The sequence below is a fragment of the Chiloscyllium plagiosum genome, unplaced genomic scaffold (genome assembly GCF_037043375.1).
Source record: "Chiloscyllium plagiosum isolate Xiang-an unplaced genomic scaffold, Cpla_swu_hap1 HiC_scaffold_32, whole genome shotgun sequence".
In the NCBI taxonomy this organism is placed as follows: Eukaryota; Metazoa; Chordata; class Chondrichthyes; order Orectolobiformes; family Hemiscylliidae; genus Chiloscyllium; species Chiloscyllium plagiosum.
The window spans coordinates 5154425-5297958 of record NW_028270170.1 but is presented as its reverse complement, the minus strand read 5'-3'; the positions used below and the strand labels follow the sequence as shown (position 1 = coordinate 5297958).

At 38.3% G+C, this 143534-nt stretch overlaps 10 protein-coding genes and 6 long non-coding RNA genes across 26 annotated transcripts; 11 read left to right on the top strand and 5 right to left on the bottom strand.

The window, feature by feature from the left end:
- The first annotated feature begins 1798 nt into the window (after positions 1-1798).
- LOC148141541 (uncharacterized) lies at positions 1799-3440 on the top strand. Its single transcript, XR_015752433.1, has 2 exons — positions 1799-1892; positions 2133-3440. It is a non-coding gene; the product is annotated as an uncharacterized LOC148141541 (long non-coding RNA).
- Positions 3441-26149: 22709 nt separating this feature from the next.
- Positions 26150-35325, top strand: hoxb10a (homeobox B10a). Its single transcript, XM_043674770.2, has 2 exons — positions 26150-26914; positions 32634-35325. Exons 1-2 carry the CDS (start codon positions 26182-26184, stop codon positions 32903-32905), a joined length of 1005 nt encoding a protein of 334 aa, XP_043530705.2. The 5' UTR covers positions 26150-26181; the 3' UTR covers positions 32906-35325.
- Positions 35326-36535: 1210 nt separating this feature from the next.
- On the top strand, positions 36536-44002 carry hoxb9a (homeobox B9a). Its single transcript, XM_043674774.2, has 2 exons — positions 36536-41674; positions 42381-44002. The coding sequence occupies exons 1-2, from the start codon at positions 41158-41160 to the stop codon at positions 42620-42622; spliced, it is 759 nt and encodes a 252-aa protein (XP_043530709.2). The 5' UTR covers positions 36536-41157; the 3' UTR covers positions 42623-44002.
- A 3906-nt stretch (positions 44003-47908) lies between these two features.
- Positions 47909-53682, top strand: hoxb8a (homeobox B8a). Of its 2 annotated transcripts, none has more exons than XM_043674781.2 (2): positions 47909-52146; positions 52536-53682. In XM_043674781.2, exons 1-2 carry the CDS (start codon positions 51720-51722, stop codon positions 52808-52810), a joined length of 702 nt encoding a protein of 233 aa, XP_043530716.1. In that variant the 5' UTR covers positions 47909-51719; the 3' UTR covers positions 52811-53682. The 2 variants fall into 2 exon arrangements, with proteins under 2 accessions (XP_043530716.1, XP_043530715.1); XM_043674780.2 differs by having other exon boundaries at positions 52533-53682.
- Positions 53683-53858: 176 nt separating this feature from the next.
- Positions 53859-57045, top strand: hoxb7a (homeobox B7a). The gene is made up of 2 exons (XM_043674783.2): positions 53859-54799; positions 56243-57045. The coding sequence occupies exons 1-2, from the start codon at positions 54400-54402 to the stop codon at positions 56476-56478; spliced, it is 636 nt and encodes a 211-aa protein (XP_043530718.1). The 5' UTR covers positions 53859-54399; the 3' UTR covers positions 56479-57045.
- Positions 56048-58841, bottom strand: LOC122539748 (uncharacterized). The gene is made up of 2 exons (XR_015752477.1): positions 58495-58841; positions 56048-56371 (listed from the first exon to the last, which is right to left on the bottom strand). It is a non-coding gene; the product is annotated as an uncharacterized LOC122539748 (long non-coding RNA).
- hoxb3a (homeobox B3a) lies at positions 58766-104848 on the top strand. 5 transcript variants are annotated; one of them, XM_087977729.1, is made up of 6 exons: positions 58766-58897; positions 84892-85061; positions 96513-96579; positions 98728-98808; positions 101001-101044; positions 101757-101970. In XM_087977729.1, exons 1-6 carry the CDS (start codon positions 58863-58865, stop codon positions 101837-101839), a joined length of 480 nt encoding a protein of 159 aa, XP_087833855.1. In that variant the 5' UTR covers positions 58766-58862; the 3' UTR covers positions 101840-101970. The 5 variants fall into 5 exon arrangements, with proteins under 5 accessions (XP_087833855.1, XP_087833856.1, XP_087833854.1 ...); XM_087977730.1 differs by lacking the exon at positions 101001-101044 and having other exon boundaries at positions 101757-101812; XM_087977727.1 differs by lacking the exons at positions 58766-58897; positions 84892-85061; positions 101001-101044 and adding exons at positions 94671-94799; positions 103148-104848 and having other exon boundaries at positions 101757-102287.
- On the bottom strand, positions 61798-69867 carry LOC122539750 (uncharacterized). The gene is made up of 3 exons (XR_006309174.2): positions 69788-69867; positions 63892-63973; positions 61798-62493 (listed from the first exon to the last, which is right to left on the bottom strand). It is a non-coding gene; the product is annotated as an uncharacterized LOC122539750 (long non-coding RNA).
- Positions 62536-65090, top strand: hoxb6a (homeobox B6a). The gene is made up of 2 exons (XM_043674775.2): positions 62536-63622; positions 64230-65090. Exons 1-2 carry the CDS (start codon positions 63064-63066, stop codon positions 64487-64489), a joined length of 819 nt encoding a protein of 272 aa, XP_043530710.1. The 5' UTR covers positions 62536-63063; the 3' UTR covers positions 64490-65090.
- Positions 66808-69119, top strand: hoxb5a (homeobox B5a). 2 transcript variants are annotated; one of them, XM_043674777.2, is made up of 2 exons: positions 66808-67402; positions 68153-69119. In XM_043674777.2, exons 1-2 carry the CDS (start codon positions 66868-66870, stop codon positions 68401-68403), a joined length of 786 nt encoding a protein of 261 aa, XP_043530712.1. In that variant the 5' UTR covers positions 66808-66867; the 3' UTR covers positions 68404-69119. The 2 variants fall into 2 exon arrangements, with proteins under 2 accessions (XP_043530712.1, XP_043530711.1); XM_043674776.2 differs by having other exon boundaries at positions 66809-67402; positions 68150-69118.
- On the top strand, positions 78263-83459 carry hoxb4a (homeobox B4a). Of its 2 annotated transcripts, XM_087977731.1 has the most exons (3): positions 78263-78405; positions 80579-81876; positions 82208-83459. In XM_087977731.1, the coding sequence occupies exons 2-3, from the start codon at positions 81471-81473 to the stop codon at positions 82525-82527; spliced, it is 726 nt and encodes a 241-aa protein (XP_087833857.1). In that variant the 5' UTR covers positions 78263-78405; positions 80579-81470; the 3' UTR covers positions 82528-83459. The 2 variants fall into 2 exon arrangements, with proteins under 2 accessions (XP_087833857.1, XP_043530713.1); XM_043674778.2 differs by lacking the exon at positions 78263-78405 and having other exon boundaries at positions 80382-81876.
- On the bottom strand, positions 88655-94640 carry LOC122539747 (uncharacterized). Of its 2 annotated transcripts, none has more exons than XR_006309170.2 (3): positions 94359-94628; positions 92158-92375; positions 88655-89043 (listed from the first exon to the last, which is right to left on the bottom strand). It is a non-coding gene; the product is annotated as an uncharacterized LOC122539747 (long non-coding RNA). The 2 variants fall into 2 exon arrangements; XR_006309171.2 differs by lacking the exon at positions 88655-89043 and adding an exon at positions 90297-91736 and having other exon boundaries at positions 94359-94640.
- On the bottom strand, positions 96090-97410 carry LOC148141540 (uncharacterized). Its single transcript, XR_015752476.1, has 3 exons — positions 97075-97410; positions 96912-96981; positions 96090-96641 (listed from the first exon to the last, which is right to left on the bottom strand). It is a non-coding gene; the product is annotated as an uncharacterized LOC148141540 (long non-coding RNA).
- Positions 104849-105172: 324 nt separating the features above from the next.
- LOC148141539 (uncharacterized) lies at positions 105173-108012 on the bottom strand. The gene is made up of 2 exons (XR_015752475.1): positions 107875-108012; positions 105173-105300 (listed from the first exon to the last, which is right to left on the bottom strand). It is a non-coding gene; the product is annotated as an uncharacterized LOC148141539 (long non-coding RNA).
- A 384-nt stretch (positions 108013-108396) lies between these two features.
- Positions 108397-110670, top strand: LOC122539736 (homeobox protein Hox-A2-like). 2 transcript variants are annotated; one of them, XM_043674769.2, is made up of 2 exons: positions 108397-108896; positions 109487-110670. In XM_043674769.2, the coding sequence occupies exons 1-2, from the start codon at positions 108536-108538 to the stop codon at positions 110197-110199; spliced, it is 1074 nt and encodes a 357-aa protein (XP_043530704.1). In that variant the 5' UTR covers positions 108397-108535; the 3' UTR covers positions 110200-110670. The 2 variants fall into 2 exon arrangements, with proteins under 2 accessions (XP_043530704.1, XP_043530703.1); XM_043674768.2 differs by having other exon boundaries at positions 109484-110670.
- A 7922-nt stretch (positions 110671-118592) lies between these two features.
- Positions 118593-121401, top strand: hoxb1a (homeobox B1a). 2 transcript variants are annotated; one of them, XM_043674771.2, is made up of 2 exons: positions 118593-119184; positions 119954-121401. In XM_043674771.2, exons 1-2 carry the CDS (start codon positions 118593-118595, stop codon positions 120295-120297), a joined length of 936 nt encoding a protein of 311 aa, XP_043530706.2. In that variant the 3' UTR covers positions 120298-121401. The 2 variants fall into 2 exon arrangements, 1 of the variants encoding a protein (XP_043530706.2); XR_015752474.1 differs by lacking the exon at positions 118593-119184 and adding an exon at positions 119485-119705 and having other exon boundaries at positions 119954-120091.
- Positions 121402-143534: the final 22133 nt, after the last annotated feature.

The window sequence follows — 143534 nt, the reverse complement described above, 5'->3', positions numbered from 1 at the left end:
ATTCCAGCCTCGGGCGACTGTCTGTGTGGAGATTGTACATTCTCCCCGTGTTTGCGCGGGTTTCTTCCGGGTCCTTTGCTTCTTCCCACCACCCACACGAAACCAACGATGCGCAGAATATGTGAATTGGGATGTGTCGATTCGATGCATTAGTTAAGCGAATGGGTGGGTTACTCTGCGGAGGGTCGGTGTGGACTTGACGGGCCGAAGGGCCTGTTTCCACACTGTAGCGATTCTATTTTATAAAACTTATATATCGGCTGTTCAGTCCTTCGAGTCTGTTCCGAATATTTAAATTAGATTATCGCTGAACTCAGTTACCTGTCTTAGATCCATCCTTCTGATGTTTTCGCCAACAAAAGAAAATGTATTGATCAGAGTCTCGGAAAGGTAAACATGTACATCAACTCTACTGATTCCCTTACTCAGTTAAAAAAAACCTTGGTTAGTACACCAGTCAATGTTTCAAGTTCAAGAGTGTACTAGCCATTACAGGAAAGCTGTTCTCATTGTTGAACTCCTTACGCCGTGTTCTTCGTACTAAAATAAGCACATAAATTACAACAGTAAGCGTGCTTCTTTGTAATTCATTGTATGTTACTTGCTTATCAATCCATGATAATTCAATTAAATGGAGATATTGACAGGTTATAGGATAAAATACAAAAATGTGTGTTTGCCAATGTTGCTTTGTGATCAGTTCTCCAGTTTTCTATTGGAAAGGTCTACATTGTGTTCGCTTTTCTCAATATTAACCCAGGGAGAAAGTGAGGTCTGCAGATGCTGGAGATCAAAGTTGAAACTTTATTGCTGGAACAGCACAGCAGGTCAGGCAGCATCCAGGGAACAGGAGATTCGACGTTTCGGGCACAGGCCCTTCATTCCTGAAGAAGGGCCTGTGCCCGAAACGTCGAATCTCCTGTTCCCTGGATGCTGCCTGACCTGCTGTGCTGTTCCAGCAATAAAGTTTCAATATTAACCCAATAAGCTTGTCGGTGTCTTCGTCAGTTATGAAGGCAATTTAAAATCCAAGCCCTACAAAACTCCGATAAACCTCAGAAGTATCCAGTGCTTCACGATAATGGCAGTGAGTCCTGACTTTCCTGGGTAAGGAAAAATTCAGAGGATGGATGGCATTTCTCTAAAATAACTTGTTTCAATTCCTTTAACCTGACAAGTAGCTACAAGATCATTCGCAAAGTGTGATAAGAATTCAATGTCTTATGTATTTTCTTCATTAATGAATGTTTCTAGAACCATCCGTTTAACGTTGCTATTATCGTTCCCCCCATAACTTCACGTGATATCCTTCACGTGAACATTACTTTCACGAAAAGTTACTGAAACAACTATATGTTTGCTGGTCTGCCTGCGTATCCATCCCTTTATGTGTCACAGTAGATATGTATTTTACATTCACTACTTTCTTACGATATGGCACCTTTTTATGTGTTTATATACATTTAAGTGTATGGAAAGGAACAGAGATTGCGCAAATTTGCATGCGCAAAGGCCTCCTGTCCTTTGAGCTCATGATGATTGCGTATGTCTTTACATATCGGAAAGTGTCACAAACTAAAGAGATACTCCAAATATTGACATTTATTACAAAATAACAGAAATATTGACTATTTACGGTTTCGCAACTTCTTCGAAATGGTAACCGAAGTCCGGAAACGGTGAGGTGTGAAATGGAACTTTTACATCCAGTGCAAACTGGGAATTCCAAATTCGAGTACTGCAAGAGTTAATATCTGCACACATTGCATGAATGCTGACGCCTTCTGCTTCTGTTAATGCTGTCTCAAGTTCATCCCTGACCGCTGTAAACCGAATCACGTCGGCATTTTTGTGCTAGATTGCTTCCCGTATAGAATATAAACCTACTAATAGTGAGTACTTTTTTCATCATGCCCCTTACAATATTTGCTTCTCTGTCTTTCTCTGCTATGTTCGTTGTATCTGTGAAGTTCTCTTGCTCATTTCTTCGAAACTCCGGCATGTGCATCCTTACACTATTCCCCCTCCCGATAGCCTCGAAATTCGTTCACAACTTTTCCCTGCGCTTCGCTCCTTTTCCAGAAACAACTCCTCAGTCGACCCGAAACATTAACTCTGATCTCTCTCCACAGATGTTGACAGACAGATGTTAACTTCTCATGTCCCTCTCTTCCACCTTTCTGCCGTTTTCCGAATTTTACAGTGATATATTGGCATCGCCTCGTTATTTTCAAAGGGACGGCCTTGTTTAACGATTTGGATACTTTGACCTGAAGTACATGAAGGACATTGGTTTTCACTTTGATCTCTTTTTAAAAAAAATACCGTTTACATCTTATTTTAATAAAAAGGAATGCCTACTTTATTCATCAACTTTGTAAATTATATCTCTACAATTTTGACATTGAGCTTCATGCGGTTGTTATGGACAGCCACAGTCCGCCGACGTTGGGATCTATAACGCGTAGATTCCTTGACAATTCATTCCACTTTATTCGTGTTTCTAGGGATTGGCAAGAAAGTGTTTAGCTTGCATGAATTCTGGAAGATGTCTGCAATCATGTTCTCGGATAGAATTTCCATGGAGCAGCAACTCGTCTAGAGCAGTTTGCGGTTGAAAGGAGTACATTGTTCTGAATGAGTCAATGATTAAAATCCAATTGTGTATATAGAACAGGAATCGCTGTTTACAAAAAACATGCTGCGATTTGTTCTGTAGATAGGTTGTTATTGTTTACTTTTTAAAAAGTCACGGAAACGTTCTATTACAAACTAAGACCTTAAAAATATTGTAATCCCGTCGAAAATGTGCAGCGTGGGAATAAATTTATAAACTCTTTCATGCAGCATATTTACAGGGAAACGATATTTTTTTCAATTCATGCTTCGGTTAAGAGAAAGTGAATCTTATTTTGTGAAACATATCATGTTTCTTTCCTCATTCGGTATAGCATTATATGAGTCATCGGGACAAAATAAAAGTTCGTGCGTGCGCGTATTAAAGTGACACTGTGCCTTCTTTCAAGTCACTTAGGCAACCATTAAAAACGCATATTCAACCTGTCACGTTAATCTGTCCTTTTACATATGTGATAAACTCGATTGTTTTGTGATGTTTGCAGAACATTTAAAGCTAGTTGTTTCCACTTATATATATAAATAAATCTACAGCTTTAAAATATTTATTTTGTACAAAATAGATTCAACCAAACGGAAAATGTTAGGCGAATACTAGAAATTTGAAGGAAAGGTAACAATGTTATAAATGCAGGACAAAAAAAACATCGGCGAAAGTTTCCAATCTATGCTAACGATTAACTTGCCTTTTGTCTCCAGCCTCCAGTGTACATCTAGAAACTCTAATTTTCTTTCCACTTTCTTAGTCTCACTCTCGTATTTCTATTTGTACAACCTTCTATTATTAAATATGTAATAAAATAGTTATCCTGCTTTATTTTTAAGGCTAGACTAAAAACCACCGAAATCGGATAGTCACATTGTGGTAATGCATTCTTTTTCGATATATTTTCACAAAAGTTATAATTCTGGAATTAATCAGATTTTTTTACACATCTGTAGAATGCAATTTGCGACATTCTCGGTGTGACGCTATGGTTAACTTCTATTACATTTTAAAAGTTTCATCAAGGATAAAATTATTTCCAATTATATTTTTTGAGAGGTTCTGGAAGTGATTTTTTTGTAAGTAGTTGCAGATTTTCTTTGCAAAATGGAAGCAGGTATGTGAACATAAAACAGCAGGTCGGTGAAAACTATTTTCTGGCAGGAAATTCTTACACGCATTTGGACAAAGATATAAATTTGCATTTTAGAAACATACTAGAAAGTTTTGTTTCATATGTTTTGTGCCTGTTAATGTTCGATAGTTAAATGTATTTGCTAACCATTTCCTATGAATATCAAATAATAGTTTTCACTCAGTGGGTACTCGAGTGCATTGTGAAACAAGCCCGAACCACAGTTTGTCAGCTAGTTAAAATTGTTTTGACGTTAATATGTACACATCAACTATTTTCGACAATGAACTTTATTCAAGCATGTTTCAGCTCACCTGAGTCCAGAATATAGTCCTGCAATGGTGCAGGGCCATTGGTATTGCTAATTAGTATTCAGCATTATGCATTTCATTGTTGATTTCTATGTTGATTCAGTGATTTGCAGACGAATATATTTATTAATCGCACATTACTCGGGTTTAAGCCACAAACCTGCAGCGAGCTATTGAATAAATTGTAACAAAACATAAACTGAACTTTAAATCAATGTTATCGCCAACAATTTTTAAAAACATTCTTTTATCGATTATTTCCGCGGATCCAGTCTAATACAAGGTTTCGTTATCAACTCCTAAGAGAAAAATGTTGGGGTATGTGAAAGTCTCTAAGCAACGTATGGCTCATTCAACTCCTCATGTTAAAAAATAAAGCGCTTTCCTTCAATGTTTTGCTATGTTGTAGTGTGGGAATGAAACGAGTCCGTAAAATGAAAGGGAAAATATATTTCACATTGAACACAGTTCGAACGGTGTAAATAAATTGTTGAGGTGATCCATGTTTCAAAGTGTTTGTTTCAGTTTTGCCTTCAATTTCAAAAGAAAATAATTAACCACATTTATGTCACATTCCACATGTTTGATTGGCAGAACAGTGGCAATTTCAAGGTAATTCTTGCATGCTCTCACTGGACCATGGTGTATTCATTTTTTGGTTGTGTCTATTGTGTCCCAATAGACCTGCAATTAAAATTATTGTTAAACAGACACACTGCAATAATCTAACTACACTACTTGCTGTCTACTTGACAGATTGCTCAAGTCACCTTGAAATGACATTTTGAATCAAATACCACAATCAATAAAAACGTGGAGTCATTTGGCAAAAAAATTGGTGAAAACAAATAATTATGGTATATTTTGAAATAGCTATTTAATGGTTTGGTAATATTATGACAAGATGATTTGTATTTAAATACAGTCGCCTATAACAGGCCTTTATATATACATACAATTCTTCGTTTCAAAAGATTCGTTGCTAGTTTGACGCAAAATGTTTGTGTTCAGTCGTTAGTTGGGTGCCACTTTAAATTGACACCACCGCCTAGACAAAAGTGAAACGAATCAACAGCGTGGGTTTTTTTTCTAAAAAATACGTTGCAGCCTTTAGGATGTTGGATCCTGAATGCTTGGTACCAGTAATGTTGCAATTATGACACGATCACCTGACCACATCACACGTGACATGCCTCACTACATCGAACGTTGTCGTAAAATGAGACACCATACATTGTCCTGTGATACATATTTTAAAAAAACAAGAAATGAATGGTACGCATTTCATTCTGAAGCTAAATCCTGTCAAGGATTTAATGAGGCAGCTGAAACACTGAATTGCAATAAATTAATTCCTTTCCTTTTAGATAGTTTTATATGTTAAATCGCAATGAATTTTGGCAATGCAGCTTCACGTGTACTAATTAAACATTTCCTAATCTAAAATAAAACTGTTTTCTAGAGCATTGTCACCAAAAATAGGTTGCGGGAGAAAAAAACTCATCGGAATTGAATCTTTACTTGACTTTCCAACGCTTTAGACTTTCACTCGAATAAACATCCGCTCCTGAATGAGCGACAACTAAGTTCCACAGGGGAATGCGTCCAGGAAATAAAGTTTAAGTCTGGAACCATTTCAAGGTTAGAAACTACAGGAGGGAAAACAATTGCCCGACAGAAATAACAAGAGAAGTTCACTCATTTGCAGCCAGTCGCCCAGATACGGTCATAAACTGCCCAGAGCGTTGGCAGAGGCAACGGAATTCCAACAAGACGTTTTTTCTAATTTATTAATCCCATACTTTACAATTCCTACATATGCAGAAAATTTACAAATTAAACTATTTAATGGTGCTTTCAACTTTGAGGACGCCGCACCAAACATCCATGATCAAGTACAATTTGCTTTCACAATAGTTTGCTTATTTTGTTAGGAGTTGTTTTAAAATATATTTCCCAAAATAAGCAAAGTGCAAATAAACATAAGCAAATAAGCATTTCCAAAATATATTCAGAGATTAAGATTTCTAATTGTGGGAAGATACTAAGGTATCACGTGTCACTACATTTTAAAATCGATGAGTTTGCAAGGCGCTGCATAGGAGAGCACACAGCAGCCAGACAATTTATTGCCTGTCTGTATAAATTTTATGTGTCAACAGACAACTGGCTGACGGAAGAAGAGACAGAGGCAGCAATCCTTCGAACAAACATCAAAATTGGGTCTATAAAGAAAAAGACATCTTCCAACTAAACATAAACAAAGATGCAACAACGATTACTCCGGGAGTTTGTAGCTGACGCGTAATGTTAACATTCTTATCATTAATGACTGAATTAAAGGAAGTAGCAGACAAGTCTATTTTCGGTCTGAACAAAAATACTGTTCATTTCAGGTCGATAGAATTGAACACACTCTGCGGTAGACTCCAACTTTAGCAGACTGTTGAATACCACCCCCATCCCCCACCAATCCGATTTCCTCCCAACCCCCACCTCACACTCAATTTTAACGTAGTCACAGTCCGTATTCTGTGACAAGTTTTTAATGGGTTTAAACAACATTTACACGGCACCGAATCTCCACTTGTGAAGTTGTTTCTTTTAACCAAACAAATTAGTTCGACTTCTAGGTAGGACCAGATGTCGAAGGCCGTTCAGGTTTATAAAATTTTAAACTCTGACAATATAAAAGCTGCTACAATTTTTCATCGAGTTTTAAAACACTTTAACTCGGGTGCAACATATAATCTGAATATGAATGCACCGGCTGGCTCTTAAACAACCACATTTAGTGTATATGTCACGTGGAAATCGCCCACCTTCGTAAAAATAACCAACCCTTAAGGATTAATCATTGTGGACAAATTTGGATTACAGGCCAGAATTGGTGATGACACCACAGCACTGGAAGCGTACAAAATTCATAGTGTTCGCTTTATCACTAAAAACAATTCAAGCTTTAGCGAGTTTTGAGAAGATTTGTATCTCAGTTTGAGTTTTGAATGTGAGTTTGCTAACTCATTCCTTCCAGCTCAGCGAGCAAACCTACATCCAGATGTTCAAGCTTTATTTTTAATACAACACATCATCCCTCCCACCTCCTAACATGGCGCGCTTTAAATGCTGGTAAATCTATACCACAATGATACACAGAGGCGGAGACGTTTATAACGATGATTCTACCTTCCTGATATTGTATATTCAACACAGATACCGTATATTACATTTATTTAACGAAACATTTCTGCCTGGTGAAATGATTCTTGCTTGGCCGGATTCGGCCCAGATTTAAACATTTCTAATTACCGAGTCTTCATATTAATTTCAAAACAGGATAGCGATTCTCTCGACCCTTCCCTATTAGAATTCCTACAGCGTGGAAACAGGCCCTTTAGCCCATCAAGCCCACACCGACCCTCCGAAGATTTTCCTAACCAGACCCATTATCCTACATTTTTCCATGATTAGTGCACCAAACCTACACAACCCTTGGCAATTTAGCTTGACCATCTCACCTAACCTTCACATCTTTGGACTGTGGGAGTAAACCAGAGCACCCGGAGGGTGTCCCGTGCAGACACGGGGAGAATGTGCAAACTCCACACAGTCACCCAAAGCTGGAATCGACCCTAGGTCCCTGGCTGTGTGAGGCAGCAGTGCTAACCACTGAGCCACCATGCCACATTCGGGAGAATGTGAAGTTTATTAACAATTTTGGACTGACTGCAATAGTACCGAAAGGTAAAATCGTTTGACAAGAAAAAAATTCTTTTCCAATCATGAAAGATAATTATTGCCTGAAAGAATCTTTTACACTGCTCGCCAAATTTTGTGTTAAATTCAGAATTTTAATTGTTTATTGTGCATTTTTTTCCTTTGAATACCGGGTCTTGAGACACACTGAAAGCAGGAGAAGTATCAGCACAGTATACCCCTCACACATAAAATAGAATAAGAAGAATATTATCTATTCTCGTCCTTGAGTTAACAGTAAGAATTTGAACTTTTTTCAGCAGAACACTTCAACTAATTGAGTAAAATAAATATTTTCCAATGTAGGGACACAAAGCTATAAACCATCACCTTTCTCCTCCTCATTTCGCAATTTATTTGAATTTTGAGGTTTTGGGGGATTATAATTTCCTTATGAGACAATCATTGTTAGGTATATTAAAAACTGCTCATGCTGGAAATCAGAAACAAAATTAGAAGTTGTTGGAAAATCTCAGCTGGTCTGCCAGCAGCGGTGGAGAGAAAGTAGAGTTAACGTTTTAGGTCCAGAGATCACACAACACCAGGTTATAGTCCAACAGGTTGGATTGGAAGCGCACTAGCTTTCGGAGTGCCACTCCTTCATCAGGTGGTTGCCAAATTTGTATTAAATTCAGAATTTTAATTGTTTGGTTTGCATTTTTTTCCTTTGAATACTGGGTCTTGATGCACACTGAAAACAGGAGCAGTATCAGCACAGCATACCCCTCAAACATAAAATAGAATAAGAACCACTTGATGAAGGAGCAGCGCTCCGAAAGCCAGTGCTTCCAATTAAACCTGTTGGACTATAACCTGGTGTTGTGTGATTTTTAACTTTGTACACCCCAGTTCAACACCGGCACCTCCAAATCATAGGTCCAGAGAGCCTTCTTCAGAACTTACCTAGAAAGTATGCCTTCCTAATTCTAAAGAAGAGTCTGCAGAAGTGTTCTGAAGAAGGGTCACTGGTTAATTCTGCTGCCAGACCTGCTAAGTTTTCCCAACAATTTCTGATTTTGTTTTGTACAATCTTATCTAGATTTGCAAGAACAGGAAGCAGGCACGTTTTGCACCATACACAGATGCAGTCGTCTATTTTGCAATGTAAGTCCAACAAAAATTCATATTGTTACAATAGTTGACTTGGAGAGAATGACAAGCTAGACAAAATTAAGTATGACAAACATCCCAGGTCCAGATGGATTATGCACAAAGTTACTGAACTAAATTGGAAAGGAGGTAATAGGGTTGATAATAACCAAATCTATATACAAAATTATAGGAAAATAAACAGAGACTGTACAATTGTTGACAACAAATGCAATTCCCATCTTCAAACGTACAGTTAGAACTAATTAAGAGACGTATTGACTACAGAAAATAAGGATTCTATCTTAGTGTCACTAGTAGAAAGTATACACCTTTGTGAAAAGGTCACGTAACAAGATAGAGACTATGGTCTAATGGATAATCTGTTTAAAGTATCTTGCTGAGTTATTTGAAGAGTTACAGACATGTGCAAGGAAGTGGTTTAGCTGACTCTTTGAATGTTTTGTGTTGGTTGGACTCTTGAGAAAGATCAGGTTGTTTGGAATCAAAGGCCAGGGAGCTAACTGAACTGAATGATGGCTACAGAATACAAGATATAGTTAGAGGAAACTCCTCATGTTTGCAGAGCATAGGAAGCGGGCTCTTGCAGGAATTTCTCTTGGACAGCTAATTTTGAAATACTCAGTACAGTATTTCCAGAAAGTGTTGACACATTCAGGTAGTTATAAACTGCAGGGTATAACAAATAAAGTGCAAGACGTTTTCAACATATAGGAAGATATGAAGAATGTTGCAGATTAGTTGGATAAGCATCACATATAATTTAACTTAGACCAGTGTGAGATGATTTTTTTTGTGTAGGTGAAAAAAAGAGACTACAGTTTTGTGAAAGGATAATAAATATGGAGCTATGTAATAAATAATTGAAGAAATACTAGATGCATGATCACTAAAGTGGCAAAACAGGTTCATAGCACCACAAACATTATATATGAAGTATTGTGTGCATTGGAGAATAATAGATACAAGAATAGAATAGAATTTTTTTGAATTAATATAGAAACTTTGTTAGATCAAATTTGGAAAATGGAAATCTGATTCCCATAATGCAACAATTGAGAACGTTCAGAAAAGATATAGAGGTTTTTTTTTGCAATCGGAAATGCATACCTTCTAGGTGATTTTGAACACTGAATTTAATTCTCAGAAAAATCTGAGAATTAAATGAGATTGGTAAAGAATTGGAAACTTCAATTAGGGTGTTAAAAAGGATCTTCCTTGTGAGCTTAGGCAGAAAAGAACACACACTAACAGGTGGGATAAAGAATCTAGGAGCAAGCCTTTACAAGACAAATGGTGGGGATCTGGATTTCGCTGCCACATGGACAGGCTGAAGCAGATAGCATTGTTGATTTTAAGGTCAAATGTAATATATCAGACAAAGTGGTTTGGGGAACAGACATGAGTTTGAGTGGAAAAAGTGAGTCCACCATGTGGGGTTTAATTGCCATCATACGTCTGTTGGCCTTTCTTGTGCGGTGGTTTCTATACACTTCTTGTTCAAGGATCATACTTTAATAATACTTACAGAAACAAGTTTTCAACTCTGCAATATACAAAAGTGCATTTTAAAATTACCAAGTAGACAATCCTGATATAATGTAATGCACTTCGATGAGCTGGGACTCAAATCGTGAACTATATGAGTATTACTCATGTGTTTCGAAAACACCAGTGAAAAGACACAATAATTATATTCTCAGACATATTAAGGTTTTCCAGCCGGTCAGAATATGAATTTCACCTGACTGCAGTGAATAGGGATCCTTTGTCCAGGTAATATCTTGGAATTGCAAACAGATTATGAACAATATATTTTAAAAATATATTTGATGGACCTACTTCATTATGCATGGGCACACAATTGTAACAAACAATGAAGAAGTCTAATACAGCCAATTACCAAATTGATTCCTGCAGTTCAAGAGTTTTAATTGTAATTTATGCCAAGTAGGTTTTGTGTTAAATATATTCTATTTCTCTTTGAAATATTATTCGTAATTCTTTGAGAGTTCATATACCAATTTTTCTCAATCAATTATTCGCCTTAGTGAGCTGAAATTGTGTCTGCGAACCTGCTGTTAAAAGATGAAGGAGACATTCAAGAAGTTAGATCAGGACACAGAACGTTCCTTATGCACTTTGAGGTTAAACATTCATGGAGTTGCTGGCATTTTATCACTGTTTTCACATTAACTGCTTTAATATGAGTGCTTTCAGTCATGAAAACAGGGCACATCAGGTACACTTTGTGACATAAACAGATTATTGTATCAAAAGGAGGAATGTGCCATTACCTCCCAGGCCAGTTGATATTGAGCCCAGGAACTTGAGTGATTCACAATCTCACAGATCACTGTCAAGAGAAACGCGGGGGACGGGGTGGGGGTGGGGGCGGGGGGGGGGGGGGGGGACAGTTTCTTAATTATTAATCTATGTTCGATAATTTCTGTGGTTACATAGATTTTCATTATGAGATCTGTCTCATGGATTTAATGTTGTGGCGCCTTTTGGAACATGCTACAATGTGTAACACTTAGTAATGAATATTTGTTGACTGTTCAGTTGAAATTTGTTTTTGTAATAACTTACTGCCATGCTCCTGCCAGGCAAAACATAGTTTTGCTCATTCAAAGATCTTCAAAGTGCATACCAGATTTTTGCACTAAAACTTAAACACCGTTTGATTCTGTTTCAGTGAGTATTTCTGATTCATAATCTGAATCATCCTGAAGATTTTTGCACTACTATATCTGTTCCAGATTCATAACTGGATTTTCCATTGTATAACAAGAATATTTGACGTCACAATTTTACAAGGTTCATTCTTAAGAAATTAAATCACAAAAAAAAGTTCAGACTGAAACCAGACTCACAGCCCATATTAGTCAACATTTGCAGTAGTCAGAATTTGTCATGTCGAGGATGGAAAGGGGTTGAGGAAGATGGTGCTTATGAAATGCAATTAAATGTCTAAGATTAATTTCTACCTTTCATAACAATCGAATGAAAGATTAAATTGGTCCAGTATTTGGCTGTTCTGGGTTCCGGCATAAATGATGCACGATTTCAACCAATTCCCAGTAATCTTCACTACTTTAAGTATTTAGCATAAATAGAATTACAAATTGCACAATGCTCTCTTTCCTCCAATTTGTAAGACAAGCGGCACAACTTTCTGATAACTGGTTCAGGGGTGGAAGGGGAATATAGAGGGGACAAGTTACAGAATTTGTACACAACCAAAATAAGGTTTTGGTTATGTTCGCAAGATTAACAGTTAACGTTCTTGTGATGTGCTTTCTTGTTAACAGTGCTGTCTGGGAAAACCTTCACTGCCGTCTGTAGAAAAGAATTTACAGAGTGACTACCCTCTGAGAGAAGTAATTCTTTCTCATCACCGTCTTAAATGTGTGACCCTTTATTCTAAGGTAATGCTGTCTGGTCCTACAATGGGAAACACCCTTTCTGTATCCAATCTGTCAAGTTCACCTGAAAATCGTATATGTTTCAATACGGCCACCGTATATTCTAACTAGTACAGTCACAACCTATTCAACCACTCCTTATAAGACAGTCCCACCATACCTAGGATTGGCCCAGTGAATCTTCTCTGACTGTCACCAATGCCAGCATTTTTCCTAAGATAAAGGGCCCAAAACAGTTCATAGCTCTGTTCTGGTTAGTGCTTTGTATAGTTCAAGCAAAATTATACTCCGTTACCTTTGAAATATAGGCCAACATTCTAACTTCCTTCCATATTACCCGATGAACTTGGATTCCAACTTTTTTTGTGATTCATCCATGAGAACTCTGCAGTCTTTCTTCATTTAAATAATATTTAGCTCCTCTATTCTTCCTACTAAAGTCCACAATCCCACATTTTCTTATATTATATTTCATCTGCCAAGCTTTTATCCATTTGTTTAAACTTCTTCATATCTTTCTGCAGACTCTTGTGTTATCCTCACCACTTGCCTTTCTACCAATTTTTGTGTCATCCATAAACTTGACCAAATTAATTCCTCATCCAAATCATTAATATATATGGTAAATTATCGTGGCTGCAACTCTGATCCCTTTGGCACTATTCCTCAAACATATTCACACCGATTTTACAGGCTGATCTCTCAACCCTCAGAAGGGTAGCCACGTTGGCATATAATTTCATTCAAGGTTCCATGAGAGTAATTACTTTTACGCTTCAGTGATATGACCAATAACAACTGATGCTTGGAACTGTTAGAGAGAATCTATTTCATTTAAGGGATGGGTACAGGCTGTGTGCTCATCGCAATCCAAGTGAAACAAATCACTGCCAAAATAGTTCAGGATTTTGCAAAGTAATTTTGTACTTATCCAGAGCCCAAAATAGAACAGCAACGCCAAGATGCGCTTATAAAGCGCCATTGATGCAGTCAAAAGCGGAAGTGCCTTTTATAGGCGAAGTAATCTGGCAAAATTTGTCTTTGAGCCACATGAGATAAGGAAAAAGAATCACAAATTCAAGCAGAGGGTGAATGTGAACGATTTAGGATTTTGGCGTTTGATGCATCTGAATTCGGTTGCACAAGGTGCCAAGATTAAAGGACAGGTAATTATCGAAATGAGCAACGAGGTGCTACTCAGATTTGAAATCCATATTTAAAATCGAAACATTTCTTCATCAGAGATACTTTAGCTCAGCGAGCATAAATAAATGTGACAGGTGAAAGAGACTTTGAGCGAGGCAAGACACCGTAGTAAACATTTTGATGAACTGAAGTTTGTGGATGGTGGAAAGTAAGAGGCACCCATGAATGAATTGCAATTGTCTACTCGAGTGGTAACAAGAGGACGAATGAGGTTATCAACGGCAGATCGCCTGAAGCAAAAAGAAGGTTGACAATGATGTGAAGCTGGGACTAGGCAGTTCTAGTAGTGTACTGAGTATGTGTTTTGAAAGTACTTTCCATTACTAATTTGACATCGGATTGGCGAACTGTCTTGGGACACTTCAAATCGTTTCCTCAGAGAGGAATACGTCACTGGTAAGGGAATACAGTTTGCGGCAGGGTCGGAAACAAATGCCTCTGGCTTCCCAATATTTAGTTGATGGAAATTCCTGTTTGCCAATCATTAGTTGACACGCTAGCATTTAGAGAGATTGGAGTGTCAAGAATGGTGGTGGTGAGGTAGTCAGCGCAAATATCGAAGGAGCACGCAACCTCATATACGGAAAATAAACGGAGACGTAGTAACATAGATATATGACATTATGGGCAGTCTCCAGCATGAAATTAGCATATACCAAGTGTGTGCTGAACATACAGTTATCATGTACCAAAATGTACTGACCATGGAGTCAGCACCAAGTATTGACCGTACAGCCAACAGTCGTTATTTTAAGAAGTATTCGACATGAGTCTAACCTTGGCCAACATGCACGAGCATGAGTTTAGTAACTACCATGTATCCAGCACGTGCCTGAAATGGACCTTGCCTATGCTCACCATGTTATCAAGATGTATTCGGCTCGCATTTAGCGTTTCCTGAACTATACATAACATGCGCCCGGTTTATACCCAGTTTACACACGATATACTTCGAGTATGGATGCAACATGTGTCCATTGTAAACTTATCTTTCTTCGCCAAACTGTGATTGATTCCCTATCGTATTCTCGTGCACCTTTTATCTCTCGCTCAGCGGTTGTCTTTCTCCATATAGTCTCTCTTTTTATATCTGTTTGTATCTATCGATCGCCCGAGGAGAAGTTCAACCGAGATCATGAAATTTCAAAAAATGTCTAAAAACCAACTTGAATATACTACTTATCGAGTGGAAAAAAGTATTTCTCCCTCGCTGTTGCGTTATTGGGCGTAAACAAACTTTGTCTTTATCTTCGTTATTCTCTAAACTAAACAAACCGAATGGACAAAGGTGAATTCAAAACTCATGTTCTCACTAGAAAATTCTGGAGCACCATTTATTTAGTTAGAGATTGCATGGGAACGGAAGCGTCGGCGATGTTGACCCCGTGATAGAACACTGCAAAATATTGAAGGACTCTCTCGATTTCCTTACCAGCAGGAACTAATTTGTAATGTTCAAGTTCATAAATACATAATTAAACTGGGATCGACCAGCTTTTTACTCAATGAAACGATATAGAATGTCAACTAGCAATGCGTTTCACAGGAAGAGCATGATTCAAACGTTTACATCAAAGGTTCTTTACAAATCTGGACAGATTATCTATACCCTATTCTGGAGATGGATTTATCGATCAATTGCACTACAATTACTATTGTACTGTGGGTTAATTTCTCTGAAACACTCATTCCCCCCACCCTCAAACCCCTCACCCCCATGTCAATTCGATGTGACGCATTGATTTAATGGAATACGTTTTAGGCTGTTCCTAGAATCATTTCGAGAGGAAGGCGACAGAAGCTATAAACGGCAATTATGTTTCTGCTTGTTTGCTTCTAATCCGTTACGGTCTCTATTTTCCCAGTATATTTTTTCTCTTTCTCTCGTTTCCCCTTTCCCTCTTTGTTTCTGTCTGTTGTTTACAGTTTTCGATTTATTTCCCATCTTCTCCAAGTCTTTCTCTGGTTTCCTCTTCCCACCTTTTTCTTCTACCTTGCTTTATCTGCCTCTCTGCTCCCGATGCCTGCTCCATTGTTTTAAACAGTCAATTATAGATAAGCATTTATAAGTAAAACAAAAATATAATATTTTGGCCAAAATGGAAATATATCCTTTTTCTAAACAATTGCTGCTCAGTTTGTTGTGAAATTCTTGCTTTTTTTACCTCCTCGTTCTCTATATCTTCCTCTCCACGTCTTCCTTCACTTGCTCTCCCTGTCTTCCCTTCATTCCTTCCCTTCTCGCTTTTTATCATCCCTCTCTTTCTCAGAAACCCCAGCTGTTTTAAATGTCCAACCGTCTTTTGTCCCTCTGCTCTAATAAGGACTGTCTTTGAACTTCCGTCGGGTCAAGGTCACCTTTGACCCCGAGGTCAAAGCAAACACATTCCACTAACAGAACAAACTTGCAAACCACTCCACAAACGGATCAGTTTCACAGTCTGTTAATGGTTCTGAATGGCCTCAAAGCAGAAGAAAGAAGAATTTTAAAATGATTCAAACTTGGCGGAGGGTGAATGTATTCACGGGCTATCCGCGTACAAGCAGTTTCCCCAGTGTCTGACGCAGGAGGTAATCTTCTGTAACCTTGCTATGATACGCCAATAACAAGCAACAACCGTTGCTATGGCTACAGTTATATTTCACTGATCTTTAATAACATTCTAACGACTCATTTTGAAATGAACTTTCCTTTGTATAAATCCGACTGACCAAAGGACGCGTTATGTGCACGCAGCACCGACTTCCTTTAAATATAACAGCCTCCTCAAGAAAACGAAGGGCTCTTTTGAAAAGCTTCGCAGTAGCTATCCTCAATCTGCATAATGCGCATGATGGTGCAATCAACGTCAAGCTGTAATAGCGGTAATATTATGCATGTGGTATAAAATCTGCAGCGGCTGTTCGGAAGGGGAGAGGGAATGAGCATAGATTCCATGTTCGTTGAGAGACTGAAGGACTGCAGCATTAAAGTAACAAATGATGGTCTTGGAGGGGAGGAAAATCTCTAAACAGACAGTAACAATCTGACAGGTGAGTGGCTACGCGTTGCTGGTAGCTCCTAGAGCTTGCTTCTGGCAAGAGCGGGATTCCGGGACGTAATGCTTTTGGGCCTGGTTTGTCTTTTGATTAAATAGAAACAATGTACACGAGGGCAGGAATAACATATCAAACTATTAACAGACTTCAAACCACATGTGGAAAGTCAGGTCCCCCCAGTAACTATGACCAAGTCCCCTCCCCCAACACCCCACCATTTTTCGGAGTCTAACTCTGCCACTGGATTTGCAGAATTCCCCTGCAGCAATTCCCTCATGTTTAGCAATTATCCCTCTGCTGGATGCTAGTTCCGCCATCTCTGATCGATGCAGTAAGAAGATTGTATAGCTGATGTAACTAATCAATTGTTGTCTACGGTTGTTGATTTAGTTTCTCTCTTCTATTTAAAGTGAAGCAGTTTGCCACCACCTGGTTTAGAATGCCTTATTGTTACGTTAGATCTCTGGTTTTAGAACCAGCTGCAATTTCAGGGCGTTTTGGATAAATGCCCATTTTTCTCATCTTTTGCGCCATGTTTACAAATTACACTGTTGTGTGTGAATTATCGCATCTTCAGGAGCTTTCTGAGCGTTCTGTTTGTCTGTTTTCCCGGAGCTTGGGGATAGTTTGAAGTTTTGCAACAAAGTTTACTTTTGTATAACCGATTTCAATTTCAATATATTTATTAGAAAGACTGGTCACTTAGAATGAGACTAAAATGCATTTGTCAGTAATATTATTTGTTCTTCTGCAAAAGAAATGTGTCGAGAAACTTCTGGACATTGAAAAACCCAGCAATCTGTCTGACAATGAGTTGCAGATAATTCACTCTGTGAGAGCTATCTCTTGCTTTAATTACATATTCAAATGTAGATTTCTGAAACCCTGGTTATTTAATTAGTTAATGCTCCTAATAATCTGTCGTGGAGGTTGTGAGAAGAAAAATATGGATATTTCAAAAATATTTTTAAATGGTAATGTAGTGTTTTTATTTTCTTGGTCACAACGGGAAATTTGCAAGAAGACTAGTCTGAGTGTTGGAAGCAGCTAATTGGAAAATAGTGAAGAGTGGAAGACAGTTTAATGTACAAACATTGTTCAAAGTCGCGTCTATTTCTTTTCTAATTTTGTAACTGCAAAATCTATGAATATCAGCATCAATCATTGCCCGTGATAGGAAACCCAAGAAATCGTTGAACAGTTCACAGACAACCTTTTAACCCGGAGCTTAAAAGATAACTGGTCTGTAACTTAATATATCAAGAGTTAGTCTCTTCAACGTGATGGTCGTCTTCTCCCTCGAAATAGATACAAGTTCAACATTTGAAAACGCGACAAGAGAATGAATCGATTGAAATGTGAGCATCATTAGATAAGAGCAATTATTAGGCCTGTGTAGCTGTTTTATTTTTATAATTTTATAATTACATTGAACAAATGTCATCTAAATTGTTGAAATTAATTTTTTAAATAGAAACTACGCAATGCATTAACATTTAGTATTGTTAGTGTATCTGTTGCAAGTAGAACTTGTTTTTAGCCTTGGATTTAATTACATAGGTTTTTTGATTTAAAGGCCAAGGTCTTTTTCGGCTTATTTGTGAAACAACACCGACCTCGCGTGGAGATTTTGAGAACTACAGTGGTGATTTATATTTTCCAGAGAGATCTACAAAAAAGATTGCTTCTATAATTAGGAAATTTGAGCAGGAATTTCCAATTTTCGAAGATATATAATTCCCAAATATTGAATATTAAAATTTTGTCTGTTTATCTATTTGGATGTATAATTTCATAGTGTAAATTCGTTCATTATACCCGCCGTTGTGGTGTCGTTACTGAACTCTCTCAACGTAAAACCCCACATGCCAGAGCGGATTAGGACGCATTGATACGCAATTATCCGGTTGCAAAGATTCTTAAGGATTTTAATTTCACAGGAGTAAAATCATTCGTTGTGAGATCCAAACCAGTCTCCTTTACGTGGAGGAGCCCTTTATATATTGCATTATTCCGACGGCAAAAATGGAACGAAAATGGAGAATATTGTTTAATGTGTTCGCGCCATTTCTTGCGAATTATTCTATGAAAATCCTTTGTGAATCTTTTACAAAAACCGACGAGATTTTTGAGGCGCCAACATTCCATTAGAGTCAATGAAAATAATTCATCAGTTTCGAACACAGTAGCAGCGTTTAGTGCATTTTTACAGAATTGAGGAAGAGTTCTCAATTCTTTTTGTGCACCTCTAGACACACCTTTGTTTAAGGGTGGACTCTTTTGAAAGCTGTGTTTGTTTGTTACCCGAAAGATTCATTGAAAAAGTATTTTAATTTACGCGATTCACGAAATACTCTTTACTGCGTAGAATTAAAACGTTTTGCAGGTACGCAGAGTCCAAATTCTTATTGTTGCTCCAAATTAGGTTTATAAGTACAACTTTGATGTCGCCAGATAATCAAAGTTAGCCAGTTGTTGGCAAGGAAGCACAGCGTTTGCTTACAAATACACAATGTAGCTTAAACATTGTACAACCCGTAAACTTGGAATCAGTTGAACCAAACGATAAACCGTGTTGTTTCTTTCATTCTCACGAGCAATGTTTTCCATATGATTTGCTGAGGTAAAATACTGTCCTTGGTATGCTTAAAAATGAATTTGAGGTGTCAACTCATCTTCTCCGTCCGATCGTTTGGTCAAAGCGGCCACGTTACATTCAAATTTATTCCAGCTGGTTAAATTGACAATTTGGACCGTAAGAAAACAAATTGAGCATTCGTTTAAACTGTAACAAAAATGTGAAATGTTAACTTCCATACGATAATAACAATTAAAAGAAAACTCATTTCTGGATTATTTACGTTGGTTTGCTGTAGACAGTTTATATTAACGAAAATAAGTCAATTACGGAACCCAGTTACAAAACCCAATACAAAAGGAATACATTGTTGTTGCATTGGAAACAAAACCTCGTGGTCATATAATTTGTTAATATATTATTTTTGGAGAATTCGAAATATAATTACCCGTAACTTCATATTTTTTGGTAAAAAAATTAATTCTTCTATGTAGAAAATCGATTCAAATGTTTCCTTGGCTGAATGAATGGAAGGGGGGGGGGGGGGGGGGGGGGTTGGTCAATGTCAAAGTCAGTGTTCGAATTTCCGCGAGAGAGGAAAAACGCAAAATCCTTCCAAGTATCGCCATTATAAAAATGAACCGAGAGCAGAATTGATGCAATTCTTTTAATCCTGTTTGATTTAGGAGTTTTACAAAGTGATATTACCCTCTGTGGTGGCAGGTGTTTGAGCTCTGCGACGAAGCAGGACAATTAGTTTCATGAGAAAGTGAAAGACAGAGCGACACATTTGCAATGTGTGTAAACCCTGAAAATGCAAGTGGTTTCACTATGATAGCTTTGTGACTTTATTTTGAAATGTTTTTCAAACTAACTTGACCTTCGAGCAGCATTTGGAGAGGGCGATTGTTTGGCGCAGGCTCGAAGTCACGATGTCATGAATCTGGGTTAGATTCAAATCAACCCGGAAGTGGCATTCCTCGGATCCGCAGATGCAGAGACTCATAGAAGGTAGTCAATACCATTCTCACCTGAGACATAAGTTCAGAGAGAAATTAATGTGGAAACGCTCCACTACCAGCCCTCAAGGACCAACAACGAGCCACTAGATACATTTACTTGAATTACTAATAAGTCAGAAATTATGAATATAATAATCATTTTTACATCTTTATTTGTTAATAACATGGCGCAGAATCTGACTTGGTGCTGACGGGAAATAGATAAACTGCAATTCACTGAATATACATTGTTTTAAATGATCACCAAATCTCATTTAATTTAAAATATTCAAAACCTGCGATTCTTTTAGACATTTTATTTTCCCATTCCCAAGAATTGTGTGCAATTTCTCATCTCGTCTGGAGGTACCTTAAATTTTTTAAAAATCGACAAGTCGTTTGCAGTTTAACGTGGAACATACTTTCATTCGGGTGGGAGGAGGAAGATTCGTGTTGAGGTTTATCATAAATATTTAATGCACTTTGCTCTCCTATTTTTAAATTAAAACAGGCGGTGCAAGCCTCGCTTTTGCGAGTTTTGGGTTTTTGTTTGTCGCGGTGGAGGCTAAATAGTGTCTGATTATACTTCAGAAGTTGCTTTCAGGAGACGCTTGGAATCTGTACAAAGAAAGACGCTGAGGCATAACCTTCACCTTTTGAGAGAATTCGCAGGCGCACACGAACAACTTTGATTTGAATTTAGTTTCTAAGTGCAGAGGGCAAAAATGACAAAGACGTGAAAAAGTTCGCACCGAAGAGGAGAACGGGAAAACATGGTTTGTTGATTACGAAGTTCAAAGTTTATGTGTCTGCATTTCCCGAGGCTATATGAAAGAATTCTTGTAAAGAAATGGTTTAAAAGGAAAACCATCAGAGCTTAGAGAGAAAAGGGGTCACATCGTCAGTAATGTGGAGACGAAGCCAAATAGACGGATATAGACTGATCAACAGACGACAGAAAGATGGATGCAGAGCAGTATTCTTAATAAGCGATTTGAATTCATGCTGTCAATGAGGACATCATAACCACGGATTCAAATGCTAATTGGTTACTTGAAGTTTCATCATTAAATTGGTACCGTGCGGCAGGCCTTATATTCGTGTTTTTCGACAAATTTTCGGTCAGATGGCAGAATCTTGCCTCATCTCGAGGTTGCTTCGTTTCGAGGCCGTTCCACCCTCATTCACCGTGCGCCGTGCGATCCAGAAATAAATTATGAACTAAAATCAGTAATATGCAAGATCTAAAAACCGAAACAAACGGACCCCGCCCCCTGCAATTATGAACTTTAATATGCAAATATGTTGATTATGCTTCAATCGGTTTCCAAGCGAGTGTTGCGGGACACTGAACATTGATATTTTTGGCGTAAGAAGCTGAATATAGCGGAGAACATCATTTTTTTTAACGTTAGAAATGTAGAGCTTATACTGTGCAATCCAGTCCTACATTTGGGATAATTATTTAATTCCAGTAAGTAAACGCATTCTCGTTTTTAAATTGTTGTACAGCTCCCATCGCGTTTTTACTTTGTTGATATATCCTTGCGTAAGTTAAAAAGAATCTCCCGCAGATTGTTGGTTAGTAACCAATAAAAATCTATATTGCCCCCAACCACTGCGAGCGGACTAGGTTTGTTATTACTGCTGAGACAGTTTTTTATTATCGTTGTCAATTTTGTGGGAAAAAATCGAGGAAATTCCCTTGCGCAAACTCCTCAAGCTAAAACGGAAGGTCTCAAAGTTATTAACATTTTCATGACCTTACATGTATCTATCTATGCATTAGAAACCGTCAGTGCGGAGATTTTGGAGCTTTCTCCGTGAAAACAGAATTATATAAATGTGCAGTATTGTACATTCAATTTCACAAATTTATCTGGCAAATGCATAAAATAGCCCTTGTGTAACGGCTGTGCAATTTCACCCATTCCAGGTGCACTTGAACGAGCGACGAAGAGGGGGAAAAATAGAGGATTGAGAAATAACGAATAAGATCTTATCCCTATAGTGGACTGAATAGAGTTGGGAGTTTAATCGGTTAAATTCAAACGTTGTAATGCTTAGAATTTGAAGGATAAATGGTATGCGAAACTATGACACCTGCAAGGATAATTCGGAAAATGTTTCTGTTTACTGTTGGAACTAGATATTCATTGTTGAATCCCAATCTATTGTTCATGTATCACAGATCAGAAATTAATGTTTGTTGAGTTTCATAAGTCAGTTGTTACATAATTTTCTCCAAGGCAGTCAGAGTTCTGTCGCCATTTTGCAATAAGTGTCGTAACGTCTACCCACCTCCTCTCCCTCTCCCCTTCCCGGTGATGGTCTGTTAACTGGCCGCCACTGAACCCTATATGGAATCTCGAAAAATAATGTGACCCATTCAAAAATGTTTCTTCTCTTAAATTCAGCGTTGAGATTGTAATTCATCCATTTAACAATCACTGTAAAGGATTCCTGCTGAAGGTGCTGTCAATTTAGATGTATAAACCTGATTTAAAATACATGGCCTATTTTCACCGAGCAGGCACCAGCATCAGATGCTATGCCGCATGCAGTTCTGTCTCTTTGTTTTTAATCAGCGCAACAATTCTTATCATTAACCCCTAATATCTGGAGTTTCGAATTTCGTAAAGAGGCATGGGGTCTATTGTAAATCTCAACCTTAATTTACGATAAAGTAGAAGCACACGAGTCACAATTCACACAAACCCAAGTCTGTTCAGCACTTTTTCTGAAGTTTGTTATTTTAAAAACTTAAAATCCCCAAGGATTTTATCGAAGGAGGCACAACATGAATATTGTGATTTAAAATGAGTCTGTGTTGTTTTTTTTGGCGTTGTACCATATATTTTGCCTGCTCACCGGGCGCTTATAGACAAATTGAACCGAAATGCTTGGCTCAGGCCGACGTAGATGAATGACGCTCAAGTTCACAGGAAAGGACTTTTTTCTAAATTAAGTATACTAACAGAATAGTATTGAGCTGTGGGGGTCTAATTAATCACAGATCATCATTATAATCATATTACTTATCCATTCATTTGTCTCACTGTTCATAAATAAAAGAAATCTCAATCCATTGTATGCAAAATTCCACCAAAAGGATCGAAATCCCTAGGTTTGTAGTAGTGCATCCTAAATAAAAAAAAGGGAACAACAACTTCAATTACTAACAAAGCCATTTTCGATAGTGCAAGCGCATGTCCAATTTCCATTCAAACTAGATTACAAAATTTGACCGCAATAAACTGTCTAACAAAACAATGATGCAAGATTGTGCCGGTGTGTTTATACAATGAACAGTATGTTAATGAACTTTCTGACTGCAGCTATACGTACCATGGGCTGCACTCTTGTTCAGAGCTTTGTATATAATATGGCAGTGTCGTATATCGTTCTGGATCTTGCATTTATGCTTTCTGTTTGTTTGGTTTGGGACGCCAATAGCAGCTATCGAAACGCTTTGCTGGGAGTTAGTGTCCAAGGTTTTGGTTTGATGATCTTTACTCAGATATTGCGATAATCCTAGTCTATAATGTGTTCATGTGTGTAAATCCACCCTCAGTCCTTTAATCTTGTCCATTTCTCACATACAATGAACCGCGCTTTAGGTTGTTCCACGCGGCTACCCAGGGTCTTCTTATAAGCAAGAGCCGGGGTAATCCTTTTGCTTATTCTCTTACACCAGTGGCTCAGTCATTTCTGGAGAGTTATTGCTGCAGTTCGGGGTAGAAAATCCTCTCCACGCGTGTCACGTTCACGTGGCAATAACATGTTACAATCTCCTATTGTTGCTCTGAAATATTACGGGTTTATGATTAGTAGTGAAGCCCACTTGTTCACACAAAACTGCTTTCATTTCACTTTAGTTGATATATTTCTCGGGCTGGTTGGGGGCGTTTAGTGGTGCGAAAGCGGCACTTGCAGATGTGTTCAATAAAAGCTGGAACATATTGGATTGGATTTCCAATTCACATTGCTGATTCTTTGGCTTTACTTTCAGAGGATTAAAAATGTGCGCAGAATTAACGTTAGTCACCAAAACAGATTTAATTGAGGTTGAAAAGAACAACACCATCAAATCTGTAAGTTAATGACTTAGTTAGTTGTCAATAAAAATGTTCCTAACTGTCATCGTCAGAGTTAAACATTTTTTGTTCTTATATATTTACAGTTGAGTCCGCGAAATTCCGCAGAGGCTAGTATTTCAAAGTTAATATTTTATGTTTTGTTAATACAGTTTTTTTTACTGCGCCTGCGTCTCTGCCTGAATTTGACAGAGAAAATGTATTTTACTCTCGGGAAAAAGCCAACTTACGTAGTTCTGCTTTTCTTTAAAAACGACGCTAGTTTAACTCAACTGCTATTGCAAATACGTGTTTTTATAGGAGATTTGATCCCAGTTGAAAAACCTCAGGGGTGCATAAAGTCTAATTTAATGGCTATAGATAAATGGCGAAACAATTGCCCAAATGTGGACAAATGTACTGCAAGCTTGAGATTCCTTGCTCTGAAGCAGATAACGTCTCTGCTTACTTTGCATCACATATAATATCCGCGTTTCCATTCCCTGGTTTGATTACTTCCTTGTACTCGATTCTCTAACACTCCGAAACAAATTTTCGTAAAATAAAGAGATATGGCAGGTTTTAAGTATAAAAACTACATAGATACACAACTACTCGTTTTGACGTTCAAACGGTGAACACAATGCGTAAGAGGTTTGATAAAAAAATAAAGCCAGAGAACGTAGCAGAGCTATTGTGGTATAAAAACGAAGTTCATTTCCTACTGTTGAAAATATACGGTAACAACAGGTTCGATAAACGATAAATAGCATAAATAGATTAAACCGAGCTGCTATTTTAATAGCTAATTGAACGGATTAAAGTGTGTATCGATGTGAAATAAAATTATGTTTTCAAAGCTCCCCCCCCCCCCACGAAGAACTGCAGATGCTGAAAATCAGCAACATAAACAGAAATTGCTGGAAAATCTCAGCAGATCTGGCAGCATCTGTGGAGAGAAAGCAGAAAGTACAGTAATCTTTGAATCTTGATTCCATTGCGTTAATTCAACGCAGGCCAAGAGAGAAAAGTTAGACCAAAGGTTAAATCAGTTTGCTTTGTTTCAAGTCATTTGAGCAGTATTGCTTCATACAGTATTGCTTTAAATGATTACCATATGGACCCTTATGGATTTAGAAGTCGTCGATCTCCCACTCCTGGAATTATCATTAGATAGAAAATGCTGCCATTGGCAAATAGTACAAGTGTAAACTTTCAAAGCCATGTCCGTGTCCATGCAAAATAAATATTCAACTGCCGGAATTTTTTTCCTGGTTCTAAGTCCGATTGGAAGATGCTATTGTCACTGAACTACTGAAACGATAAGTTAGCATATTCTATGTATATATTTATATATTAATTATATATGTGGTTATTTCTGGAGATATTGTATTTTCACCTCTTAAAGGCTAAAAGTAAATTTACAATGACGCTTTCAGACTTCTCCTTATTTACATTGAATCACTACTTCAGTCATTGGTTATCACAAAACTGAACATGAAAAAGACTCAGAGCTCCTCTAGCGTTCCTGCTGTCGCCAATCCGTCTGAAAGAAATTACAAATGAAAATCTTGTTCTGTTCCACGTTGTCACAAAAAAAAGCAGCAAGTTGAACTGGTTAGCGTGTATGTGTGGAGCGGTAGGGAGTTGTCTCCAATTTGGCTGATAAAAGTTAAATTAACAAGCTTGTATTTGTCACTATAACTAGGTGTTGCTGAGTCCCACAAATGCATCAATGTTCTTCTCATTTCAAAACCCCCGTGAAGTAGGCGGTGTCTATCGGGTTAGCCGCGAGTTTGATTGGCCGGCTGGGCGGAAATAGTCTACAGCCGGCTTCTGAAGAGTGCAAGTGAAATGTCAGTTTGATAAAGACCTTTCTTTTTCCCCTTCCCCCTGCTCAGCAAATTAAGCTGCAGCTATGTCATGTTCGGAGAATTCAACTTCCAGCTCGTTTTCAGTGAAGTCTTTAATTTGCTCCAGACGGACTGAATCTTACTGTCCTGGGGCTTATTTGTCGTCCAGAGCGGACCAGGGCTACGGGGTACAGAATTGGCAAGTTGGCCTAGCACACCGTAAACAAGGGGAGATGAACAACCAGCAAGGTATAGGTTTGGTTCCACATCAGTACGTGTCTGGCATGCCAGGCATGGCCGGGTGGGCAAACCCGTCACCCTCCAACCACACAGCCCGGCTCCAACAGATAAACACTTACTCCTTTACGTCCAGCGTGAAGGAAGAAGCGAACTATTGTTTATTAGGCGGGGATAAATATTCGAAGACGCACTCCGAGGTTTCAGTCTACCCGAGGGTGATTTCTGAACTCTGCACAAATGGCAGTGGCAGGGTGCCCATGCCCAGCTATTTCCGTTCAGAATCGAGTTATTCATCAAACAAACCGACGGATTACAGCCAACCACAGCCAGCCACTGCTCCGTGCTCGATTCACTCCAGCATTCCCTTCACTTCTTCCTTCGCCACGTCGTCCTCTTCAAAACCAGGTGAAAAAGAACTAAAAGTGAGCGCCTCTAAAGAGCCGAGTCGCGGAATCCCGGGAAAAAACACAGGGGGAAGAGAAAGCACGTTTACACAAGAAACAGCAAAGTTACAGTTTCCTGGCGCGGATAAACCCGTTCCTGAGAAGGAAGTAAAAGGTGGGTAAGATCCTGAACGAAAGGAAGACAATGACATGGCATTTGGAGCAGGAACCTAGGAAATTCTCTCATCTGCGGCAAGGTGACTTTAATTAGGTTATAAAGGAGATATTTTTTCGTCTCCAGAGACAAAAATCCCTCAGTTCAAATTAATACCTTCAGTAATTTATAGGATAGACCCCATACCACAGAGTAAATTGCAAACACGTTTCAAGGACCTTTAAGGATCAAAACTGTTCCGAAAGCCACTCTTTAGTTGCAGGACAGCCCGGCACAAAATAGAAACAACTGACCAATGCAAAAAAGAATGCCAAGCGCAAGACATGCTTAAGGAGAAAACATAAAATTGCAATGACATTAAGCACACATGACATTAACATAAAACAGTTATGTTAGTAAGAAAAAACCATGCAATTATGTTTGTTAATATGTCTAAATAATTTCATGACCGCAAAATCTGTAATCACAATGTATACAAATATGCACAAATTGCAAACATATTACACCATTAAAATTTCATCGTATGAGTTTACATGTACATTACCCATGTATGCTTACATTATACTCAGAGACGACCAAAATGAATGGATCTGTTAAATATGTCCACGCATCTATTTTGCACATACAGAGAAATGTTGTGGGTAGAATTACAGGGATCGCTATTAAATAGTCATGTATTCATTAAAAAAACCTGCACTGAAGAATATCATTTCGAATGAAATCAGAGTTTGGAGCTATGATGCAAACATCTGCATTGGTGGCCAATGATATTTTCAGTGAACAATTGTGGCTATTGATGTGTTAGATTTAAGTCTGATGGTGAATGTACTAAGCGTCCCAGGCAGTCTTCCATCGATTGGTTCATTCATCTAAACAATTTGCAAGATTAAATTGTGAATTCCAAATCCTGAACATAACTAAAATGAGCTTGAAGGCAGCGTGTGACATCTATTTAAGGTCTATATGTTGCCATGGAGCTGGATTATGGCGCCGAAGAAAAATTACATCACGCGGCGCTGCAGAAGGATTGCGGTATTAAATGAGAACTCGCTGTCAGTAAATTAGGAATAAAAGAACCACGGGGGCAAATAAATTGAACCGACATGCTAATTTGTAATCCAAAATACTCCGAATGTTATTTCCTGGTAGGTACCTAAGATTCCAATAGCACTCTAGCTGTGAGCTGATTCTAACACAACGTTTGCGAAAAACGACGAATGTCGCAAGAGTTATCGCCGATTCTTTCAGAGACTGGCTATTGTCTAGTAGGTGAGTAAGCAATAAACCATGCTCCTCCTGTACTCTCCGGTAAAACGTACTTTTAAAATTCCGCTCACCCCCGCGCCCCCCCTCCCCCCCACACACACGCCCAACACCCAACAAAATCCTGAGCTGCTACGCAAGGCGAAAGCAGTGGTAAACACCAGGATGCAGTAATACGAAGGAAGTTATAATTAACTCTGATCCGCCATAACGGATTTCCTCCACCTACACTGGCCCACATAAAATAATGAAACATTGCAATATATAACCACTTTAGTTGCCTATAAGCCGGCAAATTCCTTTGTAAATTAAATTGCAACCCCAAACTGCTCCAGTGGCTGTTTCCTAATTTCTACTGGCTTGTATGTCTTTGTGGTATCAACGTAAATGTGCTGAAGTGAAGGGAACTCTGTCTATCTAGCACTGGTTTACTGAGTGTTTAACCACACAATTAAATGACACAAACAAGGGCATTGCAGATAGCATCAAGTAACAATGCGATACACAAATGATGTATTGTTATGCAAATCTGGAGCATGTTAAGCACACGGCTAAACTTTGCATTTGAGGCCAAGTATTGTAAAGGAGGCATAGTTGTCCATTGTTCCTCTAGATTTCCAGGGACCATCTCAGAGTTTGAATAACCTTAGAACTAGGACAAATACACTATCAATTCCATTCTTTTCACATCTTTTAAATGTGAATTGTAAATAGGAGCAATCATAGCAATTATTGATAACTCTGAGACTACATTAGAAACATGCATCTAAACATCAGATATGGTGGTTTTGGATTGGCAAAGTTTACTTATATAAACTTGTTTGGGACTTCTTTAATTAATAAAATTCTTTTGTAGCTGTGAAATCTCTGCTAATTTATTCTGAACAATGGATAGATTATCTGATCTGTGAGAAAGATTCCATCAGGTCGATTATAAATTTTATTTAGTTCTATCTATCTGGCAGTTCTCACTTTCTAACTACATGTAGTCTGTTCTCCATTACATATCAGTTAATTTCTCCAATTTCTGGGGGTTATTTGACTTCCATAGAATTTCCTTTTCCATAGATGTCAAAAGCGTTAGGATAAAAACTGCATACTACGACAACAATGCTTCCGCCATCTTTGTTGCATTGAAGTAACGTCAGCTTCACACAAAGAACCCAATAACGTGACAAAGTAGCTAATTGAGATGGAGGTCTGAAAATAGATTGGGGTTTTGATTATTTTTAAAATTGAACTGGTAGCTAACAAAGTACAAGTTACGCGACTTCCTTAATTGTGATTCCTAGATATTAGTAATTTCTACACCGTTTCAATGTGCAATATATATTTTGTTATGAAATAATAATAACAATGGCAACATAAACTCAAGAGTAGGGTTCACTCATTAGTTGTAAAATACGACTTTTCAGCATAGTACTGGCTTGTTTTAATCAGCAAATATTAGCACTATGCCTGAAAATGTAGTGCAAATTTGAACTTTATTATTTGAACTGAACCTCAGGTAATATAGTATTGTGTTTCTTGCAAGATATCCCTGTGAGAGTCACCTGAAACTTGTTGTGTAATTGTCTGTAATTTGAGTTCATACGAATCCACGGATTCAGCATGTTTCCATGCTGATTTGGGGACACAACCAAATAAAACATAACATTTGAATCGAAAATGTAGTAGAGTTTACAATTTGCACCCATATAATAAGAAACACAAACTGACATTGTAACATCTCATATAAACTATTGGAAAAATCTGGAGTGATTTCAGACTGCTTACTACATAGGTGCCCATGTTTTGGATCTTTGATGCATTCGGTAGGCAGCTGAAAGGAGAACGTTAAACATAAAATTCCTGATTTTACTTATTTGACCACAACCTATCTTTTCAACTGCATAACTATATCACATAAATGCTTTATCTATCTATTGTTCAGAATAAATTAGCAGAGATTTCACAGCTACATAGGAATTTTGTTAATTATAAAAGTCTCCAACCAAGTCTATTTAAGTCAACTTTGCCAATCCAAAATTACTGTATCTGTGGTTTAGGTGCATGCTTCTAATTTAGTCTGAGAGTTATCAATAATTTCTATCGTTGCTCATATTTGCAGTTTACATTTAAAAGATGTGACAAGAATGGAATTGATAGTGTATTTCTCCCAGTTCTAAGGTTATTCAAAGTCTAAGATGGTCCCTCGAAATCTAGAGGGACAATGGACAAACTATGCCTCCTTACAATACTTGGCCTCAAATTCAAAGTTTAGCCGTGTGCTTAACATGTTCCAGATTTGCATAACAATACATCATTTGTGTATCCCATTGTTGTTTGATGCTAACTGCAATGTTTTTGGATGACCAAAACAGACGCGGGAAACATTCCTAATATACGGCTGAATACTGGGATGTTGGCAAATAGTGTCGACACAACTTAATGGCAAATCGTGTCCGTATAATAATGCCTAGAGTTGTAAACAAAAACGTGGCCAGTCCATATTTATATAGAGACCAAAAGCAAAATATTTTCAAAACAGTAAATCCATGAGAAAAACAGAAAATGGCGAAATGCACGGCAGATCTGACAGCCTCAGTAGAGAGAGACAGAAACAGTTAACATTTCAGTTCGTTCTGTTGAAATGTCACGACCTGAAAACGTTAACTCTGTACCCCTCTCCACAGATGCCGCCAGAACTGCAGAGTTATTTACAGCATTTTCTGTTTTTGTTCCATTTACAGAGTCGTTGAGTAGTGATACTCAGATATTCTTCGCGTGTTTCAGCTCAGCCAGTTGAAATTTGGTCAGTAAGGAACTATCCCCTGCACCACACACGCCGAATATTTTAACTCTATATCAGCAGTATCTTTGTGAGTGTTGTTATATCTGCATGCTGATAAGCTTACAATGACTGAATATGTAATATTGATTTATATTCCATGACTTTGGACCTTTTCCATAAAATCAAGAACTGTATAAGGGTGTAACTTGCATTAATGGAATTACATCAATGCTGTCATCTTAAATGGTTAGTGGGTAACTGCATTTGCAATCGAGTTACTTTAGAGATATGGAAAACTTGCAGCACAGATGGAGGCTATTCGGCTCACTGAACAAGAAGATGCTACAGTTTTATTGTAACTGTCGGATTTCACGAAACGACATGTTTTAGTGCCCGAGAAAGTCAAATACCTGTATTTTGCCACGATAGACTGTAAAGATGTCGAGCGACTGTGGTATTGTGCCTACAGGTTGAATATATTGATTTTTTTTGTCAATGATGTATTCTGGTGCATGATATTTTAGGATGATGCAATAACGTTGGTGGAAGCAACTAAATTCGACTAATACTATAAAGGCGTTCACCTCAGAGATATTATTATTTTTATAACGAGAAACTATTTAAAAATCTAAAATCTTATGGAGAAAGAGATCAATATAGAGCATTGCATCCCTACATTCACAATAAGACGATGAATTGCATTAGAATGTGTCATTTGCTTGCATCCACTCCAGCAAAAGGAATGCTAGACTGTCAGGGAAAAAAAAATAAAATGAGAAGTGTGGAGAAGCCTTATAAAATGCCTGATGACTTCCTGTTTAAAACAGTTGGACCTATGGTTCTATTTTATTGTCCTCAGCTCACAACTGTTTTCCCTTCCTTGCATAAACCAGAACCTTGGAGATAAAGTCCAGAATAAAAGCCTTTATACCGGGGTTAACCGTTATGTGGCATGTAACAAATGTGTTCTAAAACTGTACTCAGCAAGGTCGTTGCATAAAACATTGTCTCTGGAAAGTTAACAAGTGTTTACATGCACTTTCCTGGATGCAGTAGAAAATAAATATGCTTACTTTAAACCAGTTACTCACACTTTTAACATAATTTTACCATTATTAATTTGAATTTTAGTTTAGGTTGTGTTTCATTGCAAACTAAATTAGCTGTGTTTTAAACATAATGCTGTTTTTGAAATAAAGCTTTAGGCACTATCGTGTCTTTTTGTAATATCAAAGGGATTGTCCGTAATGTATTATGTATTGTCCGTAATAGTTTCTTCTATTACCTTCATCTCTGTATTGTTAGGAATCAAGTTTTAGTGCCACGTGCATTCGTGAAAATGCCTTATAATGAACCTAATTAGACCCTCCCGCTGGTATTTGTCCAGGTACATGATATTCCTTTGAGTACAGTTGCCGAAACTGTTATATAGGCCTAAAGTTGAATCAAGCAGGTAATGCTCCATCGTGAAACACCCTTCTATACCATACGCTAATACGAAGCAGGATAAAATATGGAGTGTTCATATTCCCCTAGCTGACTATGTGCCGAAAATCCTAACCCTCCCCATTCTCAGTCGGGATACCTTTTTGCAATTCCTGAGTCATTGGTGGTGAAAGGGAGGAAAACAGAATCTATTTTACTCTATAGGTCGTTTGACAATGTGTTTTTCCCGATTGACAGAGAGTACAAAGACTGAGAATACGATAAACTGGCTGTCTGCAAAGGGCGGAAGAAAGAAACGCTGCCCATACACCAAGCAACAGACACTGGAACTTGAAAAGGAATTCCTCTTCAACATGTACTTAACTCGAGAGCGCCGCCTGGAGATCAGCCGGAGTGTGAATCTAACCGACAGACAAGTCAAAATTTGGTTTCAAAACCGAAGAATGAAACTGAAAAAGATGAGCAGGGAGCACAGAGTTCGAGAAATATCGGCTACTTTCCCGATTTGATGAAAGAGCTGTTTTTAAGATTAAAGTATACGAGATGGCGGACGATATCAAACGTCTCGTTAAAACAGTTCGAGCGCGACAACAGCATTGATGGGGGTGGGTCTTGGGTTGGGGGGTGGTGGTGAGAGGTTGCAAGTTCAGATGTCTAGTCACTACAACAACAATGAGCTAGCAAAGCAGAAGGGACATGGGCGGATGAAGGACTTGCAAGTTCAAACTAACTAAACATAACAAAAGGTACTGATTTAGTTGTCGAAAGAACATAGACTGAATATTTAAGTTTGCTGGCCAGAAGCTCATTAACAGCCATCACATAACTTAGTGTCCTATCGCTTAATCGTGAGGAAAAGAACTCAAAGAATGTTCCAAAAAGGCAATAAAAGCCAACTTGTTTTCTCCATCTTGTCCTTTTTCTTGGGTTTAATCGACGTATAGTTAATACCACACATATATGTTATGCTCAAAAGAGCAGTTCTTTCATGTCTGACACTTTCTCTTATTATGGAGACAGCAGTGAAATCGGCACCTACCATAGTATTCCATCTGTGCTGGCATACATCATGTACAAGAGTGTTAGCTTATAGCAAGAAACCAGCCTCAAACTAAGCAGACATATTGAATCAATTAGAGTGGGTAATTATAGAAAAAACTTGGTAAACCATAGGATAAATTGTGAATTTTTCCTTGCATTTGGATAGATGCCATTATATTTTGGCTTAATATAACACAGTTTCCTCAATTTGTGAGAGAACATAATGATAAACATGTACTCTCATTGTTGGTCATCCTATCCTGAATCTTTCTTGTCTTTAAGCACGGAACAATAATTATTTAAGTAGGTTATTGCTGGTTATTGTAAAAAAACGTGCAATTCTTTTGTAGACGTCACATGCTTTCAGTAGACTGTTTCCTCATTATAATGTCAAATATAAAATTAATTTAAAATGCTTCCAAGTGTTCCAAATGAAACCATTCTTTTTTCTTTTCACTTCATGACCTCTAAAGCATGATTGAATTGATATAAATGGAAATAAGCAAACTATGAAAAATTGCATGTGTATTTCATAGAGGTTGTAATATTGATGCTTGAATTAGTTCAGTATCCTTTACATTGCAACGTCTTGAAACTTTCACACAATAAATTGGTTGGAGAGTGAATTGATCATTTTACAGTTAAATAAAATATTCTTCTGCCGACTTGACTTAAAATAACAGCTAAGCCTGAAGATTTGTATTAAATGCAATGCTGCTGAAAATGTAAAACATTAATTGGATACAAATTGATCAAAATAAACCTTAAAATTAAAAATGCAAGCATTAAGATTCACCTCAATTTAATTTTCTAAATGCAATTGTTATAAGAACACAGATTTTGTTGTAGCTTTAATGTTTCTTTGATTAACATGGAATGGCCAAACTTTAGTTGACCAGTTTATTCTTCTTAGAACAATAACATTTTAACATGGATTCCCACTAGTTGTGACTTTCCTTTTTCATCGAGAACTGCTACTGATCTATATTTTTCTATTTATACATACATTACCTCAAAGCTTCTTGATTCACATTGGAGTAAAAGCCATCTGCATGGAGAGTATGGGTGGTGGTAGGTATTGGGCACTGACCTAGTTAACAATATGCAGATTTAATTTTGTTGTTTTATTTCCTCATGCTGTTCTGCATTAGAGATGTGATGTGAAGCTTCCTAGCGAAATGTGAATGGAATGTGAGAACTAATAAATTGATAAGAACTCACAATAAAAATTACAACTTACGTGCAACTGCAGACTGAGATAAATATAAACACAGACGAGTTCTTGGTCAGTCAGTGTTCTGGTGTGGATCAGCAGTTGTTTGTTTGAACTTCTCTAGCATGAATGATATGAATATGCAGGAATTATTTCAAGCCTACATCCAAACATACGACAAATATCCATTATACGTTTTGCAGTGAACTATACACTTAATGGGCATTATATACTACAATTAAAATAGGATTGTGCTTAAGAATAAGATGTATCTTAAATGTCTACCAAAATTATGAAAATGTACAGTGATCTGTCCTCTCATTTACTTTGACATATGTGATTTTAGGTAGCGATTTCAGATAACAAATGTGTAATGTCATATAACATGTAATATTTATTTTTATTAATGTAAAGCTATACCAAAGACTATTAACGTCGCATTTATCACCTCTTGTCTACTGCTGTGCACACTGAATTCCGTACCTACTTGTATGAGAGGGAAATGAAAGAATATGTTAATATTTGGGGACCATATGTAAATCCACAAGTAACTGTTTAAATGATATGTTTTACTTTCATGGTGTAAACGAAGTTTTGTTGAATAGCATGTTCTGTATATTGCACGTCTTAAATTGGTTGCATTATTTCCTAAGCCTTATCAATATTAAAATTCAAATTTAAAAATAAGCAAAAATGTGTTTGGTGCATTCTATAGTTCTTAATACTCTTTTTTAATGTCTGAAAGTCTGTTAAGGTTTGTTGTGAGTCTTTGCTGACTAGTGGCTCTTTCATCAAGCCTGACTCAAATATATCACGGACATTGGTTGGCTGATTGTGAACCCGTGAAATTGACCTGAAATGGACAAGTTGATGGTTGAGAAAAAAAGACAGGGAATTCCGATGCTTCCATCCCTAAAGAAAACCCTGCAGTCTGAAATTTATTTGGTATCCGGTGTCGGTGATTTAAATACCATCGAGACGGTTGTAACTGACTGTGGGCACTGATGATGCTCCATGTACGACCACGTCCGCTTTTGTGAAGTTTTATGGCTTGTAAATATGTTTGGCAATTTGCTGTCATGTAGCACTTGTTGGACTTAGGCAGATTGTCTCCAAGCGGCATGCTACACAGCACAGATTTAAGATCAGGAAAATGGTCACACTTTGCTTGGCAAACTGCGAGTGGAAAATCGTTAATTGTTGTCCACATTTGTTTTCAAGACTTTGGAAAACATGCTGAAAATGGTAGGGTCTTGTTGTCACGTTTCATTGGTGTTTTTCCAGAGCCCCTTTAAGAATGGTTATAATCAAATTGACTTGGTAGAAAATTAAATATTTGAATTTCTTGAACTTTCTCACTACAATGGTCTGTTGATGATGTTAAAAAGTGCAAGCGTTGATCCTTTATCAGTATAGTGCGACCGATTGTTTATTATATGTTTATTCGTATGTCCAGCGAGTCCGAAGTGGTGCAATGTATCTTTTTGGAATAACTAAAAAAAATAGATGCAGTTTGGAGCCGTCAGTAACTGAGATTTGTAAATATCCCGCCTCCATCTCCTTTCTTAGAAAATGAGACAATTTTATTAATTTAGTTGTTATTTAAAGAATGATGCTTAGTAAAACATACCTTACAATGTCATCTTTATTTTGGTGTTCGAATTGAACTTCACTCGTTAGGTCCAGTCTATGGCGCATGTGAGATGGAACTGCTGTGTGACTTAGGTAGTTTCATGTTGTTGGGCTTCTGTTTGATCGCAGTGACAAGAAACTGCCTGAATTACTCCAGTTATTGTCATCGCAAACTTTTGGAATTTAGTTAAAAAGAAGTAACTCTGGTGTTCTGATGCCCGAAGGAATGGTTCCTGTGACAAACCACTTTATATATTGCGAACTTATAAACAGCGATATTGCAGATTAACAGAAATACTTATCTATCCTATTGGCTATCTGTCCGATACATGGATATATTCTAAAATAACAATATTTATGTATTATGATAAAGTTTTAAACAATTGTGTATATTTTCTAGTGATAAATGCACAATTTTGAATTGACTTGTAATTGTAAGCAACACTAGTTTGATCCGATTTTCTATTCGTCAGAAGTAATTGCATAGACAGATAGATTATTCGATTAAACATTGAATAAATTAATAGATATCTAACTCAACAGCGCAGAGGAATGAACTGGTAGTTGTATTCCCAGGTTTCAATCCGCCAGTAATATCTGCACCGTCTCTATCCATTAACGACATTATTAGACGTTTTCTTGTAAGACAGACAAGGGGATAATGCACCCCCAGAAAGCTGAAAGTCTGACGATATACAAGATTTATTTCTGTAGCATATTAAGTACGTAGAACAGTTTTTATACACTCGGATTATGGTCGAAGGGCGCCAAATATCTTCCAATCACAATTGACAGCGCTCTTCATTCTCCAATGTCATGTTATCAAGGCTTATAATGTGCAGTAGTTGCGTTGTGTTTTGTGTTTGTTTTATATAGCGCAATGTGCCCAGTCATAAATGATAATGTCGTTATCACTTAATCATTAACAATGATTGTTCAGTCTATCACAATATTGCTGTAGATTAAATAAATTAGTCTGGATCAATATTACTCTAATAAGATACATCTGAATATAACTCATAGGCTTTTAAACTGGAGGCATCCAATTGTAAAAAGACATTAGACAAGCTTCCAATGAGATTATTGCCAGTTGACGAGGAAGCATTAGTGCTGCCCTAATGGATTTTTATTTTGTTCGTTTACATATCGAAGTATCAATTGAGTGACTTTCCATAGATATTCTTCAATTCGTTCTATTTTGTTGTCAGCTTGGAACCTGCGAATTAAGTATCAGCTACTGTTTAAAATACATGCAGGAAAACATATACCGGCGTCATTTAGCCTCCCGAGTGACTTTTGGAATATAATCTCAGCTAAGGAAAAATGGAAACTATGTACTGTATTTACCTTTTAACAGCAATTAGGTGTCGGAGCAAATTCCACCATAAACTTCAGCTGATTGCCATTTATTCACCATCTTTAGTATAATACTTGTGACGGTACTTTGTTTTCTTGACTATCTGCGTTTTTCCACTGGATTATGAATTGAACCAAACGTGAGAGTGCAACAAACAAACTTACTAATGTTGAAGTTATAACTGCGTTGAAATGACTGAAGCTTAATTGGGTTGCGCAGCGTGCTGAGACATGAGCAAAATGGATTGCTTTCTTAAGCTTTAGGCTTAAGTTAAACCTCTTTTTAGAATCTAAATGTCGGTTGCCGCCAAATGGCCTGCAGCTACCACGAACGATGGATCTTTTCCTATCCATAATGCAACTTGCTGTGTTTGGAGACACTGGCCAATTTTGCTTGGCGCAGATCGGATTTTTTGTAAACTTCAGGAGGTATATTATATAAGCTCGAAATTTACAAGGAAGACCGACGATTTCCCCAATAAAAGCATTTAAACATATTATTAAAACCCTCGTTAAAGCACAGATCCGAGAAATATCATAAATGGTCGTTTATCGTGTGATATATTACTGTTGAAACGCAGTTCCCAGTCGTTGGCGAAGGTGCCTTTTGCGTCTGTTTTCCTGTATTGACACAATTGAAAACTGCCCATTCACTCAATAACTGAAAACTCCTTAGTTGCGAAAAAACGTGAGTGCATACTTTAATTGATAGTGATTTTTAATGCTATTAAGCAAATTGTTTCTACTGCTTTTTGTGCATTTAAGATAAGTTTTAGATGCAAAGGGGGAAACACTGCATATCCCAGCTTTAACTTCCAACTGGGAAGGACAACGACAGTGCTAGTGTCAAGTTGTCAATTCAAAGTACTCAACCAAAAGATAGGGAGTGTGTTTGATGTATATTTTAGGATTTGAACAGCAATATACTCGCAGAGCGACTGCTTCAGCTTGAGAAAAATCACACAAGTAAAATCGTATAACTCGGTTTATTTTGAGTAAACAGATAAGTCAATTTATTTCGCGCAATAAATAACGAATTATTTGTATTGTTCACACACATAAAGCGGTTTAGAAGATATACATTGTGGCATTGTGGAAGTCTATTTTCTTTTATTGCATACAAATGTCCACCATGTAATTTTAGGGAATCTAAATTAAAGGTCAAAACTTGCATATTTAGCTCTGGTAACAACAATCGCTAATATATTCCCTTTTATTCATGACTGAAACATCCATTTGATACCGATGTTCAGACGGCCTCTCCAAGTCTAGCTGTCCTTTTAAAGGGATGCCTTCCTCTGAAACAATTGTCCTTGTTGATTATTTAGACTAGACATTATTCATTGATGTTAAATGGAGACGTTCCTTTCAGCATCCTACCGGTTTAAGAACTTGTTTTAAAATGCGCTGCCTTGAAGTGTAGAAGAGCGTTAAATTAATTTCTCCCAAGTATTTCATCTAAACTTTCGAATTCATCATGGCGGCAAAATATATATTATCAACAAAGTGCAGGCGAGTGGATGAGGGGATTATTTTTAATCAAATGCATTACCACAAAGAGCAAAAAGAATCAAAATGCAAAATAATTTTGTGAATCTTGTGAGATATTTATGGCATGATGCTAACAACCAATTTTAGTACATCGGTGAAACGTTTCATTGATCTTATCTATTACTTGCATATTCTCAAAAATATTCGCGTCACCGTATCTTATAACTTAGCAAAGTGCTTGCATGTATTTACTTTTTACTATGGAGGATTCTTTTGGTATTCAGGATATAGTGGGTCTCCAATAATATCATTAACGAACATTCAGATGTTCATCTCAGCCGTTAGTTCGCCTTATTTCTCAGTACTCATTACTACTATCTCAATGGAAGCTACACTTGTAAATGAGCAGCCTTGCCGATATCACCTGCCTACCAGCATAAACGTTCAAAGTTAAAACTCAAATATTCGACGAATTATTTCCGAGTCTAAATAATTTATTTTTCATTTTTAATTATTTTTTTCCTGATCTGAGCAATATATTTTGAGTCGTGAATTTTATAATATAAACCATTGACAAAATTAGAATTTAAAATTTTATATAAATTGTCCCCCCACTGTAATTTCCTTCATTGCCTTCGCCATCGTTCGTCCTTCACTAATACTCAAATCTCTTCCAACGTAATTCTTTGCATCAGCGGAATCAAATAAAATCAATGCTTCTAATCGACCTCTAAATTAGTGTGTTAAATGCAAAGTAATGTTAGTTTTCACTAATAAGTTACATTTCTTTTAAAGTGATTTGTAATTTAAAAGCCGAATAGTTTTCTACCCATGTAAATCTTTCATTGCCCACCGAATTTTACTGGAATGTACGCATTTCACTGGTCGAACGTGGTTTTAGAACTTTCATTCACAATTTCCCCTAGCTTCATGATACAAAATCTTTCTTCGCTCTTTTTCTCATGGGAAGAGTATCTCCCAGAACTAACAGAAAAGATAACAAGAGAAAACGTAGCTTACATTTAAAATTAAGCTGTAACAATGTATTTGAATGCACAATAATTATTCACTTGTTCACCATAGTTCAATATTGTTTTGAGGGTTGGCTTTCCGTTTTCCTTTGTTCCAAAGTCGACTAGAGAGCAATTTGAAATCACACATCATAAAAAAATGCAGAATAATACGTAACAGTGGCTTTCATATAACTGTGAGCTTTAAAACATCACAATGGGAACAAAAAATACTTTGTTAGCTGGAAATGCAGGTACCGGAACGAGAAACTATTTCAAATCCAATTTGTTCTAATTCTCCTCAACTGCAGACTTGGGGCTGAATTAAAATTTGAAGGGAAATTAACGGTTCGTCTTCTCACGTTTCCGTGCATTTTCACTGCAATCTCTGCTCTATAAGGTCTAAAGTTGTCACCCATCATACGCACACATATTTCCTTCAATTGCACCAGAACCTCGGGCTAATATTGCTAACTCCAATCTGTACGATCCAAACCGCCAAACTCAACAGTACACATCAACCGCAAATATCGCAATAATTATCTGCTGCGTTAATTGCATTTAACATTTGATATGTTGCAGGTTTAAGATATTAACAGCAATAAGAAAGCTAGCGATGATGAGAACTGGTGTGAGAATTTGTCACACGACGTAAGATTAATTAGGAAACAAAATAGTTCCTTCAAAATGTGTCCATTAAAGTTAACCAGGTTTTATATTGTGAGGAATAGTTGCACCATACGAATCTATCTGTGGTGCTGTTCATTGTTCAATCCCCTTTTTACCTCTAAAAGTATTTAATATTGGGGGAGGGGGCGATGCTAATTGTTTAACCCCCATTGCGGATTGATTTACGTTTTATTGTCGCTTTGTCGGCCTCATGAAAACTTTAACCAATCGTTTCGCAGATAGCCCACAACATATTAGCTAACTCTACTTTGTTAGTTGAGAAGTTGAGAGAACAATTTCTAGTCTTACATATAATTTCTCAATGAATCGGAGTGTATGATGTTTGACAATGTCGATCTCTGGTGCAATTGGCAACTACTTTGTCGATTCACTTATAAGTCATGAAAGCGAGGGATCGCCTGCAACAAAGTTTGCTTCTGGGCAATATTTAGTCTCCAGACAGCCGCGAGTCCCCGAACATCCCGAATTTCCTGCTTGTAATTTTCAGCCGAAATCTCCCGTGTTCGGCACCTCTTGGGCCCCCGTGTACGGCCAGCCTTCTGCGAATGTTTCCACTTTGTACCATCCGTATGTCCAGTCTCACCCCATTCAGCCTGATAGCAGGTACATGCGGTCCTGGTTAGACCCGACCCCCAGGACTGTGTCCGGACCCGGAATGCCTTCCAGCGGTCACGATTCATTGAAAGCAGAAACACCGGCGACTCATGGCGGCGAAACCCTACCAGCAGCGCTTCAAAAATTACATGGTGAATATTTGGAGAGCGAAACCATTTGCTCCGGGAAAGCGCCGTGCTACGAAGACAGCATGTGTGAAGAGAAAGGAGACAAAGAGACATCAGAACAAAGTAAGTATTTCGAGAAATCTACTCGATTTATCCAAATGAAAGTAGTTTATAAAGCTCGTACAAAAAACGCGATTGAAGTCAGGTTCCAATTAGAAGGTAGTTTACTCCCAGTTTAGCCTCAAGTATTTAACTGGTTTTATGTTGCTTGTTATTTAATGCGCCTCCGTTCTATTTTATGGGTTACACAAGTAAACACCTGCAAACCCTTAATGGCGGATTCGCCAGTTTATCTTCTACGAGGCAATAAATAAATGAAAGAATAAATAAAACGTATTCACTCTTGTTATTTTCCGTTTGAACTAATCTCCTGAAAAACTATGAACCCAAGAAACAAAATGTGCGCCATGCCAATTTTATATGAAGCTGCGGAGAAGGGAGAAAGGAAGCAATTTTATGCAGTGCAGTCGGCTTCAATTTACTTCTAACTTGCAACGGTGGTAATGAAAAACAAAATGAAGCCTTTACAACTCCAGACCGCCCAACAATTTTCAGTTCAGTAACGTATTTTACTAATGGATAAACGCTTAGGAGTATTGAATATAACACACACACACACACAGACACACTTAGCTAGGTCTAGCTAGGTCGATACAACGGTGAAAGAATCCTCCCATAAGCACTGTAATGTTAGAAATGCATCTAAAAGATAAGATCCTAATATAATTCTTATTCTTATCCGATTATTTTCCCCTTCACTCATCTTCAGGCAATCCTTCTGCAAATTGGTTGCATGCCCGCTCTACAAGGAAGAAAAGATGTCCTTACAGCAAATATCAAACCCTGGAGCTGGAAAAGGAATTTCTGTTCAACATGTACCTCACCAGGGACCGGAGGCACGAAGTAGCCCGTCTTCTGAACCTGACTGAAAGACAAGTCAAAATCTGGTTTCAAAACAGGAGGATGAAGATGAAAAGACTCAGTAAGGAGCATGTAAAAGAGTTCGAGTGACGAGCTATTGAGATTTAACTTTAGCGCGTAGCCGGTTTTTGCTGTCTCTGCAATTTATCCTTTAAGGACTGTAGTTCTGAGAAAGCCAACATGCATCCACAGCAAAGAATGATCAGAAAGTAAGGTTTAAACATCCAGCAATTCGGCTATTTATTTCGAACATTTTAGTGCATTCATTCAGGGAATAGAGTCACGTGTAAAGAATTTTATTGCAGGATATTAAGAAATACAACTTCCTCCCATTCTCATCCACTCTAACAGCCAGAGAGAGCAGAGTGCTTTTATTCTCGCCACCTTTTCTCTCTTTATGACTTAAAAAAAAACTTCGTGTTATTTATAAATTGCTACAATTTCTGTCAATGCTTTGGTGTTGGCCTTTCACGCGGGACCAGGATGGACCGCGCTCCAAAGCAACGCTTTACAAAAAGGATCCTTGTTCAGCTGCGATTAAATTTTTGGGACTTTGTTGGCGGCAATGAGTTAACATGACATGTTTGCAACAGTTTACATGCAAAAAGTCGAAGGTTTATAATCCATTTTGAAGACATCACATCGCGGTTGAATTAAGTGCTGTTTCCATGATTCCTGTATTTCTTTGATTTGAGCATTTGCTTGTTTCAGTGGAATTGTGACTACTGTTTAAACCAAGCGATAGTTTAGTTTCCCATTCTGATTTCTGTATCCCTTAGTCTGCGTGTTTGAGTGAATGTGGATCTGGCATTTTCTTTCAATGTCTGATGCTCCTACGGTTTAATTTGGTAGCGATCACCTTTGCTAAGTGTTTGTCCAACTATTGGTAACTGTTACCACGTGAATAGTTTTTGAAAATGTTCTAATATTTCAGCAAGAATGTCCAACTGTCGAAGCGAAAATTTAATGATCTGCCGTATAGAACCTCGTGACATTTTAGAAATAAAACAGTGTAGGAATATCTGACGAATTATGATTACAGACTAGATTGCACAAAAGGAGGTTGGCAACAAGGATCAGCTCAAAAGAATACAGTTTAGGAATAATAACACTTCTGATGACAACCTGTCCAATGTGAAACTGGTATTTATATCCGCGGATTTTGTAGGTTTGTCCCGATTTTACATTTAAGCTAAATGAACTAACCGTTTTACATTTTTAACAATCCAAATTCCTGCTGACCTTCAGGTTTAGTTATTTCATTCCGGAGCTCTCCGACGTCAGCGGCGCAGGCTTGCACTATTCTAATGTGATTTATTAACGTTAATTATAAATTAAACCCGCTGAATGGAATCAAATATTTTGAATCCACCGTTCTATGTACACCTAACATGATTATTAGATGTAAATATACGAATGTATTAAAAAAAAGCTGCAAAATAAAATGCTGCTGAAAGTTTGGAAACGCAATTTCCCCCCGACCTTGCGTCTACTGTTTAAAATCTTGTCTTATTCTTGGTTGTGGACATAAACCTCGTTCTGTCAATGATGCCTGAAAATTCATTAAACCAAAGGAGAATAGTTCTATTTATTAAATAAGATCGTCGAATAATTACTAGAAACTGAAAAGACGTATTTAGAACCCTGAAAATAAAGTCGATTTCTAAAATCCCAACAAAACCAAATCATTTATCTGATAAACCATTGGCCATTTCTAGGGACAAGACCCCTGATTATGCTGGACATACCGACAAAAAAAACAGTATTTTATTCAATTCTCCCGATAAATCCTCTCCAAGAGTGGGCACAGTGGCGTGTCGTCAATAGAGAGGCACAGAGGCTCTGAGTGCATGCAACTGCTGAGAAGAAGCATGGAACTAGGCAATGTGTTTCCGTAAATAACGTTAAATAAAAATACCTCCGTCTCATGAAGAATCGCCTCACCGAATGAAACATAAACTCAAGTTGTTGGGGTGGATATGAAATGCAAAAGCTCATGCTTCACGTGAATTCCAGGGGATTTAGTTCGCATCCAGTAAGTTGTTCTCTTACTTTCCATGAGTTTATTATCTCAGAATCTGAAATATTGGGAGTTTCGTGTTCTTTTGGCCCAATTATGAAATGTGCCTAATGCAAATTATAAACAAAATGCCCCGTTCTATATATTGCTGGTTGCTTTGCATATTTTAATGTCCAGTACATATCATAAAATGTGTGAACCCATTTCTTTTGCACGTAATGAATCTTATGCCTCGCAGCTTTGAAGTAATATAAATTATATCGACAATTCCAACGTAGATTTTCATTTATTTTCACATGCAGGAGATAACATGTTCTATCAGAATTTACATAAACCATTAAGAAGAAACAATGATCTGTTATCTATGTCCTGCCGGTTTATTTGCATTGTTCACTATTATAACCGTTTGATAATGAATAGTCCCTCAATTGACATATTCAAGTTGAATTTTGAAACTTGTGAGACATAATTTGAGCACTCTTACTGTCTTCAAAAGGCTTAGGTCTCCCCTGCCTATTAAGCAGGTAAAATGATTTTTATTTTAAAACCGTTATTTTTTTCCTGCATTTGCATTATGTCTATCTACCTATATGTGCATGTACGTATCTCCACACATTTGTAGATATAGGTATACATATATCGACATTATAGATGAGAATTGCAAGATGAAAAAATGAATGAATGCAGAAATCTATCAAAACATGTGCCATATATTACACCGATGAATAGCAAATAACGAACAACAGAAACGAAATGAAATATTACAATCAATTATAAAATGTTTCTGGATGAATCTGCCCACAAACAAGTATTGTGGACATTTTAATTAAACAGCTTTAGCCGAAACATTCTAAACTCCTACACAAAAAAAAACATGGTCCAATGTGGAAATCTGCTTGGAAGATGCCCCATTTTACCATCCTCGAAAGAAATATCCATCAATTTAATCGAATGTTCAGGGTAAAATGCGTTTTTAGTCGGTTTTGCTTATTTTCGCCATCTTACAGTTAGCAACGCAACATGGGATAATTAGAAAGGAGGAAGGGCGCTCGTCAACTTGAAAGCGTTCTCTTGAGGTTGGTTCAGTAAAACGGCTGCCATGGATGTCTAAGGCCATAGCAAAACAAAACAAATCTATGTTTAGATGTTTTAGTACCTTTATATCGGAGACAACGTTATGCAGCCGTTTACAACCTCTTTTACTGGTTTGGAACAAAATAAATACAGTATCAGCGTGTCGTATAATAGAATTAACATAATTCTGTAAGTTATATCCAGTTCAACATTATTCGCCAAGCACACGAGACACAAACACATGCAAGGGGAAAGCAGAAATGAGCCTAGTACGTTGGAGGAGGAGTTAGGAAGTTGTCTGTCATTATAGGAAATTCAGTGTGGTGTGTTGCAATAAAATAATATGACCGTTGTAAAAGTTTATAGGGTATAAATTTCTGAAGGTTAAGAATTGAATGTCTGTAAAACAAACACAGCAAAGGGAAAACTTTCAGAACCTATTAGATTAAACTCACAACTGGAGGTGCTAAGCTGTAAAAATATGGCTTTGCGTTTTATTTCTGTGGGGATGTATATTGTAACTGTTTTAAAGGGAAAATCGTGGTGAATGTTGTGGTGTAACCAACATGCTTTTTAGACTCTGAAGCAAGCGACGCCCTCTTTTGTTCTACTTCCTTACCATTTCAGGCTGCCAGAAATTGCTGCAATAAAAACCTATACAGAGTCTGGCGAGACGTCTGGAGCAGGGTCTTTGGATATGTTTACAACTCCGCGCCCATGCCTGGGACTTTATTCTAAAGCAGAATGCCCAATTGTTTAGACTCCGACTCGGAGACAATAGAGTTCTGAAAGCTTTCTTTCCCTCCTTTTTCTTTCTTTCATATTCTTCTTCCCCTTCTTTACTGCCCTCAGGAATTCAGGTTGTTAGCAATCCGCTGCGGCACTATACCAAAGATGTGGTATTCTGGTAATGTCTGATTGTGTTTGCCGATGGAATTAAAGAGTTGATACCTTCTTTCTTTGCCACCGTTTGGGTCTAATGATTTCTTTAAAGTCAGATGTTAGATATTGCGCATATTTACTCATGCTTTTTTTTTCCACCGCTCTTTTAGAAGTCCCAAATGCTTCGCCCGATGTCCAGTAGGTGGCAGCATTGTTCCACCAAACACAGTCATGGGGATTCCGCAGCTATATTACCAATCCGAGATTCAATAGATACAACCTACATATTAGAAACATACAGCTTTCCTCTTTCCCCTGGATTACTCGCTCAAATTGTTTAAAGATTAAATCTTCTTTTTTTTTTAAAAAAAATCTCTTTTATATTTAGCTCCATTCAATTGTTTGCATAACATTTGGGTGCCAAATGTCAATTCTGTCAATTTGAAATATATCCTAATTGCAATTTATTTATTCGAACCAGATTTTATGCAGTTGTATTATTTTCAAACTGCTCTATAAACCTGAGAAGATAACAGAACAAATAAGTCCGTTATTTACGGTTGCATAGTCTATAGTTTGAGGCTAAAGTCATTTTAAAAAAGGAAGACGGTTCATTTACCGAAAAATCGCGAGGTTTCTTACACTTGGGCAATATGTAAAATGTCAGGCATTCACACTTTTAAATGCACATTCTCACAAACTAAATACCTAACAAGCGATGTGTCTGATTCGAATTTGGCTACTTTCAAAGGATAAATGTATTGGGAAAACAATTTATTGCACTATTTATTTATGATAATTAGTTATATCGAAAAATGTTTGAAGTGTACATTGAAATTTCTAGATACTTAGCTTCCAAATGAACTTTCAAACTCGTTACATTTCTCACATCCCAGTGCACATGCTTTTAGATTGAATTCATCCTGGGCTGCTGTACATATATTGATTATTGTTTGTGTGACTGTCTTCCTTTCAACAAACTGTGCACCACACATTTTCAGCATAATGACAATCTGTATGGATATTTCTTCCTGACTGGTTTCCAGACCTTGCTGATCTATTCTTTCTCAGGTTTTATTGATTTTGCTTTATTTGTACCATTTAGGTAACCACCCTCTTTTCAGTTTCTTTCCGTATTTAAATCGAACTGCAGTCTATTTTTAATCTATCAACAGAACGATTTATGTAACCGTATAATGGAATAGAAACGTTAAATTAAAAACTGAAATTTCGCCCTGATGAAACCAAAGCTTTACTTCTGTCTCCATCACTGTTCATATTAGTTTCATTTCAGTCTTTGTCTCGATTTCCTGCAGGAATACTTTTTAAGTGTCATGTTCATTGTGATTTCACTTAAAACAGAATTTAACTCAAGGAGAAAATGTCAAAATATTTGGTGACAATTTATTTTTTGATTCAGTAAACTTTCACACTATTCTCGCAAGAATTAAAGACACGTGATTAGGTAAACATACAAAATAAACAAGATTATGTTTTTACAATTGGAATCCCGCGCACTAATGCGCAAATGAATGGAGATGTTTGCGTATGTGGGCACCTTTTAATTTCACTTCTGTGCCTGTACATGTAGCATGTGAATTGAAATAAAGCATGCATATGGTTTTAGGTTTTAATGCTCTGCAGATTGGCTATCTTTTCACTTACAAAGATGTCGGTTTTCTATGAATTTCAGTTTAAACTGCAGAACGATTGCATGTGCCAGTTTAAAGTATCAAAAAAGTATCAAGTTATTGAGGAAGAACAATTTAGATGCATAGATACATGAACATGTCCATAATATTTGCACAACTAATTTTCTGTATCAGTCATAGATTATGTATGAATGAAGAATGAAACTAAAGGATCAGTATTAACATTTGTAATATTATATCTCGCTGTGATGTTCCATATTTATCGGAAGACTAGAAAACTTAAACGTGAATAATCAGTTTTGACTGCAAGCAGAGGTGAAATAGAATAAAACTCCTGTGGAAACAAACGGTACCTACGACGAGTTTATTTTCTTTGTAGATTTGCAATTAACATCAGATTTTTAAAAAAATGTATTTACATTCATGGTAGGTACTTGGAATATCATATTACGTACGATGTGTGTGCATATGTATACAACACATATGTGCTTCGAGAGAGATTTATAGATGGAGATTTTCAAATTTCTTCACAATATGTGAACACATTTATAGTTACATTTAGGAAATATATTTGAATGCTTTCCAATAAAATGGAACTACACCCATAAAATGAATCACATTGCTGATAAAGAGATTGAACATATTAAAACACGGATAAAAACAATATTAAATAAGCAATGCAGAGACATCACAGCTTTAGAACCAAATAAAACAATCACGTGGGTCCTCACAGACCGGACAGGCTGCAAGTTGTAGACTTCGTTTAGTTTTGTCGTCAGAAATCATTCCTTTCCCCTTAAAATCTCACAGAATTTTCAGTCAATGAAGCAATTGGAATATCAAAGAACTAGCTGATCGTGCCTAAACATGTTTGTTTGATGCTTCAACTGATTTATTAAGAACGTGTATGTTAGTGTATGTTACATCCAAATTAGATTTTTAAACATTTTTGTCACTTTAAATGAAACTCCAGGTCTACTCTATCTAACGCTGGCAACATTGTGCCAAATTGCAACAAGATATAAGTGGTTATAGACCACAACACCAAGTACCACTACTAGAAACGAAAGTAAAAGTTAGTATACAGTCGGTAGTTTGTCCTTTAATGTGCAGTGAAAAAAATGTAAAGATTTTCATCTGAGCTAAAGTAACCCGGAGCACCTATGGGCAGAGAAGACAAACTTTTCAAGAGGAGACTTTTGATCGATTATTAAGCGATTGATTCCACTCAGTCGTATTGCGAACAGTTCTTTTTCAGAAGGCCAATTCCACTTATTAGAGAAAAAAATTAAAAATATTAACTTTCATTGATCGATTTTTTTTGTTTTGGCAAATTGATGAAGTTTTCACATTCCAGACTTCTTTTATCACAATGCTCGTATTCAGTGTTATTTGATCAGTTGACAATAGTCCACAGGCTACACGTGCACCAAGTTAATAAAATTTTCTTATCAGTGTGTTTCACTACTTTATTACCTCAGCTGCACAGTAACTTTGGGTCGATAATACTTTTACAATGCCACTACGTTCATTTTCTCGCCAGATGACGTATCCCATAATATTACTGAAGAGTGGAAAACTGTAGCCCAAGAATTATCAGTATTTCTGCAACCCAGACGTTTGAGAAGCTATACGTGAATACTATTTTGTTTGTTTTAAATATTAGGGATCGACAAATTAACATTAAGTTAGGAGAGACCAGATGATTGAAAGATGCATAATCCGTGTAGGCATTTGCAAAGTTAAGAGATTGCTGAATCTTATGTTGGTTGCTATTGTATTCGGATGAACTTGCATTGATATAAGCATCCAACAGCATTATTTACACTTTACATTGTACAGATTTCTGTTTTGACTAACGTTTATACCGAGGACGTGCAAATTCTTTTGATTTGGTTGAGTCTTGTGGTTATAAATGGACATTCCGAGTACTGTCCCCCAAAAATGTGAGAATTGAAATGCGGGATTAGATTTAGTCAGCTTTGGGAGATCTGGCAAGGTGAGACAGATCGATTGTCTACTTCAGAAAATCAAACTATCAAACATTTGATAGTAAAATGGTTCAGCATAACAATATCAGCTTCCTTATTAGTTCAGGAAATACCTTGCTTTCAATTGTCATGGATAAACCAAGAAACTCAAAAATAATGCAGATTCGCTATCAGTCATTATTGTGGCGCTTCGTTAGTGGTTTAAAACCAAATGGTCAGTTTGAAAGAATGAGCAGAAATCACAATATTTTCTCTTAAGTTTACACTCGAGTTTTGAATGCAGTTTGCAAATTATTTCAACTATGCACACCCATGCATATTTACGAAATCGATGCATAGGATTTTCTGATTAAGAAGATCTTTTCGAAGCAAGTTCATGCGCGCCTTTAGTGAGCTGTGAGTTAATCCAGAGCCATGCACCTTTATTTGGAAGCAGTGCACCCCTTTTTTACTGGAAAGCCTTTGCATCTGGATTGGAAAAGAAAAGTCTTCAAATTAGGTTGAATAAGATGTGTATGTTCTTGTCCAATAGCAAATAATCCACAATGTATTTGCACCAGGAACATTATTTTGTGTAAAAGCGGTTCATATTTAAAATAGCAAACGGAATGGCACGCTAGCTTCGCAAAATCTATGTTTTACTGCTCCGCACAGAGCCTCTCGTAAAAACCCTAACTGCCGTTCACTGCATGTTATAAACAATAACAGGCTGTGCTTTTATTACGCGTTATAGTTCCTTAATCTCTTTCCTATAGTTCTCAGATGACTGTTACTGTTCTAGGGTCCGTCCAAGTACCAGTTAAAAGGCTTTATTAATAATAGGAAAACGGGTCATTAAATTGTTAAATACTACTGGATTTCAAAATTCCTTCAGATGAAACTTTTTTAAAAATCCAAATAATTTGCTTTTGTGTGCCATTTGAGTTGTCGCTGCACTGCAATAACTTGGAAGGAAAAATAGCAATTAGATCCACGGTTGATAGTAATTAGATTTTCGGATTGGTACAGTACTTCCACGTCTTGTTGATGTAACTCTGACCTTTAAAAGAGACGCATATTCTCATTAAATGGTTTGGAAATTAACGTCTGAATGTCTATCCTTTACTTCACAACAGCGTGGATACTTCCCCTTATCAATCTTTTGGTGGCGTATGTATTTCATCTGTTGTAAAGCGGCTGATATCCCGGTAATGAACATGGTTGAATATATTAATCCGCATATTCCCCCCTCTCTATCTTTCTCTCATTCCCTCTCTCTCGAACCATTCCCTTTTCACACGGTGCAGTGTCCATACGGAGTAAGCGAAGCCAATAGGACGTGGTTGAGGTAATAAATGCAAATTATCATGAAAAGAGACGGCAAAATATGAAACAACTCATTTGGGCTGAAGTAAATCACAGAAAACTGTTTATGAGTGAACCTCTTCACGAAGATGTGATGCCAGGACACTATTTGTTGAGATCAATAAGATGAAGGTTTAATTTTTTAAAAATCTTGGCTTGTTTGCTTGTCTGATTACCAAACACTAAGTTCCATCCGTTGAGCAGAAAGATCTTAGTCCTTCCCAATGAGCTCCTACTTTGTCAATTCGCTGTTTTCCAAGTATAAAAGTGGGGAGACGCTGCGCCCCAATTATTATGACTGTGGTTTCACCCAGGACCTGGGCGGCAGACCCACCGTGGTCTATGGACCCGGCACCGGGGGCAGCTTCCAGCATCCCGGCCAGATCCAGGATTTTTACCACCACGGCGCCGCTACCCTCTCCACCTCCGCCTACCAGCAAAATCCGTGTGCGGTGACGTGTCACGGGGATGCCGGCAGTTTCTACAGCTACGATGCCCTGCAAAGGCAGCCAATTTTCGCTGCCCAACAAGAGGCCGAACTGATCCAATATCCCGACTGCAAGTCGACGGCTACCAGCCTAGGAGAAGAAGCAGAGATTTCAGAGCAGAGTTCATCCCCGACACAGCTGTTTCCGTGGATGAGACCGCAAGGTGAGGCTTTGACATGGGCCAGCAAGAAAAGAAAGAGGCAGACAGAAAGGAGAGGGATAATACACACACATGCATTTTAAAACGCAGAAAGGTTCATTTCCTGAGCCAATAAAAGAAACGTTGCAACTTTAGTGTTTTATGATTCTAAAGTTCGGTACTTGTAAATTACTTTATACTTTAATGATCCTGGAGCGGTTTTTTAAGGGTGGTATATTGCATGCTGTTTGCAGTTTTATTGCAGTTTTATGGCGTATTTTTCCTACGGTGTTGAATACTGTTCAACAGTGTTTGAATCTTGTTTTAGAGCCCTCCGTATAACTACAAAGCCTCATTTAGCCTTTTTTTCTCTTGGTCCTCTCTCTCTCTTCCCCCTCTCTGTTTCCTAGTAGCTGCAGGACGGCGCAGGGGAAGACAAACATACAGTCGCTATCAGACACTAGAACTTGAAAAAGAATTTTTGTTCAATCCATATCTGACTCGCAAACGGCGGATCGAAGTGTCACACGCCCTGGGACTGACCGAGAGACAGGTCAAAATTTGGTTCCAGAACAGACGAATGAAATGGAAGAAGGAAAATAACAAAGACAAGTTTCCCAGCAGTAAATCCGAAATAGAGGAAACTCCAAAGGAGAAGGACGTGAAAGAAGACGAAGAGAAAGATTAATAACAATAAAATAATGCGAATAATTTAAAACACAAAATGTTAATCCGTGGGAGGGGGAAGGAAAAGAATAATGTAGACAGTTTTTAAATAGTGCGGGTGCGAGGAGCAGAACAAATTTTCCTGATTACTGTTTGATACACAATATTGTGCGCAAATGTATGGAGGTGCAGATTAAAACGAGTACTTCAACTTTTTACCAGCTATATACATGTGGTTGCGTAGCACTCTCGCTGTACTAAGTGAATTCTTGTGAAAGTATTTAATGTGAAGTTCATAGATCAATGTTCTAGTGTGTCTGTGTCATTTGAAATACTGCTGTAGAATATTTAAGCCGTGTGCACTACTTCAGCTAATAATCATTAGCTTAAAGGAAAATCCCGACAACATGAAGCTGCCTATTTAAGCTTTAGCGATTTTAGATTGTGTTATTGTTTACGGTCTTTGTTGTATTTATATTATTGCTTTCTCCAAATTGGCATGTGCAGAAGTAAAAACTGTTTTTTTTTAAGAAAAACAAAACAAGAAGAAACTGGTCTTTAAGTTTTAACTGTGAGAAAAGTCTACTGTATACGTGAATTGCTTTATTTAGGGGAGGTGGGGGGCGGTGGGAATGAAGGATTGGTGATGCATTAATGTTATAGTCGAGATTAGACTATTGTTTGGACATGCAAGCGGCGGAAAGGGGTACAATAAACTTGATAAGAGAAAAAAGAACTGTGAAATTGCTCGGCTTCTTTTCTAAATTGACTTTACTTGAATGAGGAGATTTGGCAAAAATAACTTGCATATAATGTGCAGTCTGCAAACAGACAGATGGATAGATAATATTGTTGAAAACTGAGCATTAAATATCAATAAGACATTGCAATCGCACCTGACTCAATTTGTCTTTGTGACTTTTTTATTAGTGACCTGTTTATGTTTGCAGCTCACTTGACTCATTTGCACTCATAATTCCTTACTCCCTCCCACCCCACTTCCCCCTCCCCCTTTTAAATAGAACAAGTTGAAGTTCGTCCTGGAGCAGCTGTGGCGAATAAAGTGAGCAGATATCTGCTTAATTTGTTTGTGTAAGTATTGCGATTACAGTGTAGATTTGGAAAGACACGTCCTCGGACTCTCCTCCGGCCAGCGAGCCACCTTAAAGCAGAAATCGATTATTGGGATTCAGTGCGCGATGTTAGAGCGCAACCGAACCAAAAGAAAGCTGTTTTGACAAATGTGTTTCCACTGGAAGCTGAATGCAAGCTACAAAAAGCGAATCGATTTATTTAAATTCCCATCTAAAGAATCGATCGACCAATCCTATAAACTCAAATTGCCTCCCATTCACCTTGTATTTAAAGTTAGACATATTATGACTTGGATGCAGGAATTTTTCTTTAGATCAGAGAATTTTTTTATCATCCAAAGAAGCCGCGGGTAGCCTGATTCTCATTGGCCGGCTGTGTCACGTGCCAATATCACGTGCATCGGGAGGAAAAAGGGGGTTCTTTTGGTGTAAATCTGGACTCTAATTCCGTAATATATCACCGTACCTCGTAAAACCGACACTGAAACGTCCCGGCCTACAAATCACCAGCCAAATTATGAGTTCATTGTATTATGCGAATGCTTTATTTTCGAAATATACAGCTGGAACTTCTGTTTTTCCATCGGGGGTTTTTTCGGAACCAACTTCTTGCGCCTTTGCCTCAAACTCCCAGCGGTCGGGCTATGGCTCTGGGTCGGCTTCTTACGCAGCCACTGTGCCGGGTTTGTACAGCACAGCTAACAGCCTCCACCACCAGTCCCCCACCATGTACACGTCTCCTTATGGCCTCAACGCGAACTCCTTTAACATGCACTGTTCTTCATTCGATCATAACCTCTCCTCACTGATGTGTGGCGCTGGGGACTCTTGCAAGCAGAGTTGCAGCAAGTCGGAGCAAAGAGAGGCAGACCCTCAGTCCGAGAACTTCCGGATCTACCCTTGGATGAAGAGCTCAGGTATGTGAAAAGTCACATAAAATGCATTCTCTTAGAGGGACCGTCAATTGCTTTATTGCATTAGGATGTCGTGCTCATTTATGACGTTCACGAAACAGGGGTATAAATGCAATGCACTCCCCCCAGAAGCAATCAAGTCGCTGACTATAATTTATATTATTAGCTCCATGTGATAAATTTCCAAATCTATCTGAAAATAAAACATCAAAAAAGGATCTGAAAAGTTTTATATTGTGGGACACTTCAACAAAAAATTTCTTATTTCTTTACATTTTCACCAACTCTACTTTTAATTCTATCAAAAGCAGTATTGAATTCGGAAGATCCCATGAGATCTAAATCGCCCTCTTTTTCTGCTCATTCCCATTCATTGCAAGTTCTCTGCTATTCGAAGTTCCTCTCTGTTTTTATAAGTTGCAATGTGCTTTTGGTGTTATGGATGCGGCTGCAAAGAGAGGGGGGTTGGTGCTGGTGAGAACTGGGGTGGGTGGGGGGAATAGCTTTTGGTGATTGAAGCGGAATACATCAGGGATGGTAAGAAGATGACAAATGGAGGCTACAAAAAGTGCGCAAAAACTAGCATTAAATATTTATAAAGATATTTCAATTCAATGGGAATTACTTCAATGTACAGCCGACCGTTGTTTTGGTCCAGTCGAACCAATGCGGCAGTTTGTGCTTGTATAGGACGAGGTACGGCAGTGCTGGTGGTGTGAAACAGGGATGGTTTGATTTTGGGTGGGGGCGTCGGGGTGGAGGTGGCCCTTTCTCCTATTTAAACAATTATTTTCCACTGAACAAGAGAGGGGGTTTTTTCAACGCCTTTTCTTCCGAATATTTGGTGAAGTGCTAAGTTCGGGAATCTTTACCGAATTTGGAGATTGGTGCTTTCCTGCACGACCATTCAGACAAACTGAGCCACTGTGTTGTGCTTTAAAACAAATAATAGTATCCATTTTATAACTGCCTCTCAGTTTCAAGTTACATAACATTAATTCACCAAATGCAGAGTGCGGTGAAGATGTAGGACAATGATCATCCATCAATGGATTATAGCTGTTAAACCAATACGCGCTTCCTTGTTTAAAATATTAGTTGAATAAAAAAAATTAAAGTCAACATGCTACTGAGTGACAGTTGTCTCAGGCCTCTAAGTGCTGTGTAAACAGTTTAAATACTTCCCCATATAGAGTTATCCCCGTCTTCTTTATAAAGCATTATTACAAACTTTATATTGATTGTAATCAGTTAGTTTCCGACAGTAATTTATTGTATCTGTCAAGGGGATATTCTGGACATTATGTTGAAATTAGTGGTAGATTTGGAGTACAGGAAAAAGCAATGCCGGCTGTTAGTTAGAGTGCTGTTCCTGCATTGTTGGTAATTTCATTTTTTTCTCTCTCTGTTTCTTTCTTTCGATTCCTCTCCTTGATCATTGTCCAGCTTCAGACAGGAAGAGGGGACGTCAGACTTACACTCGGTATCAGACCCTGGAGCTGGAAAAAGAGTTTCACTTCAACCGCTACCTCACTAGACGGAGACGCATCGAGATCGCACACGCTCTCTGCCTGACTGAAAGGCAAATCAAAATCTGGTTTCAGAACAGGAGGATGAAATGGAAGAAGGAAAGTAAAGCAACCAGTCCACCTGATGCAGGCGAAGAAAAGCAAGAAGAATGAAAACAAAACTTCTAAAAACTCAACAAGAGGCATAAACTTATAAGACTTTTTTAAACAAATGGAACGATTTGTTCCTCATTTCTTAACACTGAAACAGAATACTACCTAAATCTGTAACAGTTTTACTTGTAGTTTGTTTTGTACAGATTAGAGGGGAATAACCCAAAACTATATTGTACAAGTACAGTTATATATAGTCTGTGTGTTAGCCTTTTCAATGTGGTGAATTGTCGTTATTGTAATTAGCGTTGTTTTATCTGGTGTATTTAAAGGAAAACAATGTCAGTGACTTTATATTGGTTACTGTATTGATGTAATTTCTTGTCATTAATATTAGTTTCCAAAAGGAACTTTGTGTAGTCACAACCTGTGTACAGATAATTGTGTTCGTATAAAAACCTGTTACAGTTAATTATATGAAATGTTGTTCTGGTGGAAGTATTGCGTGTAACTTCACTGTACATTTTTTTGATATTTAAATATGGACCATTATGTTTGCTCAGTTGAGATTTTGCGCTTTAGCTATGAAGGATGTAAACTGTTCTGTGAAATAAAATTAGGATGTTTTTCGTTATTGTGTTACTCTGTCAAAGTCGACATTTTCTGCCACAAAATACACACAAACCAGGAGGGATCACAGTCTAGTTTTCAACAAAACAATACAATTTCGAGTCTGCGTTTATGAGTTAACACCAATTCTTTGCCCAAATAACCCAGTTAAAGGAAGATTTTCTCTCCGTCATATTCCGAGTTTTGTGCTCCAGTCTATATTCCTCCAATCTTTGAATCGAGCTTTCCCTGATTAAATAATTCCACGCAACAAAGACAATGGGACATTTTCGTGGAGTGCAAACGCACCTCAGTCTAAATATATCTATAACGCTATATTAAGAGAATTTAGCTGGGTTCAGCGTCGGGGAAGAAGACAAAGCATTTCAGCAATTTCACGGCTTTGAAATTAGTCTTAAAAGGTGAATTAACGATTACATTGTACATAAACGCCCTTTACGTATCTAACATAAGTGTTCCTCAGCAATGCAATATTTTTGTCGGAAAGCGGGGGTAAATGCTCTTCTAGCATCCTTCGAAAACAAAATGAAACAATTAGTATAATTTTGATGCATACAAGATTGCATTTACATTATATCAATTCACTTGTTCCACTATTTAAATATCTAAAATATTTTTAGAGTTTTAGACGCATTGCGCCATGTAGATTGTAGAGGTAAGTCCAGCCATTTATGCAGGGAGAGATTCAAGTCTATTTATCCTCGCTCTTGTCCTTTTCAATTTAGGGTGTACAGGACGAGTGAATCTTCCTGATTTGAGGAAGAAAGTTATTGTAAGAACGATACGCTTTTGACCCCTAAAAACATAAAAACATGGATAATACGAATTAAAATTTAAATTGGGGAAGGTAATTTGCGAACACAGAAAATTGACTTTCAAGACAAATCCAGGTAAATTTCGTTTAACGGACCATTTTATTCCCTTATGAGAAACTAAATTACCAATTTCACATTGCGATTTTCTGCTGGTTTCACCTAAAGCGCACGAACAGGAGAGGCACAAACACAGGAAAAAGTAAAAAATGACTTAATTTTCGCAAAAGTCTTTTTTTTCTAGTTTCTGTAGTCACTTATCTTTCTATAGAAAGGCGGCGGCGAACGTGGGAAGCGGACAGGGAACAGGGTCAATACAATGTGGAATAGAATAAAAGAGAATATAATACAGGAAAAGCAGTGCTATTATGTAAGAAAACATTTTAGAAAATATTCTTTTTACCATTTTACATTGGCACACAACATGGCGGCGAAGGGGCCTGTTGTTGCTAGTCATGAAGAAATGCAATAAATTCCTTGTTGTTTTATGAAAATTTACAACTTTGTGATAGAACTTTATGAGTGGATCGGTCCTTCGATTGGCCGCTGCCGGTCATGTGGATAGCAACCGTGAACATGAACTTTTTATGATTTCCCATGTGAGTATATTGCAGTATTCTTTTGGCCACCGTACCTTGGGTCGGTCCTGTGTCCTCCTCAGGGCTTCTATCGGTTTTTTTTTCAAACTTTGGTAGTTACTATTGGAGGTGCAAACACACACATCGGCATATACGGACACACACGCACACAAAGTAAACAAGACTTTTTTTTTGCAATCTACCACTTGTCTGTCGATTGGGAATTTCAGCAACGGATGGAGTGGCGCAAATCTCAGTGATGTGGATGATATCATTTTTCAAAGAGGCTCGAATTCCGATTTCCGCGTAAATGACTGATGCATAAAACCCAGCAAATCTGCGGCCGCAGGTTAACCGACGGCTATCAGTTTGGGACAATATTGTTCGCGAAACAAAATCGCGTTGCTTCCAAATTGAGCGAACGATGATCGAAGCAAAATCACAGATGCTGTTGCAAAGGTAAGACGATTACTGTATATATTTGTCAATGGCTTTTTTCCAACAATTGTAATGAATGATTTTGTGCAGAATTTCAGTCAAAGATGAGAAAATAAAGACTTGTTGACTTCAGTTAGAAAATATTTTGATACATTTTGATTACAGTAAGTCGGTGTTTGGAGGCTTCAATTTCAGTAAGCTGTGAAAGTTATTTCTTTAATTTAACTGGAAAACCGCAAGATTGGCAATTGGTGTTTTTTTTTCACAAGCGATTCTATTTCACGGCTCTGTTATATAGTTAAGGAACCTGTTATCCAGTGTCGCTGTGGCGTGTTGACAAATCTTTAATTGTGGTCGAGGGCGAGTTTTGCTATGTAAGGTTAAATGAGCATTGGCGATTGTTAATCTTTTCTCGAGGGTCGCTCATTACGTGAACAATTTTTATCAAGAACAGCAATTAGAACTGCCAGTGTCAGTAAGACTGACGCTTTGACGTATTGTAGTTGTGCTGTAATAGTAATGTTTCCTCCAATTGTGCTTCACGATTGTTAATAATTTGTTTTCAGTCAAGCAGTTGGTTCTGGAGTTACAAATTCATGCATTTATGATATGCGGCGGTTTCTTTTTTCTGTTGGGCAGCATTAAGGTTTCAGCTTACAGTGTTAGTGGGTAACAGTCTGGTGATATAATATAAGATGGCGTTTAGTTGACCGTGGTTTAGAATGTTTAGTAACCAAGAGGCCCAGTAGTTCTGCATTGATATAATATAAATCTCTCAGGGTTTTTGCTGGGGGCAGGGAGGCGGGATTTGTTGCTCTCTGCTGCCACCTTGCGTTCCGTTCGGCCGAGGAAATCGGGAAATGAGCAAAAAAGATGTACTACATCTGCAGAATTTGTAAACGGTCAAAGCTGCGTAAAAGAGCAGCTATGTTGTATACATATAATTTGTGTGTCAGTTTGTTTGTGGGGGTGGCGCATGCGAGTAATATAAATATTCATAAATAACTGAATAAATTAGCAGTGGTTATCATTATTGGTCTGTAGTAAGTTACATATTTGCTTTCTCTTTACATATGTGTCTCAGTGCAATAATTGCATTTACTACAATGTAACTATGTATGGTTGTGATATTATTGTTTTGGTTATTCTTTTTAAAGAAGAAAGCCATGATATGCAGAAGATGCAGTACACCGTAGCCTTCGCACGGTGATATGTCCGAATGTAAATGCAATGCAATCATCATGGTCTTTCTCACAAACACTTCACCTTAATAGCAGCCAATGGGTATTAAAGAAAACGGGTTTAGATGAAAGTTTATTGACTAAATTGAATTTTGTGTCAATGTTATTCTGCAGTTGAGATTTGTAAAATTCTCGTGTAAACAACTCTCTTTGGAATAAATTCCTGGCTCCGTCCGATTAGCAGCAAATTGTGAACAAGGCCCAAATTTGTTATGCATCCCTGGACAGATAGCAATCCTGCAAACCAGTTTTCTAATGTGTAAGGCTCCTGCTTTGTAGCGTAACCAGAGCGGTTGTAAACGAATTTCTGCCTTTAATGTCCCGACTCATAAACAATAAACAAAAAACACAGAACTTCTGTCACCCCCTTTAATTTTACCTTCCCACACTTTCAAAGGGGATTTTATGCTCCCTTCCTGACAAAGAGATGTTGAAATTGACACGGAAAGTAAATGGTGACCTCGCTAGACAGTAAAAAGGAATATTGTCGGGATGGGAGGAATACCTAAGACCCAAGCCGTAAAATGCTCGTTGAAATGAGCAAATACCAAGTTTGCTTTTGAAAATGCATCTCAACTTATTTTAAAAAATCCTTATAGTTAGACGAATGCCTTTAGATCTTCAAATAGCAGCTATAGCATTCTTTGGAAACGCAGCGTTGAATAATTGAGCTCCAGGACAAGTCACAACATTACAATATATGTCCTGCCTTGTTTTATAATTCGATTCTTATTTATTCTAAAGTTACTTTTTAATATATTTATTTATAAATGGAACAAAGCTTACATTAGTTTTAAATCACCCTGATAATTTACAATGATTAAGCAATAAAATTGCACAGTATCAACTGCCTTTAAGAAAAAAGCTCGTGAGATAAAACCATCTTACAATTACAAAAATAATGTACACTTGGATATTTTAGTGCATGGAAGTGAAAATATCGAAGATTTGATATCAGATTGCAACTGGTTTGAACTGGTTTCTTCCGAATATGAAAGTCATTTGGAAAGTTGCGATTTATATGCAGACTCTTATCACAGTTCAAAGCTTTCATAAAAGTAGAACATTGGTTCCATTTTGTTTTGAAAAAAAAAGGTAAACATTAGTTCCAGAAGTAATTTGGAGGGATTTAGCTTGAATCTCGTAACGGCCACTTCTGCAAAGAATTTCATACTAGGAATCTCCCAGGTGGGTAAAAAAAACTTTATCCCTTCGCATTTAATTATCTTTCTCACCGTGCTCAATCCGCCATGTTTCTTAACAAGAAAGCAACCGCTTCTTAAAATGAACTGGTATCTAGAAATAGGGATTTCTTTAATTTCTCACTAATCAGTTTATGATTCCTTGAAACAGATGTAGAAGCAAGGAAATGGTGCCTTCCAGAGGAACTGCTAAAAATAAATGCTTAATGTCCAATACAAACTCTGACACTTGTAGGATTTCAGAGTTATACACGATAAAATAATTATATCTATTTTAAATATATCTGTGATTTTTTAATCTAAAGTTTAAATAGGATCAAAACAGATTTTGTTTTAGAAAAGGAATCCTTGGGTATGCAGTCGGATACAGCAAGTTCTGTGTTTTTATTTTTTAAAACTGATGAATTTTGCAAGTAAATCTAAGAGATACGATTAAAAGAGCTGATATTTGAACAAATACACGTTACAAATACAAATATTACAATGCATAAATTTTATTTCTCTAAAGCATAGTGTATGTGTGCAACAAGGTATCATATACAGAAATCGGAACTGCAACTTTCAATGAAATCTGACGTGCGCACCAAATTAGTTATGTGAAAGCTTGCAAGCTGTGCGTAGTCCTCAATATCGCTCAGTTATCTATTAAGCACTTAACGCAACTGACCTTAAGAAATATTCGTCTGTACTTGTTTAAATACATGGGATTAGTCTGTAAATGGTGCACTCAGTCAGCTAAACAGAACATATTTACATATCTCCACACTTTAGTCAGCGAAAATCCCGTCTTGCTGCCCTTGGTCGCAGTCGCAGTCTCACTTTACAAAGGCGCAACTGTCTAAGATTTCGGGTTTTAACTCATTTTACACCATTTTCTGAATGCTCTGTGTTTGTCTTTATGACATTTTTACACAAAAAAAACTCCTCACATTTTCGTTCTGGAACTTTGAAAGAATACAACTTAAGTTGTACATTCATCGCAGTGATTGCTTTGTGATCTACTCCGCTGGTGCCTCATTTTCAGGGATTTGATTTAGTTGTCTTTTCATTTTGGAAAGTTTCTTCCGTTCGCTTTGTGGTTTCAATTAGAGATTAAAAGTTTGTATTCAGATCCCCTTTTCGTGCCTCAAAGTTAAACTGCATTCGCCGAATTACATTCTTACACAGAAGAGAACTGCAACACAAGCACAACAAACGACTATCAGGAATTCTGGAGTGCATAACATACAAGCCACCGAGAGATTTCTGTACATCCATCAGAATATGCGAACGAAACTGTGTGGTAAATAACGTTCAGTGTTGGAAATATTAATGGAAACATCTTGAATGCATCTTGAATTATACAGCCATAATCCAAGACAGATCCCTAAGAAGCATAAAACCGAGCTCCGATTTAACAGGGAGAAAGCAATAAAATTGAGTTAATAAGTGTTTAGTGAATTATCTGGATACTCGCACAACAGAGGACATTGTATTTTGGTTGTTTGTTTAGTTTGAATGGCTAAATTATTTCGCTGTCTGCATCAAGACACCGATGCATTAATTTAAACATTCTTACACATTTTATTCATTTGAGTACAGAGCGAATCTAAAAATTATGTGTGTATATCTCTCTCTTTCTATGTTTGGGACTTTTTCCCATCACATGTGCCGGTTTCTGCTAGCCTCTCTGATTCATGGATAAGTCCCTCATGGGTGCTATTTTCCTATCAAACAGTATTGCCATTGGTCAGTCGATGATCAGATGGTTATATTTCCTGCTGTCCTTTCTGGCACTTGGCCATCCCGAATCAAACCCATCTCGCTAACTGCTAATAGCACAGGCACTTGGACTAATACACAACAAATCATAACAGAGCACAGCCAACAAATGAGTTCGTATTTTGTGAACTCCACTTTCCCGGCCACTCTTGCTAGTGGACAAGAGTCCTTCCTTGGGCAGATTCCGCTATATTCCTCCAGTTACGACCCTTTAAGACACTACCCAGCCACATATGGGGCTACAAGCATGCAGGATAAAAGCTACCCGTCACCCTCCTACTATCAACAAGCCAACGGAGCGTATGCGTGCAATCGGACACCCTGTGATTACGGTGCCCCCAGTTTTTATCGGGAAAAAGACCCTTCATGCGGCGCTTCCTCCACCAACTCCAAATATCACTCATTGGAGGATGCAACACATTTCAACCCGGAACAACGCAAATTCGAGTGTGCACAAAACAGAATTTTATATGGAGAAGTGGATGATCAGAAGAGTTCGCTCCCAGTGTACCCTTGGATGCAAAGAATGAACTCCAGTGGTGGTAAGTTTGCCCTTTGTACTCTTTTCCTTACATATTTGGAGAAAAACAAAGTTTGGCGCATGCTTATATTGAACTTAACAAGAAAGTGATGAACATTTAATCCCTTAAACTGATTTGTTGGAAAAGAGAATTAAACGTTTAATGATTTCAGAAGACTTTAATACAATTCAGACGAAATTATGTACCGCTGCAAATTTTGAGATACTGAATAAATGATTAAAGCTCAACATCTAATATAGAATAATATGTATATAAAATATAACGCTGACCTTTCATTGTGAAGTATGATCAGTTGTTTTCTTTATACTGAAGAGTTTACTGCACAGTCAATAGGCCCACCGGTTCTAAAGCCTTAATCGAACGGAATGTAAGCATGCCAAGAATAGAGATCATTATTTAGTGCTTCAGAATCGAAAGTACTCATCAAACGGTGTATTATGAAACTTATAGTTTAACGTTTAACGTCTCGTATAATCAATGTGGTCCATTTGTTATTTATATGCTTCAGTACTGTTGCAATAGACGTGTAATAATCGACAGCTTTGTTTTATCTTCCCTCACTGTCTGTATCTCTATCTGTCCATCTTCTTTTACTTTTACTCTGAAGCCTCAGCTTTTAACCCAAATGGACGGCGCGGGCGGCAAACCTACACTAGATATCAAACCCTGGAGCTGGAAAAGGAGTTCCACTTTAACCGCTACTTGACCAGAAGACGCCGGATAGAGATTGCACACGCACTTTGCCTCACAGAACGCCAGATCAAAATCTGGTTTCAGAACAGGCGCATGAAATGGAAAAAAGAGAACAAATTGCTGGGCTCCTCGCAATTAAGCGGAGAGGAAACAGAAGAAAAATCAACAGAGTGAAAACAAGATACAGAAAAAGAAGGGAACGCTGTGCAGTTCTTTAACTAAAAATAAAAAAAATCAAAGTTTACAATTTGTTTGCTGTTGCGCACCAGTGGAGTTGTACATTTCTGTATTTGTTGTGAGATTTATTATAAAGTTATGCATTCCTTTGGTCTAGCCAAGCAGGCAATGTTTCACATTGGTGTCAATAGTTTTAAAACATTAGCATTCCATTAATTCTGTATCTCAATTGAGCTGTTGCAATATTGTGACTTTTGACGTTCGTCTCAGCTCTCTAGTTTAAAGATAGTGTATTTTTTTGTGCACTGTGAACAATTATTTTTGATTTATTTTGTGGATGCGTGCGTGTGTGGAAATGAGTGTGCGTGCTTGTGTAAATTACACAATGAGGTTTGAATATCGTATTTTGGATTGTTTTCGTAACGGAGCGAGGAAAATAAAAGCAAATGTCTTAAGATTTGAGTAAGAGGTTATTTTTTTATTTCAGTTTTTGTTAAATTAATGTGATTGTAGCATGCGTCATACATTTTAAAGACTGAGCATCATTACCTGGAATGATAATAAAAGGTTTTTTCCTAAAAGTGTGTATTTCTCAGTTTCAGAATCATAATGTACATGGAAACCATTGATAATCCACCAGAGAGATCTGGTATAAACTCTACATCCTCCACTTCGCTACTCATAACTAATCTTAGTCTGGATTGTAATATATTACAAACAAAAACTTGACAGTCCTCATTGAATTTCGGATAATTGATTTATCTCTATGATTTTCCTACAAATTCAAAATTCATTCCAGTAATCAGCTCATTGTCCGCATCTAAAAATCAGGCTCGGTTAAAGAGGCGTTACTGGTTGATGATAGGCAAATCTTTGAAATTTGCAACCAGTTCACTACTGGGCGAAGCAAAGGGCTCTGCGGTTTTTAACAACTGTTTTCCTGGTTCCAATTATTTTATTCTCTGTTGCACAATCAAGAAAACACGTCTTGTCTTGCTAAATGCTCGCTCCAGTTATAGAACAGTCTTATCATACAAATTTGTATGATAAAAAAAACAGGATTTGAGCACAAATATTTTGTGGTCAGAAAAATACGTTCCTTCAAAAAAATCTTTCTTTATATCGAATGAGGAAGTTTAATCCTTCCTTATTCGAAATAAACAGCAATGCGCACCAAAAATGCTGAAGTGCGCTTTGCTAATTATTCACTGAGCCCTTCAGGAGGTAGGTTGTGTTGAAGTGCTTATGCGAATCCGGTAAAAGATCATGTAACGAGACTGGACTTATGCGTATACTAAACACTAAGAAACGATTCGCGTCTCCGCAATGTGAATAAATATTATTCATTTAGCATTTTAGTCAGAATAATGAAGTAGTTCTTTATAAAGAATATTGATACCAAATAGGAGCGGTGGTACAAAGTAGCTCAAACATATATTTTCTTAAGCTAACATCCTTCAAAATATAGCAAAGGAAAGAACCGTGCTATCCGCGCAGCCCAAGCAGTGCACCAACGTGCAAATTAGAACTTTCTAAGAATTCGTCCTTTCCTTGTCTTCAAACAGCCTGTGCAATTTGAAGATAAAGGTTTTTTAAAGAAAAAAATCAGTCCAGTATATTTTATTCGCAATAATTATCACGTTTCAGAACGAACTTCATCCCCGCATTGGAATGATAACATTTAGCAAATAATAACGCTTACAGCGCAATACCCATTGTAGGTCGATGAATGCGTACATTTAACTGACTAGTCAAGGATGGCAAGTTAATTGTTTTTAAATGTATCTGGTCAAAAAAACGAAATAAATTGCTCCACACTAAGCATAGCTATAAACGTGATTTCCAATTCAATTGCAAGATAATTGAATAGCCGTTTTATAGTTAGCATTTTTGAATTTTTTAACAAATGCATTGTCAAATGTTGAATAAGATATGTGGCAAACTGTATTGGAACAGTGTATTGATTTGAGGTAGGTAAATTTAAAATATAACTTTTTGTTGCGTTATTATTAATACAAGAATGCCAATGTCAATACATAAGCAATGACCTTAATTTGTGTAATGCAGACAGAGCCCAGTAGGTGGCGCAGTCTGCAAACCTGGCCACCATTTGGAACCTTGCATTCACATGGCGTAACGATTCTCGGATCGTCATTATTTGTAACCATAGAGCATGAATTACCCCTTGAGGTCATCAGTGAGAATTTACGACTGGTCAACAAAAGCACGTGATTCCGACTCGCACCCCCCATATTTGGCCGCATACATAGAAGCGAACGAAGTACAGTCATTTCTATAATTCATTAATATATCATAAATCGTGCAGGACTGGGTTATAACGACTAACAACCACAAATCAACCCAAAAAAACCCAAATGAGCTCTTACTTTGTAAACTCATTCTCCGGTCGCTATCAAAATGGCCCGGATTATCAGTTACTTAATTATGGGACGAGCAGCTCCGAGAACGGACCATACAGGGATTCAGGCACCATGCATTCAGGCACTTACGGCTACAACTACAATGGTATGGACCTTAGCATCACCCGTTCAGCCTCATCTAACCACTTTGGAGTGGTTAATACAGAAAAGTCCAGAAGCTATCCTTCAGCTACAGAAACCAGGTTCAGACAAGCAGCGAGCTGCACCCTCTCATCTCCAGAACCCCTTCCTTGTTCCGGCAAAGACAGTCACGGAGTCAAGGGTTCCCCATCCGATCCGACTACCTCCTCTAGTTCAGCAAGTAATTTTACAGAAATGGACGAGGCCGGAGCATCCTCGGATGCCGAAGAGGGCACTCCAGCCAACAACAACAACCATCCCAGGGCACAGCAAGAATCAACACAAGCAACAACACCAGAACAGCAACCACAAATATTTCCTTGGATGAGAAAGCTGCACATTGGCCATGGTACACTTTCATTTTCTGTTTATCACCCTAAATATTGCTCTGTGGTCAGGTAATTCATGGCGTCCTATTGTGCAATCTGAGTGACACAAAATAGGAACAATTTGTATTTCTCTGCTCTACAGAAACTAAGCTAATGATTTTTCGGCAAATTTAATGCAACTCATTTAACAGCAATTTTATAACGTGCATGCAAAATAATATGCAATTCGACCAAAAAAAATCAGTAAATTTGAAAATCTGTTATATTTAAAGCAGATGGGCTGTAAATATTATATGATATCTATGATATTAGTGTATTGAAAGCTATGACTTTAACTGCACGGTCAGCATAATAACAAAGAGAACTGTGCACTAACCCTGGATAATCAATGTTTCTGTGATCCATTTTCTGTGGATCTGCTTGCAATTTCAGACAATTCTTTTTAAAAGAATGTATGTGTATATAACTGTGCATGTCTGGTGTGTGTGTGTGTTTGTGTGTGTGTGTATGTGTGTGTGTGTGCAGATAATTAGAAGCACAGCCGTCAAGACACAGGTTACATGCTCAGACAATGAAAAGGAAAATGATAATTAATAGCAATTCAAATTGGGACAATATACTTTCGTTTTGACGTACGTGGCCGGAGAGGCCCAGGGAAGAGAATATTCCACTTTCAAGGTATAAAATTGTATTTTTAAAAAAATGATGTTTTTCAAAGGAGATGGATAATTCAGCATGGTTAAAAAAAAACTTCCTGTATTTATTAGCAGATGGCATGGGTGGACCCGACGGGAAAAGAGCCAGGACTGCTTATACTCGTTTTCAAACGTTGGAGTTGGAAAAAGAGTTCCACTTCAACAGATATCTAACCCGACGGCGGAGGATAGAGATTGCCCATGCTCTGTGTCTCTCAGAACGGCAGATCAAGATTTGGTTCCAGAACCGGAGGATGAAATGGAAAAAGGACAACAAGCTGAAAAGCATGAGCATGACGGCCGGAGCAAGCGCCTTTCAACCCTAACATATCAAATAGAAAAATAACAGACACCGTGCACCAGTACTGTACAGCGAGGCACATTTTCCCCGCGTGTTGTTAAATATTAAAGATGGATTAAACTTTTCTGTGGTATTGCTAACATTTTTCTTTTAACCTGTGTTGTTCTTTCGCTGTTAAATGCTTGTTTCTATCTTACATATGTCTGTGTCAGTGAACTATTGGTGCTTTCTTGAAAAAGTAGCATGGTTTTTTGTGGATTGTAAATGGTATAACTTATTTATAATTGACGCAAGTTGTACAATTTGATCTTCCTCTCCCCCACCCCACCTATCCAATGCGCTGATTAAGTGCGAAAATCTTTGCTGTTACTCTATCTTCTCTCAAAAATATAACCACCTTCCTGTAGCTACTGTCCTTGACGCTGTCGGTGAATTTAAGCAAAGTATGTATGTCGAAATACCATGTAGAATTCTAATCTTTCGTAATACATGTGGATAGATACTGAAATCAACGATGATTGTATACGATTATTTAGTGAGTTATAATGGTTGTAAATAATTCAAAAAAGTTTATAATGTTGCCTATAGCTAGACTGTAATGGGCAGGGTGATGAATGGCATATTTTCTGTGGGAAAGAATGACAACTATGTTTAGTTCCTACAGTATATTGCCACCAAGCTTTTTGTATTTGTTTGTAGCTTAATTCAAAATAAAGTTAAAGTTTCTCATAACTACCCCTAATCTCCGTAGTGTAGTATGTTGACTATAAACAAGCTGACATCCTATTACCTAGTGAAATGCGTTCTACTATATTTGGTGAATATATATCGTAGTATCTAGCACATAAAATATTATCAGCACTGATATATTTAAATATTGCTACGTGTTTGGTCGTAACTCCATGTATTGTGCATTTTGTAAAGACATATAAACGATGCACAGAAGGAATTTTTCATCGACATCTATTGATTAACTCTGGGTTTATCTTTCAAAAATAGTTCTATAAGATATGATTAGAACGTGACCTTACCTAGCTGTTTTAGTTAACCATTTATGCTAAACGCTAAAGCTCATCTGTTACGCGCGGCTTTGAGTTGCTGGTTGATGTTTAAAAGGCGATATTTATGTGATTTGAATTTTTGCATTTGGTGATTTCTGGATTTAACTAAACTCGCCATCTTCTTGCTAAACACTTTAAAAGGATTTTTTACTATTCACTTTTGTTGTGTATATTCGAAAAAACGTGTCTCGGACTTGATTTCTGCGCTGTGCCCCTAGAGATTTATACAGTAACAAGATGTGTTGTTCCGAAGTTTGTCTAAATAACAAACTACACGCATTTCTTTTTTAAATCTGGCTTCATTTTTGTGCAACAGGTAACTCTTAGTTTAGTTTAAACTCAACTTACCAAAAGAACGTCCAAGTGCTTATCGGTAGTTGATAAGTCACACAGCAAATGCTAGGTCTATCCTGAAAAGTGCATGCTCCCCTTGTGAATATAACAAACTACGTATACAAGAAGTCGGTATGACATGGGGATGTCAAATGAATTGGGTATTTATCTCAAAGTTAGATCGTAAAAATCGCCCATACCGCAGTCAGATACCCCTACTGGCTCTCAAAAGTCACGTGGGGTCGTTAAAGTTAGTTTTATGGTTCTGGGGAGTTGACAAGGTACAATATATTTCACATTCTGTATAATGTTAGTGACGCTGAACTTTATCTGACTGAGTTTGCAGACTGTAAGCGTATAATGTGACTAGTCTTCCAGAGGGATTGAACAGGACTCCTTTACCAGACCCGTAGGCTCCAAAATCTTTACTGACTACAGTTAAAAATCTGATGAAACTGTACTGCTCAAGGTAAGTTACGTCGAATTATACAACAGGACGCGTATGGCTGTCAGCAGGGCGCAGCGAAGCTTTCAAAATGAGGGGGAAAAAAACTTGATAAAATGCTTAATTAACAATAGTGCAATAGTTTAATCTCTTCGAATATGTGTTTTACCTTTCCTTTAACTTGTGCAATGGGCCCAAACTATAAAGAAATGTGAGCTATAGTGCTCGAGATTAATAGGCCTCATTTCTGGCGACTGATTATCTTATTTAAATAGACTTAAATGTACTTCGTGTTTTATCGAGTTGACATTGAACTGGATTAGATTTTCCATATATAAGATACACTGGTGCTGTTTTTCTGGCAACCTTGCGTCTTGCCTTCTGCAAATTCATTGAGTGATTGAGAATTCGTTTCCTCCGTCTATTTAATACAATTATAGCAAGCTTCTTTCATTTTTAGCGCTTGATTTGTTAATCTATGATTCGGAGCAAAGATTAAAATAAATGTGAATTTCAACTGTTTAACACTGAGCACGGGTGGGAGTAAGGGTACTCAAACATGTTCTAGTAGCCAGTCTTATGCAAAGTTTACACTCGTTAATAATCCAGATACTAAACATGGCTCATCGTGGATGCTGTTTCTTCGTTTCTACCTTAACTTAATTTTATTTTTAAAATATTCAAAATGTTTTTGCAATTTCCTGAAAAAAATCACTCTACAGGAAAACGGACAGTTCAACACTGTCCCGTGAAGATAAATGTCATTTATTTTGTTATCTATTTACATAAATGCTTTAAGGAGGAAATCGGCCTTTTTGAGGAAGGCCGTGTATAGTCAAGGACATCTTCATATTATTTTAAGCACTTCCTGGGACGATTAATTTTCCAAACCTTGACTCCCCCTCTAACTGAATGTCGAAAGAATGATCATTATATATCTTGCTAAATGAGGAGTCAAATTGGTTGCCATTGTTTAAACATTTAAGTGAAGGCACATCCAAATGTTTATTTGCAACTATATCGTAAGACTTTGCAAAGATTAAAGAAACGTAGGACACGATTTAACATCAGCCATGTTACGGTGGAATCTAATCTCAAAATGACCCTCAATAATATTTTGTGATTCAATTATCACCCCGCTCCCGGTTTCCCCCACAATCTCACCTTCGGTATTTCGCGCATTTGTTTTCAACACTCAGTCAGTTCGTTTGTTAATCTGAGGTACTGAACCTTTGCCTACCTGAACTATTTTAGAACTTAATGTTTTCAAGGTGAGCAAGGGGGCAGCAAAAACCTTAATGTCTCTTAAAAAGCCCAAGTTACACCTCTAAAAGAAGACAGTGGCGTATTTTGCATCCATCACAATGGACTAGCACTAGGTGTGCCATGCTTTCCACTACAATTCAGAATTCAGGCGTGAGACCCAATGACTAATGCTAAATTGGAGACTTTAACTTTTCCCCCACTGCTGTCAGTTTTGAATTATAGTCTTTTAGCGTCTATAAATGTCATCGTTTTGAAATGTGACTCTTAAGTACAACTAATTGAACGTTTTGCAGAGTTTTATACGAAAATTTTTCCTTTGGGATTTCAAGTTGAAGTGAGAGACGGGGGAATAGGTGCTATTTGTTAGGCTAAACCCATTCTTAACATAAGTAGATATCCTTTGAACCTACAAGTAAAGTATCACTGAAAGAAAGTATAGACTGAAGTTTTATAATTTAGTGAGCATTTTATTTATATACTGCACTTACTGTTTGTTACAGTACTTGAATATTGTTGCCATATGCTTTTATCAAGTAACGTTGGAAACAAATCTCCCTTACTGTAATGGACTTCCTGTCATGCTAATATGACGATTGTCTACATATTTTGATACCCATTGTAACGATTACTTGAGCAGTCACAAACCAGTCTAAGGAGAAATGTAGATATATAAGACGAAAATTATACTTTGACATTTCTCATCAGTAAATGTCAAGTTTCTCACCCGTTGATAATCATTTGTTGTGACACAGTCCTCGAATCCGTCAAGTTTTTAATTCTGGCCGCTTCCGGTGTGCAGTGTGAGGGGCTGGGGAGGGACCTTTTAAAATCATTGTTAGGAGTCAAAGTTTTTTTTCTCGCAGAATGCCGAAATGTTTCTGTCATCTTTTTTTAATTGCCTTTCCGCGCTGATATCTGAGGAAATCCAGTGTGTAAACAGGAAAACACATCCCTGATGGAGGAAGTACATTGTGGTCTTGCGTTTCGTTTCTCATTTTATTCAGAGTTTTCGGTGTAATTGAATGAATTTTCTTCAGTGTTCTGTAGTAAAATGGAAGATGGTAACAATTAATGCTATTCTTTTGTCTTCAATTCCTAAATACACGAGAGAGCATTAAAAGAAAATGGATCAATGTTTTGAGTTTAGAATGAGGCCATCATTCCCAGAAAAATACTGATTTGCAATTTTTTCATCGTTTGTTTTCAAGAACAAAATAATCTGTCAATTGGCTTCAAAGCTAAAACCAACTTCTATTCTTTCAGCCTTGTTGGTTTCTACACTTGGCCCTTCACATAGGTTCTTCAGTCTGATGTAAAGGCAGGATGGTCAGGAAATACGTTAGCTTGATAGTTTTTGATTAGAGTAAGAAATAAACTATTAGAGTATAAATAAATGCAGAAAGTGGCTACAATCTACGGGCTGCTGGTAGATACTAGGACAAAAGTAAAATATACCAAAGCTGACTAAGAATGACAGAGCTAAATGTAAGGAAGTGGATATTGAATCGCGCCATATATACATTTGATTAGAACGCTCCCTAATGTAGAAAAGTACTGATTGAATTCCAATTGGACCTAACTCTCCTAGGGAGAAAATTCATTGTAAATATTTCACAACTAACTGTAAAAACAACTAACCATTCCGCTCATTCCCAATCTATTTAAGGCTACCTAACGGCCCGCCTTTGCTGTCTGTAAATCGACTCAGGCATAAATGTTTATGGTATGAATCAATAGCCAACTGTAACATTACTAATTTGGTTTCAGAGAAAGTGGTGTCGTTCCTTGCCCCTTCTAACACAGATGTATTTGCTCCTGATACTATCACGAGCGAATTATCTATTCCATGGAAACGTTCGGGATCGATAACCATTCCTATCAGGTTAACGGCATGGTCTAAGGTGATGCATTTTCTTTGTTAAGGTTTTTAAGTGGTATACATCTGCTGCGCTTATAGGCTCTGGATGGATAGTAGTACTAGGTTCAGGTTGTAATTTAGGGGAAACGGGAACAAAAGGCGGTCACACAACGCGCGACGGAGTCATAAATATGTCAGATGATTATATCGCCATATTAAACACCTAGTTGCAGCCACATGGATAAAAGCATTTATATCTCATACGTTATCATTAACTCTTCCCCGTGGTTTCAACCGTCAGTAACTGGGATCACTTTAGGCCATAAACCGGCACCCTGTTCCAGAACATGCGACCTAAGTAAGGCCACTACACATATCATAGTCTAATTAAATGCAACACGGGCATAAGGTGAGATTTTAAATTACACTGCACTATTATTTTCGATGCATCTCCTCCACTTAATATATTATAAAATGAAAGAAAAACTATAAACCATAATATAATTGGTATCAGGCAACATTTTTTATACTTCAAAAAAGGCTTAACTTTTTTTGATGGTGCACAGGACTTGCACATCTGTTAACCACCATTGACTTAAACAAAAACGGGTTGATAACTGATATTGCTGTGCAATTGAACCAGTCATTTTCACAACAGAAAACCCAATTCGTGCATTTTAAAAGAGTAACACTAATCTCCCAAACTGATTTATGCAGTGTTCGTTTTTTTTAGCATTTACAATGCAATATTATAATTTAATTGAATTAAATTTGTTTAAGGTTCCGAAATAATTACATAATCTTATGACAAAGATAATATAAAACCCTTGTTAATGCCTCATTCCTTAAGGGATTCTTCTGATGACCTGCTTTCCTGTTTAAATTTACTCCGCTCTCATTAAATAAGACTCGATTACTAACAGTCTAACGTCACCCGGAACGCACAGAACTGACAAACTGACAATGGCTTTGGAAATTAAACTTTTGCTATGAACATCTTAAGATATTTTTCGTAATAAAACCGAACTTAAAGCAAAATTTCAAATAAATACGAACATAATTTGGGGAGTTATTTTGCACGTGTAACGTGTCAGATCCGCCACCAGAGCCCGCTTCAGACCAAGTTCATAGTCATTATGCGTCTCCTTTCTGCCACATCCTTACAATGCTTTCCATTTCAGTTAATCTGGCAGGACAGAGTCGGAGGAGTCTGTTTGATATCTCCCCAAAATGTTCTACTTATGCACTATCAGCAGTTTCTAAGTGTTGTAGTCATTTGTCTCTTCAAAACTCACCCTTTCAGTTTGGACATTTTTCCTGACGAATAATGATATAAATTCATTCAAAACAGTGCCGGTTTAAAACAAATTGTTCTTGAAGATTTCAAACCAACTTTCAAGGAATTCCGGTGTCTCAATGAAATCTTTCCATTTCTAGATTATATGTCTTAATTGAAGCAGGACGAAGCTTGAAATAAAATCGAGCCTCGTGGGGGAAAAAGCAAAACTGTACAGCAATACTGTCTGAGGATGCGATGTTGAAACTGTTCATGGGGGCTTGTTAGTACAGCATTATAGCTAAGAGGTCAAAAAGTGGAGGGTCAAAAGTTTACGTCGTGCGTGACTTGGTGTTGTCTGCTTAGATAGACTCAGTTCGATGTCAATGGTAAAAGGGATGATCTTGGCTATCGGCACAGATGAGAAAATGATACCGAGGTAAGATGTGGAAGTGGAAGTAGGCTTTCGAGATTGTCAGCAATCTACAAAGTACGCAAAATAAAACAGGAGAGACAGAGGGAGACAGACATGGAGAAATGTGGGATTGGGGGTGGGGGAGGAATGGCTAACTATCCTGATCAGGATCTGCACAAAAACAGGGAGGATTAATTGATCCCTTTTATAGGACACACTGCACAATAAATAGAAATCAGTAAATCGCCGACGGAAGTAACTGTGGTGTCGGTTAAAAGAGACTTTGAAAACACAAATAGATGGGATAAATATTTCCCGCCAGATACAATCAGCTTTTAAAAATATTAAAGAGTCAAGTAGTATGGAAGTAGGAACGGTTTATTTAAACTAGGTGGTATAGCGAAAAAGGATGAATAATAAATGTCTGTTATTATATCTGGACAAGAGGCCATGAGATAAGTTGAGTACAATATGACAATGGCACATAAAATAAGAGTTCACATATACATTTATCAGATTTTTAAACATAGTCGTGACGTGAATAGGTGTAAATGGAGAAAGCTGAGGAAGGAACTCAACAATAGAGAGTGTTTTGAAATTAATTGACGAATTACTGTGCTTTAAAGTATCAGGTTAAGCAAACACATCGCGAGATACGGGAACGTGAGACTCCAAATTTATTTTCAATATCACAAAAAGGAATAGATCAACTTCTTCAAATTTTCTATGCATTAATTTGAGGGGGCTCCTCCAGCAATCGGTTTATAGATTCTCAGAACATATGTTTGTCTCTCAGCGCCCATTTAGGAAGATGGTTTTATTACATTTTTCAAAAGCGAGAAGAAAAATCTAACATTTTGCCAAAGATCTAAAATCTATTTCAAATTATCTGGATGTCAGTCTCATGTAATTACTATTAATGCTTGCTCAAGCTAAAGCACATTTTTTTAAAGTTGCCGCAAAAATCTGCAAACTATGGTCCCTAGTCTGACCACTTAAATAAAGTAAGACATTTACATCTGTCTACGATGTAGTGCGTTCAGAGTCGTTCTGCGCACCGAACCCATTTTAAATCTGTTTATACTATTGGTACTCTGCATTAAATCTGTTTAAAGTAAATGTACGAGTTCTTAAATTTTGAATGTTTGCATGAACAATTTGTGTAGCACAACATTAAAAGTATTGCGAAAAACGCATTTATAGGCAGCAAGGAAGCTTTGCGGCTGACTACTCTTCAGATCACTAATTTTTGCCTCCTTTGGCATTAGCATCAAAACAAATGCCTTTGTATAGTATAATATAATAACTTAAGCATGAAATCAATGTGCACATGGCATATTTTTTCTTATTTGAACAAAGGCAGAGATGTACAGTTATTCTTTTCAATTGTCATAGCTGACATTTTCACTAATCGAATTCAATAAACTTTTTCGTCATGGTTAGATTATGTTAATGTCTCACGTAACTTGCTTAATACTTATAAATATAAAAATACTTTGCATCATTACAGCGTTTCCAATGTCCTCGGGTCTTCCCAACTCTTTTTTACATCCAGTGAAGCACTTTTGAAGAATGGTCAATATTACAGTGTAGGAATTAAATATTTACTTTACACGCTGATGTAAAGTGAAATCAAAGTTCCTTTTTTGCATATTAAATGCTTTGCCTCGGTTTAAATTCGGCAACAAACCAAGCAAATCTTCGCAACTGGTGAATTACATGCACCTTCTTTTGTTATTTTTCCCCAAGAAATTGATTGTTCGTACATTTTAGGTATTTTACATAAAACGAATTCATTTTGTTCCTTAAAACCATTATTTCTAATCAGAGCAGCTTCTATAACGGGTGGGCTGGAATGGGGTGGAGGCGTGGTGGAAGAAATCGTCAACACGATTTTTATGATGTTTATATCATTTAATGGCGACAAGGACTGTGTTATAGTGTGCAAAACCTATCACTTAAACAATGCAACGTCCCGAAAGTAGGCTTTGCAGTTTCCTTCAACTTGATTGAAACATTCACTCGAAAACAACATTCATCAGACCTTCGCATGAAATTAAAATTTCTGCTTTATATGTGAAACAGTACGTTGGAATTGGAAAATGTTTGTACCATTTTTATATTTATGTCTCAATATCGTACGAGGGTTGCCAAATAAAATTTCACAGGAGTCTTACAGTGAATATTTAATAGTGCACTGATACGTTTCACCAATCTGCAAAACGGTAGAGAATGCATGGGGAGAAAATGGAGGAGAAATGAAATATAGTTTCAGCAAGTTTGAATATAAGTTTTTCGAGAATTTTGCTGACATTTGCCTGGAGAGGGCTATGTGGAGTGAGGGTATTCTCTTTAGTTTTAATTAGAAAATCCTCTGACGTGTTAAAACAATCGTTTTCAACAGATTAAATTAATTTGCTGTTACACACACATGCACACATATATAAAATGTGCTGGGACTTGCTTTATCTCTTGATGTTATTCTCTAACTAAGCCAATGTAATAACAGGTGAAATATGCAACTGAAAAAGATAACATTTTATATTAATGCAACTAAGCGTGCACAAGAAAATAGATCAATTAATTACTTTTGTTATTCAAATTGGATCTGGGTGCGTATCGGCCAATGGAAGACTAGAACTGTGATTTCTATAATAAATATTTGATGCTAATGGAATCACAAGACATGCAATGCTTGAGAGAATTTCCAGAGCCTTAATGCTGTTTTGGGTAAACTCCTGCCTCGCTATGTTTCTCAAACGTAATGACCTGAGCAAAATTCAATATGACTGAGAGACCTATCCATACTATAGAACTTGTAGAGGGGGAGAGTCCAAGAGCGGGGTGAAACTCAGGTCAAAGCGTCTAACAAATATTAAAATGTACTCGGACGCACGGCACGCCTTGGTGTTTAACAAAGACTGTCAGTGTATGAGATTAATACGAAAACTGAAGGAGAAAACAAAATGTTCACCAGGCCGGTGCTTGGCCACTTCTTAAAAAGCTGCTAGGCATTTCGAATGAGGAAAAAAAGAGGGCTGCTGGAAAGCCTTACTCTAACTAGATGTTATCAGTTCAAGAACAGACAAAGGAGAACGAATATGTTTATGTTGAAGTTGGTACTTCGACCACTCGGTGCGATTTTATTTTCTTGCAAAGCCCAAACCGACGCGTCCTGTAATGTATAATTTGAGAATGTAGAGGAAGACAACACAAAGGGTTTTGTGTGCGCGTCTGTGCATGTGTATTTGATTTAACGTAATCGGAAAAACTATGCTAGGACGTAGGAGTAAGTTGGTGACATGTTTAGCCTTGAACTAACCTCAACATGTGTATGTAGATGAACGGGTGGGAGCACGATGTCGAGAGAAGTGTATGTATGAAGTTACTTAATAGAGAATATTACATATTAACTTTGCAAAAAATATCGGAATATGTGATTTAAATACTAATAATGCAAAATAATTGCAGTCCTTTAACTATCACTGTGTTTCTAAAGGTACAAACAATGACGGCACTAACGTTAATAGTTGGGTTTTAAACGCTTCTGGTGGTGATAGTGATTGCATATTCACTTGTTTATGTCCATATTATTGGCTGTGTTGAATCCTATTCTACAGTATGATTGAGGCCTGCTTTCACTTATCCTATGGCAAGCTCCAAACAGGAGGGGCAAAAGGCCTCCCCCCATCCCGCTGATGCTTGCATCCTCTGTTAGGATAGCAATCTATAGCGAGATTCTTTTGAAATGCAGAGCAGATAGGGGACAGTAAATATATTCATCTTCCAAACTTCCGAAATGTCGACATTTTTATTACAGCGAGTTAAACAAGGCACAAGGATTATCTTTTATGAAAAGACGCCTTTGAACAGGCTCCACGTTTCCTTTTTAACTGTAGTAACAGTGAAGCTTGTTAAAAAGATACAACTGCAAAGGCAAAGGATATTAGATAAGAGTAACATTATACAAAATTCTGCTTCTGTTTGGGAGGTTAGAAAGATAGTGATCAACCTAACCGTAAAGTTAGAACTGTAAAAAAGTTTTTGCTAATAAAAAGCCATAAACTCAATTCACATACGGATGCTCTGCTGAGTGCAGCCAATGCATCATTTTTATGCTTTCTTACTACCGGAAATAAGGTTCTTTGGAACAGTTTACATGCCCGAAACAATACATTGTCCTCATTCATTAAATAATTGTATGCTGAAACCTTTTGATATTTCTAATTCATCGTCGTAAATGTATTTAGATTGGCAAAGCTTTTAATATATAATTTTATGGACAATTTATGGCAGTTACTCTATTTAAGAAAATAAGTGTTGTTAAATAAGAAATTACAGAGGTCATTTTAGTTGGTCGTTCAGTTCCCACTCCAACCACATGTCACTTCAAATCAAATCAGCCAAATACATCACAGTAACGTTTTTTCATTTTAGGAGAATTATTCAGAATGGAGGATGCGTGATTTTCGCAATGGCTACTACAAGATTCATGCAACCGCTGCGTGGAGGCTTGCCCACTGCTCTTGAATAAATTAAATATTAAGAAAAAATCTTTGCTCTGCGCAGCTGATAACAAACTTTTGGGAAAGCATCATATGTGAAGTGCCCTCTAAACTAGCTGAATTATATAAACGTAAGGGTATTTATTTGGGCAGTGATTCAAAGTTGGCCCTGAAAATTGATTTAGTGTAATCCTGAATACTTTGATTCGAATTTACTGACATTGCTTTCGTTGCATTTTCGAAACTGCAGACTTCATATTCCAATATCTAAAAAAATGCACAGCTGCACTACAAATGACTGAAAGAAGTCGGAGAAAGGGTTTCTCACTAAAGTTGTGTAGCTACATTTAAAACACAGTTGGTTCAATGGTACATGGATGTTTTTGAACGTCTCTGAGCTACAAAAATGCTGAAATCTATGTCTGTCCTCTATATATACCCTGTAGATCCGAATTTGTGTTGACAAAGTTGTGGTCACAAATTCGTATCTAGGGGAGTATGTAGTCGACACAAACGCTACAACATTCACTCGGAAGACAGAAGAATGTATTCACGCCTAGAATTTTCTTCGTACAAATCGATAACATATCTGAATAAATAAAATCGAAGCGTAGTGTTCATCTACCTGATTCTGCGGGTCAGACTGCTGTCTGGAATGGCGAGCTGTCCTCCCCCTCTGCACACCCCCCCCCCCCCCCCCACCCCTCCCTTTTCAGTCTCGTTGTAAGAACTCTCAGCACTCTCTGGTGCTGTATTTGTTACGTCATTTAGATATGAAATGTAACTGTTACCTTTTTCGATAATCCCGCGCATTCCTCCGTTAAAATGGTCAGTTTTTGAAGACTTGATATAACTTAGAAATTAATCAACCTGAACCCCCCTGCGCATGTCGTTTGCTGTCCATGACACTACAGTATATCAAACATTATAAGATTATGAGTACCTCCAATTATTTAAATCCAGTTGTTTGTGGCATTTTCCTTTAATCTTATATGTATCATTTTAAATAAAATGTTGTAATTATTTTTATCACTTTCTCAGGAATTGATAAACATACGATTTCCAAATTACAAGGATGGTGCAGCTCTTTTGCATAAGGCGACTTTCTAATTAAAGTCAACGAATGCCATTCAATATAGCATGAGGCAAACGTGCATTTACATTCCTCCCACAGTTTGCGAACATGCTTTTAATCGAACATGGGCAACTTCGTTTAGACCTGTGTGTGGTTGCTACCTGTGAAGCGTTTTTATGTTGTAATTGTGGTATTCTGGATATGTTTGAAGTGGAATCGTTTCACGAAGAGATATTCTGGGTGAATATCGCCCGTCTACTGCATTGCTAAATGTAATTTGTTGACTTAGGTGTCCTGAATTAGTTGATGAATTTTCTATTGATCCAAAGCAGCCCGATTTATCTTTGCCAGCCATAACGCCTTCCCCCTTCCCCAAGCTTTGCAAAGGCGTTAGCATCACGATTACAAAAAGATTTACAAGCCACGGACAGATTCCAATATATCAGATCTTATTTTATGCCTTTTTAAAATAAAGGCTCACTCATTTTTGAGGTGATATCGACTAGCAAGACATCATTGATGTGTATAAGAGGAAAAAACTTGTAGACGAATTTTATCTTGTTTAACGGACTTAAATCAAAAATAGCCTATTTAAAAAATACCAAGTTTTAAGAATGAAAAAAAGCAGCTCACTAAATTCTGCAATCAAAAACTGTTTGGAGGAAAAGCTTGGGAGCATTCAGCGTCCAATTCTATTTCCTTATCCGGGAATCGAACGGAACCTACCATTGGTTGTCAGTGTCACATGAACGCCTAACTTTGTTCACTTGACAGTAAAGTAGGAGGGTTTAGGTAACAGGAAAAACGGCTGGGTTAGAAAAAATTTTGAGTTATTTTGCATTTCAGATATTAAAGGTCATGAGTTCGTTTTTGATTAATTCTAACTATGTGGACCCTAAATTTCCACCGTGTGAAGAGTATTCACAGAACAATTACTTACCAAGCCATTCTCCGGAATACTTTACCCGGGCACGGGAGCCCGGGTTCCAGCATGAGGCGATGTACCCGCGGTCAGCGTACAGCGAGCAGCCCTACTCCTCTTGCAGCAACCTCCAGGGCTCGGGCGAGCAAGTCGTGGCGCCCAGGGGTCACGTACAATCGCAGACCGGCCTGCAGAACCACTTAGCCAAGCATGGCCACCAGTGTGTCTCGGTGACTCCAAGCCCACCGCCCTCTTGCAGCCAGAACTTCAGCAACCAAAACACTCCTTGTTCCAAAGAGCCCGTGGTTTATCCGTGGATGAAGAAATTGCATATAAACACCGGTGAGTCGTTTGCCTGGGCTTTTTACCACCTGAAAGTCCGGGATCTATTGCACCCACTGTAAATAGCCATTCTTTAGATTTACGATCGCCTATCTGGAGGTCAGTAATCACATCCTCCATAAATTTTTATTGCAGTACAATTACACTTCTGGCCATGTGCCTTTGATGTGTAGTGTCCTAGCCGCTCAGATTTCTTTGAACAGCAGTTAATGTTAGAAGTGAACGTTTACATTTTTCTGACTCTAATGCTTACTTTAAGTACACTAGTTCTATTCCTTGTGAGATTCGTGGTGTTCAGTCAGTTATTTCTGTGTTGTTGCTTTTTGTTCAGTGAACCCTAATTACAAAGGAGGGGAACCCAAACGCTCCCGCACTGCTTACACGAGGCAGCAAGTTCTAGAGCTGGAGAAGGAGTTCCATTTTAATCGGTACCTAACCCGGAGACGAAGGGTGGAAATAGCCCATTCTCTTTGCCTGTCAGAACGGCAAATTAAAATATGGTTCCAGAACAGGCGAATGAAATGGAAAAAGGACCACAAGTTGCCAAATACCAAAATCAGGTCTACTACTGGTTCTTCGTCCTCTGCAAGTCATCAATCGCAAGGAAGCTCTCAAAACCAGGATCCAAGTGGACCATCAGCCACATTATAGCTGCTCTTATGGGAGAGAAATTGGTAGACGCGCGCATAAGCATATAATTTTAACTGAAAGACTGTTTATTTATAATGACCAAGTCTAAACTGTAAATACTCCGATTTTGCCCACTCCTCTTTCCCCTCCCCCATTAGTAATATTGTAGATTGCAGTTTTCAGAAGAGATTGGCAAAGATGAATCCTCGTTTCATCTTTAATCACGCCAAAGTCTCCCCATTTGTCATGTTTACTTGGTGGTACAAAGGATGAACTCTATGCCTACGATTACCTCGACAGCAAACGAACACTTTAATAAATGAGGCTCCGTTTCGCCAACCTGGGATGACAAACTGTCTTTTATTCACACAAAAACAAACCCACAACAAGAATGTTGAAGCATTTCAACAAGATGGCCCTTGTGGTTTTTAAGCTTGGAGTCATTTTCCGTTGGGGTTTACAAAAAGAAACATTTGGGGTATTTGCTTTGGAATATTACACCGACATGTACTCAAACGTTTTCCTCAGACGTTTTGAACCCAAATATATTGCTTTCGGTGCCAATAAAATGTATGTAGTTGAACTTTAAAGACAAACGTGTAAAAAAATCATATGTAGGAATAAATTATGTCAACAAAGTTATTTAAAGTGATTATGAAAATATGTTGCATGTGACTTGTACAGCCACGATATAATACTTGCTTCTGGCCTCAGTATTAGCAGATTGTACATTAGCTGAAAGAAGTGGAAAGTTAGAGAGAGGTGAACTGTTTTAATTTCCTGATAATTCTTTATGACATTCCAAACTTTGAAGTTTAGCAGCTGCTTCGTTCGGGCCCACAGGAGGATGTATTTTCGTTAGCAGTCTGTGTCCTTGCATTGTTCTCTATGTATTGACTCTCATCCAGACCAAAATATGTGTAAATAGTGATAACTGAAATAAATTTTTTCAAGGTGTATCTTTTCCTTTGTTTATTTATATCTAGTCTGCTGGTCCATTTTCTGCAGAAATATGATCTGGTAGCATGACTTCAAATTTCTCTATGCTCATTCATCTGTGTGAGTTGGCCAGGGTGATAACAAAGGACATAGGTCTTGGTGGAAAAAAATGCCAGTAAAGTGCACCTCTATCCAAATACAATGTTCATCCAGCCATTGTTAGAGGCCTTTACACCTGCTTGTGGATACAGATGAATTGTGCAATAATTTAATAGGAGTAATACGTTTGGAAAGCACTCCTTGATGAAGATTTGTTCATTCACGACAGTTGTCTGTTATTTCTTGATTGTTTACGTTCATCACCATGCCCCCATTTTCCTTGTCGAACACTCAATCTTGTTAAGTTAAATCCATCTGTATCATTTTTACAGAACCTCTTAACATTTTCTTTCTTTGTGCATGTGTATTGGAAAGGGATTGGAAGGTGTAATGGTTCAAGCTTTGACAAGCAAATAGATAATCAAGAAGACAAATGACCTCTTTTGTCAGATGAAGCTTTGTATTAATTTTAATTTTCTTTCTTATAACACATTGCATATGCAACCTGGAATCTGAAACTTCACCATATGCAGAAAGAAAGCTAACTTCGGTGCACAGCATTGCGTAACACAATATTCAACATTTGAGTGTAATATTTGCTGATTCAATGGTTCAGTTTACTGATGCACATGTTTTGTCTTAGAACTGTAATTTAATAGATGATGTTACAAAACTGCATTTAGATGTCATAACTAAACGAGATGGTGATCTCACTCTGCTCTATCTCCATCGTTCAAAAATATTCCCTTCAAACTCAACCTGTAAAACATCATTGATTTGAAGAAGATATAAAATGTCCTTTCTGATGATTCTTTGGAACGTGTTTTACAGTATGATGAGATTTCACATATCAGGTTGTTACAAAAGAAACTCGAATAAAGTTTGATTTTCTTAAATCACGTATTGCCTTTGGAGACAGCAGAAAGATTTACAATTTGTCGCTTATACGAGAAAATCCTTTCTAACCAATGTATACGTGTTTTGTGCTTCCCCCACGAGGTCTCACGAAACCGAGACTATTTGAAATGCAGCCTTTCCAAATGTAACATTTTCGTTTAGGTATATAATTCTGAAGTGTTTTGATGAGTAATTACTTTAGTTAATAATATAAGAATTATTCATTGAATCTCGCCAGTAGCTGTTCAATTTTCTCCATTCAAACACAGATAACAGGCCAGTCAGTCCTACACCCTCTGCCAGACTGTTGCCAAAGGCTCTGAATGCAAGCTATACAACTAAAGTTCACAGGCATTATTTGTACTCGGAGAGGTTCTGAAAATGCGAGAATTAACTTGAAATCATTAATCACTGCTTTCTTTAAATACTTCTCCCATTGTTGCTCAACAGCAAATCTGGATGGCTGGTCCCGGGGAAAAGTGATGTGCGACCTGGAGAGTTCTTTAAAAATATGAGCAGAGCGTGGAATTTTTCAGTCACATCGGAAGATTGTCTCTCAACCATGCTTAAAAATCGTAAAAATGTTCAGAATTGGAGAACGGAAAATGCTGAAAGGAAAGGTAATAGCAAACAAAGTCAATTGATTTCATCACTTTGAATCGCTTTGTTGTTCTTTTGACAATTAATTGGCAACGCTTACTTGCTATGTGCAACTTGAAATACACACCGCCAACATTTTGGCTATAGAATCTGCTTATGGTTTGTGTTTTGGTGTTTATCGTTTGTTAAGTTTTTAACCATATTTGAAGGTTACAGAATAAAATCAGCATGTCGGTTGGTCAGCAGGACAGCAGAAAGGGTTCACGGAAAGGACAACTTTTCTATCCGATTAGCTGTTTTTATACTAACAGTCTGACCTCTGAAACCCTTGACCTTTAAGACATGACTCTGTTCTATCTGAACATTCTCAATACTAAAGGATAAAAAAAAAATCAGGGTTACCCTTCGTTCACTGAGTTTAAAATCTGTGGTACGTCGCTGAAACTGCCCGTTCTGTTAGCCTTGCTTGACTGTTCCAACTTGCATTAGAAAAGATAAACGATCTTGAATGTTTGTTTTGAAATCCTGTTTTTAATATTCAGCAATGGCTAAGAATAGGCCGTGGGATGAATCTTAGATGCATGCACACATGCCTGTGTCCGTGTATGTGTGCGTGCTGCTCTTTACAATTGCATATAAGGATGGTCTCTAAAACTCAACCATTGAGAAGAAAAACCATTGTTGTGTTATCAGGCTGCACTTTCTCTATACAAGATTCAATAAGATTCAAACCCATTCAAAATTGAATTGCCTTGCAATTTTATTGATACATTTTTGTGTATTTGTGATAAGAAATAGATTTTAGCTTGACTTTTAAAAATTATGAAATGCGGTTTGCTTGCGGACAATGGACATCGAGCTAAACTGGAAGGTAGAGAGGGACAGAAGAGAAAGACATTTCGTGCATGCAACGTGTTGGGCTTTGCAGACTAGCTTATTCTTATCATAGCTCCGCTAGAAGCGGACGCTCTAATTCAAACCTTATTGTTATTCAGGGTCTTTCTTCGCTAAGAGCATAAAATCGATATCACCTTTTCACGATTGTAGAAACAACTACCGTGTAATGCAAATTGTATTAAGAGTGCGTGAAACTGAAGCCCAATTTTTCCGCATCTTTTCTAACTCCAGTTTATTAGCGCAACGTGTTGTGTTTTTCAAGGCAATAAACACATGAACGCAATAATCCATCATGCACTTTAGAGAAAAAAAAGTTTCAAATGTATGTTAAAAAGAAATAAATGAAAACGTTGCCTTTGTTGGTTGAGAAGTCCCGCCCCTCAATCCTCGCTTTTCCCCCCCAAATTATTTAGATGGCTCTTATAACGGAGCATGCTTTGTTCTCTTTTATAAGCCTCTGGAATTTTCTAACATCATTTTAAAATGCAATAAATATGACGGATGAGCTTTATAAGGATATCATTAAATTATATCATTATAATTTCCTGAAAACGGTGGGGTTTCTGAAGAGAACAAAGGCTGAGTTGCAGGTAATATTCTGGGCCACTTAGGACGGATTCTTTAAACTTACAACGAAATAATCTCTGGTGCTATTTTAAATAAACCTACCGTAATGTACATTGCTGGTGTGCACGTTAGGAAGCATCCGCAGAGAGAATATCGAAACAAGACCAAGTTAGAAAGCTCTGTGTCATATTGGTCTCCCGGAGCATGATTCTCCCTAAGATTATTGTTATTTTTAAAAAAGCATCGCTGATACCAAAAAAAAGAGGATCTTCCACCTTATCCAAACCTCTTTGACAATAACAGAGATTCAGCATCCCTTACCACAGATTTGATCCGAATCATTATAATGTCTCCAACGCAAAATAGATTGGGTTGATTTTTTTTCAAAAAGGCGTATCATTCTTCTAGTTGCTCGAAATTTTTCGGAGGCATTTATGTTGCTAGTAGCGACTGGTTGCCAGATTTATTGCAGGGGGAGTAAAATTGCTCTTGTGTAGTGAAAAGCGATCTTCCTTGAAAAATATATTGTGATTCCACAATAGTACAAAACCAACTGTGCGACAGAAAACATGGATATGAAAGATAAAATGAGAGTTTGAAACTTAGAAAGACAATGCATGAGAGAAGTAAACTTGTGGTGAAATAAAACAGGCAGAGATGCATGATTCTGGCAACATGTCCCCATTGGAATATCTATAATGAATAAAGAACGCCATTGAGAATGGACATGGTTCTAAGTCTGAAGAAGCGTCCTAGAATGCAAAGGATGAGACTTAGAAAGCTCTGAATCCTTTGATATAGTCACACTTCCTTTTTATTCCCGCCCGATTGAAAACCTCTTGAATCCCACTTTTTAGCATGTGTTGTTAACAATGCATGAATATCATTTTGAGAACAAAAATCATTAAGAATAGAAAGGAATATGAAATATTTTCTTCTCTCCCAGTGGAAGGTGACACTTCTCCTTGGAGTATGAATTTGAAATCCCCCCTTCCCCCTCGATCACGTGACTCATTAAATAATTAATGCAGCTGTTGCAGAATAGATATGTATTCGTCGGTAAATCGCCGACATGGTCTCCCTGTGTCTGACGTGAAATTCTACTGTCCTTTTAAAAACAAGCCTATAACTTGAGAGAGAGGCTGGAATAAAACAATTTGGGAAGAGACACACACCGTGGGTTGGATTATTGTAAGTACAGCTGCACTGCCTCGTGTCTATCTATGTAAATATTATGTGTTATTTATGTTTTACAAGACTGTCATATAATTTGACAAATAGTGTCTTTCCTTCTATTTCTCAATTTACCACGGTGGTATATTTGTTTATTTCTCCATTTTCTTTGATTTTTGTGGGAATGTTTTCCTTCTTGCTTTCTTGATTTATTGCAAAATATGTCAGCAGCACTATGGATGCCATTGTGTGTAAGTTGTGTGTTGTTTATGTTCGTCTGTGTGATAAATCATGCTCTTTGAGAATGATGTGCAAGTGATGATATTCAGGAATGAGGAAGGCTGTAATCCTCTCCCCAGAGTTGATTATTGCGGGCCATTTGTAGCAATAGATCAGAGGATAATATGAAAGCTATAGCTGGGGGTCTTAAATTACAGCATCCGTGATTACCAATTATGGATAGTTTTGTATGAATTCTTTAAAACACAACGCCTCATTGGAATAAAAACCTAGTAAAGGAGGCGCTTTGGGTGACCAGAAATGAATTGCGAAACCCAATTTTGAAAATGAGCGAAGACTAACAGACTTCCACAACGCCTCGGTCCTTTTATTCTGCGGTTGGACGCCAGCCAGTCAAATTGAAGCCATTAATAGCAGCGTAACATTTAACACCGATCGTTAGTGCAAACCTTTATGTAGTAAAATTAGAATAACTTAGTGATTGGCATTAAATATTAATGGTTGCAGCAGGCAAAGAACATCAGTATTGAAACACGCGTGCCTTTCAAAATACCATTATCTGTCAGTTGAATGGTAATCTTTTTCTTATTGAGAGATATTTAATGGTCGTTTTTAATTATGATTATGTGAAGTCCTTTTAAGTGTTTGTTTTGATAATTACACTCGGCGTTGGAATTACCTATTGTATATTCTATGTGGTAACCCAACAAAGATTTTAAAAATCTCAAAATACCCATTAACCATTTAACTATTTAATATGTAAGATGCAGAAATTAAAAAATAGACACAAGGAGCGCCGTACATGGAACAAATTTGGAATTTGTTTATGATTTAATACATTTCCTATAAAAATATGCTATGTCCGGCTTTGTTCTTTTGTACTGGTTAGATTTATATATGTTCTATTCATATGTATATGTTACATGAACTAAGGTTAAAACGCCATGGAATAGTTTGATAAAGTTTATATGGCTTAAAAGAATGTGGCACATAATCTGTTTCCTCCATCTCTGAATATTGGTTCTGTGCTTGTAAATGAAGAGGGGAAAGAACGAAAACTCGCAGTTGCTCTATGATTGGCAGGCCTTTGGGATGTCGATTTTCTTCATTTGCCAAAAAATGCTCCTGAGAGAAGAGAAAGGGGTAAGGCATTAGCAAATCGATATCAGAACACAATTGGATATTGCTTAGCTTCCACAGCAAAGATGTGTAAATTTCTTTGCAAGTCTGACCCTGGATTCAATTGAGGCTTTATTAATTGATAACTCCCAGCACCAAAATGGAAAAATAATGTGACTCTCTGCCCTCAACACACATGAATCATGCTCAATGGCACAGTGTTCGTTCAGAGGAGCTGAGAGCAATGTGTATTCTTTGAAAAAAAAATACCCGGAGAGGCAGAATAAACTCTTATATTCAGAAAATATTAAGGATTGAAGCCTATTTGTTTTATCTTTAAAAATTACAGGCTCTTATTTACATATGATTATTGTGCTTTATAACCATGCTGACAATGCCTTGCCGAATCACTCAACGAAAAGCCCCTCCTAAAGGCTTTGTTCGTGTGCCTGTCTTTAACAGCATTGGCGACTTCAATAGAAAGCATCGCATCAAGACTAGGGTCACTGTATTTCAAAAATAAGAAAACGCCGAAAACACAGCATTCGATACCGTGCCGAGATATCGAACAACATTGTTTATCTTGATCCTTCCTGTTTTTCTTATTTGTTTTGTAAACCAAGTTGTCTAATTTTTCTCTGCTACAGATCGCATTCCACTGCATGAGCAACAACATTATGCAAACAAGAAGGAAAATTGCTCAGCTTTTCTGATTTGTGCACTCTCCTTCCACTCCCACCCTTTTTTTTTCTCTTTCTGTTCATCAGCTGACAGAATTAAGTTTGTGAACCAGTTTTTAGATTTATTTATGGTGTCTCATTTCATAATTGGTTTGCTCTCTCGCTTATCTACATCGTTCAGTTGCGTTTACATCCTTCAAACTGAACAGATATAGTTTAAATAAAATCTTTTTAACGGAATGATAATATATTAGGGGTTATAAGGAAGTATTCCTACCTACTCCCAAAATAGCCGTTGCTCTTATAGGATGGCTATTTAATGTACAGGTAATTATACTACTCATAATAAATCATGTCTCTTCTCCCCGTTAATATATTGTGCCAGCCTGTATGTGGCTGTTTAAAATTACTGAAAAAAATGATATTTTCTCTGGAAGCGAGTGTGTCTGGGACAGCGCACAGAAGAGTGGGGCGAGGATGGCAATGTATTTCAATTTCCTAGTATTTGCACAATGATAGGAAACAAAATGAAACAAACTAACGTTACAATTTATAAACAATTCACCTTTTTCAAAATAGTCAGATCGTTAAAGGATTTATATTTTGTTCATACACAGGCCAGTATTACAAGATGTGTTTAATAGAAAATTAATATTAAGAATGGAGCAGAGTCAGACAATAAGATAATCGATCACAAATAAAATTCCACAAACATGCATCATTTCGCTGCTAATCTTTTGTAAAATAAATATATAAGCATAATGCAACATCCGACAAAGATTGCGAAGCAAAGTGCGTCAAATATAAATTCACATAGTTTCTTACATAAAGGATATATAATTAAACGGCAGCATTGTAGTAGGTATGTAAAGTTCCTGACTTTGCAACTCATGGCGTTTCAACGCATCTCAATAACCGATAAAATTAGCTCCCGTAAAAACAAGGTAATAAATTATATTGATGCTGTTCCATGCTCCCAGATTGGCTATTAGAAAAGTGAAATTGCAATAACTATAACCTCTGACCTTTCCCTGATAATACAAAACGAAACTAATTTTGAGATGCAATTTACTTGATGGCTCCGGTAGTACAGATTTCCCTGTTACGAACGGTGACGATTTTTGATTTTTTTTCTGTTCAGCGAAGGCGTCAAATCACCGAAAAGCTAATGTTTTTGGTGCCAAATTTTCCATGTCCCCCCCCCCCCCCCCCCCTCATTTCTTTGTGTTGAAATGTGGTCGGTCTCTGAGGAGCAATTGTCCGAAATTGTTGCAACTGGAGGAACAAAAATAGAATAAGGTGATGCCCTGTTCACACTCCGTAGAGATTTGAGGTTTATTTGCTTGAAAGTAATGATTGTAATCATTTTATAAATCACATGGATATTGTTGGGGAATTGACATGGTCAGTCTGCAGCAGTGAACTCAGGAACTAGCATTGCTTCTTTTGGAATCTCTCTCACTAAGGCTTTCTCATATTCTGTGCATATTTCTTTCACTCTATTTCCGCATCTCTTATTCACTCTCGACCACTGCTAAATATCACAGCACATTTAGCTGGCGGGTCCGGTATTTTAAGGAGTCCGCTAATGTTGTTCTGCGTATTCTCAGCAATTTCTGACATCCATCCACGAGACCAGTTCCCATTGGACACGTTACACGCATCTATATTTCACCTTCTGTTTACCATTCTGGCCTATATCTTGGCAATAGCCTATCCCTTAAATAGAGTTGAGTGTACATTTGTACTAGTTTTTTTTTAACAGCATGTGCAGATATAAGCTTCCGGTATAAATAAACTGCTCAGATTTTTGCAGAAAGTCCGTTCACTTATAAGGCTAGTTGGGAACCAGCCGTTTGTAACTTCACAGTCCAATTGCTATTGAATCCATTGCTGCCAAACGAATCCATGCATCTTTCGATGACGCTCCCGAGATCTTCCAGAATGCATTTCTTTTAAATCCACCAGGGTCCAATAAATATTTTTCCTCCCGTGGGAGGTATAACTGAGCTCCACCACCTGTGATGAAAGACCAGATTCAGTGATCGCTTTCCAAGTTCCATTGCTATAATCCAACAGGTAAACGAACCAAGTTAACTGCAGTTTAAACATTTTTCCTCTCTGCAGCTCTGAATTCCAGGCTGGATATAATTAATGGCCCATAGCTTGACCTGAGAGAAAGGTCCCCGGTTGGTTTCCGTGAACTATTGCTGACTTTTTGTGTGTAACGGATTAAGACAGACGTGGCCTCTCCCACACCAGGCAACCAACTCCCCCCCCCCCCCCACCCCACCCCCACCAACTCATCATCAGCATCCGCGCCCCCCAACCCCAAAGTGCTATTTTCCAAGAGGGCGGCGAAGATTTCTTCTGAAAATTCTTCTCCTCTTCAAACATCCTAAAGATCTAACAAACAGTTAAACGTTTGGTTTGGATCTACCTTTGATGGCCATTGACACCTCTGAATTCGTGCAAAAAGCTTCAAAAGCATTTTTAGATAGGGTGTTATCCTCAAGATGAATGTGCACATGATTTATGACCTGGGTAAACAGTGTTTAGCTATTATACTCGCGACTTTGAAAGTTTCCAAACTGAGGTCCATCCAATGTTGACCGCTTAAACTTCCTCAACTCAATCTCCTGGCATTCTCCTTGAAACCTTGAGAGAGACAGAGACAGAAAGAGGTAAACACTTTACTTCTTTCAACTTTGCCGAATTGCTACATCCCTGTATTCATTCCCATAGAAAAATAATTTCGACATTACTCAACCTCCCGAGAACATAATCATAATTTGGGATACACAAGAACGCGGTTCTGGGAAAGGATCCACCACCTTAAAGTACTACCAAAAAACATCACTGGAGCATTTTCTAATTCATGGTAGTACAATGTTCTGTTAAACGGAAAACGTTTTAATAGGTTTTTATTTCCTTAGGCATTCGTAGCCAGATAGACGGCTAGCGATAAGGCGACGTTTGATGTTAGCAGAAAATGGGTTTGCATTAAATTCCTCTCCTTTTTTAACAAATCATTTTTATATGCTGTAGCCAGCCTCAGGCGAAATGAAAATGTACCAATTGTTTGATATGCTGAGGAAGATAGTTAGTACTGCAGGCGTCAGAATGGATCTAGGAATAATCAACTTGAATTTTATCGTTCTTGGCACATAAACAGAACTAACTGTTTTACAGCAGAGGTCTTTTTTTCTGAAATGAGAACCAAATGGAAAGCTCAAGTTTTATTTCATTTTTTTCTTACTGGCTGCCAAAACAGTTGCAGATTCCAAAGTGTTCTTTCTACGTTCTGGGCTGCAAATTATTTGGTTAAAGGACAATAACATTAAAGGTATCCTTACTAAATATTAACTCTTTCTTGTTGGATAGTCCCTTCTCGTGCATTATCTTGCAAGCTAGGCGCAGAGTTTGTCACTGCAATTCTGGTTAGCCTCGTAGATCAAAGACCCTCTGTTCCAGTTGTACAGTAACCCTATTGATCTCCCTTTGACTCATGCCAGGCATTTCAACCACTCCCCCCCTCCCCCACCAACACACGTACACTTTACACCCCCAGCCCCCACCCTAACCATCAACGTTCTCGTTAATTTAAACCAATAACTTTATTTATCTTAGTTTGTCAGTGTTACGCTAACGTTAATTTCTCGACCGTTTGAGAAGTAAAATTAAAGGCCAGTGATACTAGGCAAGTTGCAGAGCACAAACCGCTGTAGCACGTCACTGTTCTACAGGTCAAATGTCACATTAAACACAAGTTATGCATTAATAGGTCAGATGAAAAGGTACATTTGGAAACGTGCCAATGTATACTGTGCAACGTGTTTTGTACGGCTGGCATTCACTTTTATATGTTAAAAAAGCATGCTTAAATATTAGAGAACACATTATCTAAGGAAGGCGATATCTTTATCTTTTACATTTAAAATAAGACGCTTGACCACATTCCGATGAGTGCATAACGTAGTTGTAAATTGCAATTTGATAAATAGCTCTTGCTTTAAACTAGGTTTTGTTTTCAAGTAACGTGTACCTAAAATGCATCAAATACAAAATGTTCGGTAAATTTAGCACGCATGATGATATTATTTATTTTGTATTGAAATAACCCGCAAATACTACATGTTTTACGACTGCTTCATACATTTTACTCTGATTTATGCTAAAATGATTAAGTTTTAGTCTAACTTTACGCTAAGTATGCCAAATGCGACTGTATAAGACTTCCTTAAATCAAAGATATGCTGCTAATTTTGCTGTCGGATATATTACCACCTTGCTAAAGAATGTGGACTGCTGTGAACTAATTCTTTGCTTGTTGAGAATAAATAAGGCGTTTAATTTTGGAGTCCCACATTACTTTGACAGACCGTGCGTGGGTGTAAACCAAGCCCACTATCACAAGTATTCTACAAAACAAGAGGGGGAGACCACAACTTATGAGTTCTGACCCAAACCGGGAGTACCAGGCCTGCTCTAAAAAAAACAAACTGCCGCTTTCCTTCAGCAGAGAAGCTGAAGAGGTGTAAAAAGGAGCATAAAAGTTTCTCAATCTCTACTTTCCCTTGGGTTCTTCGAAGAAGCTAATTATATGAATGTATTTTGGTTTTTATTTAAGTAACGACTCACCTTTGCAAACAGCTTCTACGGAAACAATAACAACGTAGAGTGCCCTTCGTCATCCACGAGAAAGCGACAAGTTTTTGAAATGCCCGAATTTCAACGATCATGCACAAAAAAAGAAGAGTTCAATTAACAATTGCTAAAGTCTGTATAAAATGGGGAAACGTTGACGTACTGACCACGTGAATGCATAATCCAAGCGCATTTACTCTGGCATTTGGATGGAAGGCCTTCGCCTGTGTCTCCGGGCTGTGATCACCCAGTCAGTACTCTGATTATTTACAGCAGGCCATTTAAAAAACAAATCGGGTCAGGGGGAAGATATGTATGCCGTCCAATACCTCTTATAAAAGGATTATATGCGATCGCAGAGAAAGCCTGGGATAGTGGGACGGATTGTTATTTTGGACACATTTCAAACCTTCCCGCTGATTGATCATTAATGTGGTGAGTTATTACTATTCAAGGAAAGGTCATTCAGAGAGAGGCTTATATCTGTCACAATGAACTGAGTCATATTTTATTTCTTTTCCCTTTTTTTTATCCACTTAGCCCAACTGCAAATGTTTAAGTGTCCTCCTGATACTCAACGACTGTAAATTAGTTCACTGGAAGAATAATTCTCAATGTATTTTACTCAACAGTGAATGTGCGTGTGTGCGTGTATATGTGATTTCAGGAGTCCTAATTCAGACCCTCTCCATGCATCGATCTCAACGCTCTTTTCCGTCTTTTTTTTTCCTTTGGAATTCATATTAATTTAGCAAAAAGAAAACAAATTTTAACCATAGCCCATTATGGCAACCAATGATTCTTGAACATTTGTTTCCCAGACAAGGTAAATAATTTATGAGTTTAGCAGTCCGCAGCAAAGAACTAAACCTTTTCGATTGCATTTGTCCCAGGAATGGAACCCTGCCGACGAATAAATATGCCGAAAAACAATTAAAGTTAACACAACTGTATAATTCAACTAATTTTAATGTTTTATATGAAAACACCGAAGACTTTCGTTTATTACAACCAGCAGGTGAATTCCTGCCTTAACCCGCACCCAGTTTTCCTTCTCCTTTGTTCTGCTGCGCTGCTGGCGTCTAGTCACACATAAGTGCGCAATCTTTATTATTAAGATTCGACGAACAGTATTACTTTTCCATTTCTCACATTTCGTAGTTAACCCTTTTAAATATTTACAATTCAATTCATTCGATAGGAAAGGTTAACGATTCAACGTGCGTAACTGTTGCAGCTTTCGGACGGAGGGAAACATTTTATTCCGGGAGATCAGAACGCTTTGTGTATTTTATCTTTCCGGAATTGATGCCTTTTGGGGTAAAGTGTAACGAATATTTTACTCGGGACCAATAGCAGAATCATATGAAAGAACACAACAATTTTCATTATTAAAGATATCAGCTTCCCCACTTTTTATTGCAATCGAAGAGAACTTAGTTTCAATGAAATCACTGATTTTAAAATAAGAATGCAAATATTAAATAATTCAACGTAGTGATCCTAATTTTGAATAGCTGTTCAAAGTAAAATAACAAAGATTCATTGTGGCAATGCAAACACTTTGCAAATATGTATTAATGTAATTTTCACTGTTAAAAGCTCAAAGTTGAATTAAACGCCGACTTGATCCAAACAGCATATAAAACTGACTAAACATGTGTGTTTTAAACTAAAGATAGGTTAACAACAGTTAGGAGGTAATAAAATCAGGCAAGTAAGTGGTTTAGGGTGGCAAAGATATTTAATTTATTGACCTCTTGGCAAGAATTCCACAAAAATGCACGAAATACAATGATTAAGCACAAACAACTTTTCAAGTGCAATTTCAAAAATATACACAGCATGTTATTTCAATTAAAAGAGTCAAAATGCTGGTTGGGTGAGCAGACCAATGTACATGTAACATAAAAATGTATAAATTAAAGCATTGACAATTAATGTTTATATGCGAGTACAATAGGCTGCCATTTGTTAAACATTATTACTAATGCACAATCTGCTCCTGATTCCTGACGCTCCACTTTTAGATGCTTCTTTCTGTCACTTGCTCGAAAACACTCGATTTCTTCGTCGTGTGCAACGAATTCGATTTTGTAACGATTTACTTGATCGAAGGTTTCTCTTTTTCTTTCTTTTTTTTTGCAGTCTTGGCTCTTTATAAAGACCCTGTCAGCAGCTGCACCTTGGATCGAGGACTAGCAGCACTACTGCGGTAAGTCATATTGCGTTCATTCCATACCTGAACCATTTCCCAGAATTCAATGTTCTACTTATCTATCAGATAGAAAAAAAAGGATAGAAGGATAGGTGGACTAATTGAGTTAACATTAAATAAACTACATTATATCAAGTTATACATTGCGCACATTGTTCAAGCTCTGTCACGTCATATTATCCAGTTCCAAATTCCCAATTGATATGTTATTAGAAATCCGATTTAGAATAATTCAAATGTTTTGTTGACAATAATCAGGAGTAACTTGTTCTACAAGAATAAAAGCAACTTTCGACATTGCACCGGCATGTTCAAGTAAAATATCTTACCACCACGTGAGATTTTACTTTAAAATCCCCGAATTTCGAAATTGGTAGAGTTGTGGGATCCATGTTGAACCTAGAAAAAAAGGTCCATTGTTGAAACCGACTCCTTTCCCAGACGCAGAGGTAAATCATAGGCAAAATAATATGTGCAAGAAAATGCAATTACCGAAAATCGTTCATTCAGAGAAGTTGGGGAGTTGCAAAGTTGTTTATTCAGCCAAGACGCTATTGAAAATAATATGCAATCGTGTATAAAGTTTCTAACCTGTCTTACTTATAAGCAGAATGAACACTTTTTTAACAGCACGAATTTAGCCTTGCTTTATGAAGTTACTCCTTTGGCAGTGGAGCCCTGCGTTGTAGGAAATCACTGCACGTTAATAAAAATCAATCCGTTCGTCGCCTCTCATAATCCAACAGAAGTGGAGCGTTCACCTAATGAAGGCCACGGACTTCTGAGTTGCTTCTTTAACCTCTACCCACTTCACTTCCACGAACCCGCCTCCCCCCCCCCCACGCCCACCACCTCCACCTCCCCCTCCCACCTCCCCCCCCCCGCCCCCCACACGCCCCCCGAAAAATAAAGACAAACTTGGCGAAAAAAATGCAAAATAGTATGAAGGCTTAATGAAAGTTGCAGAGTTGTAGATTCTTTCGCTGGTCTTCCTCCTACGCCCTTCAGGCTCCCCTTTCATGTACCTAACCTCGTGCAACATCTATCCCTTTTACACTGTTTACAGCTCCAGTGTCATGAAGTCATAAATCTTACGTAGCCATAAACGACAGAAGCAGTTGCATGCATAAAAAAAGCTTAAGCTCCAAATTCTTTTTTCAATGGCTTTCACGCAAATGACAATTCTTTCTCTGTCTCCATCTTCAAATGGGCATTTTTTAAAAATTTGGAAAAAAAAATACCTTAAGTGTCCAAGCAAGTGCATAACACAGCTGACATTAAAAGTTTAGAGAGAGGCTGTTGCATCTTGCCCGTTACTACATATTCAACACGACAGAATTACCTAATCTATTCCCCCCCACTCTGCCTACCCACTTCCCCCCCAACCACCACCCCCCCATCCAGCCCCACCGCCCCACGCCCCCACTCCTGCCGACCCTCATAATTTACGCTGAGTTGATTTTCTTTCTTTTTCCACCGCGCCCAGTCGGACACTCGATTTTTTTAATATCATGAATACATTATGAATTATTGATTCCGTCCACGAGTTCAATAAACAAGACGGTGGCACGGAATATAATTCTCCCTTGTGTTCTGCAATAGAAGTTCACTTTATTATTATAGGTTCCGGTAATATTATTTTGAAATGCGAAATGCTTCACTTTACCCGAAAAATATAATACCATAAGCTGATACTTAATTGCCAAACACGTGAAGCAAACAGCGAGCTTGCCATCTCAGTCGAGGCCTTGTCCACCACGTCGCTAATTAGCATAATTTTTCACTTGTGACGCTGTGTTTCGAGGGGATTAACACTCGTTGCCTGCCCAGCATTCAAGAAAGAAATTGTTTTTTCCCCTTAAACCGTGCTTCTAATATATATACGTATTCAGAACAAACATACCGAATATATGGGTTTCCTTTCTAGTTCACTCTGCCCTGTAAAGCTGAGAAACCATTGTTATCTGTGAGTAGGGCGTACCAGTCTAGGGCTCAATAATATCAGGGCTGTCCATTCAAGCCTTGAGCTTTCTACAGTTCTTTGAAGCTGTACCATCTCGCCTTTCTTTGCCGTTACCTTCAACGGGTGAATTTCAGCGCCATAACCAGCTGTTTTATCCTTCCTTTTGTATATGTATATAAAAGAATTTGGAAACTCCTGCTTATCGATTGCGTGGTGAATCTGAAATATTATGTCTTGCTCTGCTTCTATCGTCAGTGGCTAAGGTAAGCTGGACTCAAATAGGCTATCACTCGTGAATGGCGGAGTATATGTCCCAGTGATTTATGACCATATGACTTCAATCTCGGTTCAAGAAGAGTTCACAAGCTATAGCTTCCTTTCACGCAGCGACTGTTTCACATTGCATCTGAATTCAACACGGAGCCCGTTCCTTGGGCCTTTTTTAGGGGCTAATTTGGAGCATTTTTCAAAACCAAGCTCTCAGTTGTGACTTAAGACATATTTACGTGGACGTCTTACAGTGCTCTATAATTTAAGGTGTATGACGACTTCCCCTATTGTTGTCCCATTAGCTAGGATGGTTGTTTTCTGAATATTTAACACATTTTGGACAATCAAATGGCCCTTCGCTTGTTTAGCTCTGTAATGCCTTGAGACCTGCAGGTACAGCGTGTCGGGATTGTGGAGAGTGAAATCTCAGGATATTACTCTTCCAGCCTTAGTGTTTCTCCGAAACATGGTGGCAGCCGGCGACTGGAGCACGCCTGACTTTGCTGGCTCTGTTCTATATTTATCAGATCATCATTTGAAATGGAAACATTATTGAATTTTGCTGTAAAAATCCAGTTTTATTGGCTCGCTTAAACTCCGTTACAGCCTAGAGTTCATTCCGTGCAGCCGTGCACCCGGCTGAAGGCGGGTCATTTTGGTTCGAAATTATTATTTTGTGTGCATGCTTAACTAAATAAAACATTTCACCCTTTCTCGCTATTGGTGAATGATGGAAGAATATTGCTCTGCCGGCTTTGAATGCAAAGGTTGAAATTTTACTGTTTTTAAAATCTAATTATAATGTATTAGGAACACTGGCCCTCTCTTAAAGAACAAAGATCATATCCGACAATCCTCGCGAAGTACAAATGAACAGAAGCGTAAACTTGCGCATTATAAAATTCGATTTTATCATTTCAAAGTGTACGTTTGAAAGCAGGTAGTCCGTGACGAGGGAGTTCAATTTTGTAACAACCCCATGCCTCGAATGCTTTGTTTGGTTTTTAAATACATTTTCAATCCTTTGATTTGGATAGTTTATGCCAAAGACGTTAAATATAATTTTAACGCAAAGCGCCAGGGCCTCATAAACATTCTATAAAGCAAAAAATGATTTAGAAACATATTTTAATTCCTTCTTTCACGAAGAGTTTTAATTATATTTTCAACACCGAATCGTCTGACAAATAAACATTCCGCCGATTTAAACTGTAGAAAGCTTGAGAATCATTTTAAAAATTAAATCATATCTAACATGACTGAGATGTACAGTGCTTCCTGCGAGACAGATAAGCAGATTGCGTGCTGCTTAACTTCATTCGAATACTTTGACTTCACGTATCTTTAGGCAATGCCAAATACCAACATTGATATTTCGGAATGAATTGTTGGATAGAAAGAGAAGGAGAAGGAGAGGAAGAGAGAGGGAGGGAAACTGTGCAAGTTTTGGAAAGAACTGACCGCTTCCCCTACATACTAGTCGGTTTTACACTATTGTTTGTAATTGCGGCTGGTGTTGCGAATCTTAAAAAGTGTCAACCTGAAAATGTACTTCAAACATAAACTGGAAAACAATGTGCCAGTGTGGAGCAGACAAGAAATCTCTGCACATTTAAGCAGTATGAGGATTATGCCGACCAAGCCTCGCCGTTGACTCTCCGCGTTCGAGCCGCTCCGGGAGTCCTTGCACTTTTTTTTCACCCCAAAAAAATCTTTATTGGTCCGCTGACCCCTCATACATCAAATTATAGAGCACCTTCCAAGACAGCATCTATTATCCTTTTTGTTTCTTGGTTAAGAGAGAGGTTCAAATGCTGGTCATGCAGAATACAACCTCTTGTATTTCAGGTTTGAAATACTTTGCCGATCCATCATGAATAGTTAAAGCTGTGGCGGGGAAGAGGAAAAGGGTCCTAAAATATTGCCGCAAGGCCAAGCCATGAGACGTCCAAAAACATATCCAGTTTACACATGGACAGGGGGAGATAAGAACAAAATCACTTACTTCTCACCTTCACCATGGCAAAGTAACACGCTATTAACAGCCACATTAAATAGATACGTGTGTATTTTTAGAAAACAGTTAACCCAAATGGTTAATAGACTGTAATTCCTGTGTATATAAAATGAGAATGTTTTACTGTTTCTCGGTAGTATTTCATTGTATTTTTTTTCCTCCATGTAGCTTCTCATATTGTCAGTGCTGCCTAACAGTAATGGAGTTAAGAGGTATAAATTCTAGATCGCGGCATTAAACAAGAAATTATGGTGACTATAAAAGTATGTTTCGGATTAGGGTTTGAATACATAGCTACTGAAACATCAATAAGTTTCCTTCTATTTAAACCAGATGTTTTCAGGGGAAATCTTATCCCGCCATGAACGCTGTACATTTATAAATGTTGATACCTTGGCAGCTTCGCTTTATAACAATAGATGTAAACCTAATTTTAAGCGGTAGGTCAGATTTTTAATCTAGAATATTGACAGCATGACAATTAATCAAGCAAGGGGCAATGAAATGAAATGTAACGATGTTTTGTGCGTATTTTAACTGAACTCGTTGTGAAAGTTTATATAACTGCATGTTAAGATACCAAACCCGACTTCGTGTGAAGTTTTTTTTTCATAAATAATGATCATTTTTGGAACATTGCCTAAACCAAAAGAATTTAGCAGTGAGCTAATGCCGAATCTGATCTCTATTAAAATAGTTTTGCAGATGGCTATGTGATTCTGTTTAGTTTTCTTCCAGGACTCAGTGCAAGTGAGTGTGTGTTTTTGCGTGCCCCCCTCTCCAGTCCAAAATAGGCAGGAATCAAGACTAGCCATGGCATCTGCTGTGCTTGTTTGGTGAACGCTATTCATGTCATTTGCTTTTGAGTATGTAAGATGGATTCACACACGTTCCACTATTATTCTGTGGTTCTTCTAACCTTAGGTCAACTGCCAGGAGGCTATTGGAAGAAAACGTCACGTGAATCGGGGTGCCAATGTTATTCGATAAGGGTGTCAGGACCCTGACAGTTTGTGAAATAAATATTGGGAAACTGCGAGATGCAAAAAACGACATACTACGACAACTGTACGCTATTCAGTGGATACACATACCAGGGAGCAAATGGCTTCAGCTATGAAGTGGCGCAGGAACCCTATCCACCATCTTCTCACGTTGAAAGTGATTTTCAGAGATCGGCCTGTTCCCTTCAGCCAGCTGGCACTAGTGTTCCGCATCCCAAATCTAAAGACATCAATGGGAGCTGCATGCGTTCGAACCTCCCCGAGCACCGCCAACCTCCACCTGTCTCACCTCCCCAAAACCCCAGCAGCAACTCGACACAACCAGGCACCAGCAAGACTCTGCCCAAGTCTTCCCACACGTCCACTCCCAGCCTCACCAAGCAGATATTCCCGTGGATGAAAGAGTCACGGCAAAACTCCAAGCAAAAAAATAACAACTGTCCCAGTACAGGTACACCAACTTTCTTTTCGCAGTTTTAGGGATCCAAACATCAAATTTAAAGACTGCGCTATATTTTAAAATCAAAGCATTAAAAACACGAATTTTAAGTATCTGTGTCACGTAAAGCTTTTGGCTATATATCGCTTTAACACTTTGATGGCCCATTGTTAAAATTTAAGGTTATTGCCCTCAGCAACCTTTGCCACCCCACCATCTTCCGCCACTTCTCCCACTTTCTCAATTAATTATTATGTTGATTTGAAACTAAAAGATATTTTACCATTTAATGCTAAAAAAAAAATGCTGACTGGCCCCGTGCTCCTAAATAGCCCTGAATGGAGAAAGATCACATACTGGTGATTGTGAAGCCAGGAAGTTGATAATACATCAAAAAGTGAAGTAATAAAATGCAAGTAATTACAAATATGCTGCAAGCCTAGAAATACTAATGCAGCTTTTACTAGTGTTCTTACTAATAACAGCAACATTAACCAAATCGTACCTTGCAGTTTTCCATTCTAAACCTGACTTTGAATGGGTCATAATAATATAATTAGGTTGGTTACGTTGCAAATCAGCATTTGCCCTGTCCTCTTTAGTGTATCACTTCAATTGTGGAATATATTGTTCTAAACATTGTGTCAATATGATTATGATTCAATTTTCTGAGCTCTGGGGATCCCACGTCATATTTCTGGTGTTGGGGGTATAGAACTTTTAATAACGTTTAATATGAAATGATAGGCCTTGATGTGTTAAGAAGGAGGACTCTGTTTTTCTTTCAAGACTTATTAAATTTATGTGGAGAATTTCCTTGTTCAGATCAGTGCACTTTTAAGAGGTGATTATCTTTATTTTATTGCTCACAGCTGAAAATGTCAGTGGGGACAAAAGCCCGCCGGGTTCTGCCTCGAAGCGAGCGCGCACTGCCTATACCAGCGCGCAGTTGGTGGAGCTGGAGAAAGAATTCCATTTTAACCGTTACCTTTGCAGACCTCGCCGAGTCGAGATGGCGAACCTGCTGAACCTCAGTGAACGACAGATCAAGATCTGGTTTCAGAACCGCCGAATGAAGTACAAAAAGGATCAAAAAACGAAAGGCATGGTGAGTTCTTCCGGAGGACAATCGCCCACGGGAAGTCCCCCGCTCCCCGTCCAGGCCCCTACCGGATTTGTCAACGCCATGCATCCGCTTGCGAACAACTCTGCCTATGACGCCCCTTCACCGCCGCCTTTCAATAAACCTCATCAGAACGCTTATGCTATGACCACAAGTTACCAAAACCCGATGAAAGGTTGCCCATCTCAGCAACAGAAAAGATACCCTGGGACAGCTCCTGAATACGAGCCCCATTCGCTACAGGGGAATGGCAATTATGGGACACCAAACTTGCAGGGTAGCCCTGTATACGTTGGCGGGAACTACGTGGATTCTATGTCCGCTTCGGGGCCCTCTCTCTTCGGCCTCAATCACCTTTCTCACCCTGCATCTTCAAACATGGACTACAATGGTGCTGCTCAGATGACTCCCAATCAGCACCATGGACCTTGTGACCCACATCCAACCTACACAGACCTTACATCGCATCATCCTTCTCAGGGAAGAATTCAGGAAGCTCCAAAGCTGACCCATCTGTAGCAGGCCCAAGCAGGAAGCTTTGCTGAACAGAAGTAAACAACAAGTCACCCTTTCCTTTTCTCATGATAGGTTTTTGACCCATTCCCTTATTGAGGTCTTCTCAATCATGTATGCTAACTTGTATTAATATATGTTGCTTATATTGTCCCCTTACAGAACTAACCCCTCCTATATAGAGTATACCTACTACATTCCACAGTCCCTGCTCCCCACCCCACCCTTCCCATCCTCCCCTCTCCATTACAATCTTTAGGGTTCTTAAACTTTATAATGCAAAATCTTAAAGATTGTACATTTGTTTTTTGGACTCAACGTGAAACAGGGTAAATGAACAAATCTTCTGTCCTTTGAAAAAAAGCAAAAGTGAAGACATTTTGGGTATTTGCTGATGCTGAATTTCCTTTGGACACCTGTATTGCACTTATTGTTTACATTTCAATGGGTGAAACAACTCATAAGAGGCAAGCAATTCCAACCCAGCCTTGAAGGAATCTTAAAATTGAGTAGCTGGTGCGTCTTTCAATATGTGTCTATTCTGGTGAACATGCAGATATATTTATTGATTATGCCAGGAAAATATTTCTTCTTTTTTGTATTATTTATCCCCAACAATACGTATTTATATAAAAAAATAAAAATGTACTTTTTAGTATTTACCTGTCCACGCAGTTGTATTCATGTCACTGTAAACAAGTTTATTTTAGTTAATGTAAACTAGAACAAGAATGTAGTTTTCTGCTACCATTGTACCTACAAATAATGTAGTTATATTGAAGGCATGGGAACAGAATCGGGCAGTAATTGTATAGTCATGATTTAGAAAAATATAGCAAATCCTCTTTTTCTGACACTCCTTGCCTTCTTCGTAGTTATTTTCCTTGCTAAGAGTTGTCTGTCAAACAATTCTGGAATAAATCTCCTATTAACAGAATTTGTTGTATGGTTTATATATCAAATATGAACATGAAGTAGGCATCAAAACAAGTAATAGGCCGTTTACAGTAATGCCTATTTCAGAAATAGACAACAGTGATTGCAAAACTATTCAAATCATACGTTGTAAGCTCTTTGTCTGCATCTCTCCCACACAGATATTTCACACATTGGTACCAGCTCAACCTCGTTTATAGTTTATTGCCCAATAACTTACAAGTCTTGTCTATTTTAATACTAATGTGGGGGAGGGGATGCGTGCAAAGGAGAGTGGTCTCAGATAAGGCCGCGTACAAAGCTAAAGAATGAAGCACTTTTCCAGCTTGTAAATGTCTTTATTACCAAACAAGGTCCAGAGACTTACACAAACATTCAGGAATTAAGGGGTAAAAAGTTTCCATCCGGTGTAAGGAGACACCACGTGCTGTCTGGGCAAACCAGTCATTGGATCTGCAAGAGAAACAAAGACCAAAGCATGAACAGGCTGCCAAAGTACACATACATTTTCAGAAAATTCCATTCCAAATGAGATATTTTTCTTGGTCTGGCAATCGATTCATTTGATAAAGAATGTGTATAAGGATGGATTTTGATTTCAAGATTTCTGTAAACTCTAAAGCCTAGCAAATAATTGAGAAAATAGCATTAACCACCATGAAAATGTAACTTGACACCCCAATTATTCAGGTTTTGATACTAAACTGCAGAATGAAAATAGCTGAGAAGTTTATTGCTCTAACAAAACTTCTATTGCACTTTTAAAAACTCAGTTTATTAGGTGTTCCATGCCCTAAAACAATACAAAACAAACGTCTTGTTGTAATCACGTCAAGCACTAAAGTCATAATCACACATTGTAACAATTGCTTTAACCTATCAGAAATATAGGGAAAGAAAAGCGCAGAGTGATTAAGGTTATCTAATCATATAAACACACATTTGCTTCTAACAACGGCTATCAACGCTACATTAATTGTTTAAGCATGTTCTTTCTTAGTCAGGTAAATTATGGAATATAATAATAACTTAATTAATTTGCTTTATTTTATATATTACTTATTTCTTAATGCAAAAGGTCACGGATATTCTTATTTCTGCACCACCAGTTTCAAAAGATCAACAAGAGTTATAGTGGGCATCAGTTATAATTTCATAAACAAAGTCAGAAGTATTAATAATCATGGTTAATGTTTTCCTAAGTAATGCTCTCCATTTTAAAACGCAGATCATTTGACCCTTTTCTTTGATTTTCGCTAAACCTGAATTTAAAAAGAAATTTATTATTCTGTTCTTGTGAAATCAACATGAAAGGCAATGCTCAATCAGTTCGTAATCATATGCGCAGTGATATGGACATTTAAAAGCCACGGATCTGTGTGAAAGTTTTCCTGAGATCGTATAACAATTCTCCAGGGTTTTCCAAATACAATTTTGCAGCTGATGTCAACCAGAGCTAAAACGATTCGGCGCCATATTGTTCGATTTTCGACCTCTCGCCACCCAGATACAAACATCCCCCAACAAAAACGACTAAATACATTTTGCTTGTGATGGCGATCTTTAGAAAAGCTTCAATCATTTCGCGTTCTTCAGAGCACAAGAGAAAATAAAACTATCACCAACTAGAAGCCAATTTTATTTTTGGCATCATTGGGTGTTATTTAATTAATTGCAATAATCTTTATATCAACTTCTATTTAAAATATCATAAATTTGTTTTCCAGCGCCAAGAATTTTATTGCTCTCTTTGCATTGCAATCATTTAGATACATGTAGAGTTAGAGAGGGACTGAGTCCAAAACCACAGCAAAACAGTATTTAACTTTATCGCATTTAACTCGTAAATCCTTCCAATTTATAACATTTTAAACATCAAAGATTTTTAGAACTCTGAATAAGATATATTATTCTAAGATACGCGCACGATGAAAATAAATCGTTTCTACCAATTCAAAACAAAATCACACGCCATGTTACATACAGGCCTTTCTCACGTCACGTTTTAACCAATTATTCCTCAGTCAATGCTCCCGACTCAAGCTTCACACTCAGTGAATCAGGGTTGAACAGTTAAAACAGTTGATAAATTTAGTAGCTGAATTAAACGTGTTTTAAAAATATAATTAAAATCCTAACGTTGGAATAATTTTCGAGTATATACAGGGCTATAGTTCTTCTGTTCAGAATTGTTTTAGTATTTCAGAGGCCTACCGGGGCCCGCAGTTAAATACTTGCACCCACACACGTTTGAACAAACAAAGGTTTCTAGGACCCCATCGCACGAAGTCATTTACACGTCCCACACAATACTTTACCACGAGGGATTACAAACTGAGCCAAGGCAATGCCTAATACTTTTCCCCTTCAAAACTTAATAATGCTCTAATGTAACTGTATGTTTGCATTTTTGGTCTCTCGGTTCTCATTAGTCAATGATTCACTATGAATCTCTGTGTTTTGGACGTTTTATTTTAAAACAAATGTATTTCGCCACTTTTTTAAAAGAATGATGGTCAAAAAGGAAGGCCAATCTCGCTTCCTGGCAATTGATATGGGGAGGCGAATTCTTCAGTGTTTGCTCCCAAGGCTTAGCTGTCAAGCTCTTCTGTGGGGAAAGATTGATCGAGGCCGCCTTCAGTTCTTTCTTGGGTTCAGATTTTTAAAAAAAATCTGTTGTAACTCTCACGCTAGCCAAACTCTACAACAACATTTTCAAAAATAAAAATGTCTCAACTTTACACAGCCTCGAGTTTTTGCTAATCAAGTAAGCAGGGAAAACAAGTTCTCAATTAACTCGCATACTTCTAAGTAAGTTTTTAAATGAAAACATTTCTAAAATCCCCTTAAAAGCTGGTTAGAACGGTTGCATAGGGATGGAGGAATTACTGGATCGATTGGTAAATAGATTGATAAAAAAAAGTTGCAGCAACTTTCTTCTGGATAGATAGATCAAATAAGTAAAAATAGTTATTCAATACTTTCTCACAATTTCGAGGCGTCCTCAAATTAAAATCGGATACTTACCTAGTTTCAGAAACCTCTTCGCTGCTTTGTAAAACTACTTTAATAGCATTTATTTCCGTTCGATAATTAGAAAAAGCACATTTAGTGAATTGTGTCCAATGATACAACCATTTAAAGGGTTTAGAACTTTCCTACAGGCAAATTGCAACTGCCTGGCTGATCTTGTGAAAGTTCTATTTTGTTACTGGCCCTCTTGTCAAAACTTTGAAGATTAATGAGGTACCTTGTTAATTACTCAAGCCGCCAGATTTTAGGTGCAAATCGTCTTCACTTGAATTGCAAAATACTCTGATATAATTGGCAGAATTCTTTTGCAAAAATCAACATTCAGGTTTCTTAAAAACGAAGAAATATCACAAGACTGATCTGAAAAATTCTGAAATCAAACTTAAAATTCTGACGGCAAAATAAAGTGGAATCATTTGTTTCTTCACTTTTTGGATCAATTGCAGAGATAATGATTTCTTTTCATAGACAACAAATTGCTATTGGGCAACGCCAATCATGTGACAACGAATTTGGTCCAATTTCAATCTAGTCCACAGTTTAATAGAGTCGGTCTCCATACGCCTTGTAATATCAGAGATACAGAATTAAAGCCTGAAAATATTATTTTTCTCGATATTCATAACTTTTTTTTCCGTTTGGGATTAAGAAGGCCATGAATTTCGAATTGGAGCGAGAGATAGGTTTTATTAACAGCCAGCCTTCGCTCGCCGAATGCCTGACGTCCTTCCCTGCTGTCGCTGATACATTTCAAAGTTCATCAATCAAGAACTCGACGCTTTCACACTCGACACTAATTCCTCCTCCTTTTGAGCAGACTATCCCGAGCTTGAATCCCAGCAGCAACCAGCCGCGGCCAAGTCGCGAAAAACGGCCTCCAAATGGCCTATTCCCATCTGCTGCCGCGGCCGAGTTCCCGTGGATGAAAGAGAAAAAGTCGAAAAAAAACAACGAGACACCTCTGTCATTGTCAGCTCCGATCCCTGGGTCCTCTCAGACAGCGGAGTCTCCGACAGGTCTGCCCCAAAGCCCAGACTTTCTCTGCATCGTTTAGATAAGCATTGTAATTTACAAAACTCAAACTTTCGCTTATAGTATCTACACTAATTAGAGCGGAGCTTACAACATGCAGCAAGGCACAGATTAGTCTGGAATTTTGTTGTTGCTTAATTTATGAAAAGCATTTCTAATTGAACGATCTAGCACTTGGCATTAAAATTCTTATTCATTGTAATATTTAATGTAATGTTTCAATACGCGATTAACGTTGTCTAAGTATTTCGACATCCTATAGATTTTGATATTTGCATTCTCGGCGGCCATGTTGCTCAAACTCTTAAAAGCTCCAGCAACTCGTGAAAGGGAAACGATCTGTTCTCCAGCACGAATGCGTCAACGCTGAGATTATTTCTGTAAAGTGTAAAGCATTTTATCGACGCTTGCAAGAAAGAAGCTTTCACAAAGCTACTTTCAATCTAATTTGTGAAAGAATGGCGTCTGCCTAATAGAAGCTATTGCAAATCTTTTCAATGTTAAACATTCACTTTCACTCCTCCTCATTTTCTTTCTTTCTCGCTTTCTCTCGTTGCCCATCTCTTGGTAGAAGGCCAGTGTGAACAGGAAAACAGCAACAGCTCCCGGAGACTGAGGACAGCGTACACGAACACGCAGCTTTTGGAACTAGAAAAAGAATTTCACTTCAACAAATATCTGTGCAGGCCACGCAGAGTGGAGATCGCGGCCCTCCTCGACCTAACCGAGAGGCAAGTTAAAGTATGGTTCCAGAACCGACGCATGAAGCACAAGAGGCAATCACAGTATAAAGAAAATCAAGACGGGGAAGTTAGTTTTTCTATCAGTTCGCTTCCAGAGGACAAAGGCGAGGAGTCATCACAATTTACCCAACCGGTAGAAGCATCAGGGACTTATTTAGAGAGTAAAAACTGCGCCGAGCAAGCAAGAAAACAAATTCAACACACACTTAGCAAAGAACTCCAGAACCTGCAGGGCCTGACTGTATGCGGCAGCGACGGAAAAGCCAAGAGCCCCTTCTACGTGACAGCCAGCGCTGAAAACGGGTTTACAATAGGCCAGACTTGTAGCTCTGGTCTGGACACTCTTAGTTCAGAGGCCCTCGAATTGGTTCCCCTCGCAGATTTAAACATGTTTTCTTCGGATTCCTATCTGCCGTTCTCCGATGGATTATCTCCCAGCTTGCAGGGTTCCATCGACAGTCCTGTGGATATCCCCGAGGACAGCTTTGATTTTTTCACCAGCGCTCTCTGCACAATAGACTTGCAACACCTTAATTATCAATAGCAATTCTGAAGCTCTAGGGCCCGTGTACAAATTCAGCCATGTTTAAAAATATGTTCAGTATTTCCTATTTAAATTACAATAATGTGGAATATTAAAGAAAAATATAGAATTTATCTCACAGTAAATAATTTATCCATCAGCCTTGACCTGGAGTCTACAAGAATTGCTGTCTTTATTGCACAGGTATTTAAACAAATACAATTTTATTCAGTTTCACTTTGCTAAACTATGTTAAAATCGTGAAAAAAAATTGTAGATTCCCCTTATTCACTAACTCAGGAAAACTTAAACGGGAATTGTATTTATGGCAAAACTGTTTTATCTAATAAGTCCCAAAACAACACCTGATTTATTTTGTGTTTTAGAAGTAGCCTATTTATTATAAGCTCCGATATAGTGAATTTTAAATTATTTATTGTACATTATTTTCATAGTTTAAATAAAACGACTTAATTCTTTAATGAAACTTTACTGTCTGTGTTTCAAGGTGGCTGTTAGTGTTAATATTATTACTTTCGAAATTTCTGCATCAAGAATCAGATCAAAAATAGCGCATAAAGAATATGTTTGTTGTTAGCTGACAAAAAAAGACGTAAAACGCGTGTGTTTGAAAGAAATAAATCATCGAATTTATATCTACGAGAAGGTATCTACGCGAATTGGCCACGCCGGATTTGCGGTAGTAAAATGGCAGGTGTTATATAATCTAGTTTTTGTACCAACCTATTGCTTTAAGCATCAAACAGGATGGATAACCAAATGTTTTAATATCCTTCGAAATTCCTCTCTAAGCAACATTTTTTCTAAATTGATGTGTGTTGTATACTATATTATACAAGGGTCGTTTTACGCTGGAAGATGATTCAGTGAAACGAGTAAACCAAATGGAAGTCTTAAAAGCTAATCGCATTTTAGATTGCTAATGCAATTTCTCCCTGTTTTTGACGTCCTGTCCCCGCCCCCACCCATTCGTGAATCAAAGTGATCACCCATTATTCATGAGCTCCCCAATCGAGCTCAGAGGGGTGAAGTTTCCAGCCCTTGATTCCGCCAGTTTCTAGGAAAACAAAACACTCAACCTTCTAATGTTGCCACTTAATTCAATAGAAAATTACTTGAAGAAGTAGCTGATGAGGGAAATTGGATTTAGTAGATATCGCCAACATGGAGCATGAACGATTGCAGGCTTGATGGGCAGAGTGGTCACCTTATTTTAAAATTGATTTTATTTTGCAGAATAGCCAATTAGAATTTAGCTTAAACTCTACTGGAATATCTTAGAAGACAAAACTGGCCATCAAAACGTCAAGACATACAAAGCTTATTACAAACACGGAGGTCGGTGTTGGGGGGAGGGAGCGTTAGAGTGATTCCGATTCTATCCGTCCAAATGGATTCGCTTCGTTGCTCTGTCTGGAGGCATTTAAATCCCACTGTTAAAAGAAATCAGCTATCGGGTCCCTTGATGCGCTGTTTTTAATGTCCTGTCCCCATCAGCTTCTCGAATGTTGAATAAAATGGCCTCAGTGCTGCTCACCCTTCGTATCAAGCAGACAGTATTTTGAGGGGAGGGGGTGTTCCTTTCAGCCGGGTATCCTTCCCGTGCCTACCTCTTTCTATTTATTGGACTGGGACTGGCACTGATAGTCTCTGAGTTTGGGGGCACCAATATATCTGGGATTGAATGCAATTGGTGCAATTCCCACATTCTCTCTGATGTTTAATAATATCGCGATACAATTAATGGCGAGTGGGAAATATGACGAGGAAATTAAAACGAAAACTTTGGAGCACGAGAAAATACACTTTAAAATAAAAATGGAAATGAAAGCCAGAGGAACAGCTGAGACAGTATAAGGGGTGGCGGCCAAATAGTAGCTTGTGATGAGAAGAACATTGCTCGATAAAAAGAGCGTGAAGAGGAAAAGGCTTTGTGCAAATGGCCAGAAAATAACTAACAACATCGATCAAGACTTCATCTTTATTCGCAATTGTGCTCCACTTTTTCGCCCCCACCCCCCGCCCCTTGCGCTCTGCCAAGGGAGGTTTATTTACAAGATGTAATTTTTTTGTTTAAACTCATACATCAAGCTGCTTTATGAATGAGGGGGGTCATCTTGAGAAATCAATCGGAGTGACATAAAAAATAAATCATATTGCGCGTTAGCCTAGTCACGGTATTTCCCAAGAAAGGCAGGAATTTGGTAGGGCCTCGGAAATGCTCCACAGAAAATGTTGCAAGTATCAGGATGACAAGGTCCGCCTTCTGCAGCCTCAAAATGGCGCCGTGAGAGCGCAAAACGCAAAACACTCACTGTCTGCTAATGATTATTCTATCAATTTTTATCTGCACTTTTTTCCATTCTTTGTTCAATTTCATTTTAAAATCCCAAGTTTTGTTTCGGAATGCTTTACAAAAAGCCTTAAACGCCTACAAAATCAAGTCATTTCTTAACTCTCCACCGCGTTCGTCCTTTGTCTGTGGCTCCTTTCGGTAATCTATTCGTTTATTACGCTGTACTTCATCTTTTAGGCATAGCCCCTATTGGAACAAGCAGGCGTCCTATTCAAAGCTACTTGTCGCATGCATTGCAGTTCAACACGTTTTGCTCGTTGAGTTCGCAATGGAATATTCGACAGAAAAGTACAAACCACACGAGAAAATGTCCTGGTTTGAGGGCAAGAAACATGACAATATTACATTATTTTAACAACAACAAATTTCGTCCTTTACTGTATGACATGTGGTGAGGCATGGTAAAAAAAAGATAGGAGACCACAGAGAGAAAACAAAAAACAAAGTATGAATAAGCAAGCAAAAGAGAAAATGCTGGAAAATCTCAGCAGGTCTGACAGCATCTGTAAGGAGAGAAAAGAGCTGACGTTTCGAGTCGAACTGACCCTTTGTCAAAGCTCTAACGAGCCAGACCTGCTGAGATTTTCCAGCATTTTCTCTTTTGGTTTCAGATTCCAGCATCCGCAGTAATTTACTTTTATTATGAATAAGTCACATTGAAATGGTCTTAGAAAAGCTGGAAGAATAGGAAATTTTGAGATCAGAACGTGCAGGATAACTAAAGAGAAAGAGATACAAAGAGTGAAGAGGAAGAAAAAGAGCAAACACAGATACATTGGGAGGGCAAATGGAAATATGAGTAGAATGAGAATTAGAATTCCATTATTTATCAAACAATTCTAAGACCACATTGAAAGATCAGTTCCCTTGGACAATTCTGCTTATGTATTCAATGTAGTTTAAGGGCGGAGACTCCAAGAAATTCTAAGATTCAATCTTGCTATAGAGTTAGGTGCTCTGCTTTATTCCAATATAAATGCATGACAGTTTAATTGAGTACAAACTCCGTCAACTTACATGTGCAAACCTTGACGTGTTATCAATACAAATCTCTAACGAGCACCTCTTTACATAGCATAATGACCAGTAAAACTTGCTTCACGTCCAGGGAACACGCCAGTGACAATTACAAATCAATTCTATGCCCACACAACAGCTTTAATAAATGGGAACTAACCACTCAATCCGACCTTCCCTAAACACATATTGTATCCCTTTTTCCTCCTCCTACTTGTCAATTTCTGATCAATTTCATAAATTTAAAATCAATCTTTCAGACATATTTCTCCAAGTACTCTGATTGGTTCAAACCTGGGAAGCCAATAAATAGATGGTTGAAATAAAAGTTAAATATTATTTAAGAAAACAAATACTGTAATAAATTTAACAATTAAACAGTAAATGTCAATAATAAAACGATTACATAAGTCAAAATGACAAATGCCAGACATTGGATTTGTATATTACTAGTCGCTAAATTAAACCCTTAAAAGCCTAGGGATATGCTGAGTTGTGCTTTAAAGAGTTTTTCTCCTGTTCATACAGAAATCTACAAATCATTGCCTGGGAGTGATGGACTCCTATCGTCTGTGCATAATGAACTGCCCAGTGACCGTGGCTAAAACATTATAGCCGACAACAGACCGCATGGTTTCGCGTTTTTGAAATGTTCCATTTCTTTTCTGCCCACAGCTTCTTCACTTCCCGCCATACACCGAGTGTGAGGTACTAACCTAGCGTAGGGGTATTTCTGCACACATGCTATCCCATCAGACCCTTGAAAACGGACAACTGCAGCCAGCACACATGTCGCTATGGCAACTGAAGTGGGCGAAGCTTTTGCCTGAAAATAACGCATTACAGCCGACTTTGTAAAATACATCAACTTCAGCAGGGCAGCTTTTCCCATTTCTCGTTATCAAACCCACTTCTCCCGGGTTTTTTTTTAACGCAATCATTGCCAAGGTCTCAAAACTGCAGAGCTCTTTCTAGATCTTGGCTTTCGTTTATAGTCCAGTGCACTTTTGCTCTCAAATTCTAAACTGCTTGTTCCTTTATCTCACATTCATTCATCAGCTATCTTGTTGTTTACTAACTTCTCCTATTTTGTTGTCCGACTAAAACGTTTCTGATATTTTAACCCAGTGAGACTTCACATCTGGTTCATATTGGAGCCTTGGGAAGACCAGAGTACAGAAGAAGAGTTTCGGATGGAGTCTGACCACAATGCTTAACTCTGCTGTGTGATTAGAAGCACTCTTACTGCTTATTCAGTCGGGCAGCTGGACATCATGTGGTACCCCCTTAAAACGGGATTAGTGTATCAGTATCAAGTCGATGCCCTGACGAGGAGATATAATTCACACTTTACAAAACCAGAATGAAGTATTTCATACTTTTGTTTTATTTCTCAAGGAAGGCATTTCTTACATCTTTGAGAAATATATGTGTTCGAAATATTTCCCCCCCCCCTCCCCCCGCCTCAATCGAGAGGTGGTATTAATCTGAAATAAAGATTCGAGGCATAAAGAGGGGTGTAGGTAAAGGAGATAAAGAAGCAGGCATCAGTTTTCCTCAGCAAGTTGAATCCAACACGACAGCTGTGGTGGGCACTGGGATTGGATGAATCACAGAGAAATAATTGTGTAACCATATTGTCGACGGAAGCTGACATCAGAAAGGGATCGACATGGAGAATTGCTTCACTGTTGGGAGAATCACCTACAACTGAAATGCAGAATATTGGCTGAGAAGTTTGCAGTCTTGCTAATTATGGTATATGTGATTTATCCTCTGTGATACTAGCAAATCAAATGTGCAACCTCTCATTAAAAAGAGGAACTCCAATCCCGAACAAATCCAGGTTTTATGTATCTGCTAGATTGAAAGTAAAGTACGTTCGCATTGAATGAGTGAAAACGGGTTCTGAACAGATAGTTGCACTTGTGACCAGAGAAAGCTCACCTACTTACAGTGCACGACAGACATCATTTACACATTTTTACCTTTCATGAAAGATTAGAATATGGGTCAGTGAAAATGATCGTATTTTAGCTCAGTTCAGTTAAATACTTGTCGCCAATATTGCATTATATGGTATCAAATGCATCATGGCCACTTCCCAACTATCCTGATCAATAAAGGAATCCAGTATGGATTGAAGGTACTATTCATTTCTGTCAACCATCTTCTTTCCATTTACACGGAGCTTAAATGGAAATTGCTAGATTATTAAGTAATCCGTGTCAGTACAGTTATTTTCCAGTGATTAATTAAATGTCTTTCATACAAGGCGTAAGGTTATACGTAGTTACACAGTCAGCTACAAATCTATTTTCACGAAATACAACAAAATAGAACAAGGATACTGCTTCACAGGTTGTGCAGGTTTACTGGCTCAGAAGTTTTACCAGAGGTCCAATTCTTTATTTTGCCAACATTGGCTACATCTGGCACCCTGCAAAAGCAGCTGGTAGATGAACAGCATTTATGGCTCTCGGTCACACTCTTGTGTCACCACGTGGTACATCATTAGTCCAGTGAAATCGCAGCAAGTGGCAACGTTTGGGCCTCTACTACAATAAAACTTTGCGGCGTTACTTAAAGATTATATTGCAATCCAAAGATTCGTGGGTTTTTTTGTAGATCATCATTTAGTATTGAGGATTTCTGTTAGCTAGAATGACGTCTGCAGGTCTCGCCTAATGAAAATTCAATGATGGTTATGTGATTTTTAAAAAAACAAGTTTGTTTCTCGCTCCCTGGCTCACTTCGTGCACCCACAGTGCTTTCTTTTTCTCTTGTATTTTTCAACTGTTCCCTCTGTTTCACATTTTTCTGGACACCTTTGTCTTTATCAGTTACTTGCTTATTCGCCTGCACTTCTCGATTACTATCTCTTTGCCTTTCTTTTTCCTGTTATCCTCCCTTTGTATTTCAACTTATCCATCTTTATCCTTATTTCTTTCTCTCTTTCCACCCCATCCATCCCTGAAGGGAAGAATGCAATAATAAGCAGCAGCAAAATGGAGCTGACATCAAACATTTAAATTGCTCGCTGCCAAAGCTGCATTTGACATATGGATCCACCGACTGAATGAGTGAAGGCAAAAATAATGTTTCTTGAATTCAGTGACAGTGATAAGGTATCATTATGTAGAAAATATAAGCTCTCCATGAACCTAGCAGATGGCGGACGACGAACAGCTCGAATGTCTAGGTGCAACAGTGACACATCACATACTGTACAATTAATCTTTTTCTGTTAACTGAGTAAATTAGTATAATTGTAGGCCCCGGGCTTTTAGCTAATCACCACTAAACTGTGTGTATATATGTGATAACCCAGAATATAAAGGGAAAAGCATCTTATTATGTCAAACATATTAAACGTGCTTAAATGTTGAGATAATAGTACATATCTTGACAGCTAACGAAACTCAACTGTGAAGGACATTGTTTGAGATGCCTTCAATTCCGCCAAAATATGAATAATCACCATTCACTTTGTCAGGCTTTTCTGCCACTTCTAGTTAACTTGAGTTTGCTGACTTAGGTAAGATGCATTTCAAAACTTTAAACGAGGAAATATTTATGATCCATGGAATCACACCCCTCCCCCTCTGCTTCCTCGTGTAGAGTCGTCAAAACTTCAGTCTCAGTGTTGGAAAGTAATGTACGGCACCCGCTGAGAAACTAGATGACTGATTTCTCCGCTAGTGTTGTCAGCTGTGCATCTATTACAGGTACCCATAAACTTTGGTCAGTCTCAAATTCTATAAGATAAATATTTCGTGGTATTTTAATGTTAACAATCGAAATCATATAATCAACTTGACTGACTTTCTTGAAACTATTACAGTGTTGATGAATTAACGGGATGCATGAGTTTCGCAAGACAACCATTTTCAAACCATTGAAATAGACCTCTTAAATATATATTATCTTTGTTTTAATGGTATAACCAGGCTGAACTCTCAAATTATGGGAAATATTCTATCGGATTGACATCATATTTTTAATGTTTCGTATTTCATTGCATTCCCTGTGCAGTTTCACTGAAGGAACAGAAATGACAGCATGGTTATGGTTTATTACAATCCACTTCTAAATTTAACCCATGGTTTTATGACTCCACAGCAGATCCCAGCGAATTACAAAATTGGGATATAAAAAACTGTAATTAAGCAACATGCAATTCTAACAGGGTAATACTCATCTATATTACATTTGTTACGAGACCTTTTATCAAACATCCCATGAGGAACATTACATTTCCAAAAATCATATGGACATCTCAAAGCGTTTAATCCACTGCAGCAATCGCCAAAAGATCATTGCAATTCATTTCAAACGGATACTTTATTTTATAACCATTCCTCCACATATTTTTTCAGTGTTCATACTTTGATGTTTGATTCATTTCCATCTACTCTAGTATTTCAAGACTTAGTTACGTGAAATACTAACCAGCCTTCATACGACTTATTCTATAAAAAACAGATTATTCAAATTGACTATAACGCAACTCTTTTTATCCTTGCAATGCAATATTATTCAAATGAACATTAAAATTGATATTAAGTTACCTACTTGAGTTCTGCTGTGCTTCAGTAAGATAATATGCCCAGGTTTGTAAGCAGCTGTTGTTCTTGCTTTGACCAAATCTTTTTTAACACTTTAAAGCCAATCTTGAATAATTCTAACTTTCTCCCCACTCTCCCCACCACTACCCCTGCCCCCACGACTTTTTTTTTGAAGACCGATTTGACGTTTAAGTGTTGCTATCAGATTGATGTGGTAACTTTGATTGAAGGCTTTTGTGATGTAAATGTCACCGCGGTGATGGATCACCTCATGCAGTTCACTAACATCAGGAGGCCCCTTGCCATTGGCGACTCGGGGTCACGTGAACGTCCCCTTGAGTGATATCGTTTGATTGCCAGCAAGCCATGGAGGAAGTTTACTGGGTGACATAGTGCTTGGGGTTTCAGGGGCAGGGAGAATCCCGAACAGGTTGACCGTCCATCACTGGCAGATGGACAATACCAGGATGAACTCCTTCTTAGAGTACGCAATTTGTAATCGTGGGACGAGCGCCTACTCATCCAAGGGTTACCACCATTCAGAACAAGGGATAACAGCTTTCGCTCCTTGTGCAGGTAACGTTGACAATTGCAATGGTGATGGACGATTCTTAGTAGGAGGAAACGCACACAATGCATTCCAGCATCAGCACCAGTCAGCCAGTTCCTCGCATCATTCCAGTTTGGGGAACCCATACGCCAGTTCAGGCCCCAACAACTACACGACCCAAACTTGCAACCCGGGTTACAATCACCATTACTTTTTCAATCAAGAAACGGATGGGGCATACTTTCAAAGCTCGGGGTACACTGCCAATATAGCGTCCAATGTCAATCCGCTTTCAGACGGTTATTGTGGTGTCTCAGGGCCGGGTCAGTATCAGCATTCCTACGGCCAAGAGCAACAGGGTTTGGCGTATGGGATTTGTGCTAATCTGTCTCCATCTCAAGAGGTGGAGAAGGAACCTCCCGGCACCTCTGATTCATCCTCTTCGGGCCAGACGTTTGACTGGATGAAAGTGAAAAGAAATCCTCCTAAAACAGGTTAGTATGAGAAATGCTCTAATCCATTCCTTACCTGTGCAGTGAGTCAAAGAACTGGCTAAAATCCAATTCATTTACTTGCTACTTTTTTTGCAATTTAATTTCTTCAAATGGCAAAAGTATGGTGACGTTAACATCCGTTTGTTTCCCAACAAACGTCCAAAGTAATGAAAAATACTTTTGCCCTCTGTTTGAACTTTGCTAATTAAGACCTACAGTATTCAAGTGGAGTTTCACCGTCACCCATTCGCTCGGCACTCCCCCTTCCGGGAATCAACTGGAGTAAATAACAGTTAAATGTTCGGTTGATTCTTAATTTATGAAACCGACCTGAAAATGACAGACAGATCTTTGTAGGAAGCTGAACTGCGGCTTTAAGTGTGATGTCCCTTAAGATCTGACTCTGTAATTAAACCTTGTGAAGAAGCTGTTGCACAAGTTGCTATTTTAATATTTAAGATTTAGTTTGGTTTAGTGTACTTTATATTAAAGAAGATACTTAGAAAAATACCAACGGGAGGGTGAGCAAGTATTTGCAGTCACGTTATACTGCTTCATTGGAAGTTTAAGTGTTCTGTTTTTGGAATCTTGTCGTTTAATGAGATGAAGTAAATTCAGTCTAAAAGCCTCGCGCTGTGTTTTATCTCTTCCCTCTATCAAGTTCCGGGACACTAAGTGCTGAAGTTGTTGGTTAATGCTGAGGAATGGGGGATGGGTGGGAGCTGCTCACGTAGTGCCGGTCTAATTGTTTCCTTTTTCGTTTTTGCAGCCAGAATTGCTGATTACGGTTTAGGTGGTCAGACGAATACAATGCGGACCAATTTCACCACCAAGCAATTAACAGAACTGGAGAAAGAATTCCATTTTAACAAGTACCTGACCCGCGCCAGGAGAGTGGAGATAGCTGCCACGCTCGAGCTGAATGAGACCCAAGTAAAAATCTGGTTCCAGAACCGCAGGATGAAACAGAAGAAGCGAGAGAAGGAGGGATTCGCAACCCACTTCTCCGTTCACTCTGCAAAAGAGACCGGAGACGGTTCAGACAAATCATCCACTACCTCTCCATCCACATCGCCCAGGTCGTCCACGTCAGAAAACCTCCAGACCTCTTAATTCGGGCTACATATATAATGAAACTAACAAAAAGAGAATATGACTTTAAATTCTTTCATTACTGGTGTTAATTGCCCTTTCTTTTATTGTTAACATTGTTAGAAGCTCAGGGAAATTACCAAAAAAAACATTGCACTTTTCCCATGTTTACAACGTCAGAATCCCACATTTTGATACCTATGATTGCAATACTGTAACATCACATTGACCGGCTGGTTGTATATTATATAGATATATTTAGCTTGCGATTTCGACTGCTCGCCTTAAGTCATTGTTAACTTCATAGGGAGTCACACAGCCTTGACGTCTATGCATAGATGTAGATCTCAGTTTATTTTGTATTTAAGAAATGTGATTTTAAACGGAACTGTTTGTATATATCGGAAATTGAGAGGAAAAAAAACACACCGTTATTCTGCAGTTTGATGCGTTTTATGAAATCTGTGGTACTTCTTTGATTGCACTACGAATACTGTAACAGGGTCATCCAATAAAAATATACATGATAGGGTTAGAAAGGAAATGCAGATTGGAAGAAATTGAATGAAAAATGTAGCAGGTGCGAGTTAAATGTCAACATATAAATACTAATCTCATTATTTTAATTTTATGGTTTTTTCGTTTGTTTTATTATTAAGAGATCAAAGCTGGTTGTTTCTTAGTTCAAAAACTGTTAAACAGTCAAATGTTTCCCGAAAGAAATGATAATTCGGAAAATATTTGAAGTTTCAACTGACTTTAAGCCTCAGAATCAGGTACCTGTTAATATCAATGTGAGCAATGTTGGAGTGGATCTGCCCGAAAATATGTCTTAAAAATGCATCCACAAAAAATTTCCTCAGCAATTACTAGCTGAGATTACAGTTTCTCTAGAAAAACCGACGATACGATTTTGTTTTTAAAAAAGGGGCATTTTCCATGTCACTAAGCAAGGCAATTGGAGTAATTCTACCTTAGGTGGTTATGTTATCATGTAATTGTTTCACTGAGTTTTATCAGTGTAGTTTTCCCAGCCCGTTTAGCAGCTCTTCCAACATGCTCAATTTCGTTCAAATTACAACCCTTGTGCTCAGCTACCTCATTCCAATAAATTCGATTTATTTCTTGTAACACAATTTGTTTCTCGACTATTTCCATTTCTCTCAGTTTTCTTTCTTAAGACAACACAAATTATGAGAAGACGTCTTTCTGCGGAAGTCTATGATCAAGCTTTAATAACGATGACAATATGATGATCTGGACCTATGTTTTATTTCCTGTAGTTATTGCACTTTGACCACTATGAGATATTCCAATCCATAGCCAGTAATCTATCTGCTGGCAGCCCATAAATAAACCAATACACATAACCAGGTCAGCTGAATGGTGGGATTTTAACACATGAAGTTCCTCTTGTTTCAAACAAAGTACAAGAACTTGAAGATATACAATTACAAACAAGCAGCTGGACAGACCAACCCCTGTGTGTGCAAACATGGATCATTTCAGAAAAGATTTAATTCAATGAATGAACCACGACGAAATCTTAAAGGAAATAGTACTCTCAGGTTGAATCTCCTTGCTGAATGATGTTAAACAAACACTCATCGGCTGCGTCTTTAAAATAAATGTAGAGGCGAAGCGAGGAATGCAAGAGCAAACTCCGGATGTACCAGTGACCTTTTTACCTCCAAACGCCTCTGGGATTAACAAACAAGTCAACAAAGCCGCTTGAGGATGACACCATTGTCCATCTCAGGCAGATAATTCTAACTTGTGAGATGTGCAGGTATATTTTATATACCCACTGGTGGCTCGACATGCAGTGCGGACCTAACTACATAAACCTTGAGACATTTGTTCAAAGTAAAATACTTCTCTGCACCGCTCACTGCCCCGAATAAACTGGTGACTGGAAAAGCCAGATTCCGATATCGAATATAACATAATGCAATAATAACTGAAGTGCGAACTAAATCGGACCGCTCAATATTCAGACTGCGATCTATATAAACTACGGATGTGATTCAATTGTGAGCGTCAAGGCTGATTGGGAGATTTAGTCCCCCTCTCGCACGCAGACATACCTACACTCGAGCACACAAGACAGTTTTTCTACAAATTGCACATATTCATAGATGATCCCAAACATGTCCATACGCGGTTATTTACACATGTACACATTTGTGCAGAAATAACAATCAGATATATAATATCACACGTACACACAAAACTGTACACTCACACATGACGTACTCTTGTCACAAATGCTCTGACATTTTACGCTTGAAACGTTTTCATTCTTTTTTCTGTAAAAAAACAATTTAAATATTTCTCATTAAAAGAATACGGGCGCTGCCGTCACTTTAATTGGAGCTTATTTAATAGGAAATCCGTATATGAAAAGTTCGACCAGATACGGCATGACCCGCGTTAGTTGTAAACTCTTTACTATAAGAAAAAGGCTGCTAAATTTGAGAAGTTCAACAAACAGTGTTTAAAAACGCAGAGGAGATAAAATATATTGCTGGGCCTGGGGTTGACAATTCCTGAGATAAAAGTCATTTTGCCTTTTGGGACAGAGTTGTTTAGTGCAAACATTTTTCCCCTTATTCAGTCATTTTTATTCCATTGCAATGAGTGTTAAAAAATTAGAACTAACTTCACCCAAACCAGCAGACTGTACGAAACCTCATGGACGCACAATACATTTCAACTGAATACATGTGCGGCAAACAATGATGTAACCAGGACTCCTTCTGATCTGTCTTGTGTTGTGGAGCCTAACAAAAGACAAGTGTAGCCTTCTACGGAAATCGGGAATTGTTAGAGAAAATCGTTGCAAATCACCCGGTCCCTCCATGCAACGAGTTTTTTTTTGTTGTTTGGCGCATTGTTACTGAAAACATCTAAGGAATTCACCGACTGTAAAAAGCAATAAATACTGTTTAGCCGTGTTTTATGTACAGTGCTCCTTTGGTCAACATTTTATTTTCACTGGCAACCACACACCCCTTTGACCCTTCTAAATGCAAACTCTGCTGCGAATCACATACTTCTCATGTCACACTTCTCTCAAACCTGCCTTTGATATGCATTGAATGAAAGAACTATTCGGAGTGAGTGACTTCAGCAAAAGCTGTGCCAACCCTCACGTCACCCCCACCCCCCTCCCAGTAAATACATAAATAAAGAAATGACTCTCGTCTTCAGTCCCAAATCATCCCGAGAAAGCTGAAAATCAATAAAAGCCAAGGTCCGAACGCCTTTTCTGCTTGATGGCTGTAGGGGATGCTTTTTAGAAAAAGTAATTTCAAAGTGACTAACTGAGCACTAAGGCCATAGCCATCTGCTCCTGACGACTTTGTGTTAATTGCACTTGTGTTTTTGGGAGCTTTTACCCTCACTATGTGATGTCTTTTGATGTAAAGGAAACCGCACTCATAAAATTTATGACGGTTCCCTTTGAACTCTTAACGGTCCTTTGTCATTCGTGTTTCTTCTCCCTCACAAGGTCCGCTCTTGAATTGGCTGCAACTTCACGCGTTTTAAAATGAAATACTTCTTGCGTTTAACGAAAAACAAACAGTGAAGATGCAAACAGCTTTAAACAGACAGCAAGGGGCATAAGTTTCCGTATCTTGTACTGTTTCAGCTCCTCTGCACTGACGTTAAGCCTATGACATTTCTGTTTCTTCATTTTCTAATGACACGTTTCTATCTATTTAACGTATTATCGTTTCCTTGAAAACATTACATCATGTTTTGAGAGGAAGGCTCTACAACAGCCCTGTTTACTCCAACCTGTGCAGCGTCAGAGAAATCGCACATAGAAGTGATTGAAGTGAGATTAAGAGTGCATCAAGCAGAGCAAAGAGACTGTCCCTCCCACCGGCGTATGCAACTTGATTTCAGAATCGTCGAAAGCAGTTGGCTAAATGATTCCACGCTCTTTATTATCTTACCCTCATATGTGTTTCATTTCAAGTAATTCAAGCGATTAAGGTGCAGGAAATAGCAAGTTGGTGATTAAGGTAAACAAACAAATTGTTTCACCCCCTTCCATTGAAGGCAGAAAAACTAAAGTTATGGCAAATGCCCATTAAAAAAAACAGCATTTTGTCAGGATGGATAACGTTCATCAGGATCTTTTGTGGCTGTGTGTGTCTCAGATCATTAAAACACTTGCCTACAGACAAATCAGATTGTTCATTTACCAAATCAGATCAGAATAGCGACTTATAAAACTTTCAATCGTCTCAAACACTACAGAAATTAAAGTTGTAATATGCATATATGCAAGTTATTACATTTGTGAAGGACGCTGGGTTTTTTTCCTATCCCCAGTTAAAAACGATAGTTTAGAGTGTTATAAAAACAGAAAGTTCTGGAGAAATTTAGCAGGTCTGGCAGCAACTATGGAGAGAAACAAGAGTTAACGTTGGGAGTCTAAATGACTCAACTTCGAAATACTTTGATCTTATTTGCTTTATTTTACTTCTAGTTTTATTGAAAAGTGTTATTGAGAATCGGGAGACGCATTTGTCAGCACTTGTCTCTTTTCCATTTAATTACTGATCACCTCCGTGTGTCTTTACTTAACAGGCAGGTGAGGGAGAATTTGACCCGAACCGAAAACAATAAGGACGTGGCCATATAATTTTCAGCTCCTTGTGGTATACCCTCTTTAAGTTTACTTTTGCCTGACAGGGCCGTTTCATTTCGACCATCAGATGGAATCGTTCAATATTTACTCAGGCTGAAAGGTTTGCCCAGAGCCAGCCGCAAGAAACCAGCTCTCCTTCACTTGTCTTCGGTTCACGGAGAGTTCACGCCGAAATTAATTCAGCAGTCTGGGTCACTGTTGATTAAGCGTTCGTAGCTCCTCGCTTAGGGTCAACTTTAGACTAGAAGGGACATTCACTCTTCTCTCCCTGTAGTCCAAGGGCAATGCAGTTTTAAAACAAAAAATAAAAGGACTTGCTCAAAACTGTCTTAAAATGATTTCGTAAAACTTAGAAGTGTCAAGATAGAGAATATATCACAACTCATTTAGATTTGGGAAGGTCAAAGGTCGCATCTACACTGAATAAATGAATAGTTAATGATAGTTTATGGATGACGTTGGCCACGCCTGTCGCGAGCTCTTGATGTGGAGATGGGATATTACAATCCTAACAAAAAGATACCTTTTTAAAAATCTGATAATGTATACAAACAGATCGCTCATTTGATGTGAACGGGTTTGATCACTAGGGTCCAAAAACAAACACTTTGCAAATAAGGGAAGATTGGAAGCTAATTCTTGAAGTTTCCAATGCTTTACTTGCCATATTTCGAATAATTTCGCCCTTTTATGTGTGGCGCAATCAGTTTAATTATTTAAACGTTACCTACCATATTATATCAAAATCCATCAATATTTGATATTACTCAACACCACGGCGCTAAAATATTCGTGGCAAAGTCGGCCTCAGATGAATCTTTATTGCATTAATGAATGTTCTCATTTGGCTTATTTTTTTTGTACCGGGGTCACAAAAGCTTAGTTCTCATCTATCAAGGAAACAAGACGTTACGGTAATAACACAGCGGCGATGAACTGCTCCAGCAATGTATTATTACAGCTATAAATTCTTATTCATTACGTTAGGAAAAACAGGAGGAGCAAGGAAATTGCTGTGGAAAATGCAGCAACTGGAATTTAAACATTATTTATCACAAACGATGACTATTTTCTTTGTTAAACGAAACAGAAGCACCAATACAATTCCTATACAGGATACATGAAAAAGTTAAGCCACGTCGCAAATTCTGACGGAATTATTTAATTCCTTTTTTGGGCAAGAGTATAACCGCTAAAATTAGGCTGAGTGGATTTTTGTTAAATTCCGGAAGCATCTGACAACGGAGGCGAATTCAAGCCTCCCCGCCTCTATCAACAGTTAAACTCGGAAACTAAATTCGGGTGAAAACAAAGTTAAAAGTTTCCGTTCATTAATTGAAGCAAAATCCAAACTAAACTTTTGCTTGGTGTCGTATTTAAGACACACTATCCCATTCTTATAGAAAACTCCGAGTAATCCACTCATAACAGATTGATTATTTTCTTTGAAAGATAGAAAGGAACTTCTTTATTGCTCAGTAAATGGCATCAAGGCACAAAGGGGAGAATGCATTAAGGATGCTTTGAGAATTACAGGAGATACTTTTTAAAAAGCTCATTTAATGTGTGCTTATTTTGGTTCAGGAGAGTGTTAGTAAGATATTTAAACGATTTTGCTGTCAATCTATCCATTGAGGTATATAAACTGTGGATAGATAGCATGTTTAAAACTATTATGTTACACACATAGGCGCGTCTATATAGTGTAAAATTGCATAGGTGCAGCACAAGCATGTTTCCAAGCATGAGACCCCATTAAATTCACAAAAATAAATCCAGTCGGGGATTTTGGAAATATCACAATTGATAGTGTGAAACTCCCCGACAAACAGAATACTTGAGGCAAGTTGGGTAAATGAATCTAAGGGGAACTAGATATAAATACAATGGAACCCAGGGTCTCTCGTCGGGACCCTACCTTTGAGGGTTCAAGTCCATCCTGCTCCAGAGGTGAGCAGAGGTGTGTGTGTGTGTGTGTAATTACATCCTGATCGGGAAAATACCTGTAAGCACCAAGATTGAAGGAATAGCTGGACATGTTGATAAACTGAGATTGATTGGGGTTGGAAGATGCCCTATACATCATAAATACCAGCATGGGTATGGTGGACCGAGTGGCCGATCACTGTTCATATCGTGTTTTACATACAAGCCATTCGGCCCAACTGGTCCCTGCTGGTGTTTATGCTGCAGGCGAGTTTCTTCGCACATTACAATTTGTATAAAGACGTCTTGCATTCGCACACATATATTTGTTCAGGTCCTAACAGTGTAGAGTGGAACTAATTCATTAATTGATTTCCTTTTATTTTCTATCAGATGCCTTTTTATATCGCTATCCTTTTGTGAATTAATTCATCTTAGGTCCAATCTATGTTACATCAGAAATTTGCGAACCAAATCCGTGGCCCTTGCACACGTTGTCACGAACTATGTTTTTATGGATGCAACGTGTCAGCTCCTTGTCTGAGGAGACCATCCAGTTAACATCTCTGACAGAGTGTCCGGTTGCTCCCAACGCCGTTGTTCTCGTAAACATATAAACTTGCAAAACAAACACGCGCCAACAGAAGGAAGCCTCATTACACTCCCGACCAAAGCAACAAATCGCCAATGAGCTGGACACACATCAGTAAACTGTATATTTTTTTCTTCCAAACGTCAAACCCAGGAATTTTCAAGAAATGTTTAGATATAAGCAAAATACTACGTGTGCTGGAAATCTGAAACAAATACAGAGAATGATGGAGAAACTCAGCAGGTCTATCAACATCTTCGAATCTGCATTCTGAAGAAGAGTCTGGACTCGAAACGTTAACTGTTTTTTCTCTCAAGAGATGCTGCCAGACCTGCTGAGTTCCTCCAACATTTTCTCTGCTTGATTCTATAAGTGTTGAATGGCAATTAAGTAGATACATACATCGCCTATTCTGGTGAGCTGCCGCTTAACCGAGAAATATACCACTATATAAAGTGATGGAAAGATAGATTCATATTTCTGTTCTTTTTCATTGGTTGAAGTGATTCAACATAATCTAACTAGATGGACGGTGAGGGTATGTTTAAAGAATTGGTTGGACCATTGCATATCTGTGTTATAAGTTTAAGTGAGTGCATACACTTGTTAAACACATCTCCAGGAATTGATAGGGCACCTTGGACATTGAAATCCATTTTGTTGCACCGTCCGTTTCAAGTTGATCGCAGTGATTATGATACACGGCCCAGGGAGTTCCCAGGGAGTGACAACTGCCTGGGAAACAGAGCCGCATAAACTCCTGGTGGTGGAGATCCAAGGTCACCTACCGTCTCTGTCAAGGAGTAGGGAGAGCGCAAAAAATTCTCAGAACCTTTCAATTTTCTGTGGACCTGGAATTTCATTGCAATGAGTCACTCCCCCCTCCCCCCACCACCACCACATTCTGTAATAAACCGAAAACTATGTCCACCCACATTCACATATCTCACGAGAATATCTTGAAAGTAACAGTCCACAGATTTGTTGCAAATCTTGAGTTCCATAATCTATCCCGAATGTCATATTCCATAACTAAACTGTGAGAACAGGGAGTTCATAATGCCTGAAAAAATCCATAACTCGAGTTATTATGTTATATTTATGTTTTTCTTAAGCAGCCGATACAAATAACATACTCTAAGTCCTTTTCCGTTTTATTCATGCATTTTATTGGCTTAAGTTCGCGCTGGATCTTATGGATAAGGTTCTAATGTCCACACAGACACCTACAGCACAAAAGGCTGCTAATGATTTAAAAAATCTTCGGGATCATTATTTTAGTGAATTTGTTTCCATTTAATCGTATCCTCCCAACAGTTGAAGTAGTCAATACATTTTCATAATCTTATGCTGAACCAATTCGACAAAACGGATCTCCCAAAATGTTGGTGGACTTTAATACACAACCATCTGATAGAGGAGCGGCGCTCTGAAAGCTAGTGCTTCCAAGTAAACCTGTTGCACTATAACCTGGTATTGCGTGATTTTTAACTTGGACTAAAGTTCAGAAGACACTTTTCAGCCCATCGGGTCTGTACTGTCAAAATACACTGTTACCTACACTAGCCCCCACTTTCAGCAGTAATCTCATAGCCTTGAATGTTAATGACACTTCAAGATCTTATCCAAGTACTTTTTCATAGGTTGTGAGGTTTCCCGCCTCATATCCACCGCCCCAGATAGTGCATTCCAGACCCACACTAACCCCTGGGCGATATTTCTCCAAGTCTTCTCTAAACCTCCTGTCTTTTACTTAAAATATGTGTCCCTACTTAATATGTCACAGACTAATCCCAGCTATATAATACGGGAAAGAACTGCGTATCATGAACGGAGATTTATCAATACATTTCTATCTATATGCTTGTTTATAACTAAATACATCACCGAAATAAGTTGGGACGGTAGAGGTGCAGTGGCAATATCACGGCAGTGGTCAAACACATACAACAGCTGTTCGATTCCGCCATGGCAGATGGTGAAATTTGAATTTGATACAAATCTGGATTTTTTTTAAATAAAGGAAAGCTATCAAGTGCAAGAGGAAGAGGTTTTGCTGAATTTCTCTATGACACTAAGTAGGACCACAGCTGGAATATTGCGAATAGTTTGGGGCCGTTCATGGAAGGTAAAATATTCTAGCAGAGGAGATAGTCCAGAGAAGATTCACTGGGCTGATGCTATATATGGAGGGATTGTTGTAGGAGGAGAGGTTGAGTCGGCTGGGCCTGTACTCATCTGAATTTAGAATAATGAGCGGTAACTTTATCGAAAATAGAAAATTCTTAGTGTAGTTGACAGGGTGTTTCCCTTTGCGGGAGTGCCTAAGACCAGAGGGATACTCTCAGAATAAAGATCCCCCATTTTAAAACAGAGATGAGAAAGAAGCTCTTCTCTCTGAGGGTAGTAAACCTGTGGCATTCTTTACCACGGAGGGCAATTGACGCTGGGGCATTAAACATGTTCAAGGCTGAGGTGGACAGATTTATAATAAGTACAGTAATCAAGAGTTATCGGGAAAGGGCAGGAAAGTGAAGTTGGGGATTATCAGATCAGTCATGATTTCATTGATGGAGCAGACTCGATGGGCTGAACGGCCTATTTCCGCTCCTGCGTCTTATGTTCTTATCCTTAAGCGGTCAGATCTACCTGTGACTCCAAACCCACGGAAAATGGATGGGTGTTAAATGCTGGACCATGAATAAAAAGGGCATTTACCCAGAAGTGTGCGGTAAACAAATCACAATCTCAGAATAACTGAACTCGCAGGTGGTCTCGGCAGAGGTAAAGTTTAATATTTTATATATAAATACACACAAACTTCACTCAGTTTCCTCATCAAAAAGATCCTTTCAAGGCCGGAAATTAAACGTCAAATCATTGCTTGATTTATTTGGAAACGAGAAGTGAGAAGAAGGTGAATAGATTTTAATAGGAACACAGGGTGCAACGTAAAATGAATACAAAAACAGTGGAACTGGAGAAAAAAGAAGTTTAATCCAATAATTAATTCATGTGGGTGTCTGGGCGCGGTATTTACATTCTATCAACAATGAGATGATTGTTTTGCAAATAAATAAGCAAAGGTTGTGCAATTATATTGGAACATGAGGGAGTTCCCTCAGGTATAAATATTCCCAGTGACAATCTTGAAACTTTTATTCGTTTTCAATCGAACTTCAGAACCTTAACTTTATAACAGGGCACATTTTCTGGAGGTGTGAACACACAAGAGAATTGAATTTCTATTAGTTAACAAGTTCACCTGAGTTTCAACATTGAAATAGTTTGTTCCGAAATACAGTCTTATTGCACACACCACAGTTCTCATCCCAGCGGAATCATAACTTAACCATTTAAGCAACAGCCAAAATCATATTAAACCAGTCTTAAAATTGTGAAATGTTAAAAGAGACTTTGGTTCGTATTTGATGTTTTAGGTCTTCCTGTTCCAATGTTATTATGAGTAAGAGATTCTGGACAGTGATAAGATCCAAAATCTGCTATAACTACGCAGCTGAGCGATGATTTTAATTTGGTTCCTTTCCACTGTCAGTATTCTCGACTGTTTTCAACAAGAAAGCAATATTTCAGCCCGAATGGATGCGCATTCCGCAACCAATGCATCCTGTGTACAACCAGCCGCGCTTTACTCGTGACCTCCACTTCACGATCCACGTGAAAATTCAACCTGTACTATTTAATCATCATTGACAGGTCCAGTGAGATTTGTCCAATACTACCGCTACCATTGGCCCTGATGACCGCGTTTGAGAATTCCCAGATTCTCTACAATCAGGCGTATCGTCACAAATTTAAAACACGTAGCATTTCTCCTGATGTTCCCTTTAGAAACTAATTTCTCGCTTGTAAGCAGAAAGTGATCTAACTCTGATTTTTCCTCTGTACTGGAGCAGCCACTGCCTGTCCCAATTATTTGATCTTTTTAGCCAATTTTATTCGCCTTCATTAAGAATTCGCCAAACCGTCACCACTGAGTATTAAGACGGAATGTTTACATGATGTTGTTTACAAGCGCATCTGTAAACAAGTAGGTGTCACCCTGGTGTACAATCCCCGAATAGGTGTAACTGCAGAAAACAAGATAATGGATAGAATTCCTTTCTATCCATAGATATTTTGGAATATCAATCATTATACATTATTTACTTAATTATTTATGCATCCAATCTATAAATTAAAATTATTAGTTATCTGCCTAAATTGCAGATGCTTTTTCCCGCCTTTATGTGTTCCCCGGGAAAATGATAGCTACAACTACAGCTCAAGTTTCTCTACAGTACGCGGTTTAGTCACTTACCCTTACATATCTACTTACTTCACTAATATTTGAATAATTTTAGAACACGTGAGTATTAGGCATCACTGAGCAACTACAGCTAAAAATCGAAAGATATAGAATAGGTAACCATGTCAAAATGCGACATCCTATGAAGGGCCCATATTGGATACTGGAACACAATATTTCACTTTGATTTCCTCAAACCTCCAGACCACGTCCAAGTTGATAAACCCAACAGGGGCTGGGACCAAGAGGTAGATCTACAAGTAATGGCATCGGTTTTGCATCAACAGTTCTCAGCGAAATTACAGAAAATATAGATAGCACATACAGGAAATGAATTATTGTTAATATTGAGGAGAAACGGTATCGAAAAAACCTGTATAATTGTTTAGAAGTGTAAGTTCACGAATAAAGTTTGTGACAAACCTGATGGGGTCCATTCAGACTCGACCTTTGTCGCCTGAGGACGTACATCGAAAAAAATCAAAGCGTAATGAAAATATAAATCTTAAACTTTTAATCAATAAGTATTTTTATTTGGACAACAGAGCCAGCGAATGCAGGGGCAAAGAACTAACGAAATGTCTACGTTGCATTTAAAAAAAACACACATTTCAATTTTTTTTAACGAAACTGGAGTCTCAGGATGTGACTATTCTTTGTGTTTGTCTCAATTTTGACTCCAGTTTCCAATCTATTCACATTAGCTTTTTTATTTTCGCAGTGAAAATACAACCCAACCCTTTTGTGGACGCGTTGTGTTAAAAGGTTATCACTGTGTCAATTCCTGGGCTCAGTATAACCTATTTGAAGGAAAACAGATGTCATCCGCAGTATATCTGGAGATGTGCGCCCTGGACGTGTGCACACACTATTAAAATCACATCAGGCACTTGTAAGCGAAGATTTGAAAGCTAACAGCGATTAACTCACTTCACTTCACTGGGTTTTACCAGTAAGGCAAAAATCTAGCACCAACACCAAAAAAATAAATCTTTTTGTTCGACAAACGATGATTCTCGATAATGAGCTAGAAATTATATTTGCTGAATGCAATCTAATTCTTGATTACCATTTAGGTTTCTGAGAAATTAATGTCACGACCTTTCTTAAGTAATGGGACTAATATTTATTACAATATCATGTAGTCCGTTATAATATATAGGGGGTTTAGAATTTCCCAGTAATATACAGCAGATGATTTCCTGGTAATACTGCACTAATGATGTCACCAAAGAGGTTAATTACAGAATAAAGAATGTGAGACCCTTATAGTGGGGTTTAACATGTCACTGATTACTATGGGATCAAGCCAATGACAGACACTGCCTGAATCACTGCCTCGGTTAAACATACACCACACATTGAAAATTGTGCATTTGAGGCAGCAATTCAAGTGAGCAAATGTGTCTGAACATTTGTATTGGCAATGTTAATATATTACCCGAGTCTTCAAAATATTATATTTTAACAATTAGAACATAGAACATAGAACATAGAAGAATACAGCGCAGTACAGGCCCTTCGGCCCTCGATGTTGCGCCGATCCAAGCCCACCTAACCTACACTAGCCCACTATCCTCCATATGCCTATCCAATGCCCGCTTAAATGCCCATAATGAGGGAGAGTCCACCACTGCTACTGGCAGGGCACTCCATGAACTCACGACTCGCTGAGTAAAGAACCTACCCCTAACATCTGTCCTATAACTACCCCCCCTTAATTTAAAGCTATGCCCCCTTGTAATAGCTGACTCCATACGTGGAAAAAGATTCTCACTGTTGACCCTGTCTAAACCCCTAATCATCTTGTACACCTCTATCAAGTCACTCCTAAACCTTCTTTTCTCCAATGAAAACAACCCCAAGTGCCTCAGCCTTTCCTCATACGATATTTCTACCATACCAGGCAACATCCTGGTAAACCTCCTCTGCACCCGTTCCAGTGCCTCCACATCCTTCCTATAGTATGGCGACCAAAACTGCACACAATACTCCAGATGCGGCTGCACCAGAGTCTTATACAACTGCAACATGACCTCAGTACTCCGGAACTCAATTCCTCTACCAATAAAAGCCAGTATGCCATATGCCTTCTTCACCGCACTATTTACCTGGGTGGCAACTTTCAAAGATCTGTGTACATGGACACCAAGATCCCTCTGCTCATCCAAGTATCCGACCATTAGCCGAGTACCCCCATCTTTTTATTACTCTTACCAAAGTGAATCACCTCACACTTAGCTACATTGAACTCCATTTGCCACCTTTCTGCCCAGTTCTGCAGCTTATCTATATCCCACTGTAACCTGCCACATCCTTCCTCACTGTCTACAACTCCTCCGACTTTCGTATCATCCGCAAACTTGCTCACCCAACCTTCTAACCACTCCTCCAGGTCATTTATAAAAATGACAAACAGCAATGGTCCCAAAACAGATCCTTGCGGAACACCGCTAGTGACGGCACTCCAAGATGAAACTTTGCCATCAACTACTACCCTCTGTCTTCTTCCAGCCAGCCAACTCCTAATCCAAACCTCCAACTCACCCTCAATGCCATACTTCCGTATTTTTTGCAATAGTCTACCATGGGGAACCTTATCAAACGCCTTACTAAAATCCATATACACCACATCTACTGCTTTCCCCTCGTCCACCTCCTTAGTCACCTTCTCAAAGAATTCAATAAGGTTTGTGAGGCATGACCTGCCCTTCACAAAACCATGCTGACTATCCTTGATCACATTATTCCTATCCAGATGTTCATAAATCCTATCCCTTACAATTCTCTCTAAGATTTTGCCCATAACAGAAGTGAGACTCACCGGCCTATAGTTACTAGGGTTATCCCTACTCCCCTTTTTGAACAAGGGAACCACATTTTCTAGCCTCCAATCTTCTGGCACTACTCCTGTAGACAACGAGGACATAAAAATCAAGGCCAATGGCTCTGCAATCTCCTCCCTTGCTTCCCAGAGAATCCTAGGATAAATGCCATCAGGCCCAGGGGACTTATCTATTTTCACCCTTTCCAGAATTTCCAACACCTCTTCTCTACATACCTCAAAGCCATCCATTCTACTTAATTGTGACTCAGTACTCACATTGACAACAATGTCCTGTTCCTGATTGAATACTGACGAAAAGTATTCATTCAGTGTCTCCCCAATCTCTTCAGCCTCCACACGCAACTTCCCACTACTATCCTTGACTGGACCTATTCCTACCCTAGCCATTCTTTTATTCCTGACATACCTATAGAAAGCCTTAGGGTTTTCCCTAATCCTACCAACTAAGGACCTTTCATGTCCCCTCCTTGCTGCTCTTAGCTCTCTCTTCAGGTCCTTCCTGGCTACCTTATAACTCTCAATCGCCCCAATTGAACCTTCACGCCTCATCTTTACATAGGCCGCCCTCTTTCATTTAACAAGGGATTCCAACTCCTTATTAAACCACGGCTCCCTCACACGACCCTTTCCTCCCTGCCTGACAGGTACATACTTATCAAGGACACTCAATAGTTGCTCCTTGAACAAGCTCCACATATCAATTACGCCCTTGCCTTGAAGCCTACTTTTCCAAGCCACGCATCCTAAGTCATGCCTCACCGCATCATAATTTCCCTGCCCCCTGCTATAACTCTTGCCCTGCAGTGCACACTTATCCCGCTCCATCACTAGAGTAAAAGTCACCGAATTGTGGTCACTGTCCCCAAAGTGCTCACCTACCTCTAATTCTAACACCTGGCCTGGTTCATTACCCAGAATCAAATCCAGTATGGCCTCACCTCTTGTTGGTCTATCTACATATTGTGTCAGGAAACCCTCCTGCACACATTGGACAAACACTGACCCATCTAACGAACTTGAGCTATAGCTTTCCCAATCAATATCAGGAAAGTTAAAGACCCCCATAACAACCACCCTATTACTTTCACTCTTCTCTTGAATCATCCTCGCAATCCTTTCTTCTACGTTTCTAGGACTATTAGGAGGCCTGTAAAAAACTCCTAACAGGGTGAGCTCACCTTTCCTATTCCTAACCTCAGCCCAAACTACCTCAGATGGCGAGTCTTCATCCATCGTCCTTTCCACAGCTGTAATACTATCTTTGACAAGCAATGCCACACCTCCCCCTCTTTTACCCCCACCTCTGACCCTACTAAAACATTTAAACCCTGGAACCTGCAACAGCCAATCCTGTCCCTGTTCTACCCATGTCTCCGTAATAGCCACAACATCGAAGTCCCAGGTACCAACCCACGCTGCAAGTTCACCTACCTTATTTCGTATACTTCTTGCATTGAAGTATACACACTTCAAGCCACTTTCCTGTTTACAGGCACCCTCCTTTGAAATTGATGCCATGTTCCTAACCTCCCTACACTCCAGGTCCTGCACCCTAAAGCTACAGTCTGGGTTCCCATGCCCCTGCAGAGTTAGTTTAAACCCCCCCCACGAGCACTAGCAAACCTCCCACCAAGGATACTGGTGCTCCTCAGGTTCAGGTGCAGACCATCCTGTTTATAGAGGTCCCACCTTCCCCAGAAAGAACCCCAGTTATCCAAATACCGGAATCCCTCCCTCCTGCACCATCCCTGTAGCCACGCATTTAACTGTTCTCTCTCCCTATTCCTCGACTCTCTATCACGTGGCACGGGTAACAAACCAGAGACAACAACTCTGTTCATTCTAACTTTGAGCTTCCAACCTAGCTCCCTGAAAGCCTGCCTAACATCCTCAGCGCTCCTCCTACCTATGTCATTGGTGCCAATGTGGACCACGACTTCGGGCTGCTCCCCCTCCCCCTTAAGGACCCGGAAAACACGATCAGAGACATCACATACTACTCTCATTACTCTCAGGGTGTGGGCATCCTGGGGCATGAATAGAACACTTTCTTGAAATTGTACAGAATTAATTTAATACCTTTTGAAAGACATTCCACAAGGCAGCTTGTGTCTGACTGGAATCATTTGTAGGCCATATTGGTCATAACAACAAGTTTCATTACCTGATAGACAGAAGGGAACCAACTGCATGTTTTGACAATTCAACATCTTTATGGTCAAATTTTCTGATAACAAGTTGCTATTTTCTGATAGTTTTAAAATCAGAATTCAAATTCTCAAAACTGTCATGGCAGGGTTTGGACTTATGCCTCCATTAACTCAGAGAAATCTCAAGTGCTAACACTGACATATGTGGCCTGATTTACAAATTCAAAACTATTTGGCACAACTGGTTTATGTTCATGTTTATGGTCCATTCAAATCTCCTTCCATCTCCTTTTATCTTACTTTAATAGCGTCTATTCTCTTTCACTTACTTATCTAACTTGCCTTTAAATCTATGATGTTTGCATCAGTGACTTTTATGCAGTAGGGAGTTCTATATTCACATGACTCTATGTGTAAAGAAGCTTCTCCTGAATTTTCTGTGGATTTACTACTGACTATCTTACATATGTGGCTCTTAATTTTGGATTCCTTCCATAAATTGAAATATCTTCTATATGTCTATCCTATTAGACTGCTATTTCTCAGTGAAACTGTTTTTACAAAGAGCTTTTCAAAATTAAAACAAAACCAATCAGTCATACAGTCATAGAGATGCATAGCATGGAAACAAATCCTTCTGTCTGACTTGTCCATGCCATCCAGGCATCCTAAATTAATCTAGTCCCATTTGCCAGCACTTAGCCCATATCCTTCTAAACCATTCCTATTCATATAACCATCTCGATACGTTTAAATGTTGTCATTATACCAGCCTCCACCACTTCTTCTGGCAGCTCATTCCATACACGCATCACCCTCTGCATGAAAAAGTTGCCCCTTAGGTGCCTTTCAAATCCTCAATCATTGATAAACATGAACAGGCCTTGTGGGCTTCAGAAACTGGCTGAACAGGTCTTAGGCTGAAAATCTCTACCAGAGGTCTTTCATTCCTACCATTGGTTCATCAGCCGGACACTAATTTTAATTTACAATAGAAACAGAGAGAAATTTACTTCACTGCTGGGCTAACGGAGGCTTTAATTCATTTAAAAGGTTAATACCTTTGATATAATATCAAGTGGGAAATTGTATATTAGGAGACATCCCACATCTCTACAGTTATATCAGACAACACCTCTTTCCACCAGTATCTAAAACCAGCACCAAAGGTAGAAATTTGCATTTATTTGGAGCCATTTATGATCTTGACAGCATTTTTAACAGCCTATTTGCAGGAAATATGGCAGCAAATTTATACAGAGGAAACTCTCACAAAACAACAATGAATTACATGATGAAATTGCTTGTTATTGATTGGCTGATAAAAGTTACCAAGAAAATTCTCTATTCTTCCTCTCTTATGTTTACTTAAAAGGACAGATGGAGACTTAGCTTAATAACTCACCCAAAATCCAGCACACTGCATGCACAGTGCTTTTTCAATTTTACATTGATATTAGCCCTGATCCTAGGCTCAAGTGTGTGGTTTGGGACCTGAACCCTTAATCTCCTGACTCAGAGGTGAGACTGCTACTCACTGAACAATGAAGCAGAGCAGGGAATGTTTCTCAGACATACTGTTAAACCTCAAGTAACATGAGAGAAACAGATGATCTGGTCATTATTGCATTGTAGTTTGTGAGATCTTGTGTTCAAAAAATGGCTGCTCTTTTCACACATTACAACAGTGACTACACTTTATTAATTATAATTTGCTTTGGACAGCCCGAGTTGTGAAATGTGCTGTGTAAGTGCAATTTATTTTCTACCTTTTTTGCAGGACTTGCACTATGTATTCTATTTGCTCTGATAGCATTTCTTTAAATATAATCACAAGGAGTTCTGCTTTGTGTCTGATGGTAATTTAGCACAGAGATGGCTGTGTTAAGCAGGATTGCCATTGGCCAATATTGCAAAAGCAAATACAGACATCAAACTGTTACCTGCAGTACAAAGACAAACAGAATCATATAAATCAGTGACATGGCTTTTAAACCCATGGTAGCTCTGACTGGCAATTCTGCACATAACATTTATGGAGATTTAAATAAACTATAATTATACCATCTAAATGTGACAATTATTATGAATGTACATGTAGTCACACGATTCTTATCACCAACTCAGTGATCTAAGACTCTGTCAATATAATTGCTTTGCAGTACTATACCAGGTAGGAGGTTCCTAACTTTGAAAATTTAGGCACTATATGCTGTGGTTCTGTTCGCCGAGCTGGAAGTTTTTGTTGCAAACGTTTCGTCCCCTGTCTAGGTGACATCCTCAGTGCTTGGCCAGCTCGGCGAACAGAACCACAGCAACGAGCACCCGAGCTACAAATCTTCTCACAAACTTTGAGGCACTATATGCCTATGCACAAATTTGTTCCTCTGAGACAGGTAAGAAGGAGTAAGATTAAGGAACCTTGGATGACGAGAACAGAGGAACTTCTCGTCAAAAGGAAGAAGGCACTTACGTAAGGTGGAGGAAGCAAGGATCTAGTACAGCTTTAGAGGATTACAGGCTTGCTAGAAAGGAGCTCAGAAATGGACTGAGGAGAGCCAGGAGGGGGCATGAAAAAGGCTTGGCAAGAAGGATTAGGGAGAATGCAAAGGCATTTTACTCCCTCGTGAGGAATAAGAGAATGATCAGGGAGAAGGTAGGGCCGATCAGGGAGAGCAGAAGGAACTTGTGCATGGAGTCTGAGCTGATAGGGGAAGCCTGAAATGAGTTTTTTGCTTCAGTTTTCACCAATGAAAGGGAACTTGTTGTAAATGAAAACTTAGAGGAGCTGGGATACAGTCTTGACCAGATCAAGATTGATGAAGTTGATGTGCTAGAAATTTTGGAAAACATTAAGATTGATAAGTCCCCAGGGCCAGACTAGATTTAACCTAGGCTGCTCCAGGAAGCAAGAAAGGAGGTTGCTAAGCCACAGGCGAGGATATTTGCCTCTCCACAGGAGTCGTACCAGAGGATTGGAAGGAGGCAAATGTTGTTTCTCTTTTCAAGAAGAGTAATAGGGAAATCCCTGGCAATTACAGACCAGTCAGTCTTACGTCTGTGGTCAGTAAAGTTTTGGAAAGAATTCTGAGGGACAGGATTTATGACTATTTGGCAAAGCATAGTGTGATTAAAAGTAGTCAGCATGGCTTTGTGAGGGGCAGGTCATGCCTCACAAATCTGTTCTTTGAGGAGGTGTAAGACAGGTCGATGATGTGCAGTGGATGTAGTGTATATGAACTTCAGCAAGGCATTTGATAGAGTTCCCCATGGTAGGCTCATTCATGAAGTCAGGAAGTATGGGATACAGGGGGATTTGGCTATCTGGATTCAGAATTGGCTGGCTGACAGAAGGCAGAGAGTGGTTATAGATGGAAAGTATTCTCCCTGGAGGTCAGTGTTGAGTGGGGTCCCACAGGGCTCTGTTCTGGGGCTTCTGCTCTTTGTAGTCTTTATAAATGACTTGGATGAGGTTGAGGGGTGGGTTAGTAAATTTGCAGATGACACAAAGGTTGGAGGTGTCGTCGATAGTATAGAGGGCTACTGCAGGCTGCAGCGCGACATGGACAGGATGCAGAGCTGGGCTGAGAAATGGCAGATGGAGTTCAACCTGGATAAATCTGAAGTGATGCATTTTGGAACGTCGAACTCGAGTGCTGAATATAGGATTAAAGACAGGATTCTTGGCAGTGTGGAGGAACAGAGGGATCTAGGTGTGTAAGTACATAGATCCCTCAAAGTTGCCATCAAGTGGATAGGGTTGTTAAGAAAGTATATGGTGTTTGGGCTTTCATTAACAGGGGAATCGAGTTTAAGAGCTGTGAGGCTTTGCTGCAGCTCTACAAGTCCCTGGTGAGACCACACTTGGAATATTGTGTCCAGTTCTGGTTGCCCTACTATAGGAAAGACATAGAGGCTTTGGAGAGGGTGCAAAGAAGGTTTACCAGGATGCTGCCTGGACTGGAGGGCTTGCTTTATGAAAAAAGGTTGAATAAGCTTGGACTTTTCTCTTTGGAGACAAGAAGGAAGAGAGGAGACCTGATCGTGGTGTACAAAATAATGAGAAGAATAGATAGAGTCAATAGCCAGAGATGTTTCCCCAGGGCAGGATTGACTGGTACGAGAAGTCATAGTTTGAAGATATTAGGAGGAAGGTATAAAGGAGACGTCAGAGGTAGGTTCTTTACGCAGAGAGTTGAGAATGCATGGAATGCATTGCCAGCTGTGGTGGTGGAAGCAGAGTCATTGGGGACATTTAAGCAACTACTGGACATGCACATGGATAGCAGTGAGTTGAGGGGTGCATAGGTTAAGTTACTATGTTTTACATTAGGTTTAAATCTCGGCACAACATCGTGGGCCAAAGGGCCTGTTCTGTGCTGTACTTTTCTATGTTCTATATATCTTATAGAAAATACCAAATGTCAGTCATGAGTTCTGTTTCTGCTTCTAGGTTTGAAGAAGAGTAATGGGGCTCAAAACGCTCACTCTGTTTTCTCTTCACATAACTTCTGAGTTACTCCAGAATGTCTGGATTTTGTTTGCTTCAGATCACCTCCATCTGCATTTCTTTATGAAAGAAGAGAAGCTAGATAGGCAATAATGGGTGTTGTGAGTAGTTGACAATTGAAAGCAACCCATGATATGACAGGACCTAGGGTTTGGTGGTAGGTAATAGATGGAGAAGGAGGTGATCATTGCCTAAAATCATTAAAATTGATGTTGAGTTCTGAAAGCTGTATGGTACCCAGGAGGAATGGCTATAAAGAGAAGCCTGGGAACCATAGACCTGTGAATCTGACATTGGTGGTGGGTAAATTGTTGGAGGCAATTCTGACAGATAGGATTTACATACATTTAGAGAGGCAAGGAACGATTAGGGATACTCTGCACAGGAGGGAAGTTGTGTGAGGGAAATGGTGTCTCACAAATTTGATTGAGTTTTTTGAGAAAGTAACCAAAAGGATTGATGAGGGCAGGGTGGTAGACGTTGTTTATTTGAACTTCAGTAAAGTCTTTGATAAGATTCCACATGGTAGACTAATTAGTAAAGTGAGATCACATGGGATTTAGGGTGAGCTTGCCAATTGGGTACAAAATTGGCTTTATGTAGAAGACAGAGGTGGTGGTAGAGAGTTATTTTCAGACCAGCAGTGTTCTGCAGGGATTGGTGCTCGGTTCTTTTTTTTTTGTCATTTATATAAATGCTTTGGATGAGAATATAGGAGGCATGATCAGTAATTTTGCAGATGACACCAAAACTGGTGGTATAGTGGACAGTGAAGAAGGCTAACTAAGATGACAAAGAGATCTTGATTAATTGTGTCAATGGGCTGAGGAGTGGCAAATGGAGTTTAATTTGGATAAATATGCGGTATTGCATTTTGGTAAAACAAAGGCAGGACTTATACAATTAATGGCAGGGTGTAGAACAGAGAGACCTTGGGTTCAGATACATTATTCTTTGAAATTTGCATCATAGGTAGACAGAGTGCTTATGAAAATGTTTAGCTCAATTCTCAGACCTCAGAGTATAAGAGTTGGGACGTCATATTGAGGTTGCACAGGATGTTGGTGAGGACTCTTCTGGAGTACAGTGTGTGTAATGACTTGCCAGAGAAACAGTTGCAGTGTTTAAGATGCATTGGATAAGTACATGAATATGAAAGGTTTGGAGGGATATGGGCCAAATGCAGGCAGGTAGGACTAGTTTAGCTTGGGAATGCGGTCGGCGTGGATAGTTGGCTAGAAGGCTATGCTGTATGACTCTAGGACTCTATGACTCTATGAGATGTTGTTCCTCCAGCTTGCATTGAGCTTAATGGAGCATTATAGCAGGCCTGAGACAAAAAGGTTAGCATGGGAACACGGTGGTGTGTTGAAGTGGCAGGCAACTGGAAGCTCAGGGTCATTCTTCTGGACAGAACAGGAGTGTTCTGCAAAGCAGTCACCCAATCCAGGTTTCACCACTCCAGTGTAGAGGAGACTAGATTGCAAGCACTGAATATAACAGAATAGATTGAATGGCAAGTGCAGGCAACGCACTGCTTCAACCAGTAGGTGTGTCTGGGACCTTGGATAGTGAGGAGGGAGAAGGTAAAGGGGCAAGCCTGCACATTCTGTGATTGTATGGGAAGGTGCTGGGGGGTTGGTGAGCTTTTGCGAACAGAGGAAGTTACCTTATTGCTTATGGGCAGGAGATAGAGAAGAGTCATAAAGTTGCAGAGGTATGTTGTATGACTTTGAGTCTAGGTATGTAGTCCAGAAATAGGTCCTCCAGCCCAACTTATCCATGCCAACCAGTCTTCCTAAACTTAACTTGTCCCATTTACCTGCGTTCGGTCCATATCTCTCTAAACCTTTATTTTTCATATATTGTCTGGATGTTATTTAAGTGTAATATCACTCATCTCTTGCACTTCCTCTGGCAGGTTGTTCCATAAAAGCACCATTCTCTGTGAAAAAACTGCCCCTTAAATCCCTTTTGAATCTTTCCCTTCTCACCTTAAATCTATGCTGTCTGGTTTTGGACTTCCCTACCGTGTGGAAAAGACCTTGGCTATTCACCTTATCAATGTCCCTCATGATTTTATAAACCTCTATAAGGTCACCCTTCAGCTTCCTACACTTCAGGGAAAGAAGTCTCAGCCTCCCCTTATAACTCAAACCTTCTGGTCTCGGTAAGATCCTTGCAAATCTTTTTTGTACCATTTTCAGTTTAATAACATACTTCCTATCGCAGGGCAACCAGAACTGTATGTAATGCT

Excerpts from the sequence above, each read along its gene's own strand:
- LOC122539736 (XM_043674768.2), top strand. The coding sequence starts at position 108,536 with ATGAATTTCGAATTGGAGCGAGAGATAGGTTTTATTAACAGCCAGCCT. Across the intron at positions 108,897-109,483 it reads GACAGCGGAGTCTCCGACAG|AAGGCCAGTGTGAACAGGAA; the intron begins GTCTGCCCCAAA and ends ATCTCTTGGTAG.
- hoxb3a (XM_087977728.1), top strand. The coding sequence starts at position 101,873 with ATGCAAAAAACGACATACTACGACAACTGTACGCTATTCAGTGGATAC. Across the intron at positions 102,288-103,147 it reads TAACAACTGTCCCAGTACAG|CTGAAAATGTCAGTGGGGAC; the intron begins GTACACCAACTT and ends TATTGCTCACAG.
- hoxb6a (XM_043674775.2), top strand. The coding sequence starts at position 63,064 with ATGGTTATATTTCCTGCTGTCCTTTCTGGCACTTGGCCATCCCGAATC. Across the intron at positions 63,623-64,229 it reads AAGAATGAACTCCAGTGGTG|CCTCAGCTTTTAACCCAAAT; the intron begins GTAAGTTTGCCC and ends TTTACTCTGAAG.
- hoxb8a (XM_043674780.2), top strand. The coding sequence starts at position 51,720 with ATGAGCTCCTACTTTGTCAATTCGCTGTTTTCCAAGTATAAAAGTGGG. Across the intron at positions 52,147-52,532 it reads TCCGTGGATGAGACCGCAAG|TAGCTGCAGGACGGCGCAGG; the intron begins GTGAGGCTTTGA and ends TCTGTTTCCTAG.
- hoxb5a (XM_043674776.2), top strand. The coding sequence starts at position 66,868 with ATGAGCTCTTACTTTGTAAACTCATTCTCCGGTCGCTATCAAAATGGC. Across the intron at positions 67,403-68,149 it reads AAAGCTGCACATTGGCCATG|CAGATGGCATGGGTGGACCC; the intron begins GTACACTTTCAT and ends TGTATTTATTAG.
- hoxb4a (XM_087977731.1), top strand. The coding sequence starts at position 81,471 with ATGAGTTCGTTTTTGATTAATTCTAACTATGTGGACCCTAAATTTCCA. Across the intron at positions 81,877-82,207 it reads GAAATTGCATATAAACACCG|TGAACCCTAATTACAAAGGA; the intron begins GTGAGTCGTTTG and ends CTTTTTGTTCAG.
- hoxb1a (XM_043674771.2), top strand. The coding sequence starts at position 118,593 with ATGGACAATACCAGGATGAACTCCTTCTTAGAGTACGCAATTTGTAAT. Across the intron at positions 119,185-119,953 it reads AAGAAATCCTCCTAAAACAG|CCAGAATTGCTGATTACGGT; the intron begins GTTAGTATGAGA and ends TCGTTTTTGCAG.
- hoxb9a (XM_043674774.2), top strand. The coding sequence starts at position 41,158 with ATGTCGATCTCTGGTGCAATTGGCAACTACTTTGTCGATTCACTTATA. Across the intron at positions 41,675-42,380 it reads CAAAGAGACATCAGAACAAA|GCAATCCTTCTGCAAATTGG; the intron begins GTAAGTATTTCG and ends ACTCATCTTCAG.
- hoxb7a (XM_043674783.2), top strand. The coding sequence starts at position 54,400 with ATGAGTTCATTGTATTATGCGAATGCTTTATTTTCGAAATATACAGCT. Across the intron at positions 54,800-56,242 it reads CCCTTGGATGAAGAGCTCAG|CTTCAGACAGGAAGAGGGGA; the intron begins GTATGTGAAAAG and ends ATCATTGTCCAG.
- hoxb10a (XM_043674770.2), top strand. The coding sequence starts at position 26,182 with ATGTCATGTTCGGAGAATTCAACTTCCAGCTCGTTTTCAGTGAAGTCT. Across the intron at positions 26,915-32,633 it reads TCCTGAGAAGGAAGTAAAAG|AGAGTACAAAGACTGAGAAT; the intron begins GTGGGTAAGATC and ends CCCGATTGACAG.